The sequence below is a fragment of the Apteryx rowi genome, unplaced genomic scaffold (genome assembly GCF_003343035.1).
Source record: "Apteryx rowi isolate R43461 unplaced genomic scaffold, aptRow1 scaffold_18, whole genome shotgun sequence".
Lineage (NCBI taxonomy): Eukaryota > Metazoa > Chordata > Aves > Apterygiformes > Apterygidae > Apteryx > Apteryx rowi.
The window spans coordinates 4,931,681-5,063,218 of record NW_020448085.1 but is presented as its reverse complement, the minus strand read 5'-3'; the positions used below and the strand labels follow the sequence as shown (position 1 = coordinate 5,063,218).

Genomic DNA, 131,538 nt, shown 5'->3' with positions numbered 1-131,538 from the left:
TGACAGCACTCCAGTCATGCGAGCTATCCCACCATGTCTCTGTAATGGCAATGAGATCATGGCACACAGGATTTTATTAAAAAGGAAGAGCTATTAGGCTATGCGGTACTCCTTTGAAAAAGGGCAGGAGGGTTCCACTGTGTGAGGCTGCTGCAGCTGTTTTGCAGGGGAAAACAGGTGAATTGACTGGTGGGTCATCTTCATCTCTTCAGTTCTCTGATGTCTGTCAAACTGGAAGACCTCTGGCTAGTGATTTGTTATCTTTGAACAGCATCTCAATAATGTAGGTAACTGCTAGGAAACTGTGCAGCCTGCCCAGCTTTTCTGTTTTCTTTTAGCTCGCAGGCCTGGAGGAGCTAGGCTGCCCAAAACCAGTAAGTGCACCATTGTGCTTTGCCAACTGCATCTGTGTAGTGTCCCTGGAGCTGGTTCTTGGACTCCAGTGGAGTCACTCCAGATTTACACAAGCCTGAGATGGGAACCAGGCTGTACAGCCCAGCAATTAGTCATTTGAGCTTGTGTCTGCCCTTTTTGTTTCATAATTGTGCCCAAAGCAACTAAGTCAAAAAGCTATTAGAAAAATACGTGATCAACCAAATTTATTTTGTATTAATTTTGTGAATATGGAGATTTCTGTGGTTCACCTTATTTGTAGGTGGCAAAGAAGCAGGAAGCACATGGATTTCTGGTACTAAGCTCACAGTCAGGGGAGGGAAATGCCATAGATTGCAAGAACAGGTCAGGAAGGGTGGGGAGAGAAGCAAACCATGTTCTGAACATCCACTGCCCAGAGGCCATGTAGTAAACTGATGCAAATAATATTTGTTTGTTTGAAATCTCTTAATTTGGTTGGAAGTGTTTAACCCTTTAGGTCAGTCTGAAAAGTAACACTTTTTAAAAGTGAAAAATGAGAAAACTATTATTTTTTTAAAAAGTCAAATTCAAACTGTTTAAAATATGACTTTTTTCCCACATACCTGTTTCAGACTAAAAATATTGCTGAATTTAATCTAAATTGGCAAATAATATGGTCTTGCTAACAGAAGTCCCTTCAGCTCTCACATATCTCTTCTTTGTAGTAGTTAGTAGGATCCCTAACCTAGAATTTTCATATGATTCCAGTTCATCACAGAACAGAGCATAACATCTTTGGACCCTCCTCACCTCTAGGAAAGCCATATAATAAACACTAGATTCCTGTTTTAGCTCTTTCTCCCCCTACAGAGCCTGGCCATTTCTACTGATAGCTATTATAATTAGCTGTCAGTAAATAGCTAACTTACTGAGTCCTTTACAATCCATGTCAGGGCCTTTAAGTGGGTCCACATTGTACCAGTATATAACAAGAAGCCCCAGTGCAATATGCTGTCATCTCTCCCTTACTGTGAAAGAGGCAAGTTGCTGTGTGCTGTTGATTCAGCTGGAGCTCCTGGGTGGCCTGTGTGCAATTGGTCACAGGTATTGCAGCAGTGCAGACAAAATCTTAGTTTATTGTCCTATGACTGGTTCCAGGGAGAAAGATACATCCTACCAGCCAGCTCATTATATACAGAAAGTGCTTTTGGCCATTACTGCTGTTTTGGCACACAAAAGCAGGAGAGGAGACCAAGAGGATGCTGAAGTAGCAATACCTCAACAAAGAAGAATGTCTCTCCAGCTATTCCCAGAATTTCTTTCTGTTTTGCTTCTGTCTTGGCTTGATCCCACTGCTTTTTTATCCAAGGGCTGATTATTATCAGTTGATGACATCATGGTTTAGTAGCATCGACTGTGCTCTATACGAATGGACCAGGATAGGGCCATTGTTCTTAACATACTGCTTGCAGCAAATTCCACTGACCTCTGATTTGCCATATATGTAGACGGTGGAAAAAGGATGATCCCCACATGTCTAACAGGCAAGCCACATTATACACTTCGCTTTTTGGATACCTTACCTACCCTAGTTTACCAAAGAACCCCTTATCACTGTTGGCCTTTATTGTTTGATCACAGTGCTGTGCAGAAAGCCTTGCAACATTCTGTGAAAGGAGTAGCAAGACATTTTTTCTTCCAGTTTCTACAAGAGACTTTTTTTATTTCTTTCTGCAGCTGAAGAAACAGGGAACCCAAATAAAATTAGCACATCAGAGAAACAGTGGATAGAGGATCCCATATATAACTTGGACACTGGAGGCATTTCTTCTCTTTTAAATACTGAAGTTCTCTCACCATGTTGCTTTTGCAGATCAATTGCAATGTGTCGAGCAGGAGCTCCTTGCAAGCCCTTCCTTTCTGCCAGAGGCTATATGCTCCTCTTTCTGCCCTCTCACATTTCCAGGGGTATTATAGTCCTGAGGGCAGAAAAAGTTCATTTTCCCAAACATGTGGCCTTTAAGTTAAATGGTGATCAGCTGGAGAAGTATGCTTCTGTAATTCCAGTGGGCTCTGAGCTGCATCTGTGCAATAGGTGGTTGCATAAGCTCCCCTCCTATCTAGCCATAAAATGTGCATGCTTGCATCAGAGTTACATCTTTCTGTAGCTTCTCACAAAATGTGGGCCCTTGCCTGCAGAAAGAGTATCCATGGTCAAGAAAACACCTGCAGAACCTATTGTCATTGTGTAGCACAGTCAGCTAGCTGTTCCATCCTTTTTAAAGATGCTGAACATCTCTGGGTTGGTGTCGGACAGCTGGTATCTATAATATGAAATACTTCTACATTACAAGGTTCACTTGCAGGATAAAGCCAAAAGAAATAACAACACTTCCTTACTCTGATTTTTCATTGTATGTGTATGTACTGGCGCAGGAGTAAGGCATTAATATTCAACAGAAATCAGTGCTTAATTACAATCTAGAGATACTAATAGTCCAGATATTCTGGAACAATAGAAATGATGCAGCTGTCAAAGGGAATAATTGATGCACTTCATTCTGAAAATGCTCCTTTGTACCTACCAAGGTAGGAATCCCAACCTCCGCTCTCCTCAGCCTGTAAAACAGCTCCCTCTACTGAACCTACAGTCGAAGACTTGGCTGTAACAACCCCTGCTTCAGGCTCTTCACCAGGAGTATATTTATGAGCTACCTTCAAAAAGCAAAATAGGTGTTATTAAGGCCAGGTGAGATGGTACACGGGCAAGGAGAAAACGTTTTATGTTCCCACTTGCATCATATCCAAGCTGTTGACAGGGGTTGCACGATTCACAATGATCATTCTCCTATACCAGAGAATCCCGATATCTTGGTGCTTAGATCACAACAGTTAACAAAAAGCACACAAGTGTTTTCACCTACATACTGAAGAGATTTCTAAATTTTATTTTTAGAAGTGAATAAAACTTGCCAGATAAATAATTATGGAGGTTGAAACCTGTTCATAATAAAAAGGATGGAATTATGAATGGTGCCTGGCCTTGGATACCAAAGAAAGGAGTTCAGTTTCAGACGGGAGGTAGATTGCTTCATATCTCCAGAATGGGTTCAGTATTCCCTTGACAAACAGGAATAGTATGAGAATAGCAGAACAGGCTCACAACAGCCCAATCTGGTGTCTCAGTGGTAAAATGCTGATAGCTTAAGTATTGGCTTAGTCTGTTAAAGAAAAAAACAAATCCTACTGTTGCTTTAATACAATTGAATTTCCAGAGTGCTCACTGAAAAATATGCAGATATGAGTGTATACTTTACCTGATCAGTGTGCTATTTTTCTGGGATACAAACATAAACTTTAATTTTCACATTGTCCTCAGCCCATAATATGAATATTTTTGGTAAAGTTTATAGAAGGGTTTAAAAACAAAAGAGAGAGGAAATGTGTTCTGTGTCTGATTATTCCCTCCTTTTAGTCACAGTGCCTTGTTCTAAAAACTAGCTGAAAAGGCTAACACTTCATTTTGTTCCAAAATGAGATTAAAAGCTAAAAAAGATGCACTGCATTATGATAATTCTGAAAAAATTATATTTGGAAATGTCATTGTTTCAATCAAAACATTTCTGCATTCAGAAATGAAAATGTTTCATGTTTTTCCCTGCTTGATCTTATCTGAAATACTTTGTTGAAATTACAGAGAAAATGGGAGCTAGAGTACAAAGGTGCATACAACCATATGGTGGCAGGGAAACGCTTTGAAATGTTTTGAGGCACTTAAACAAAATAAAATACTGTGTACTTTTTGCTTAACAAACTCAAAAAACTCATTTTAGCTTTCCTGACTGAAAGCTGACTATATCTTAAATAATATCCAAAATACTCTTATGGAATAGCCCTTATTTTATGCTTTTTGGTGGGTCTCTAGAAACCCAAGAAGCCAGGTCACTCCCTGCTGCACTACCACAGCTGAGATCAGCTATCTTTCAAGGCCCACAGTACTTCTCAAGACTAGCAGTTGATTTAGGGGAATCTCAGTCTGTGGCTCTGTAGGAGAGTGTGGAGAGAGTGGAGCCCTTTGGAGGGGCAGAGAGCCTTAGGTGAAATTCTGTGCAATCAATTGTTTGCGGGGTGGGAAAGGTTTATGACAGAGACTGATAAAAGAGAAGTGAACAAAGCCATGTGGCTGCCTTGCTGCCTCTCTTTGCATCAGGAGAGGTTCGGTGGGGACTGAGAGCTAAGTGTGATGCCAACTCCCAGTGTCAGTTCTGGAAGGAGCCGAAAACAGGCATGTATCTAGGATTTGGGACATTGAATGTCCCTCATCTTTTAGTCTGTCTAGGTGAAAAGTATAGCAGGTACCTTGCCAGGAACATATACAAGTGGTTACAAATCAGTTTCCAAATGGCACAGGATATGGTCTCTCAAATGCAAAGCAAAGAAGAGAAAGGAATGTAAGGAGGGCATCTGCCCTAGTTCCTCTCCCAGCCTGGCAATCCATTGTTAGCGATCGCTTTCCGAACATAACTACTAAGGAAGGAAAAGACTAGATACAACAGCAACTTCCCATCACTCAGGCAGGATCACTGGGCCCAGGACAGACCCAGGAGGAGAGAAAAAGCACAGAAATTTGACTAAGGTTTCTTGGACAGAGCAAGTCTTCTATAATGTTGTGTGAGTGTGTTAGAGGAGAAAGGAAAGATGGTTGCTATCCAGGCGACTATTGAGGCCTTGGAAGGAACAGATATGAGCTGTCATTGCAGAGTTGGAGTGGGAAGAGAAGCAAAAAGCTGTTGCTGAAGAAGTTTAGGAGAGAAGACAGATGATGGGAAGGAGGGGAAGATATTCAGGTGGGGGGAAGAGAGAAGAAGACAAGAAATAAAGATTGAATGGGAAGAGAAAGAATAAGGGAGTCTTTGACGTTTAGAGAGAGATGAAAAAGGGGGATTCCTTGGGGAAAGGGCTATGTGAATATGTAATGCAGGCTTCTGATCTGGTCTCCAGAGCACTGAGTTTCCATACCAACTCTGACTAGTTCACTTTGTGCAAATTATGTGCAGCTAGGTGATCCCCTCTGGGACCTTTCTAATCAGTCAGGGTTCCCCCTTTTAGCCTCAGTTAGGCCTGTTAGCTTAAGTTGATAACTCCACCACACTAGTGCGCAAACACAAATCCAGTGTGGGGCAACTGTGAGTAAAAAGCTAAGTCTACAGTGAAGATTGATTGTATGCATTTACAGAGCATTTACCCCAATGGAGCAATGATCTATGGGTTCCTAATGCAGTACAGGTATATTGAAGGGGAAAAATTAAAAAGGGAGGTGGAAGAAAGCTGTGCTTTTGCGTTACTTGCAGCAGATAAATGCATAAGCCTTACATTTCTTGTGCTACTGAGTTTGACAGGGAGAGTAGCTAATGAAGCCTTATTATCTATTTGAATGCAAGGAACAGACTTGCTATAGGACTTGCAGAAAGTCATTTAGTGATGCTGGTGATTCGTGGCAGCAGGACAGTGGTGTCCTGAGAGCAGTCATGACATCTGAATTTGCTAACTGGAAATAATGATATTGTGGTGGAAGGCTCTCATCTCTTGCCAGAGACTCTTAGCAGAAGCTTGTTCCAAACCATGTTTACCACAGATGTCTCCTTTCCTTTCTCTCACCAAGATCCTTTCCTGGCACATAAAGATGAGAAGGATCATGCAATTTGCCACTTCTCTTCTCCAAACAATAAAGATTTTGGAAATTCTGACTTTACCCAGAAGAGGCTTTGGGGGAAACAAATCAACTCTGTTCACCTCAATAGTGATTAAATGTCAATATAAGTTTTATTTATGTGAAAAAGAACTTACTGACAGCTAGACCCCCAGTCGACCCTTTCTAACCTCTGCTGGAGTCCATGAGAGTTGGACTTGAACTCCTTGTTCCTGCAGAGGCTGGAAGTTGTGGAAACATTGTTTGTGACAAACTGTGGGGACAGAACACAATTAGGAACTTGGAGGCAGTGCAGGAGGAACACTAAACTGAATGACAGGCTTTTCTCTGGAATTTTTACAAGATGTTCTAGAGTTTTACTAGATTTTCTTAGGCAGAGTCAAATTCATGGTGCAAACCCCTTCAAATGCTTTGAAAGGAAAACTGCTCATATCCCAATTAGCCTGTTTTGATCATGGTTGAAACCTTGAAAGAGGTTGCTGCCTCTAAAGTTCAAAGTGATTCAGAATAGAACCTGAGAAATATTCCAAATATTAAAAATAACCTCCTTTTGTTTCACTGTCACTTACTAATGCAGATATGTTTGCCATGGAAAAGCCTGCAAGCCCTGCTCTGACATTGCATGTCAGCAGCTAGCATCTTTATGACAGTCTAATTCTTCTAAAAAATCTCTTACTGCTCTTATCTCCTTTAGCAATGATACACATTGATTTATAGAGATTAATAACTGTTTTTTTCCACAGGAAATGAGAGGGGAAATTGGGCAACATTTTATATTTTAAAGTCAAAAGAAGGAAGTTGTCTTTCTAAAGCACTGAACTGGCACCTAGAAGAGCAGGTTTCAGGTTTCCAAGTCTACCAGATCCTTCTACTCAGTGACCTACAGCAAATCACATGGTGTTCTGACTCCTTGACATAGGCTATAGAGATTATTACCCACAGCTGTCTGCCTTGCTGCTCTGTTAGAGAGTCCTTACCCCAACCTATGAGTAGCTTAGCTGATCCTGAAACATCTACTGTATTGTCCCAAGGTACAGTGTGATATGCCAAGCAAAACCAAAATCTGTGCTGGTTTCCTTGATTTGCCAAGCTATAATCTGTAGTGGTTCAGGATTTCATCTGATTCCTATCTGCTCAGCTATCCGCGTAGTACATATGTCTGAGAAACAGCTCTGGCTCTTACTTTAATCTGTCTGTATGTTTGTGAGTCAAGGTCCTTAATAGAGATGCTGCCATCTTTCTAGGACTAGTTGAAACTATATTTGACTGAAAAATGTTTTTTGACTCAATTCTTTTGCAAAAATACTGACTTCCAACAAGAATCCCACTCCTAATCCAGGAACAATTTTGCCTCTTTAGATGCGGAGTGCTACAGTTGCTCTACCTCCATCTCCCTGTTTACGACAGTCTGATCTGCTGGTAGCTGACAAAGGGGTTGAAGCCTTAGCCCTGTTTCCTCATATCTCTGTAGTGTGACAGTGAATAGATGTACTTATATTCTCCTAAAACCAGCAACATGATAGGAAGCTTTGTTTTTCTATCCCACAAGAAAACTGGGAATGTACTATAATTTTCTCATCTTACTGGAATGAAAAAGTGAAATCTAGAAAATTTCTACAAATGAGGAAAATAAAATTGGATTCTTGAAATACTGCTTCAGCAGTTTAAAAACGCTGCTTCACTTTGATCTTTTGAAATGTCTGCACTTCATACATAAAAATTTAACTTCAAAACAAAATTTCTCATTGAAAAGAAAAATAAAATTAGAAAAAAAGTGAGCCACACACACACACACACAGTTTTGGGTTTTTACTCCAAAACGCTGTTGTTTTCCAGCAAAATCATTTCATGAAGAAAATATGAACGACCCTTAGAACATCATACCTGGTTTGTCCTCAGATGATGCCAAGGCTGATCACATTCTGCTCCTCCTCTTTAAATTAGTTTCTTCTCTTCAACTGGAGACTGAGACTGAAGCTTCTGTAGAGCATCCAGCAGAAGGCTGGGAGCTGCAGAAGGTGTGGTAGCCTTCAGGGTTCAGAAAATAATCAGCTCATGTCCTCAGGCATGAAATTTGATTATCCTCTTTTTCTCAGACCACATCACCGCGGTTATATCTAGCTATTTAAAAGTCCTGTCTTGGTGCTTAGCTCTGTGCCCCCCTGCAGCAGTGAACACTGACATCTGACTATGCATTGCATACAGTAATCTCTCTTTAGATTTATATCACAAGCCATTGAATTTCATTGACAGCCTCAGCCCACATGTCACGAAACAGGATGAAGGGGAAGGCAGGTTAATTTTCTTTTCCTCTGCAACTTAGGTTTTCTTTTGTATCCTAATGCTTCCTTTTTTTTCAGAATAAATAAACAAAACCATGCTTTTGCTGGTTTTTTTCCCCATATATGGGCTGGACTTACCATACAGCAGCTTATGGGGAAAAGTGAGAAGGTGGGTGAAGCAAGGGAAAAACAGCTACCAATTTCCTCTAGCTGAGTATGTATCAGTTTGCTGAAATCTGTGGAGCTATATGGCTTTTACCAGCAGAGGACCTACCAAGGACTACGTAAAAAGTGACTTGAGATGATGATAACAATGCTGCTTTGGAGAAAATCCAAGAGAACTTCAGTAGGAGTAAGTCAGCATCTGAGTGACATTAGCAAAGACACATCCAGTTCCCAGTTGGAGAAAAACATGTGTTAGCCATAGCCTATAAAGAAAGAAATCCCAGATGCAAGTTGAAACAGATCAGCACTTGCAAAACAAAGCTGGGAGGAAGGAGCACGAAAAGGAAGCCACAGCAGGAGTGTGTTATATTCAGCCACCTGAATGGCCGGCTGCCTTCAATTATATAAACCAGTTGACAAGAATGGAAAGTGCTTTTGAACACCAGCAAAACAGCAGCCACAAAGATTTCCAGGCAGATGTTAATGAACTTTGTACTGAAAGCAGTGCATGAAAATACTAGAAGATGTAGAGAAATGAAAAGCAGAGACATTGGAAAAACAAGTGTTCCCCCTTCTTCTCTGCCAGCAGATACCTTATAGGCTGGTAAATCAATAGCCATTTTTCAGTATGGTTGTCACCTTCTGAAGGCATTTATGTAGCTCTATTCCCTTGCAGCATAATCATCTCACAATTTTTAATGCTTCTATTCTTTCATGTGATGTTAGGTAATACTGTAATGTTAGTTAATACTGTAATACTGTACGTGTACCCATTGTACAGTGGAGAACTGAGGCGCTTTGAGATGGATCGTTCCTCAGGATGACTTAGCTAACACTTAAGTGTTACATGGTCTAACTTAGATGCCAAGCTGTAACATGGAATTACAGCCCTGAGTTAGGTGGTCAGACTCCCTACACAGTGCAAATCAAGCTGTGTCTATAAAACGTGTTTTCTACTCTCCCATGAGATACTCAGCAGAATCTGTTAAGCTGCACAGTAACACAGAGTGAGGAGTAAGGTTGAAATCCTGCTTCCTAAAGGGAGTTAAACACCTAAATCTGGACTGGAGAGAGGCACCACTGGCATATTGGGCAGCCAGTATCCATCTCTGTTTCCTTGCTGTGATATGCCAAGAGATTCTACCACATACGCTGGAGAACACCTAAGCAGTAAATCCCACAGTTATGCCAGATTGTGCAACAGTACCATAACGACATCCACTTTAATGAGATAAAAGCTGTATCATGCTGTTTCAAGAGCTTGTTCAAATTCTAGTTCATATTTTCCATGTTATTTTTTCTTAATGTTCCTAGTAATTTCCATTTTGCATTATTCAGTTTTTCAGAAGATCAAATAAAAATAACTATGGAACTTCCAAATAAACCTGCACCTATCTATTCAAAATTTTTCATATTTAAAGGTAGAAAAGGCTTCTAAAGCTGTCTAATTGGAATGTACTTATGCGATTCAGATAACTTAGAAACTAATGAAAGCATTTCAACTGAGCTGTAAGAGTGTCCATGATCTGTGGATAGAGCTGGCAATACTCTGTGAACAGCAAATTAACATCCAGTCAGTACCACCTTTCTTCATGGCTGCATTACAGAACAAAAGGTTAAGAAAAAGGTTAGGTTTGGGCTTCTCAAGTGATACAATTTTATATTCTGTAGCAGCAATGAAAAGCTTCATATTTGCTCTTACTGGAATGTGAGTTAAACATAGCTGGACTCTGTTGCTGTCAGAAAAGACAGAAAGCATGTGAGTATCACCTCAGCACTACAGGAGGAGAAATATCAGAAAACAATTCTCAGGTAAAAGCCAGAAGACTAGCAGAACATGCTGTTTGGTCCTCTGCAATGATTTGAGAAACCTGAGCACTCGGCTGCTATTCTTACCTTTGGCTACAGTGGTGGTGATCTCTATGAGAATTTCAAATAGCTTGTATGTATTAAGAAATAGATTAGCCACAGAAATATTCCAGAATCACCTCTTAATTTGCATCTTACTACTCATATTGCATAGCCCACTGCCTATTTTTTCTTCATGACTTTTCTCTTCCTTCTCCTGTTTGGCTTTAAATTTTCATACTCCACTACCATGATATGAAAAATCAGGGCATTGATATTTGGTGTTTGCCATTAAAAAAAAAATCAAGGTTATCATGCCATAAGTTAAAAGGAAAAAAAATAAGCCCACTTATTCTGTCTCTGTCTTCTGTCCAGTGCTGTGATGTTATTATCATTTCTGTGTATCTGCTTAAAACGTCTTGACACTTTTTCATTCTGTATTTCTGGGATAAGTAATAATTGTCTCTCCAGAAGAACCACATGAGATTCCTCCTTTATGTTTTCACTGTGGGGTCTGCAATACCCATAGATTTTACAGGTTCTCCTTATTAGGAGGTACTCACTGTCTCCGTAAAAGCCCAGTGACTTTGCCTTGTTCTCAAACATGTATCTCTTGGCATAAGATCCCCCAAAGATGTGTTATCTATCTTTTTGTGGTCACAGGCCAAAATTATTTCTAGTCTATCACTTTGATGGCTTACTCGTGTTTTGCTTTCTTCCTATGTGCAAATTTCCAAAAACACTGTGCAAAATACAAAGGAAGAGAAGAAATAATATTTTGGAATGGATCAGCCTTTCTTTTCCATGCAGAATAGTGGAATGCCTGTGTTGTTAAACCGCTTTACATGTTGATCTCAGTGTAATGTTCAAGGCCATATAGACAGTGGTATAGGACAACTTAGTCAAAACTAAGCAGAGGCATAACTCTTTTTAAACTTACCTAGACAGCCACAGCAGGTGGGTCCTGTTACTCCCACCCAGGATACAAAAGCAGTTGGGTGTGCATCTAAAGCTAAAGAAAGAAAATGATTCCAGAATAGAAGGGACCTGAAAGAGGATTCAGTTCCAGTTGGAAATTTAAGTTTGTTCTTATCAAATTAAAAGTGAAGCAAAGAGTCAGGAAGGGTGCAAATTGGATTATATTCAGTGCGTATGCTGTGATAAGGCACCTGATGTTAACAAGCTGTTCTGTCATCCTTTGCCTCCTTATGACCTGCCATTAAGAGAGACTAACTGTATTGCTGAAACAGTATTGTGGGAAAAAAAAAAAAAAGTCTATCCCACAGTCCTGTTTCAGCAGCAGAAGTGAAAGTGTTGGATTCTGGACAGGATGGTGTTTAGGGAGAGTAAAAGCAGGCTTCAGCAGTAGCATGCACGTGCCTTAAGACAAAGAACGAACTTGAACATGATGTTGTTCATCATCAGTCAACAAGAAATTTTTTGTTAAGAAGCTGCTTACCAGAACCTAAGCCGCCCTCTGTAAATTTCAAGGAAATAGTTGGCCACACCAGCTTGACTTTTTCTGGGCTTTATGGGGCTAGGTTACAAGAATGGAAACTTTCATGCTTTGAGTATGCTATGGGAGGATTTTCTTGTTGTTCCTGGAACACAGCAGAAAAACATGCTGAGAACTGGAAGGACAACAAGGAGCAATAAAAAAGGTGAATACAACAAATAGTTCCAAAGGTCTGAGTTTTCAGGCAATGCAAAATTCATTCCTCATCCCATCTGATCTGCAAGTAATGGGCGAACCTCTCAAAAAACAGGGTTTGGATTGGACTTGGTAAAGAAGTTGAAAACTGGAATCTCCCTTCAGTCCATGTCTTATGGCTCTGTACTTTATCTACAAGATGCCTACCCTCACCCAAGCCGCTGAGCCCTCATTAGAATATTGTAATAGTTTTGTTCCTGCAACAAAAGAAACAATTATACAGAAAAAAATAGCACCATTTGCTGTAGTGTGACAGGCTGTCTTTGAACATTTCCTCTAGCATGCCAAACAGGGTCATGATTATGTTTGCTCATGAAGTCCAATTAGACTCTAGTCCAGTGTGGAATGCTGGCTTGAAGCAGGTATCGCATTGAGACTTGATCCTGGAATTATAACAGAGTACATCATTTGCAGAAACCATTTGACATGTGGAAGGCAGAAGGGCTAAGCAAAGAGATCCTGGCATAAACAAGTGAAGAATCAATATTCCTGACCAGAATGATGTTTATGAGTTAGCAGTCTGGGAAAGCCTGACACATCTCTGGGCATGTCTTACTGGCACAGTTGCTGCAGATAACCCAGGCTGCCACTGACTTGGCCAGAAAACACCAAGCTAATATTTTCCTTTGTGTAAACTGTTCCTGAACTTTTTCTCCAAAGTATCAGAACATGCTTTTCATCAATATAGGTTGGCATGGCTTCTTTTTCCATCTGTGGGTTCTTTTTTTTTTTTTTGGAGGGGGGTGTGTGTTTCGATTTCTTTAAATAAACATGCCAGTTATGCAGCCAAATGGAAATCTTAACTCAACAATGGTATTTAGAGTTTCCATTTGCTTTGGCTTCCTCCTCTGGATCCCGGTGTTGTGGAAGAATATTTGCTATATGAGCAGTGTAGGTTTATGTGAATTAAAGCTTATCATGCTAATCCATCAAGTCAGCAAGGTATGTCATCTCCTGAAGAGAGCAAGATCCAACAGCTTAAAGAACAAAATTGAGTAGAAGGGAGCTGCTCTTCTTTGGGCACCAAAAATCACAGGATGAAGAGTCCAAGAGAATCAGATGCCCATGACAGCCTCTGTAGGTCATCATAGATATCTATACATTGATGTGCTTGCTTTCCTCATATAAAGGCTGCTGCAAGTGAATGAAGTGAGATGATCGGGGCACAGTGACAATTGCAGTTGTGGGCGCTATCATCTGCCACCTACTGAACAGTAATTAATAAGGTCTGCCCTGAACAATACCGCTGGCTAGTTGAATGCCGACATGTGCAACAAATTTTAAAAGGAAGAGACACTCTGTCTAGGGTTCCACCCATCCACTCCCCCTTCTCCTCTCCCCAGCCCAGTTAGAAGTATTCCTTTTTTTTTTTTTTCACAGCAAAGGTTAGAGTGTATAAAAACTTACTGTGAAACATTATGTCTCTTTGGTCTGTATTTTCACGTGTCATGGATTTCATTGGTATGGTATCATAAGTAGAAGTTCCATTCTGAATTCGCAAAGAATAGGGTTTATTTGTTTACATTGATACTTTGCAGTTATGAGAGTTCCAAATGCTGCTAAGAATCACTGCTGCTTCGCTCTGCAAGCCCAGCTTTCTTTGCTCAGTTAGCACCTTCGCTGCATTTTGTCACATAGTCATGCACTTTCTTTTTACTGCAGTTCTTTAAGAGGCATTATTAACCAGAAATAGAGGAAAATATTTTTCATATCTAATCTGAGGGATTAACTGTTGGTTCCAAAGATACAGAGAGAAGCACTATTCTTAAGCAGAGAGATCCCTTAATTATCTGTCACATTTTCCAGGTACCTGCTGTACAGCACTCCCAGATCTGCATGCAGTTTAAATAATGCCCTTCACATAGTGGGGTAAATCAGGCGGAACTCCACTGAGCTTGGTGTGGTTATAATTTTCAGAGAGCCTAAACTGATATTTCTCCAACTGAACGTGATAGCCAAATTCTGAGTTCTGTTACATGAATGCAAGTCTAGATTAAATTTGTCATTTTTTTAATTGTATCTCAGTAATACCTAGTATCTCAAATAGACAATCTCTTTACAGATGTGAAACTCAGAGGGATGTGTATTTATCTCACACAGTGCTGTGCTACTGTCCAATACAGATATCTCAACTTTGTAACACATCAACTAGCTCCAGAAACTGGAAGCAATAAAGTCATGTGAAAGTGGCACTCTCTTAAGCTAACTATTCTGCTGAGTGATAGCCTTTTTAGCCGAAGTACGGTACTATGGCAGCCTATGTTAATGGAAGCATTACACTACATCATTTAGAAGCACCAATTTGCATGGTCTTAGCTGCATTTTATGGTGTAGACATCCCTAAGGTTATACAGACTACTGCAAGACTGCCTGACAAAATGCAGACCAGTAAGCAGGTTAAAGCACAGCAAGCTCTTTGACCTAACTAGGTCTTATGTATTACCAAGACCTCGGATATTTGCAGTTCGGTATGACACGGACACATTGCAGGTCAAACTTGGGCTGCAAATTTTTTAGTCCATTACCCTTTCATGAACACAGGGATGAACTTTTCTACACACACAGAACACAGTGATTAGCTTGTCTTCTTAATGTGGAGTATACTTGGGCCCATACTGACAACTAGTGAAGTTGCAAGTTTTTCTCCAACCATAGTATAGCTTTAGTGCAGGGATATGTCCAAATACTTTGAAGGGAAAGGAAATCATCTTTGTATCTATGCATGAATGACAAAGTCAGTGTGACAAAACCTGGAATTAAATTTAGATTCTGTTCCTAATCACACAGCAATCTTTGCTTTCCATTAATATCAGTGTAATTCTTTCAGATGAGTCCCATGAAATTGTAGACAGTGTGTATAAGGCCATGGCTGCTTTGTAGGATTTAGAAACAGGTGCTATTGATGCTCTTCTGTGTGATACAAGGTTGTGGAAGAGAAGGAAAACACTTCTCTTTTTCTTCCCTCAAAAAGTAGACTTAGATAAGAATTAACTGTCCAGAATTTGGCCACTTCGAATAAAAGTGAGAAAGTGCAGAGTGTGTTCTCTGTACATACACACATATATATGTATACATGTGCACGTTTTCATTTTTAGCAGTAGTGAATCATGACAAGATTCCAAAAACTTGGCACCTTTCCTTATCCCGGGCCTGGCATTGTGCCCACTCTCTATATAGAAGGAATGAAAAGCTTTTCAATTTCTCCAATCCAATTCATTGTGCAGTGGTGCACAAGTTGCCACATGTGTGCTGTTAGGAAGTCTCAGCACAGATGGAAATAGACCTTGTCACAAAATATAGGCATTCATCATTACTAATGCCGAGCTTCCCTGCTCAGAGAATGATTAGCTGGCTTGAAGTTCATTTACAAACTGATCAAAGCCGTGAAATGGGGCTGACTGGCTAATGCCTGTTTATTTCCTCATGTCATTTGAAACGAACTGGAAGAAGACCAAGGGGTGAAGATTTTTGAAAACCACAGGTAAGAAAGGCTTCCTACTCTGAGATTTGTAAATCCCTTTTTGACTAGAATAAAAGGAGAATTTTTTACAATTACATTTTGGTTCCACATGGTGTATGGGTTCAGCATAGCAAAAAAAGGCCAGATCTTCATCTCGGGTTAACTGATGAAAAGAAAGCTCCTGTACTTCAAAATACTTGATGAGGCACTAGCCAGAACAAGCACTGACTGTGTGTAAAACACGTGGGATATCCTTAGAAATTGATTATTTCTCATTATATGTAAAATAGTACAAATGGTTGGACTGTTTTTTTGTTTCTCTTTCTGATTTGAACAGGTGCTAAGGACTTGCAACTTCCACTGAGTTCACTAAGATGCTAATGAAATATAGGCAGGGTTGAAATCTCTGGCTTGAACTTCTGGAATTTGAATTTTTTAGTAATTCAACCCTCATCACTATGTGTCAGAAAGAATAGGGAACAGGGAAATTGAACCCTTCATACAAAGGAATTGCACTTTGGCTTAGAGGATTAACTGGCAATCTCTATGTTAGCAACAAAAAGGGGTATGCTGAGTGATGCAGGACTGACCTAAGCCACCTCCTCAAATGTGAATTGAATGTTAGTGGGGGTTTTTTCCTAGCTCTCTTTTCTTGGTTGTTCTTCAAATCAAGGAAAACAGGAGAAAATTTTATTATAAGCTGAAAAGCTGTTTGTAACTAGGATTTTGTCACCTCCAGTGCAAACATCTATAAAATCAGATCTCTTAAGATGTTTCATATATTAATTTTAGAAGGCAGGAACTGCACAGCACCCATCACAGTGAAGCCTGAGCCCCGATGGGAGCTTCTTGGCACAGAAATATTAAGTAATTGTTGTGATAGCAGATAGCATAATACATATGGGAGAGGATTCTAGAAACAAAGATTGCATGCTATGATGAAGCCTTTTCATACTAAAAAGAAAAATAGTGAATACTAGTGCCTTTCCCTATTCGATAGTGCCATCACAGAACAATCCACCACCTGCCAGTGTTTCACCCAGGCTCCAGGCTCTACAGTTCTGTTCTCCTTGAAACAGTCTCTGCTCAAATGAATTCTGTGGCTCATCTTGGTGTCTTGAAAAAGCCTGCTCAAAGGGTCCCTTTTTTGTTAAAAGTGATTCTTTTTCATGGCTGTCTCTAAAGCCCTTAGTTCCAACTGGAGTCTGAAATGGAAGTACTGTGCTAATGCTCCACAGCACAGACTGGGCTTTTCTGGCCCAGCCAGATGCTGGAAGTCCTGGAAATCTTGCAAAAGAGCCTGCATATAACTGCCAGCTCAGTTGTTGCTTGGCTGTCTGCAGCTGAACTTGATGGTCTGAGTGCCTCCTGGTAGTCCTGTGTTCACAGGTTTGGGATAGGATGGTTTGGTTGTGATCCAGACAAGCAGCCAGTCTTTTTGGCTGCTTTTCCAATGTTTACCCCACTGTCTCCATGTAAGATTAGGATTGGCAGGTGGCAGCATATCTTGAGAAAGGTACGGCACAAAGCTGTGGAGGCCAAGGCTGGAAGGAGATCATTGCTCAAAGGGGAAATGATAGTTGTGTATTTTTCTCTTTTACACTAAATGGTCATTAAACTTTACCAACCTTTTTTTTCTGAATAGCTGTCTCCCTTCTCTTTGCCAGATCCATGATGCTGAGCAATGTACTGAGGAGACACAACTCTTCATCTTTTCGATGTCCGGCCCTTTAAACTTGCGTGGAGAGGGATAATGATAGTTCTGCTCTGAAAGTTCAAGGAAGTTTAAGTGCTTTATTTAGCCTCAATGTCGTGACCAGTTGCATAGATCAGTATTCTGACTTGTGTTATTAACTTGGTACACAGAGAAAGAGCTACTGTTTTCTCTCCTCCAACATTTTTTGCATCTTTTATCCAGCAGCCTGTCAGGTCGCCTATACCTATAAGCATGAAGCCCAAGTCCTGCTAAAATGTCATCTCGTTAAGAATTTTTTGTGCCTTAATCACTCACAACCTTTCATTGTTTACTAACAGCTGCCCATTGCAGAGGAATCATAATCTGGTTCTGTAAACCAGATTCTGATCTAATATACCATGGGAGAATCTGGATTAACTCCAGAGCCCTCTGGATTTATTCAAGTCAAGCCAAGAGCAAAATTCATCCTGCTGCTCAAGGCTTCTGTAGCCATCTCCGACAGCTGCTGCTGTATTTAAGGGGAAAAGAGTATAACTACTGATTTGTAAGATAACACCAGGGATAAGAGCGAGTATGATCAAACAGCCATAGACATCACTGGTGCTAAATTCTGTTATACATGTTAAGTATATAACTTAGAGGAGAGAGGAAAAAAAGCAAACATTTTGTCATAACCCAAGTCTAGGTAGCAACAGGGAAGAATACTTTGCACTCAGCCTCCTCCTCTCTCCCCACTTTCTTCCCGCTATTTTAGTACCAAATATAACCCAAACTTTGGAGTGCATCAGCTATTGGAATAAGATGTTGTTTCATGTCTGGTTTCCATCTGGGTCTGGAGGCAGAAATGCCATAATACCACATGACAAGCCCCTCGCATGCTACTTCTGATCATGGCCAGGAATCAGGGCTGCCCCCAAGAAGGGACTAGATGCGTTACAGGATTAGCGGGCATCCCCCTAGAGCTCTAGGAGGTTATATAATGTCAAGCCCTCGGCTCCTTAGAACTCACCTTCTTTGTAACTGGACACGTGTAAACTTCCAAAGCAAATCTACACAGCACGTGGAGGCTTTCCAAGCACAGGATCAGGCCAGGTCATGGCAGCTTTTGTGAGCTTATCATGAAAAGTATTGTCCAAAATGCTCAAGAAAGATGTGTAGGTTTCAGCCATTCTTAACTGTCTTGCACTTTACTGTTCTTCCTGTATGTTGCTGTTAATGTCACAGACAAAATATATTAATATAGGAAAGAGAACCCTTGCATGAAAATAAAAATGGCATGTCTGAAAACTTTTAAAATTAGCATAAGTTTCATGAAGTGTAAAGATAAGGAGTAAGAATGTGTTATGACGTTGGTTAAGCTTGTTAGTTTAAGAGCATTTTGGGGGCTTTGCATATAGCAGCAAAATCCCTCAGTCTGTCTATATTCCCTTACCCTGACAAAGTGCCCTCATTAAGGGATTAAAGATGTTATTGTAATATTGTTCATAATGTATACACTTTGCAGCCCCTTACATCTGTTTTCTGCACTATGCATCTAGTCATCAAGACCCCTATTCATATTTGCCTTGGAGATAACAGGGCAGGATACCAAAGGATTCCTGGACTGAGAGGAAATGACAGAGTGTTGGTGTAATGGACTAAATAAAGACTTCAAGGTCAGAGGAGAGAAATCTGGGATTCTGTGGTGTGGAGGGACTCTCGGGATACGCAGCACTACCCCATTTTTAATGGGGCAGACATGATCAAAGCCACATGATCGTTACATCCCAGCAAACATGTGCCAGATCACCCAGCTTCTGATAAGTGGTGATGTTCTCAGCCACACATTAAAGAGAGATGACAAGTTTTACTTTGCACATGAAGGATTATGAGGAAGCCAGACAACTTGCGTGAGCAGAGAGCTTGCTCTTAGTTAGACACTGACAAGCCACATCTGAGTAGGTCAGACTTTTTCTTTACTCTTGCTGACGTGTCAGTTGTATCACTGTTTTGGGCCAAAGAGCTCTGACGGGAGGGTAAAATACAATATGAAGATGCAATCTACATTCCTTTCAGTATGTACTTTGCCTTCCCTTATCAGCTCTGCTGTTAATATTTATGGTAGAAAAATGTTCACATATGTGTGTTATGATAAAACTGGGCTCAGTGGTCTGTATTGCTAGGTGCTGTTTGGGTTACATTTCAAAAATTCCCAGATAAAGAAAATGATAGGATATTTCATTGCAGGACAATAAATATGCTTTATTTTTATAAGAGAACACTTAAATAAATTATTTCATATATCTGTTCACCCAAACACATCTATTTGTTGCATGTGTTGGATGAAATTGATACAAATTAGGAAGTCAAAACTCATTAATTTAAAAGTCATGGAGTAAGGTTTCCCTCCCCCCCAGTATTTTTCATGTGTTACTTATTTTGTTGAAGTCAGCAGAGAACAGTGAAACTCTTCTACTGGAAATGCTGCAAGTAGTTTTGTATGGCATCTGTGTATCACTTTTGAAAATGAGATAAGTGAAACACAAGGAAAGATGTATAAGGTGAGATGAAAACAGTAAGGATTTGTGTAATAAACAGTAGCTACAGAGTGCTGGCTGTTTTCTTAGCCAGTGTGACAGGTAATTTGATCACCAGAAGTAAAAGCTTCTGAGCTGCTAGGCTTAATGAATTTGAGTCATACTCAGAAGGGATGGCTGTAACAAACTCAGACTCTTGGTGAACTGGCACAGTGGTATCCTTGCAACATGGGCAAGGACATTTCTGCTCTCTAAACAGTGCCCAATGTTTTCTGGAGTTCTTCATGGAAGACAATTTTAAAGAAGTATTTGAAGAATCTGAAGTTCACATCCTCTGCTGCTTCATCTGGCTAATGTCGCTGGCAAATCAGTTCTAAACAAATGACTGCACTGATAGAAGGGAGAAGATGTGCCAAATCGGAGACCCAAAGTTTAGAGCAATATGGAGCTTGAGTCTGCAAGAGCAGTTGTCCAGCCTGCAAGCCTCTATGACTTCTCTCTTTCCTGGACATTTCTCAGCTCTAGAGACAGAGCTGAGAGACTAAATGATTTGTTCTGGCAGCTGAGTGCCGGCTGCACTTTTCCTTTGATATGACCAAAAGAATGTCTTGCAGGCAGGCATGTGATGATCCCACTTGAAAGTCCTATGCCATGGCAGGGTACGTCATACTGTATGATTGGAGCCGTGTATTGCGTGATCAGAATGCTTGTACATTTTGCAATGTGGCTGCCTGTGCTCATTTGGACGATACTGGCCTCTACTCAGTTTATGGACGTAGTTGCATTTACCTGACAAACGTTGCCTACTGCTGCTTCCATAACCAGCTATGAAGCTTGTCTGCTTGGAAAGTTCCCATCTCTGCTTTAGAGCACTCAAAACATGAATTAATTTAGGGCTTTTGCAAACCTCTGTCATTGCATAAGCAGCTCAGTTTGGTTCTGAATTTAGGGAGAGAGAGAGCTGGTAACACGATACTAGACTGCTAGATCCTCTAACTTAGAAATCTAGTAAGAACAACAGGAGCTGGCTACATGCTGAAGCCTCAATGAAAAATCTCTTTTGAGTTTGTTGTAAAGTTCTATCTTCTCTCAACTTCTCCCTACACTGTAGTTCCTTCATTTTTAGTGGACTGAATCAAACTTCCTTATTTGAAATCTGTGAAACTAATAGAAGTCTTATACACAGATGAGAGTAGCAGTTCAGACACATTCCTGATTTCTGATCAGGCCTCTTCTTGGGCACTGAGACAAGAAGTGTTTGTTTGCAACTGTTTTTCCTCCAAAAAAATGAACTGGCACAGTGGCACACTAAAGTATACATTAAGTTCAGAAAATGCAATGAACTTATTTTAGCCAGAACTGGCTGTTGTCCTAAACTGTAACCTCTGATTTTTGGGGGGCTGGATGAAAGAGACCTAGAGCTGGAGCCTGGAGACTGGTTAGCATGCAGCCCAACTGTAACAGGTATTTATCTGTTAGTAAACCTCCTGTATGCTTCCTCTCATCCACGCACAGGACCTCTGGAGATGGTTTGCTTGTGATATTGTGGGAAAACACATTACAGTAATCCTAGTTTGCTTTTGATTGTCACAGAAGTAAAGTGCCATGGGATATGTTTTCAGTGTACTAAACAGTGGGGCTAGTGGTTCAGAAGACCTAAATTCTTTATCTGGCTCTTCTCCTGGCCTCCCAGTAACACTAAGAAAATCAGTTTGCTTTTCTCTACCTCAGCTTCCCCAACACTAAAGTAGTATCTCCTTTGTAAAGCACTTTAAAATTGATGGATGAAAAATGTAAGATTGGTTCACCACAATGAGAATATGGAGCATTACATATTATATTACTCTCTCTCTATATATATGTATACACACACACATATATATATATAAATTATATATTTTTATATTATATCACTATATATATTACTAGCAAAGAAGACCACTTTTGTGTAGTTTTCTGTATCTGGATTGGAGATTAGTACCTAGTTAGAGATGTGATTAGCCAGGTTTTCCCAACCCGGCTATGTCTATGTTCATCATTCCCTGTCAGACCTGGGGCATCATTTAAGGGCAGGAGGTAGCCTCCTTCCATTCTGTTACTATCTAGTAATCTGAGGAGAGACAGTGGCCTGCGTGTATGACCATGATGAGCAGCACACCCCTGCTGCCTGTCACAGTCACATGTTAATCAGGGTACAGTAATTTGTGAGAACATTAATAAATACAAATCACTCTCCAGGGGACTGCAATACATTATTTTACCTCTCAACAATAACATTCCTTGTTATGTTGGAGGGAGATGCTCCTGTCAAGGCAATCAAGGATGGCCACTTTTAATAAAGACAAATGATCTCCTTCAAAGGAGCACTGAGCCTTCATTTAGCTTAATGGCTTGCTAATAGGGAGCATGGATTTAATCAGAGCTCCAGCTTCTGTCATGCATGGACCTTGAAGTCAGGTAATTGGAGGCAGGTGCTAAGTACAATTTAAATGAAATGTCTAGTTAATAAGGACAGTTTGAAACAAGCAACTTATCCCCCTCCCCCAAGCCCTAGTCCTCTCAGGGATGTGGAGGCAAACAGCTGTGCTCAGGCACCAAATGACTTAATTTCTCAGCATTGCCTTTCTCACTCCCAACACTGTGCTGCTGCTTTAAGTTTGCCTTATGTCCCAGCTGGAGTGATGTTCCTACAGATAAGATGGGCCACAGAGGGATGGTCAGAGCTCAGTATGCATTTGTGCTGGAAGAGGCAGCTGAGCAACAATCTGGACAGAGATGTGGTCCATAGGATTCTGGCTTTTAAGTGTGTCAGAGTCCAGGGGGGAATAATCAGGAAACAGAGTAGCAGTGTTTTCCTAAAATATGTATCATCGATCGCCCTAAACTGTGGGTCTGAATGAGGAGATTTGTCTGTATTGTGCATTTCATTTGAGATGGTCACAATTGCTATGTCAAAATTGAAGCATGTGTGCCCCACAGTGCCCCTCATCACTCAGAACAGGAGTCTCCGGAAGAGCACCATGGCCCCTTTCCTGCCTGCCAAACTGTGTTTCCTTCCAAAGACACAATTCCAGTTCATATTTAATATTTATACCTTTCTCGCTCTCTTTCTCTCTCTCTTCTTCTTTTTTTTTCTTTTGTGACAAATTTCTCTGAACTTTTTGGTACCAGCAGGAAACACTGCTATAACCCATGACTTGCTTGTAGTTCCATTTGAAACCATTTAGGAATCTTCAGCATCACTGACTGTTGTGATTTTAAGGCAAGTTTCACAACATTTGTTGTTTTCCTTAAAAAATAGCTCCTGGAATCATGTACTTATGAAGTTATCACTGCTGGTGGCTGGAGAAGAAAGTCTGAACATGTTATCCAAAGCAACTGCACCATCAACCCAACATCTCACTGGAAAATAAACATTTACTTTTAAATGAATCTTAAAATTTTGAGGAGGGACCTCTCTCATTTTCAGTCATTTGGTGCCAGCAACACTGAACCTTATAGAAAGCAAAGCTCAGGGAATTGTCACCAACAAATTTGTCATAGTCTTCTTCATCTTCACTTATGCATCACTAGGAGACCAAACTAGGTTTAAATCCTAATTACCACTTATTTATAATCAAGGACTGACAGGAAAAATCATCATAAGAACGGTCCTATAGGTATTACAGGATATCCCTTGTCCCCTGTAACCCTTTCTGCCATCCCCTGAAGCTAAGAGTTGAAGGTAGTGCATTTGTAACAAAAACAAGATTTTCCTTCTACGGGAAAAAGTAATTAGCCACTGGGTGTGGAAATATTTTGCATTAGCAACATTTTAAACTCAAACTGGAATGCAAATATCCCTGTTGAGACTGCATGACTAGGAGAAACCGCAACCCTTCAGCTATAGGGAGATTTCTGTGATCAGCTTCTGTGAGACTGATTTCAATTTCTCGGTCAAGGAAGTACACACCAGCAAACAAGGTCCATTGATGCAGTTGAGGAGCCAGATATCTCCACGTACTTTCTCAGGATGTTATGTGCTGTTTTGCTTTCCAGAGGGCCAGGCAACAGGCAGGGCAGCCTCTCTACTGTAATGCCAAAGTTACTAAAGCTGAGCTGTAGTAGATACACCTACTTCTGCGAGTATGACATGGTAGTGATAGGTGAAATAGATTTCTCTCCATTCTCTCTTATTTGTACTGCAGCAGAACCATTCAAGATCAGTTGCCTTCTAAGGGAGCTTCTTTAGAGAAGAATTAAAGTAATTCCTGGCTGAAATTGCTTATTGAACTACTTGGAAACAAGAATTCTTCCTGGGGCCCTTTGCGGTTTTGTCTAGATTTTGGGAAACCAAAGAGGTTTTGGCTTTTCAGACACATTTTGAAATTCATTGTTGATTTTTTTTATCCTTTTCCCATCATCTAAAGGAGGAAAAAATGACCAGCTGTAATTAACAGATGAGACATAGGACAATCTTGAATGGGGAAATGGGGCAAGAAGAGTCAGGAGAAAAATACAGGCATCTTAGATCAGAAGTTAGTGTTCAGCTGATCACACTCCTGGTGCCTTTCTGCTTTTTGGCTTGAATTCCTTCCAACTATCAGGCAGTTAGCCTGTCCTGAGTGTGGAAAGTTTCCTACTAGTGACAAAACAGTTAAAAGGCAAAATGCTCAGTTGGCTTTTTAAGTCTACATCAACATTGGATGTGATTGCAACCCAGCTAGCTGTAAAAAAGCTACTAGCTATTTGAATTACTAAACCTAGCTAATTTGGGTCCCAAAAGCAGTGGAGATTCAACAGCATGGACTGCATCACAAACTGAACAAGGCTGGCTGGCATGTGAGCAAAGTCACTGTGTCATTTGTGATCAAGTCTCTCTGTAGTGGAGGAGAGAAGCAGCATTCTGTACGTGGCAGAGGTTTTTGCTTCCAAGATAGCAGTTCCCACAGTCACTTCCCATTGACGTGTATAAGTAGGGTTTGTCATGGACATGCATGACAACAGTGTGGTGATGGAAGAGAGAAAAGGGGAATTTGATTCTATACCAGAAGAGGAGGGATTGCAATGACTACCTTGCCTTTTAAATGTTGGGTGTTTCTGTGTGCCTGTGTCAAAGCAAGATGCTTATGGAAGGAAGGGAAATTGTCATTCTGTCAGAAAATGGAGCACTGGAAATGCTCTGATACTGTATTTAGTTGTTGCCCTGCTGCAGAAAAACAAGAACTGCCAGAAGAAGAGAAGGTGTTTGAGGTAACTGTAACTATCATGTTTCATCATGGAGGTTCAAAAAACAGTGGAGAGAAACCCCAAGCTGGGATTGTAGTTCCCCTATCCCTTTTGGAAGCAGAAGTGGGAACCATTGAGCAGTGAATAGTTTGTGCGTCTTCTGTCTGCAATCGTGAACTATTTTAAAAAGATTTACACAAGTGTTATAGACAACTCACACCTTAAAATAAGGGTCTTCCAATTCTAGATTGGGTGTTATTGTTGGCAGGCCAGGAGGAGAATGTAACACTGATGGCAGCAGTGGGCAGGAGACAAGACTAAAGTTACCTGATGAGTCACAGAACTGATGAGTAAGACTTATTCCTGAGCTGAATCACCTTGTGATTCTCTTTGACTTGACAAGAGTAAAGCCATAGTGTGGAGATATTCATTCTTCCGCATGTCTTTGGCTGCTTTGTACCCTGCATGGAGCAACATGTCCTGTGTTCCCAGCTACCCAGGACAGACAGGCCCTTGCCATTATGGACAAGGAGCTCTTCATTATAATGTCATTTGTGAGAGCTGATGCAATAGAAACCAACCACCATACTTCCCTAGCAGTGAGGCTACAGAAGCAAGGCATTAGGCCAGAAGATCATTTACACTTACCAGGATTCACTTTCCCAGCTCTGAGAGATGTTCACCATGAGGCACTGGCCAGGTCACTTTGTCTCAGTGTGTACTTCAGTGTCTGTAAAAAGCCACGAGTAATGCTACTAGCCTCTCAGGAGTGAAATGGTTTGAGGCCCTCCATGAAAGGTGCTATACAAGCCCAAGCTGCCATTGTCAAGCCAGGCCCAACAATACCTTGTGGAATGTGTGCTTTTTATGTTTGTTCTGGGACCATGGGGAACAATGCCCTTTCAGGACAATAGATGTCTGCAATTCATGGTGAATTTCCTTTCCTTCTCTCATTAAAATCCATTCATTTCCAGTTCAGCCTCTTCATTCTCAAACATACATCTTGGATATTTGTCAACTTCTATTCATCCTATTTAGTCTGCGCATCTAATCTCTCTGAGACTAAACATTTCCTCTGATGGCAGAGCCTTAAGAGTACTATTCTGCCAACTGGGATGCATTGAGGAGAGCCTCTTGGCAAGCCAGCTCATTCTTGGGGAACACACATATTTGAGTAGTGAGACCTCAGGCATTTGTGCTGTGCAAGAGACCGCAATGCTCAGCACTCAGTAAAACTCAGAAAAGAACCACTGCCTTGAAAAGCAGGATGCCTATTGGCAAGTGTTCTGCAAGATGGGTATGGAAAGCTGGCTTCAGTGCTCAATTTAGTTCTTGACTTCCTATGCAATTTCAGGCAGGTCACTTCATTTCAGAGTCTCTAGCCTGTGGAGTAGTAACACAAACTTGCTTTTTGTGCATTTTGTCACTGTACTTCCCACCTGCTCTGCCGGCTAAAAGAGAGTGGAAGAGCTTAGTGGTAGTGTTCCCTAGTATGAAGTGGAGGGAGACTGACTCCATTCAGATTAAGCTACCCAACAGCCGTGAGATCCCAGCAGCTTTGGTTCAGTATCGATCAAGCAGTATTTGACCCATTCACACAAAGAAAGTCTCTGTTCTCAGCTCCTTAGGCTAGCCATTTTACCCTGCTCTCTTTAAAAGAGAAAGACACTGACGTCATTGGCACTCAAGCAGGAGGCTCCTGCTGTCCAGACACCAGAGATCCATGAGAGCTTGGTGACATCTGGTGGGAACTGGAAGGATCACAAGCTTTTTTCTGCCATTCTCTGCTACCTTCCCTCTTCTGCACTGTGAGCTTTTCTTCAGGACAGGAGTTCTCTGAGGACTGGAGCTATGAAAATCTTAAGAAAATATAACCTAAAGAAAATGAAAATTTGGGGTTTTCCAGTTTTCCAGTGGAAAATCAAGGGTAGAAAACTTTTTTCTAGGCTTTGCTGAAATGTTTTTTTTTTCTAGCACAAAAAAGTTCATTAATATCAGAAAATGTGATTTTCAAAAGAAATTTGCAATTCCCATCACTACCAAATAAATTATAAAACAAATTTAAAATATCTTCCCACAAAAAACAGGTAAGCCAACAGCTGTGAGAAATTTCTATTGATTTTATACTCAAAATCACAAGAACACAAAATCACAACATTATGCTATAAGGGTGCATAAGGATCACTGTGTTTTAGATATCAAGTCTTATAATTCTAATGGGATATAGCAGAGCTGAAATCTGAGGTACGAGATGAATCAGGAGGGCTTTTTACGAACTTTAATACAAAGTGTGGACCCAGTTCTGGCTCCACTACACTGAACCGAACCATTCCCAATTTACAAAAGTGCATAGTAGAGAGATTTGCCACACAAAACTGTGTTGAAATCTAGAAGAACAGCTAGAGTGACAGTTGGCAGAGGCTGAGTTATTAATGGTCACTACTGCAGCCGCTGTCTGAGTGGACATTAGAGCCATCCTCTTCCATTTCTGTTCCAGTTGGATGGCTGGTATAGTCAAACTTTCTGAATCTGCCACACTACAGCAATGGGTAAAATGTAGTGAAAATCCAAGCACTCCTGTACAAATTTGGCATTGGATTTTTGCAGAAATGTTTTTATCAGCCTGGTCAGAACACCAGTATAAATAGCAAATGGTCCAGGTCACATTTGCTCATCAGGCAGTGTCAGACACCTGTGGTATATGCCAGTCTCCATTGAGTCTTGAACTCTGCATATATACACCTTAATCTGGAAAGTATCATTGTGGGTAAATTCAGCAGCCCACTTGTAAACTGCCAGATCTGAATATGTGTGCCCTGTGTTTGCATTAGGAATGGGTCTGACAGTGAGCATAAAGCTTCACTGAAGGGAAGAACAGTGAAGTTAAGGTTATATTCAGGCTAATACTGGTAAGGAAAGTGGAGATGTGTTGCTATGAGTTAAAATGAATTATCCCATTGGGTCTGCATGCAGATGCAGATGAAGGGATTTTTCCTTTTTTTTTTCCCTGGGTCTTTTTAATCCTAGAAACATAAGCACTCTTGCCTCGCTCTCCCATTTTTGCAAGTGCACTTTTTGGATCTAGCTGTGCATAGCATCCTTGCAGCTTCATGAGAGGGGCCAAGTAATATCCAACAAAGACAAGATTTTCTCCCTATGTCTACTAGATGTTGGACCAGTATATTCCCCCAAAAAATGAAAGACAAAGGATTCCATGCCTTTGCAGAAGGTTTTGAGGGGCTTATATGAAAAGGGGAAGAGTCTGAAATGTTACCAATCTCCTTTTCTTCTTTGTCCCTTTCTAGGATTTGTTATGGAATGAGAAAGAATGGAAGTAGGAGGAGGAAATCAGTAAAATGATGGTCAAAGTTTTCATAACTGATTGTGAAGACTACACTAGATACAACAACTACTGAGAGTCCAGCATGTAGATACACAGCACATCCTGAAATTCATCCCCCTACAGGATCCTGAACTGGGGCTTTAAAGTCACCGGTAAGTTCACAAAGCTATTGCTGCAACCTATTTACCATTTCATCCTTCAGTAAGGAAGGGTTAGGGTGGAGAACAAAGTAGATTTTCAGGGTGAAATCCATCAAGTCCAGAGCAGATCTCCTCTGAGGTACCTGGGGTAAAGGTTTTCACTCTAAGGCTTCAGGTTGCTTGCCTTGAGCTCCTCAGACCCCTTCATCCCTTCACATGCCAGTTCCTCTCCGCAATGATGTCACGGCATATAATATTACTGCTGATAGCCTTATTAGCAGAGCCAGTTCTCCAAAAGCCTCCTTACAGGAGGCTGCTTGCTATGGAATGAGCTATGGCTCTATTGTTTATGACAGCGTTAGGTGACCTAATTCACTCCAGTGTGCCCATCACGCATATCCTCACAAGGTGGTTTTCCCCTCTGACAGGCCATTGTCAGTACCCCTTCTTCTTGTGGTCTGCTGGCCCTAACCTCATGTTTGCACCAACACACAGATACACACAAATGTGTCCCTTCCCATGAGCTAGTTAATGCATATCTGCATGGGCATAGTGAGCACAGAGCATCAGCCTAAAGCTACTTGGACAGGCCTTAAGTTTTTAATGTAGCAAACTATACAGAGTCTTTAGAATTTAGTCTTGGATAAGCCCATTATTTTAGTTGTCCTGACCAGGGCTGGAGCAGACAACAGGAGTTTCACTGTGTCTTATGACACAGTGATAAGCAAATCTGGTAAATCCACACTGAGAGGGAAAGCCATGTTCACCACCACACTACATGGCCTCGCTGTACAGAGCCTGATGGCATCTTTTGAGGCAGAACTGTGATTCTCCATCACAAAGCACAGACAGATGCTACTGTAATGAAGACAAAATCCCTAGTGGGTGAAAAAGAACACTTAGTTGAATGGTATTGATTCTGTTTTGCTGAGAGCAATGTTACATGCATTTACACTCATGCATGCTCACACAGAAACACACACTTTATGGTAACATAAATTGAGGAGTGAAGAGATGCCTTATTTCAGTGTAGATTATTCTGTGATTTGGCAGAGGGGGAAAATAAAGAAAAGAGGACAGTACTCTGAGGAGCTAAACAGCAGTGAGAATTCTCCATGCCTGCCCCATTTCCTATATAATTTGTTGACAATCTGCATCCACACCAACCTGCTCCCATGACAGTAATGACTGGTGGATGCATCCACTCTAAAGCAGATTCCCTTCCCAGTCCTACCAGTCCTCTCCCAGACCAATAGATATCAATTGCATCTGTGCTATGAGATGGATTTGGAATGGGCATGTTCTGCTTCTTCTGGAAGCCAGGGCAGTTGCTATACGCAGGCTTGGTACCCCTAACTATGGAGGAGATAATTGAGAATTAAAAGCAGATTGGTCACATCCTAGTCAGTGTTCAAAGAACAGCCTGACAGGAAGAGAAGTGCTGGAGTTTTGGAGGGAAACCTCAAAAAGAACTGAGCATGTGTGAACCCTGTGGCTTAAAGCTGCGGAAAGGAGGAAGCCTTGAGTGGATCAGGAGAAGAGCAGCCAGGACAGACCTCATAAACACATCAGTCAGATCATTTTGGTGCAAATGTAGTTATGCTTTGTGTGGTGGAAAATAAGGGATGAGGATATGATTAAACTTTACTAAACTTACCTGGGAATGAATGGACAAATGAATGGTACCAAACGTGCTTGGATTAAGGACCAGCCTAGTCTGTCAAGAGCAGTGTGGTACAGGGCCAAGAAAAGCTAAACAGTAACCTGGAGTGTGGCAAGAAACTTTCTGCACTCTGTTCTGAGTCCTGTATATGGGTTATTTTTGAAGTTTTCTCAGGGAGGTGATCTGCATAATGATTGTGAGACAACTTAGCCTGAAGCTAAAGAGAGCAGCAGCTTTGGTAAAAGATTTTTTTCCCTGCCCAAGGCTGTAATCATTTTGGGTGGGCTACAGGCCCTCAACCAATACAGTCTTGACCAGCTGGAGATAGCTCTGCTGCACTTTGGATCCCTCAAGGACTTTACACCAAACTGTGAGTAAAGGTACACTGTAAGAAGTGGGGTGGTGGCTGGTGTGAGAACATGTTGCCTTATTAACCAGACAGCTAAGAGGGGAGAACTGTTGCCGAAGGGAAAGGAGGGAAAGTTTCATCTAATGGATATTGTTAACATATTTACTTGTTGGTGGTGTTCCCTGGTTATTCTGTGTCCTTCTCAGTACTGAAGGAGATAATTGAGTTTCAGCAGATCCTTTGATAGAGCTCAAACCACTATTACGTAAGTCCCCAAGAAGAGCCGTTGGATAATTGAACCTGGCCTTTTGAGCTGCTGACAAATCTGGCAGAAGAACATAACCCAGCAGCCACCCACATTCTTAGTTTAGGATCTAAGTGAATGTTGATGAGAGGGGGAGTAGGTGGAGGTCTCCATGAGACTGAAAATCTCAGCGGGAGCTGGCATGGAGCGCTGTGGAAGGAGATGCTGTTGCCTGGGGCAGCGTTGCAATGAAGGAGCTGAGCATTTGTATTGAGCTGAGAGGTGTGGTCATCCCACTGCTGCTGGCATCCCAGGCTTTGTCCGGATTCTGATTATGGGAACAGTTTTAGATCTTTTGATCTAAAATTGCTGTCAAGCGAAAGGAATGATACTCAGTCTGTGCTAAATGGCTCAAGTTAGGTGGTACTAATAGGATTTCTAGCTGTGAAATAATCACTTTGGTCCTACTTGCTGCTCAAATGATAAATTTAGCAAAATCCTCCTCCTTTTCAGGGGACAGGTAAATGGAATGAAAATAGCTCACAGTCATAAGAAATACCTATTTCTCTTAATGAAGCAGCACAAATTTTATAGTAACAGACACAGATGCTTGCTACATGTATTCTAACACACATACAGTAATGCTGGTGAATTTACAGTAACTGAAGAGTGCAAGCAGGAAGAATATTTTGTGCTTTGCATCGCCTTTTCCCCGAGCACTTCCTTGACATTTTGCAAGCATTACCTGTGACTCATGTATCTCCTGTAAGATGGAAAAACAGTAAACAAGGAAAATGAGGCATGATATCATTAAGGAACTTGTCTTACAATTAATTCTAAATGTGGTGAAAAGAAGAATGCAGGAGTTCTGGAGGAATCTGTATAGTGCTATTCCAAGTTACATAATGAAACACTTTATTTCTCTTTTATCTCCTGAAAGTTGAAATTCCCCAACAGTCATGCAATTATTTCATCTAGAATCCCAATAAAATCAGAAAGCATTGCCTGTTTTCCTGTTGAATACACAACTGCAAATTTTGCCTGGTTTCAGTGGAGAAAATAGATGTGAGATGGAGGCAGGATAGTTTAGTGAGAAAGCGAGGTTCTGTTCTTGCCTCTTGCATAATGACAGCCTTCGGATCTCTGTGACAGTGTTATCAATAGGGGGTTTCTTTGCTGACCTGGTGCTAAACTTGCAGTAAAATGTGGAGCCAACTGAGTGAGGTTAGAGATTTCCTTGGAAGTAATCAACAGTTTTGGAGCTGCTATCTCACCCAACATTTCCAAAGGTGTGTGAGCAAAGAAGGAGCGAAGTTTCTGTGTGCCACAGGTGTGTTTTTGTGTGTGATGCTATTTGTGGCAAGACTGCAGGCCAGGCACGCTCTCTCCTGATGTTGTAGCCCCAGTTCCTGCTTTATCAGCCTTTTCATGTGTACAATAACAGCAGTTTCCCTGCACTCATGGTGGGGATTTGCTTTGTGGCTACTAGTGTTGCTATAGCTACATTTTCCTAATGTTCATTATTTCCCATAGTGTCCTTGTCACTTATCCAAGGATGCTGGCATTAAGCAAGCTCACAGCACGTCCTTTCTGCCTTGGAAACTATTGGTAGGTGGACTGAATGGACCAAGAGGTACTGCAGCTGGTGCTTTGCCTGGGGTAAATCTACTTCAACCATGAAGGAAATGGTCAGGGAAATAGGAGCTTTTTTACAGAAGTGTGATGGGAAAGGAAAGCCTACAGTTGCTAGGGCTCCTTTCCAAGGGGGCTGAACTGGAAGGAGGAGAAGTAATTGTCATCTCTCAAGAGAACAAATGCGGGGAAGGGAGAGCGTGTAGGCAACATTGGTTAATTGCTAGGTTGTGTAATGAGCTGGGGTGCTGGACAGCTACTGTATAGTCCCCATTGTGTCTGTCCCCTGGTTGGGGGTGTACTGCTCTCAGGCATTTTAGCTGTTTTTTGTTTTTGAATGGTTTAATGAGCAAGCTAAATAGCTCTGAAATTCAAGGCAGGATCTCTAAAAGCTCACTGTCCCTCAGGCATGCATGTGTATCTGGTGCTGTGCAGACAGGGCAGTGAATTCTCAACAACCACCTACTTCCTGCAGGAGAGAGCCCAGTACAGAGTCTTTGTTGCACAAGGAAAGACACCGAAGAGTCAAGGCTAGCTAGAAAGTAGGGCTGGTCACTGGCTGACTTTGAAGAGGTACTTTTGACTCTTCATCCTCTTTTAAACTCTGTCTTGGCTTCTCAGGGCTTGATTAGTGCTTAAGTGATATTAAAACAGCAACTCTCTCAAGCTAGTAGGTACCAGAACACAGTATATCTCCTAATTTCAATAGACATGCAGTTGTTGGATGGAACCTCTTCCTTACTCTGAATCATCATTGGCATGCTAGAGCCACAAAGATGATTAAGGGATTGAAGTATCTGTCAAACAAGGAGAGTCTGAGAGAGATGGGGTTGTTTAGCCTTGAGAAGAGAAGGCTCAGGGGAGATCTTAATAATGTGTATAAATTCCTTGACAGGAGGGAGTAAAGAAGACAGAGCCAAACTCTTCTCATGGTATACAATGAAAGGACAAGAGGCAATGGGCACAAACTGAAATACAGGAAATTCCATATAGAGATGAGGAAGAACTTTTTTACTGTGAGGATGGTCAAATACTGGAACAGGTTGCCCAGAGAGCTTGTAGCATCTCCATCCTTGGAGATATTCAGAACCTGACTGGACATGGTCCTGAATAACCTGCTCTGGGTGACCCTGCTTGAGGAGGGGTGTTGGACTGGACAAGCTCCAGAGGTGCCTTACAGCCTCAACTGTTCTTTGGTTCTGTGATTCTGTGGTATCTGTTATATGCTTTCAGGTCTGAAGAAGCATGAATAGAGAATGAGTTGCTATTCTTCCTGGTATGCATTGAGTAATTGACCAAAACAAGGAAAATTATACCTGTATGGCACTACAGAACACTCTTCTGGTTTCACAAGCTTATTTCTAAACCTACAGAGCTATGCCAGTGCAAAATCACGTGCAAATCGTACTTTAATGTTACACATGCCTTTATAAACCCTGTGTCTTCCCATCACACGAGCTACTGCACATTTAAAAGATCAAACTAATAGTTAACTCTCACCTTTAGTCCACTTAGACTGCACAGGCCATCTCTCTCTTCAGTGGGGAGATCTCAGCTGGCATCTGTTTTTTGTACTATTACGATAATATTCAGTCATGTTTGCAAGCAGTAGGCTTCCTGTTGATTCCAGAACTGTGCTGATTTAACAGCTGTCAGAAATGCTGTTGTCCTTCACTGGTAACTGAGACACATGACACTCTCCAGTCCTCATTCTGCAGATGAGTTTGCAACATATGTGACAAAAGAAACCAATGGCCTAACAAGAGAAAACAGTTTACAGAGTTTATCTCACACTAAATATGCCCAATTAGAGTTTAAATATCCACATTTAAACTGATTCAGCTGTTCACAGTGTTTCATAAAATCAGTGTTTTTAAAACTCCAGTAGGATTTCAGTGAATAGAGAAAATGCATCATTCTGAGAGCAGCCTTGCTCTCAGATCAAGAACAGGCTTAGGCACGAGTTAGGGTCTGCTCAAGATCTGGGCAGAGCCTGTCAAAATCCTAGACATGTGGTATCTGCCCTTTCCTGAGTTAGACGCAATATTTCATTATTTTAGGATCTCTAGGACCAGCTGCAGGATGCTTGGACAGTTTGTAGCAGCATGCAGCATGCAGCACTTTCCTGGCCAGGCAGAGCTGGAGAGAGAGCACTGCCTCCGGCCCAGCACGTCTTGGTAAACCTGTTGAGTGAACTTCAGTGAAAGTTCATTGAGTAGTTCCGTCCCAAGGGCACAAGTGACTTAATTGTAGTTAATGTTGTAACACTAGTGATTTGCCCATAGGTGGCGGTATGTGACAGCTGTTATTTTGTAATACTGGTGGCATTTACATTTATTGCACTTGCGCCATCACGCCAGACTTTGTTGTTAAGCACGGCCATAAACTTTAAACAGGAAGACAGTTAGAGAACAGTTACTGACTAGCCTCTCTGATTTTCTAAGAAAGTTAGAAGGAAGCCCAATTTTAGTCATGCAAGTTTTAAAAATACGAGCTGGTACCTCTAAAAGTCAATTATTCAAACCTGACGATGGTCCTGTAGCCAAGAGCTCCCATTCTGGCTTGGGTGGAGATTGTAAGGTATCTTGCTGTTGAAGATGGGGGAATTATAGTGCACAGAGCCATGAGCATGATGCAGTCTGAGTCCGTGGAAATCTGTTAAGGTGTTAAAGGAAAGAACGGCAACACCATTTTCCTCCTACTGATGAGTAATTTTGTAACTTAATAGTTGTGAGATGGTTGTCCTTGTACTTGCTTTAGAATTGAGATGAAATGTTAGGTGCACAAAACTTAGCAGCAGTCTCAACAGCAGTAAAACAGTCATTTTCCCAGTGTATGACGACAAGATGCTATTCCATGGATAGAGCTGCTATCTCAACATCAAGGATGACAGGCAAGATTTTGCACTACAGTATGAATCTGAGGACTAGCAGATGTTTACTTGCTTTGAGTGCTTGTTAGGACAGCCACTGCTTCCAACAGATTTGTCCTTTTGTTTGCATTTGTACTGCAGCTTGTCCTAATCAGTAACTAGGTGGTATGGTAACAGGACTCAGAAGTGCCACTTCGGAAGCAAGCAGTGTGACTGCAGGCACGGACTGAGGTTCTGTATCGTGACATATCTCTTGCATCTTAGGATGTGCGCAAGTCAGTTCACTTTATATGCTGAAAGACATCACATCAGAAATGGGCCAGAGCAGCATGATTCTGTTTTCTGACAGAGGAAAGGTATTTTCCTGACACAGAACCACAGCTCATATCATCTGTGTTTAGTTCCCAGATTTTCCACAAACTCTCTGTATGACCTAGGACAAATCACCAACCCCTGCCTCATTTCCCCATCTCCAAAATGGGACAGTAGATCTTCCTTTCTTTCTGTTTTAGTCTGACTTGTTTACTTAGTGTGAGATTTTTAAGGAATGAACTATACCTTGTTACATGTGAATGGATATCAATGAGCCCTGATATTCATGTGAGTTTTGCGTGAGTAAAGATCACAGAAGTGGGACTCTCATTTGTGCTGTTTGGGGGAAAATTGTGCGTATGTTCTGACTCATTGACTGGTGGATGCAGCTGCTGTGATTTAGGACAATGCTGGACCAATCTGTCGATTGCACCTCATTACTGGAGGTTACTGTCCCGGCTGCAAGGCTGCCTGAAGTGAATTTCTGCCTATATTTCAGTTATTGCAGTTCCTCATACAGCATGTCAGCTTTAATTGTCTTTGTCAACCACAGCTCATGAATCAAAGCCCAAGGTAGTTCTTTTTATCATCAGTACACCCCAGTGTAATGATTTTGCCTAGTTTCTGAACCTGAAGATGAATACAGCAAATGATAACTATAGTCACAAAATTACATTTATATGAGCAGCAGTGCTATTGATTTAGATGACAAGAAACCCACAAAACTGAAGTATAAATAGTGTGATATTTCACCCAAAGGCATTTGGAGAGTGACAGGTGTGTTGTGAATCAGAGCTGTGCATTGGAAAACCTTTCAGAGAATTACTAGAAATAAAGCAAATCTGTTGTTTCTTATTTAGAAGAAATACAGATTCTTGAATTAGAGAGGGGTGTAGGTGTGGTCTGCTGTATTTCTTCCTGATAAATACAGCTGGTCACCAAAGCCATCATTTCTCTGATTTGTACTTCTAATCAGCATTTTTAAAAGCAGTTGGCTCAGAAATAATGCTGTGGCTATTCATCAGAGATTCTTTTCCAAGGCTGGCTACAAATTTGTGCTTCCAATTTTACATACACCGAAGACTCATTTTTTTCCTTACCCCTGTAAGCATATATCTCAGGGAGGTACAGTTGGACCATAGGTTTATAGTAAGTCCAATTGACAACATGTAAATAGATCTGTAGAATCATGAGCAGTGCCTAAGCACTGCTGGCATCAGAGGCCTCATTATGTAAGAATTCAAGTATTCATCCTCCCTCAGAAATATATTTTTCATATGCCTGCTTATCTACAATGGCTTTGTTTCAGAGCTGTTCTTTACATCTTTTCCTGTAGAGATAATGTTAACTAGAGAGCAGTCATCAAAGACATCTTCTTAAGGAAGAAAGCCAAAGCCAAAATTTTCTAAACTTTTCCCATTAAGCTCGGTGAGTGCATGATCTTAGAACGCATATCAGGCCCTGAGAGATGGATGGCTGAGAAATGCTAATTTGAGTTCATATATGAACTTAAAGTACAAAACAGCTCATCAGAGTCTGGTCTTAGGCAGTCTGGGATATGTCAGCTGGTAAAACATAACTGTATAGGACAGCTGAGCAGGGCTCTGAAGGACATAACTGCACATAGCTGTGTTGACTGTCCATCTCCCCCATCCCCAAAACAGCTGACTGCACCATAGATGTTACTGTAAGTAAATAACTATTTACATCTTTTGATATGAATATTTAAGTTGGAAAAAGCAGATTCCCTTACAAATGAAATTCCCTATGCTGAAATGAGTCTTAATAGTCTTCTAGCTGTTGTTCTAAGTTTATCTACACTTGAAGTTCAGTGGCCCAGTCTATAAAGGACATGAGATCTCCCAGTAATGTAGTGTAAAAGAAGACACCTGTGAGATGCAGAGCATCCTGTTTAAGAAGCATAAAAAGTGAAGTGATTTGGCTTATTCAGGAGGTCTGCAGCAGAGCTAGAAACCGAGTCCCCCACTCCTATGTTGAAAAGGGAAGCTGAGGAGAAATTGTTTCTTACTGTCCCCAAGAGACCATGTACAGCAGCCACATCTGCTAAGCACTCTCTGGTGACTCATTGCTTATTTCTCCAACTGTGGTGTCTATTGTAGGAAGAAGCTATGTCTGACATTTCGGTCCTTCCCTCCTCAAAATTTATCTGCTGTCTAGACTGACTGTCAGCAGCTGAGTGAATGAGTAGCACTAGTATGGAGGTGACTAACCTTTAGCTCCAGACAGGCACAGAGCTAATCACCCCTTGCAAGTCTGCAGTTTTCTTAAAATGTTTCCAGGCTGTGGGTTGAAAGACTTCTCTGTAGGGTCATCCCTGGACTGAGAGCAGGGACAGATGGAGGGCCTGTCACAAGGCAGGTGGTAAATTGATCTATTGGGCTTTGCTCAAAGTTGATTTGAGAGGCTCTGAGATTTTCTGTGGATGAAAGTTTCTTTGTTATGTAACAGATTACAAAATAACTGAACAGAAAGTTGTATTTTATCTCACTCTGCTAGCAGCACCATAGCCTAGAAAGACCCGATCTATGTAAAGGTGTGGGGCTAATCCCAAAGAAAGTTCTGTTTGAGTGAGGATGTCAAGGTGGGAATCATAACCATAGCATTTGTTTAAAAGCATTTAATTATAATATTCCTACAGTATAAGAATATCGGATATGGCAGAATGTCTCAGATCCACAGTCCGTAGTCTGACTGCGTTTGACAGAGGTCAGTGGTATCTGGGAATGTGCAAAAGTTACCACCATGACAAAATCTGTCCATAGGGGAAGTTTAAATATAAGCCCCCATTAATAAAAGATTATTTTTCCCTGGAGGTCTTACTGTTTGGTTAAGTATTACAACAGCTATTTCATACAAAGAAATGAAATGAAACCCAATCCAATATGTTTTCAGAAATCTTTTTAATATCCCAGTAAAACAAGAAACACTTCTGTCAAACAGCTGCAAAGATGATGCACAAATCTGGAGGAACAAACAGTGCCACAAAAACTATCTTCCAAATCCAAAATGCTTGTTCTAAACCACAAAAAAAAAACCATCTTTGCATAAAGTCCAGGAATATTTTCACTGAGAAGCTTTTTAAAGTTGTTGTGGTACAAAAAGTGAATTGTGCATTAGTGTGCAGTGTTATTTTGCATAGTAGTTCATGTACAATAAATAAAATCAAAGTAAAAGGCCAAATACCAAACGGAGGTAACAAAGTTACTAACAAAAATTTGGCTGATGATGCTTGACAAAATTGTGCAAATAGTCCTTTATATGCAACATAAATATAGTAAATTCATAATGTAGAGAGAATGACGCTTTCTAGAAGGCTCAAATTCAATTAATTTAAGACAAAACATTGGATTCTGTTTATATATACACCAATGTAAGTCCAGAGTTACTCCACTGATTTGGAGTTACTCTAGATCTCTATCAGTGTGATTGAAATTAAGCATCTGGCTCGTATAAATCCTATTTCCAGTTTTTCCTGACTTCCAGCAAATTATCTGAGGTCAGAAAGCCAAAAATGGCCATTGGCTTTAATTATAATTGTATTATAGTGGCTTTTTCTAAAAGGCTTACTTTTAATTTGTGTTTAATGCCTCGTTCTTTCTGAGTCATAAACCTCTCATTCATAATGAAAAGAAACAGCTATTTTATTGTCTTTTCAATACTGTAGTTTTATAGTCAAAAGCCTATTAATATTTTCTCCTTTCTTGAGATTAAGGAAGTTTTAAAAATATGGGCAGTTTAGTTAAATAAATGCTGTTATCATTTTCTATGTTTAAAGTTAATCTTCCAAAGCATATCTAATAATTCCACTTCCATATATATCAGCTTCTAGATAAAGTAATTGTAAGCACTATAGAAATAGTTACAATCTTATGAACTCGGACAAATGAAACCCCTCAATGAACCTTCCCATAAGAGACACCAGAGAGCCTTCTAGAGTTTAATTTAGGTTTAAACCTCACAGGGGCAGACAGTTGGGGAAACAGTAGATAGCTGCTCAAATTCAAACTCACACAAACTGAAACACTTTTTACAAGGGAAATAAACTGTACAGAGAGTTATTTACTCTGATTTAAAGATCTGATGCAGCCCTTACTGAAGCCAATGGGACTTTCCATAAACTGGAGCAGATCCTAGATAAGAATTATGTGATAGTTAATCAATGGAAATGATCAGGGAAAGAAGAAACGTAAATGTGTGCCACAATACGCACACATACACAGTTATTTCATCTGGTCTAGTATTGCATTCTTTTTACATGGATGCACAATGAAAGAATACTAACACTGTCTACAGCTGTTTCTATCGCTGGAAGAAAATAAACATTCCTTCCAGTTGCTAGAACTCTCTTCCTGCTTTGAAGAGCACTAGCTAGGGTTTTGAGGTGTCCTATCTTTCTGTCAGTCTCTTGATTTAAGATTTCCAGTGATGGCGGTATAAATTCCTGTGCTGGAGTGATGCCTGGAAATGATTTGACATTGTTCAAGCAACTAGAGGTAAACAAATGGAGTCCTTCTACACAAAAGCATAACTACAGTAGGAAATACTGATTTGCAGTACAGGAGCCAAAAATGTACAGCTATATGTTAGGGTCAGCTAATCTTCAACCAACACCAACAGAGCCTTAGATCTTTTCAGCTGCCGTTTGGACAGTAAAGCTAAATCTAGAGGCTGCTTTCTCCTCATCACAGTCCAAAAATATGTTCCTAACAACTAATATGTTATTACAGAGAACACTCAAATTGTCCATGGTAATTTAACAGTAGTGTTGCAGTTCTGGCTGTTTCTCCAAACTGCGAGCCAAGATTTAAATGACTTGCCTAGGGCATGTTAACCAAAGTTTAAAAATGGTTTAAAAATCAGAGTAATCTAACAGAGCATGTAGTACAACACTTGTCTGTCCTGGCTTAACATCCCTTTATAATGGTTGAGTGGTCCCAGGGAGTCCAAGAATAATAGCAACAGGGAAGAGTCTTATTGCAGTCAGTAGGTGTCCATGGCTTGAATGTTCTGAAGGACTTTCAGCACGACTTCGTAACAGAATAAATACTGATCCTGTATGCAGAGGCACCAATGTGAAATACCCAATAACATTCAACATATAGACAAAGAACAATGAACTGGCTGAAGTGCTGTTTATACCATCAGCAGCTTTGCAACGTGGTTACAATAACCTAGTTAATGACATCCTTGTTCTTTTTGTTCTATCACTCATAGAAGTTCAGGAATGCTTTCTTATTCAAGGAAGTACCTGTAAGCATGCGTTCAAGTCTCACTGAGGTCAAAGGAGGTAATCTACAGGCATAAGTTTAGGCACATGTTCAGTCACTATCCTGAAGAAAGATACATCCAAGCATGTGCTTAAATACTTGTCTACATGAAGAAGAGAAAATACATAGTGGCCTTTGCATCACTTAGCCCAGCCTTGTCCTGCTTTTCTTCACACCTCCTGTTTGCTCAAAGTTCAGCTAAACTCATCTTGTCTTTTCCTATATGAAAACTCATTGTGGGGGCTGGTTTGGCTAAGTAGATGGGTTTCCTGAGACAATCGCTCAGCAATAGAGCTCAGAACTCAACTGAAGGTTGCAATTTTGCAGGGTAGTTCTTATGAGATCTTACCTGTTTTGTTCGTAATCCCTGTTATTTGCCTTTCTTTTTGCCTTAAAGAAAAAAAGTTGGCCCTATATCTGTACTATATTGCTGTTTTGCACTGAATTTCAAGTGCCTATAAGCTACACCAAAGGTTGTTTTCCTGTTTTTTGTTTCAGTTAGTTAGTAAGGACCAGCATTTTTATATTTGAATCTATACACCACTTGCATAAAAAGCTGTCATTTTCCTCAAGTGAGAGGGCTAAAATTATGCTTTAAGCCCCTGATTTACCAAAGCATGTGGATGTGTACCATGAATTGGGCTTTTTTAAATCATAGTCTGGTTTGAATATTGAGAACTTACCTTAGTTTGAATCATGCCAAAACGCTGGTGTCTCAGATCTCTCACTATTTGCTTGATGTTGAACTATCAGGAGAGAATAGGTTTTATTTTGTTGAAGACCAAGTTAAAAAGAAAGATTTAAACATATCCTGATGGCAAAACTATTACTCAGTTATTTTACAAATCATATATTTTTAATTATTATCTCTATTGTTCAAAACAACAAAAGCTGGGCTTATTCTATTTTTTTAGGGTGAATTCTACCAGGAACTATTCTTGTCTGAGATACCCACACATATTGTTAGCATATATACTGGTTTGTAGTACATAATACATTGCAATACTTAACAATGACTTGTTTGATACTTACACATAGATCTTTTTCTATATAGCTCAGCAAAACTTCAACACACAGCAAAACTCCACTTCTTCCAATCCCAGCACTGCAGTGAGCAACAACAGGTCCTGTCTTGTGAGCTTTTCTCATGTAACAAATAAATTTTACAAGCTGCTCAGCTAGTGTGGGAGTACCATGGTCTGGCCAAGTGGTAAATTGCAAATGACTTATACTGCGCTTCTCTTCTGTCTGGAAGAGAAAGATCAGAAATGTGTATTGACTGAAATATTAGTAATATAGTTATATGAAGTCAACCGAAAAAAATGAATACAAACAACAGAGAAAAAAGCTTTTGCTTTTTTCCCAGTGTTTCCATCAAAAAAAGCTAAATGAAAAAAGGAATAGTATTGTCATATTCTGGTAAAGACTTGTATTATAAAGATCTGAGTCTATCCGCTAACTCTTCTGCAAAATCGTTATCTAAATAACTGAAGACAACACAAAAGAATCCAGGAGCTTTTAGGACTGAAGCCTTCCTGATAAAGTTCCAGTCAGGGTGGCTCAAGGAAACAAAATGACCTTTAGACAACCAAGGCATTCAGTGAATTAGAGCCATATTCATGTCTGATTCTGTGAGCTACTTACTTATAGAAAGGCTGTGAGCTGCAAGGCAAATACCATAAATGACAGATGCACAGAGAGAAGGTAGCAATGGCTCCCAGTAGCCCTGTTATGCCTCTGTGGGCTGGGGTTGGGATGGAATAAGTAGGTGGGTTTTAAGGTTTCTTTCAGGTTTACAGAAATGCACTCTCAGAAGCCATAGGCCTGAGAAATTTGCTTGATATAATTGTGGATGAGATACTGAAGTTACTTTGTTGCCCCGTAAGGCTGTAGTTATCTTATTTGTTGGTTAGAAAGGAAAACAAAGAAGTTAGAATCTTTTAAGAATTCCATGAACTGATCTGTCCTTCTGAAATTGCTCTGAATTTTTACGTTCCAATTTCCATGTTCTTACAACTAGGTTCTGTATTTGTTAGGTGTTTAATTTGCGGTCAGATTTGTAACTTCATGTGCATTCATGTCTTTTCAGGAATGAAAGAAGTGTCATTCTTTCTAAATTCTGGAATGAAAACTACCTTCTCCCCCTCTTTCCTTCCACCCATCGTTACAGAGTAGGAGCCCACTCTGGCAGCCTTTACTAATGATGTAATTTGATAAGAATGATAAGCAATTCTGCAAAATTCTGAGCACACCGATTCTGTGACTACTAAAGAACTAATTTTTGAACATTCTTGTCCAAAATTGGATCCTCTGCTTGTGCAATGAGCAAAGAAGCAGCATCCCATTTACCCTAAATTCATGCCTGTTATTCAATATTTATTCATGTAAACAATTTCTTCATCTACAAAAATATTAACTATACTCAACTTACGTGCTTGTTGATCACTTCTATTATTCTAATTATGAAGTATTCCAGTATCTGGTAACTGCCTAGCCTGAGATGGAAGTTAGCCAGGTCTATAGATTCATGTGGAGGTTCAGGCCAGTATTGATGACATTTGACTTTTCCTAGCTCCACTTCTTTTGTCATCATGGCAATCACATCTGATTCATTCTCCCAAACCATTTGCCAGAAATCAGCTATGGTGGAAGGCAGAGGCCCTTGGGTTATAATATAGAAATGTTCCTCTTCTCCAACTTTCATTCTGATGTAACTTGCGTTAATGTAGCCATTGTTTTCTCCGAGAGGAACTCGTGTCTTATCATCTGCACAGAAACAGAAAGTTGCTCTTTCAGCTGTAGATCTGAAACAGACTTCTACCATATCTAGGATCTAAGAGATGGGGAACCTGAGCCTCTAGCAGCAAAATATTGTCTCTGGTTTTTAGAATATATTTGGCTAGCAGCACTAATATCAATCACTGCTAACAGGAATTCCTGCAAGTACATTGTATGGTTCACTGCAGCTGTATTTCTCTTAAGGTACTTCCATCACACTCTGAAAGCCTTCTAATTAACAAAGAATTGTTTGGCATTTGTTCAAAATAGTGTATTCCACACTGCTATTCATGTATAGCATGGGACCATTGTCACTGGATATTGGTTTTATAAAACAGGAAGTCCAAAGAGTCTGTACTGTATCACTAATACACAGAGGTGGCTGTGTTACAAATTTTGCATGTGTAATCCTGCTGCAGCAGTTTAGAAAGACCTCAAGGGTCCAAAAGGAAAGTTTTCTCTTGCTGTCATGATACCCCTCAGAGAATAGTTTGGCAGTACATTGGAAGTTGGGTTTTAGAGATCCTTGTTAACAGCAATCATTCAGCTCTTGGATTCAAGTCTTTCTTCTAAAATTACTTCTTATCAGTGGTGAAACTTCTTTCTGGCTTAGAATAAGAACAGAGTAGACTAGTTGAAAGATCAGGTTGGATATTATGCTTTCAAATACTTCTGAAAGAATCTTGTAGCTTTTCGAGAGCATATGATTGCTTTGAGAGCAATCATAACTCTGTGGTTTCCACTATACTTTCCAGAATTCCACTGTGTCACAAGCAGTACATGTAACTGTAGATTTAAATATATTTAAAGAGCTGCTATTATAGTTCAAGTTACATTTCCCCATAGAAATATAGTAGATCAATGTCTCTGAGAAAGAGGGAAGGAAACACCAAGACAGCTGGCCCCCTACCAGACCAAGTCCTGCCTTGTGGAGAACAATGCTTCAGAAAGTTATATATTGTGCATCACAGACATCCTTACATAAACTCTCAAGTCCAACCCCACCTCTTTTGGAAAAATCTCACACATTTCATTATTAGTGGAGTTCTCTGTGACTCAGGATGTGTTAGATTTGCCTCCTACAACTCAGTCTTATAGCTGTTTTTCTGGTTTCCCATGTCTTCACCCATTGAATGTGTGTGTATGTCTCATTGGTGTGCATACTTACATGGAAGAATATCTCGATATCTGTTTTTATCACGGTTTTCTGGTGCTTTGCCAGTTCTGCAGTCGTCTATTGGTTTTACCTGTTCTAAAGCCTAGATCAAAGACAAATAGTCAATCCATGTTGCTCGCATCCTTTACAGAGAACCTACGGAGTTAGTAAGCAAATTTTACTGATGTATGTGACCCAGGACTGATAAAAAAAATTCTTGCAGTAGAGAATCACTAAAACATACTCTAAACTTTAGGCCAGGAATTCAAATTACATTGTATTTTCTTCAACCTGCACAAAATTTCTGGGGAATTTAAATGAGGTTTCCAATCCACATCCTCAATACTGGTCATTAAATACGCCTAGTGTATACTACTGTAAAATAGATGTTTAGAATAGTGTCTTGGCCAAAAGTCAGCATTCCTGATCAACAACATGCTGGCTGAATCACCAGCGAATGTCAGCAGATACTTTTCAGTGACAGAGGAAATGATGGATATAGGGAACAACACCAGTGATGTTAAGTGCAAATTGCATGGTCAAAAGTGTTTTATAGCAGATCTGGGGGAATAGAATGCAGTGAAGCCAGGGAGCCAGAATGTGTAAGTTAATTTCATTTACATTTCATGACATTTCATTTCATTTTCATTTGAGTTACCTTCACTTTTCTTCCTCTCTTTTACCTCTTCGTGTGCATTGCACCAACTTGCGCCATGCTTAGCCAGCACATTATGGCACTATACAGTGTATACAGCATGAAACACATGTGACAGTTCTTTCACATCTTCATCAGTTACTACAGCTTTTAGTTGGATAAAATACCCATTGGCTTTGGCACTTCAGTGCTTTTTCTATTAGATCCTTACGTTTTCTGAGCAGACATGTGACTCAGCTCATAGCATCTTATGCTACATCAGTAATGGAATGGAATGAATGGAAATTAATTTATGCTCTTGGGCTTTGAGGAGAGTTAACAAATCTTGTGCACTTGAGCCTATGGGATTTTGTACTCAGAATGTCAGAGGTAGGAAGGAACTAATAAAATTATGATTACTATGGAAAAATGGGAGCAATGTATTTCACTGATGCTGAGTACATCCATTAAAGGAAATTCCAGTATTGTGTTGAAGAATTATGAGATAATCTGTTCTTTGGGAAGTTTACTGATAACCTCCATCCTGAGTACTTCATTTATATCCTGAAACAAAAGAGCTTATATGTTTTTATAATTTTACACTTTTTCATAATTTATATGCCATCAGACATAACTGTGTATTTTCATTATCCATGGAAGTATTTTATTCTTTTTATTTTATGTTTTAGTCCCACAAGGTTCCTGACCTTAATAGCATCTTGTGCCAATATGTTCCATGGATCGCTGGAGCATTGTGTGAAATGTGTGTTTCCTTTCATCAACTAAATCCTTTACCTAGTGAATTCTTAGCAGCATGGGTTTCTTGCTCTATTGCAACTCCTAGAACACTTCTTAGGCTTAAGTTCAGCAGAACTGAGGGGGCAACAGAGAAAAGATAATCTATGCAAGAAAAGTTAATCTATGGCAGGATCTTTGGACAGGAAACAGTGTTAACCTGACCTGCAGGTAAAGAGAGAGATCCAGATGTAACATCCCCCAAAAAGCACAGAGTGGAAGACACATTCTGGCTGGAATAATTCTCTGAAAAAGTGGAATCAGTAAAGATAGACAAATAGATCTCCCATACAGCATGTGGAAGACTAATAAAAATCACTTTCTTAGCTTTGCTAAACACTCAGATCTTAAAAAGAAATCACAGTTTACCATAAACTCTTTTAAGACCTCTTGGTTCTCAATCTGCAGCTGAAGACCTCGAATAAGACCTCTGATGCCAGTCCTTGGACCTACTCCAGTCAGTGAGGGTTTAAAGTTAATTAACTGAGCCAGTTCATCTTCAGAAACAAAAGTTCTGCCTATGCATTAACAAAAAGAAAAGAAGATTTTTTAATGGTTATTATCCATAGAGATAGCTTTTGCTTTAAAAAATAGGGGACTGTAGTACTTCAGTACATTTTTTTACTTATATTGTGGTAGTGAAACATGGTAGTGAAACACAGAATATACTTTTGACTTAGTTATGTTCACAGTAGAAAGAATAACTCAGTACCATGTATCCAAACAGCACCAGGTTTCATGGGATTTGAAAATGGATCTAACTACTGGAACTTCTGGCCTTACACAGTTTCAAAATAGAGTCTCCTCTAAATAAAATGTTCTTACAGAACTGTAAACTTTAACATTGGTTTATATTGGTATAGGAGACTCTGGCCACATCTTTGTAGTAAATCACCTTCATGCTTCCAACAGTTTCCTGAAAATTAGTATTGTCACACCCCACTGCTAGGAATAATCACTGTAAATTCTTCCGCCCTGCGATCAGAAAATATCTTCTGTTCTGTTCATTTTACCTCACACTCCCCCTCAAGACCAAGACATGAAGTATCTTTCATGTACCAAATCCAGGATTCAATTTAATAATTAGCTCATCCTGAAGAATATGTTCTGACCCAGAACATAACAGATTAAGAATATGGATAAACATTTAAATCTCCAGAAATATCACTTCTGGAGCAATTGAAAAGAAAGGCATATTAGCAATTTCTGTTACCATGAAGAGTAAAAACAGTAGTTCCTTTGGTAAGAATACTGGCTCAAGGCAGAGGTAGTACGAAATTTATTCTTACAGTTATAGGCTATTGTTAGCAAAGAATAAAATTCCAATTTTCTCAGAGAAAGCCTGTATGATCAGTTCTGCAGCTTTGCTGTAGGCTGAAGACAAGGAGCAATGCTCTCTGTTTTCTTAGTGTGAGATGTCATGCTAATCCCTTACATAAATATTGCTGTGTTTTTATCTTGGGTGATGACTTGAACCTGTCTTGCTTGAGCATCTGAAACCCTTTCTGTTCACTTTCTATAGCCCTCACAAGTGTAAGGGTTTTCTATGAACAAGTTAGCTGAGAGTGCCAGTGGGGCGAGCCCACCGCTCCAGACAGAGGAGGGCTGCTTCCCATGCCTCTCCTTTTCCTTTTGCCACTTGTACACCAGACTTGGGCTTTTGGGTCATTGCAGGTCTGGCAGTAGGAAATGATCAGCTTTTAAATGACCAGAGTTTTGCAGTTAGAGCTTGAGCCTGACTCCCTGTAGGTTCAAACACTCCCATAATTTCATTGCTATTACATCTGTATGACACCAGGGCAGTTACTGAAAACCCTTTCTAGTCCCACTGTGTATTTCCACCTCCTGAGTAAGGTGGCCTCATTAAAGGACTTTAATCATATTCCAAGTAAATTACTTTCATATGACAAAAGCCTCTAGTCATGTTGCTGTTACGTTGGCATAAAAAATGTTGTAGTTGATCACTATGTTTGCAGTTTTTAATTAATGGACTTTCCGTGTAATTAATAGCAGAAGCCCTGCTTAGTATTTTGGATCAAGGGAGAGATTTAGACTAATCATGTATGCCTAGTGAAATGTGATTAAGAATCCTCTGGGTGCCTTTATGCAGCTGTGCAGCCAGGTACACAGACATTAGTTCACAGTGAACATTCATTTAGTGCTGTGTTCCAGGTCAAATTAAAAAAAAAAACTTTGTGAGGCTAGTAAAGGATACATTGATTATACTTTTGTGTTTGCTAGCCAGCACAGCTTGGCAGTGTGAGGGGGAGGACTGTAATTTACCTCTAATAAAAGCTAACAGCAAGTCATTGCTTCCACAGAGCGAGAAGCAGCAAGGCGAGACACATATTTCAGGGAATCTGTGGGATACGGCAGCATCCTCAGTCTGATCCCTTTCACAAATAATTCTCCTGTTTGGTGCAGAAGCAGCTGAATTTCCCTTAGGAATGACTAGGCAATTTCCTTCTGTAAACTCTCTTCTGAGATCTCTGAGAAGTTTTAGCACTTGGTCTGTGAAAATGCTTCTGCGTGTGTTTTAGTACATCAGTTCTAGAGGATTTAATGAAATTGTTATATAAAGTGAAATACAGTGATTGTAGGAACACAGTCTTGAAACAGAATATGACCCTTTCATTCTACATTTTTATGTAAGCCTTTAAGTTACTTTTTTGAGGAGTTGTAGAGAACAGTAAGGGAGAGAAGAGAAGAATGATTTCAAGGACCTATTATATCCAGTGATAACAAACACATTTTGTAGTACGTTCCTGAAATTTATTATGTTAATTCTCAATGCCTTCTTTGACATTGTCTTTCATATATGAAACAGGCCTTCTACCACATCCAGGTCTGTTTTCTTTATCTCTTGTAAGATAATCCATCTGCTTTTATTTTATTCATTCTGGGACAAATTAAGAATTTAAGTTTTTTAATTATGCACTGAAAACTTCCCACAATTCTGCTTCTGACCCAAAACAAAATATTTATTTTTTGGTTCAGTCACTGAACCAATATATCATTTCTTTGCCCTATCTAATAGTGCATGATTTGAAGAAGTATCGCGATAATGCTCAAACTAATTCAGCAACCTTCTTTTCCTCTTACTTGCTCAGTTTGTACACCTAATCAAATACAATCAATGTGTTCAGGGATTTTTTTTCCCTTTGGGGAAGGACATAATACATGACATTATAATAGAATCTCTGTTTGTCTGGCTTTGATCAGAGATCTGCTAAAAACAGAGAGAGATTCTTCATTAGCTCAGGGTAAAGTTGTATACAGGGGATTAGTATTCATCTCACTGTACGTGTACTGAGGGACTGGCCTATTACATTAGGGAAACGAGAACTTTTTGCACAGTTACTTCTAGGTAGAAAGGAAATTCTCTGGGGTGTATCATCCTCTTCATCGTTCCAGCTGTCTGATTCCGACTGCTGACTCTCTCTTCTTGTGTAGCTTTTACATCCTGCATATCTGTAAAACAAGGTAAACTGAATGGTCTTGCTGGAAGTGGCATAACTTGTGATAATCTGGCCTATAGAAAGGTTTTGGTTTTAATCTATTTTCAGTTGCTTTTTACTTTCTTGAACAACTATTTTCAAGAATTGCTGTGAACCTGGAAGAACATAAGCTCAAGGATTAACTGTATTTTTTGTCTGGGGTAATGTTTGCAAACATAGTTAGTAAAAAAATACTATTATCTGTATAGGGTATTTTTTCAAAGAGCTTAGAAGGTGGTTTGTATAAAAAGCTGCCAAAAACTGCATTTAAAGTAAAGTTTGTCATAGTTAAAAATAATTGAAAAACAGGATCATATTTGAAAAACTGTGAGGTGGTCACAGCCAAATAGGCCCAACTTGATAATGTTGCCTGAACTATTTAGAGAATTATAGAGTTCTCAAACATGTTTTAGGTAGAAGGTATGTCTACAGTCCAGAATTCAGCTATAATGTGTGCAGAATGGGTTAGATATGCCTGTACTAGCCAAATCCAGTACCCTGCACAGCTAACATTTGCTCTTAACTCTTTTAGGAGGCTCGAGCATATTACAATCTTATATAATCCTATCCTATATAGGATTATAATACATAATGTAAGAAATAGAAAACAGTGTAAGTAGCAGCTTGGCAAATATCAGTAACTGTTGAAGGCTGTGCAAGTTCAAGTTAGCTAAAGCTTTTGCGAGTAGAAAGTAGGACTACCAGAAAATACTGTAAGTAAAAAGATTCAGATCTCAGGATGGGGGTCAGAAAGCTAGCTTAATTGCAAAACAACCAGGAGAGGTACTTATTATCCTTACATAGGATAAGATAACTCAGTATTAGTAATAGATATATGTTTACATCATATAGAGCAAGATAATTTAATAGTAATCATACCTGATTACCTGGCATAGATCAAGATAATTTTGTATTAGTGATGAGATAATAGCTAGTGGCACTGAGCTTATGTTCATGTGGATGTTCTCACTTCCAAATGCTCCCAAGCCTTCTTTCAAACTTGGTCTCTGTATGCAAGTAAGTTAGAAAAGATTTTCTTCCCTAATTGACTGGCTGGCTGTTACTGTTCTTACAAAATTTTAAGTTTTAAATGTAAGCATTTATAATCTTTTTTCCATTTATGTGGAATATAAGTGATGAAGAAAACAATCATATATTTCATATATTCTATATCATAGCAATAAACAAACTGCCCATGTCTTATCAGTACTGCATTACTCTTTGATTGCCCCTTGTACTGTACATTTAAAACTTTAAGTAAAATTATTCTTTTCTTGTACTATGTACCCACATACTTTCTTTGGAGTGACATCCTCAAATTCTCTTGGTCCCCAGATGCCCAGGGTTCAACATCAGTATTCTACAGCTGTAGGAGCACAGGGTCCAGAACAGGCTGCAGGACATGCTTCAGACACTTAGCAAAACTCATGGGGAGCCTGTCCGTCCTGAGCGCAGTTGGGCTACCACAGCTTTTGTCACACTTTCTCAGCTAGCGAGTTTAAAGGCATGTCTGCATGAGTTGCAGTTACACTTCTGGACTGTGTTGTACATACATTCACTGTGTACAAGCCCTCAAGGTTTTTCCTCATGACCACAGTATTTTTATATTTGCTAGTTATTCTGCATCACTGTTTACTTACGTTACGGTAGATTATTTTTATTCTCTGACTGGGTAAGTTCCAGGCTAGAATTTAACCCTACCAGTGGCATCAGTGGGAGCAGAACGCTGTTAGCGATCCTGAGAACCAGGCCAATAAGACCATTAAGAAAACAAGGCAATTTTTATATAGATATGCCTAAAAGCTTTTGTCGCATTTCTCTTAGTTGTTGCATGAAGGCTGTTTGGCAGCTCTTTCTGCAGATGGAGCTGCATTTCAATAGAACTGTGTTTATATAATTTGGGACATCTGAGTGTGTTTGCATATCATACTGGGATAGCTCTGGAGATAAAAGAATAACCTATCCGTAATAGTTATTTTGATAATTTTTACTGTGTCTGAAAGACTTACCTCTCAGAATTCTTACTGGCAATATCCCGATATTCTGGTCCAGCCAGCTGACCTTGCAGAAGGGAGTTGTGTGTAATTCTGGGATCCTGTAGGTATAAAATAAGAAAGAGCTGTGGAAAAAATCAGTAAAAAGAAACATAAACAATATAGCTACTTTCATCAATATTCTTTCTTATTATCTGACAAAAATGTGTCCTTCACCCAAGATGGAAAGGGAAGATGGAAAGTATAGTTTCCACTTGCAGAAGAAAGTACGTAACTGACTCAGCACTGCAGGATCTACTAGGAGTAAAAAGCCCCATCAGCTGTATTTGTGAGCTTCATAACAGTGCAGTCTTCAGAAATCTCTGTACAAGCTGGCATGCATGGCTGAACTTTGAAAAGGTTGGTGTTAATTATATCCTCTCTGATCTCATAAAGAAAGTGCAGACACAGGAGTCATGATCCACAATCTGCTCTTTACCTCCCACTCTTGGCAGCAGAAAGCACCAGTGTTTGAGCTGGAACTGTTGGTAATAATTTCCTTTTTTATCCCAGACACAACGATGCCAGCTGTTAGAAGCAGGGTGCAGCTGCTCTGCAGAAGAAACACTCAACAGAGGAGTCAGACGCTTGATTGTCCTCCAGATGGAGTAGAAGCAATAGTACTGGTGGCTGTTTTTCAGTACTAGAGAATGATAACTGGATTCTGCATTTAGATTATGATGCAGGATATCTGCCTTCAATGTATGGAAGTGGCTCCTTCTCAGCTGTAACACTTGACAGATAATTATTTAAATTTTAGTTCAGACTGGAGTTCTTCTTCTTCTTCTTTCCCTGCTTAATATTCCAGATGCACTCAGAAAACCACTCCAGCGTGTTACATAGTATAAACTATTGAACGTTCCAAAGAATCATTACAGTAGCTGCCCTTGTACCTTATTTTCTAACTTTCATCTTTATATTTCTCCATTAGAATGGGGAAAATGGGGAATTCATGGGTGCCTATTTAATCATGAATTCATTTATCCAGTTTCTGCGTATACTGACCACACTGATTGGAGAATGCTATATGGTTTTTTGTTTTCTCTTTGCCGAGGAAAGATATTTTACTGCTGCTTTTATGTATCTGTTCTTTTTCTTTTTTTTTAATTCAGTAGCTTGTCTTTTTCAAAGACTACGTGTTTGGAGTGGATGGCAGCTGTGCTCTGTAAAGTAAAGCGCAAATAGTTCCTATTCATAGAAGAAAGTGCTAAAGGCAAGCTGAAAATAATGAAGAATAGAGACTTTAAGGAACCAATTCAGCAAAAAATTTAAGCACAAGCTTAAAGTTAGGCATATCCTTTGCTGGACCAGGTAGACTTAATCACCTGCTTAAAACTAAAAGGGTGTATTAATGCCTTGCTAACACTGGGGTCTAAAAAGGAACCTGTAACCATAGTAGAAACTCCCACTTCTGATTAATCTTATTTCTTTGGCATTCTTCTTTGTTAGATCATGGACATAACCTAGTTTTGATACTGTATTTTATCAGTCTCTAGCGGTTTATTTCCAACATTCATTCCAACTGTGTTCTAAAAACTTTCTCAACAGAGTCCTCTTAAAGGTTTTCCTAGCTTACTGAGTTCAAGGATTTCCTCCATTTTCCTTTTTCTAGTTTCATTAACATTGGTTGAGGCAGGGTTTGGGGCATTTTTTAGCTCTAGAGATTAAAAAGACTTATATTTATCACATTTTTTGAGGAAAAGTTTTGCAGTTGTATAACTCAGGATAGATGCTGTAAAATTTGAATGTGGAATGTTTTGGAGGACTTACTAAGATTTAAAAACATAACCCAATTTGAAGAAGTTTGAGAGCCTTAGAGTTATGAGTATTAATAGGAAGAAAGGTGAATAGCAATCTTCTGAAGTATGTTACATTTTAAAATACTAAAAGAATGATAAAATCGATAAATCATTCATTCCAAAATTATATAGCGCTAGAACTAGCATTGCTTGTGCAGCTTTCCTTTACCCCCGCATTTAGCATATATATTATGCTAATCATATGCTCTTATCTCAGTGGAATCCGTGACTCGTTCAAATGTTACCAGCTCCAGTGGTTGCAGCACACTTCCCTCAGGTTAATCTTTTTTCATTAACAAGGTGTGGCTCTAAATTCCCTTGCCTGCATTGCACCAAACCCTTTCTGTCAACAAACATAGGAGCACATTGCCTGATAACTTCTAGAAGCCTGATTCAGATTTTACCTGGCTGCATGTCTGGTTGCATTCCTCTTCTTCCCTTAAAGTGAAAACAGGCTGAGCTCCTATGCATCCATCATCACTGTGGTCATCTGAATATGAAAACATAAAATCAAAGTAAAATACCTCAAAAGCATGAAAATATAGATCCATTTCTTCTGTGCAGCCCACACCAGGGGACTTTGGTCTTGGAAGAGGAACTGAGATACAGGAACAGAAACTGAAAGGAAATATTCCTTTTCTGGTTGCTCTGGGAGGGGCAGAAAAGCACAAATGGCATATATCACCATTTAAGAAGCCAGCATAATTCAGGTGGCCAGAAGATGCACTGAAGTAGCTGCCTGTATCAGTAGGAGTTATAAAAATTCCATAACAGAATTTAAATCTGCCCTTCCAAACCCAGACCATTCTCCTGCAGTGATGAGAGACAAATAGCATAGATTTGCTTTGATGCCAATCCTTCCATAATACCATTGGGTTTTACTGGTTCAGGAAAACAGTTTGAACCTCCCAGCAACTGTCTAATTCACCAATATCATGCAACACCCAAATAAATGTCCCTCCAGCTCGTCCTTTGAATTTGCACAGCTGGAGGAAAGCCTAGTCTCACCAAAGCCTATGGGAATTTTGCCACACCTTTTAGTGGAGCCGGAACTTCAGTCAGCCTTTTTATACCTGGCTGCCTTTCCCTTTTCTGCCTCATTTATCCCAAAAATTAAACTGGAGCTGGGATGGGGAAGTGAACATTCTCCTTCCAGGCCAGAGCTGAACACAGTTCTCTCAGCCTTACAGAAAGAGGCTTTAAGGCATTATGGTATGAGATTGGTTGAAAAGTCAATTGCAAATCCCTGAGAAAGAAATAGGAAAATTTAAATATGCCACTCCCTTTAGCTACTTCAGATTCATCAAGGTCACCCCGAGTAATTATGCCTTTTCCAACTGCCTCTTCTGACAGTCCTAATCTGGCTGTCCCAGAGTCCTCAACTGCCATGGACTCATAGCACCTTCTCCCCAGCTCTGCATGATGACCCACTTGGCACCCCTGCATCTCTCCCACCCCTGTTTGTACACCTCTTCTTTTGGAAGAGCCCTGCTCTTGAGCTAAGTAAAGGACTCTCCAGTGCTCATGGCACAGGCTAGGAGTTCAAGAAAACTAGGTACAGTCTGACACACTGAAGCCCGAAAACTGAGATCCTTGAATTCTACAGTCAGCTGCTGCCTAACCACAGAATTGCCTAGAATAGCTAGGCAGGTAGGTTTACATCAGTAAAGTTGACTGGATGCATAAATGTTTGCTGTTAAATATGTCCAAAACCCACAGTCAGCTGTGCTCTCCAGTCAGCTGGGGAGAAAACAGGTAGCAATGACAGTGACTTCTTGCCCGAGGAGATTTGAAACAAAGTTCACAATTTCTAACAGGTAGGCCAGACAGTATTTTAAGCAGGAATTCTCTCTTCTTCCCATTGAAGCTTCTCCACACATTAGGAAATTATTAAGTGTTCAAAGAAGTAGAATGTTGAGGACTATAAATCCATAATGTTTTGGTAATAGTCTGCCCTCAGAATAGTCTGCCCCTGCTTCCAGTCCCAGATTTAATAAACATTTGAATTTTGAGTATTCAGTGGACTAGGGACTGCAACATATGTTTTTTTCCTTAGAGTTAGATTTCCTTAGAGAGCTCAGAGCTTTCTGAGCACTGCCTACACGGGAGGGTGTGCTCTTAAACTAATAGCAATCAGCCTGGGAGCTGAGGCTTCTAGGTTTGAGTATGAGCAGACACAGAAGGGAGAGGAGTTGTCTGCCAGGCAGATTGCGGGTTGTAGTGCTTCCAGGAGGTAAGGTAGCAGTGCTGGGATGTGAAATTTCTGGGAAATGGATTTTAGCAGCTGGGTCAGGAACTGTTTGTGATTTTTATCAGTAAATTCTACAGAATTGGGTAAAATCAGTGCAGACCAGGAACCATCATGACCTAAAAACACAAGCTAAGTTAAAGTGTCTCTGAGGGTCGCACAGCTTTGTCTCCACCATTCCAAGATTTAAAATCACACCTGGGCATTCCCTGTGTTCCTGTATCTTGCATGGCTTGGTCAGTGCTGTAAGGCAGGGTAAAGAACTTGCTTGTATTTACAGCTATGAATTAGGAGTAACTGTAAAGTTAGTGAAATTAAATTGTTTTGCTGACAGGAAAACTGAGCCCAGGCATCATGTAATCCCACTTTTAATGTGTACTGAGTGGATGCAGCTGCTTACCAGACTGTGCTTTTGTGTTTTGAGGGGAAGATGTATTATTACTCTGGTTGCCTGAATAAGCCCAACGCAAAGCCATGCTTCGGCAGACCGTGAGCTGAACAGTGCCTTGAGCTTCGCGTAGCAGATCTATAACTGTTTGGCGTGGCAGACCAGACACTAAAGTCTCGTTCACCTGAAAAACACAATGACATACCTCCAGATTCCTGTAACAGAAGGCTATTACATATCTCAGCACTGAGCATATTTTATACATCTTCTCTGCAGTTCATGTGTTCTCATTCTCTTCCATTTTAGTAACTCACTTGATCCTCTCTGCTTTACTTTTTTATACCTTGATTGCCAGCAGTGCACAACAGAAGTATAGTCTGTGCTTTCTGGCATATTAAGAGGGCATCATTTCCCTCCACTCCTCAGATGGCAAAAGTAGGAGAGAAGGAAGCAAATGAAAAACAGAAAACAAAACAACAAAATATTGAGCCTCTTGAAGGGGGAGATGGGGGGTAGAAAAAAATAACCTGGGGTACAAAAGATGATTTGCCATTAAAAGGTGGTTAGGACAGAAAGATTACAAATAAAGATTCAAAAGCTCTAATCCCTGTGCTTTTTGGCTGTCTTGATACTACCTGACTGGTACCTGTGATAAGTTCCTCCCACTCTCCTGCTGGTCTGCTGTTGTATGCATGCTGCAGTCAGCTAGCTCTCGCTCCCCTGATTTCCCTGTGGAGTCCTTGCTGGGCACAGTTACACTGCAAAATAGTTGTACTTTGCTGCTTGCCCTGCTATTCTGGGTCTGCTTATGTCTTGGGGTGCCCTGCAGCCTCCTTCCTGCTCATGCAGCTGGATTTCCTTCCATAAAAAGCAAGAGAGCAGAAGTCTCATCCTGATATGCAGCTGAATTTGTTCACAGTCTTCTCTCTTTTCTTCAAGCTTCCTTTTATTCCTACTCTTTGTGCTCCCTCTGCGTCTGCTCAGTAAGGTAATTTGAAAGAAGTAGGAAATGAAGCTGCATTTCTTTGATTGCAGATTTTTGCCAACATGGCAGGTGGTTCCCAGGCAGAGTAGCTTTGGAGAAGCCCAGGCCTGCAGGGAGCTGAAGTGTGTGCAGGGGTATTCCCAGACCACCATTCTCACCCCCAGGAGTCTAGGGACGCTTTCTTCTACATGTCACTGTGTCAAGCAGCCTCAGATCTTTAATCTACACAGTCGTCATACTGAACAAGTGCTCACTGTAGAGCCACAGTAGTTAGAGAAAAGATGGGCCAGAACAATGAAGAACAAGCATTACCTTCAGCAAGATGTCACCAACTTGAAGCCTCCCATCCAGATCTGCAATGCTGTCCGGGCTGATGGCTTTTATTAGGATAGCCCTGCCATTTCTTCCACCTACCAGTGCAAATCCTAGGCTCCCATTTTCTGCTTTTTCCAACTCAATCTTAATTATAAAGTCCTATAATACAAAAGGACACAGTCTAAAGTGGAGTTTATTAAGAGCTGGGTTTTATTTGTATTTTTAATCCCAAAGAATCCCAGTGTGCTTCACAGTCCTCATTGGCTGATGTAAATTATAGGATACTTTCTTCTCTTGAATAGACATGGAGAGCTTCCAGTGATTAACACAGCAGCTGCGTGTATATATCAAAAGGAAAATATTACATATGTATTTCCATAATTTTTTTTAATAATTGCTAGAAGGAGAAAATAAACTCTTAAGAGCAATGAAATGTGTACTTATGTAATCCTTTTATAATACATCGAATATATAATCTTCATTGACAAACAAATTGCTTTTATCTTTAGCATGACAGTAACAGATTATGTACTCCATTCCTTTACTGTTTTATAATGAAAATCTTAACTTTGGCAACTTCAACATATCTATTTGGCTTTGGTGCTTCATTCAGCTGTACAATCAGCTGCTTTTTTAGGGTCGGGTATGATGTCAGAAATAGCAGCAACCTAGAAATGTTTATGATTTGCTGCATGGCCGGTTCTAATGGTCCAAGTGTTGCCCTTAAAAATTATTTTAGTTGAACAGATAAACCATCATGGATTAAATGATGTGAAAGAAGCAGTAATAGTGATGACTTAATCAGAACTGAGAAAATTGTTCCAGTTTTACTGCCAGGTTGGAGGTCTAATTTTAACAAGAGACAGCCCTTTCCTGCAAACCACAATCAGTAGAAAACTAGGAAATCTATTGTCATGAAATTTCAGTGCCAAAATGGGCAATTTCAATTCCATGTAATGTTCTTTTCCACATATTTGCACAACTGAAAGTAATTTTTGCACTTGTAAGAAACTTGAATTGTTGTATGTTGAGTGTGAGAGCTGCTTTTTTTGAAGAATATTACTGTGTATTTTAGGAATCCATCCTTTCTAAAATGCCATCACTCATCAATAACTGTAAATTCAAACCATTTTGGTTTTTGTCAACATTGTGTAATACTCCAAAGTTTTGGAATGATTTTACCCTTTCTTCAAATGTCCCATCTGAGAATTTTGTAATGAAACATAAATCACAGATTTCAAGGATTGTTTTGACTTTGTTGTAAAAATGTCATAATTACAATTACACTTACTTTTCCTAGAATCCCATGCTGTGCCATTTTGTCTTATGCTTTATGTTTTCTGTGCTACTTTCTTTCTAAGTTAGGGTTTGATTTTGTAAGCTACTAAGAGGAACATTAACACCTAATGGAGGGGTTAGGTCATATGAGTCTTGTTTATATTACCAAGCTGGTAAGATAGTGATATTATACATTGAAAACAGCAGTAGGAGGGTCTGACCCCAAAAGTGCTCAGCGCATTCTAGTCAGTGAATGCAGAGCCAATTCCAAACTTCACAAGATGCCTCCCAAATGCATTTTGTCCGCACTTCCAAAAATGAAGGAAATACATTTAATACTACTAAAACATTTACTACTAATACTAATTAATACATTAAAAACTACAATTGAAAAATCGCACTCCATCTAAATCTCTTTAGTTGATGGATCATCTCACAGTTGATTAGATTGTCACTTACTTTATGCTCTGGGGAATTGGAAGTGTTTTGCTCAGCACCACAATTTGCTTCCTCCAAACGTTTCTCTGTGAAAAAGCAGCAACAGTTTTTACACAGTTGTACTGGAAAAATGTTTTATAGTATAGCACTCAATCATAGTATTTAGAGACATAATAAAACATTTCATATTCGACATGTAAAAGAATGGAAGAAACTTCCTGTGGGTTCATACATGTTGTTTAGCCTGTTACACTCCTGAACTGTGAGAGTGTGAGCTGAGCTTTCTGCTTGGTATCTCTGCAGAGCTTTTTACTTCCCAGAGAGCAGTTTCCAAAATGAGCTTTAAAAGCTGCATGTTACAGGATCAAAGACACCAGCTGGACAACAGGTAACATATGAATGTTCTGTGATACATCAAGGGAGGCAGTTTTGCTTACTAATAATTAATCTTTTCCATGTACTGCCAGTACCACCTACAGACTTTATTTTCTTTTGAAGAGATGGCACAAAATTTTACAGATTCTAGTTGAAAAATGCAAAATAAGCTCCTTACCGTGTTGATGGGGTAGATGCTGTTCTTGTGGATTCAGGTTTTCATTTGAGAGAGATACACTGGCTTTCTCTGTCTCAGCAGGTGGCCCTAAAAACATATATTTAGGTTTGTTTGTCCTGTATTCTCAACTCATATCCAACATTGACACTGTATGAAGCAGTTACTACACTATGAGACACTTACTATTGCATGATTAAGTTTCCCTATTTGCACAGCGATATAAATAATTCTTTCATAAACTGCAGCTATTTGCATCTCAGTCACTGGTGTTTTTTAAAATTGTGACAACATCAAAAGCCAGACTGAGTCCTTCTAGACATGTGGCACTGATCAAGTAGGGGAAGAAACAGGGTATATTAGTGTCCACAGGGCTGGTTGTGTGAGAAGTGCTTTTTTTGATTTTTCAGTTTTGAGTTTTGCTTTATCATTTTTTTGGTAATGTTAGTTGTCTTCCACAAAGTACTTTTAATCCATGAATTATAGAAAACAATGAGCATTCCATAGTTAGTATAAAAAAAACCCCTGCATGTTATAGCTGCAATTTTAGTTTACATTTTTGTAACTAAGAGGATATACAAAATGAAAGCGTGCCTCCTTAATAGGAAATTTTTACAGATTTATAGATAAATCTATCAGAGATAATAGCAAACAGAGCACCAAACACAAACTACTATAGATTTTAAAAGTACTTCACAAAGGCAAGAATTCTTTATTATAAAAGAGAAAGGGAGGCAGGGAACTGCACCACTGTACTGTTAATAAATTTGTATCAGAGGTGGATGGTACCTGGTAACCTGTTTTGGAAGGGTCTTGAGGAATATATATATTTATATATATATACTTAAACATATATACACTTATATAAGTATATATATAGTATGTAGTACGTAAGTATATAGTATATAGTCTATAAGTATATAAGTGTGTATATAAGTGTATGTATATGTGTGTGTATATATGCATATATACTTACGACAAGTATTGATAGGAATGTTGTTATTTTAATTAAGAGATATTGGTACTGCCTGTGATTTTCTATAGATGTGTTGACATCAGTTTAAAAATTTGGTCTAGATGATCAAGTAGTTGTGTCATACTAAAGTGTGACTCAAAAATACTGAAAAAAAACCCTTACAGATTAGTTTTAATCAAAACAGGCCATGAAAATATGCCCACATAAAACTCCCATTTAATAACAGCAAATTAAAAAAAAAAGGAACTATGAAAGATGCAAATAGGGGTGAAATTAAGTAAATGATTTTTTTAGAGACCTCTACATTTTTTGTCTGTAAAGATCTAGCTAATTTTCTTCACACCTTTAGTACAATAGATATACCAAGTGCCAAGTTGCAGTCTGTTAGTAATTTTTTTAATGTAATGAATCAATACCTTGTGTTTATTTCCAAAATGAGAAGCACGTTCTGAACTCAAGAACAAAAATATTAGCCTTACTTACTATTTTCCTGCTTTATAGGAACCACTGGATTGCCATTTCTGGGGGTACAAAAAGTGAAATATTTGGACCATTAAGACCTGCATGCTTTGTAAAGCACATATGAAAACTACTTTTAAAAAGTATGGTTGTACTTTGATTATTTTGTTATTCTTAATTGTGTTTTTTTTAAAGAGCATTTATATCAATATATGAAATATTTATCTATTTTTACCGCCAATAAAACATTTTAATTAAATGGGTTTGAGAAGAAAGAACATTTTATACCATCTGTCCCAGTACAAAACTACTTTGTGGTATATTTTGTTGAATTCAGCTTCAGTTTCCCCTCTATTAAGTGGAAATGAGAATTTGTAATTTCCTTACATTTACATTTCCTTACATTTTCCTTACAATTACCCTTTTTCTGTTTGTCTCCTTAGATTGCAAATTCTTAAGATCGGGGTCTGTTGTCTACTAAGTGCTTATACAGCAATAAGCATAATGAGGCTGCAGTACTTCCAGCTGCTGCCACAGTGCAAGTAGTTAATAAAACATTGATAAAAGTTTGTTGAACTACTTTAAGCTTGCTGTGACAGACACACTATCACTAACTATGGTTATGTAATTTAGCCATTTGCATGCTTTTACATTACTATTTGGCATCTAAGATCTGCAGAAGCTATTTCCGTGTATCAGTCCAGAACCTCTGCTGATACTCTATCAGACTGTGAAACAAAATAAATCTAAAGTGCAGTCAAGACCTGATGAGGGAAATCCTTAATTGCAGATATTGATCAGCCCTGGGATGAACTTTGTGTAACATGCTGCAGATGAAACGCTGCATTTCAACACCTTTCTAAAACGTTTGGCTGTTGGAAATAACTCAGAGTTTCCAGAGAGAGGTGGTTGCTTGCCTATAATTGTGAATCTAAAAACATATGGAGGTGTTTGGAACTAGAGAAATACAAAGCAGAGGATTTCCCACTCCTAGGGAACAGGATATCTGAAAATGGTGGCCTGCCTTGCAGTTAAAGGATCCACACTTGTGTTTGGATGATGAAGGATGAAGCTTGACTGTACTTACTCGTGCTATATGAGTGCACCCATACCCATATCCTTCTGTGTTAGCTGTAATTACAGGGAGTTAAGATATCTTATGGATGCTACCCATCAGGTCACAACCTTAAGAGCTTTGAAGTACAGCATTTTTCTTGTTGCGTGTCTTGTTTTTCTTGTTTGACTTGTTGATATAAAAGTTAGAGATCTGTTTTACGGTTAGGACTGAGATTGACTATGCTCTGATTCTACCCTAAACATAAAGTTACTTTTTTTTTTTTACCCTTACCACTTTCCTTTCTAAAAGGCCCCAAGATCAGATTTACCTTGTTGCTTTGATTCGGACACTCTGGGTGGCAGCTTCACACACTCTCACAGCATCATCCAGGCTGATGCCCTCAGTCCACAGTCCACAGATGTACAGAATCTGATCTTGGGGCTGGAGACTACCTTCCACACTGGCAGGAGAGCCAGGCACTATCTCTAGCACATAAATACCTTGCAACTTGCTTCCAGCTCCTCCTGTCAGCTTCAAGCCTAGAGTAATGCAGACAAAACATCTTTGCAGTAGTGTGTTCTGAATTTCACTGTCAGTGAGATATAGTCTAATGGAACAGACGTGGGTCATTGAAAGATAGGCTGAACAAGGCACCAACATTATAAACAGTCTTGGTCCATGTATTAGAGCTGTGGCTGGGAGAGTGAAATGCAATTAGGTGTTAAAAACATGGAAAAAACTGAAACAGTACTGTCCATCTGAACATTTCAGCTATTCCATAGCGCTTTATTTCACTTGCTGTTGAACAGCCATTTGAAAAGGACTCTTATTTGCTTGGCAGTACCTCCCTCATTACCACAGTATCTAAGTGCTGTGTAACCTTTAGAGTATTTCTCCTCAGTCAGCTGTGATGTAGAGAAACAATATTAATCCCATTGTTCAAATAGGGAACTGAGGCACAGGAAAACTAAGGAGATATCTATACTGCACGAAACAGTATTGTACAATGATACTTGAGCTATCTCCAAGCAAGCTAGTGTCTGAAATGGAAACAGGTTGCTGTACCTGAGCAAATACAGCTACACTATTTCCTGGGTCTACAGTTTTATCTGTGCGCAGTACTTGCTGCATTGTGTAGAAATACAAAGATATTCATACTGTGGGGACTTCTCACATGGCCTCTATTGCACAATGTAGACATATCTTCAGTGACAAACTCAGTTTGTCTGTGGTGAATCAGGGATTTAAGCAGAGGTTGTTTGAATCCCAGACTATTGCCCTAACCAGTGGCTTATCCTTCTCAAACTTTGTCCTTTTTTATCTAGTACATCTTTATGTATCTCAGCAAATAGTAGACATGATCACCTATCTACAAACAACTTCGGACAACTAATTATCTGTATTTTAGTATCATGAAAATATGAGACTGGAGATCTGCCATAAATTTCAGCTCATAGGGTGATAATACAAAAAATGATTTTTCCAGTTACCTTCATTGATCTAATAAGCAATAATAGCCTTCCTTTTAAGACCCTGCCCAAAATAAAGCTCTCTATTCATGGGTCATGGTGAAGGAGGACAGCATAAAAGTGTCAAGGTCTGTCAGGACCATACTGGTCCAAGGCCACAGTTGCTTATGATTATCTTACCACCAATACAATCCCTGTCCAAAAAACTATGCATAATCTTTACCACACACACCTAGCTGTCCATTGGCACCTTTTGTAAGAGTGATTTCAGGAATCTCATCTGGCCTAATGGAGGGACAAGGATCACTGTCAGCACGGCCAACCACAAGATGAAGATCAGGAGGAGAGCTGTGCAGTAAAGTCAGGGCTTCATTGCGTGGTAATGGTGTGACATCAACTCCATTCACCTAAATGGCAAACCGTTAAAGTCATGTCAAAGATCTCACTGACCATCATATACTTCTCCCCAACATCCTCTGCAAAAATATACATGTGAACTTAAAGTAGTTTTCACTTTCATGTGACTACTTTGCTATGGCACTTAATGTCAGTGAATGCAACAGTTAAGAGTGCAGTAAGATTTCTTTTTTGAATTTTTGTTTTCCTGAATGCACAGTTTGCATAAAAGTATACCTTTTTTCTTGAATCTCAAAATCCCATAGCAAAAAACAAGGAAGACAAATCTTGATGAAACAAATTGAAGATGAAGCTTAAAACAGGCTTTGTTCGTATGTTACAAAGGACATAATTCCTGCATCCTTTGTAGGTCACCTTTCTTATTACATTAATTTGGCTTACTTCATTTAAATGGGAAATCATTTACTGTGTCAGTTGTCTTGCATTACTGCTAGATCCATGTTATTTGCCTAGGCATACAAGCTATTCAATCTGAAATTTGTCCCACTGAAGTCAGCAGAATGATATTATTTGATTCATTTGCACTTGTATGCATAAGCATGTGATAAGCTAGATCCTACAATGATAAAAATAAAAATACCTAAGCCAAATGGCATTGATCTGCAAATATTTTTTCCTCCTTTTAAATTCAAAGGATTACAGTACCATAATGATTCTGTCTCCTCTTCTCAGTCTTCCATTAGACAGGGCAGGCTCATTCAAGATCTCATCAACGTACAGGCAGTTGTCTAGTTTGTTGAAAACCACGGAGAATCCATAACCATTGTTCTCTGACCTTCTCAGAGTCACAAAGATCTCCCTTTCCTATTAAGCGAAGCACAAGATGTGTTTGATGTAGGCTTTTCTGTTGCTTTATTAGCATCTTCCATTATGTTTTATGTGCAAATTGGAATCAGATCTTCATATGGTACAAATAAGCAGCATATGTAAGGATCTCTCTGATTTTTTACTGCAGTAATTCCTGAATTCATTTTACTTCCTTATACCTAGTGGAGCTTCAAGGTGATTGATTAATAGGGCCTAACAGCGCACAGAATGCCATCTGGGAGTGGAATTTTAGCATTTAAAATGGATAGAGAAAGTCTTGGGGTCTTCTAGGCTGACAAGTGTTACAATAAAAGTGTTGTTATTGCTACTGTTCTTCTGCTGGAGGAAATGGTCAGGACATAAATTTTGCCCTCAGTGCTCCCAAATTAGTAGGAATTCAGATCTCATTAGTGCAGCAGGAATGGAAAATGTTCAGCTTTTGGCAGGACTGAGCCCTATATTTTGAATAGTAATTAGTACAGGGATCATAGTTTCTTATCAGGACACTACAATAGTATCATAACAGAGTGATTTTGCACATGGGTTTAAAACATGAAAAAAAAAGTAGCTGACTTCAATTAATTTCAGAGGTTACTAGAGAACAGTATGGGGTTTGGGCCTATATATACTGGAAATAAGACTGCAGAATGCTGGAAAGTTGAATAGCAAGATGGCCCGAGCTCCAAAGGGAGGTGACTTTAAGGGAAATAGTAAAGAGTTCTGGAGAGTCGGGCATAGAGAAAGGTCTGCTTTACTTACAGGTCTGGACTTTTCAGGAAAGTAAGAAAAGCCATGCAGAAATTATATAGTTAATGGGTTATAATTAATGCTTCTAAGAACTGCCACACTTGGGTTGTTTCTTCTCCCCTGTCATGGTCTACCTGTTAATAATCTGGTGCCTATCCACATACCCTGGAGCAATCCTCCTTTTCTGCCTTCTCCTCTTCCTCCTGTTCCTCCAAATCTTCCCATTCATTGTCACTGTCACATGGCACTCTGGCACGTAGGGATGATGAGAAAAGGCCACATGGTTGCTGGGTGGCCATGATTGAGGACAGTGTCTCAGAGCTTCCTCCCCGTGAAAGTGAGGTCACAGATGTTGAGCTGATGGTGAGATACTCTTCATCAGTAGGGGTTAGAGAGAGAATTTCAGGCATGCGATTTGTTTTGGATGGGTCATCATCACTCTTCTTAAATACAGGGCTGCAAAATAAAAAGATTGCAGGGCTGGGCTTTCCTTCCATATGCTTTACTGCCTGCCTGCTGAAATCTCTACTGCTTATGCACTACCTTTAATTTTAACTGAAGCAATAGTTACAGTATTAAGTTGCTGACTGAGTCCTCTCAGTGTTACTATAAAACAAATAAAAAAGTAATCAATATTTTGCAATGCTAGTAAAAAGATAAAAAGATTTCAGAATTTGAAAACAGTCTTTGCAAAATCTTGCATACTTTTTTTAAGGCATTAGTACTTTGTTGTTATTTGAAAAGAATAACTGGACAATTCTTAGACTGCTGTTCAGTTTTCATAATTGCCTTTTTCTTCTTGAAAAAGGGAAACCAGACACATTCCTGGCTGCTGTCTTTCTTTCCATGGTAACTAGAGCACAGACCACAAAATGTATGCTGTGAAGAGACAGGAATCATTTTATATTTCAAGTCCTAAATTCCCTTGGAAGGCTGCTTTTATTCTACCCTTCTCTTTATATTCCTTTTGAAAAAAAATTAAACTCCAAATACAAAGACCAGATGCACTCCATAATGGCAAGGTATATTGGTCCTGGATGGGAACTGCTGGAATTCAGTTTTCTAGAAATCTGGGCCACTTGTTTAGGGGATCCTAATTCTAGCTTCCCAGTTTTCATAGATGCTGACTTCTGTGTACATAGGCCTGCCTTTATAGTATACTTATCTGCATAATTATGATTTCAGTTTTCACATTATAGTAAAGTTAATAAAGTTAACAAAGTAGTAAGAGCATATAGAGAAGCAGTTGGTACTTTGATGCTAGGCCAGCAAAGCATGAAATTATATGCTTGACTTGAAGCATAAGAGTTGTCCTACTGAAATCAACGGATTTGTTCACTTACTTACAGTAAAATTATTATTTTACTTATTTGGCTATACTGGAGACAGTGTTCAGCATTTTTGAGGTTCAAGTCCAGACCGTGTAATCGTATGTGTTCTGTTTAATGCTATGTTTTGACTGTTGTCTTTAGTTAATTGATATTATTATAGCCATTAAACTTACCTTTAAAGCTAATAGAAATGTTTGAAACATATTTTTACTGAAAAGTGTCTGTTTGCTTCATATCAATCTTAATTGAAATATTGCTAAGCAGGACAACAGATACTTACAATACTCTGGAAGAGGATGGGGATGGTTAAATGAAATGTTTAAGGATAACAGCAAATGCAGTCTATTCTTTTCTTTAGAAGACAAGGGAATTAAAAGACCAGTTCAGTGGACCTCAGTTAGTGAGGATGTCACAGAAACAGTCACATGCCAGTGAAGTGCTGATCAACCTTCAAGGGTGTGAAAGGTGTTTGGCAGACCTACACTAGCTCAAGGCAATGAGCCAAACAGTGGCTTAATCATAGCACAGATGGCAGCTTCTAGCCCATTTCTGCATCACCAGAGGAAATACGAGTCTTGGTCCTGCGGGCCCATACAAAAGCTCCATGGACCTGGTCAAGTGTGTCTTTTGGAGTCTGTATCTGGTGCCCCCTGCACCTGGACTTCCCTGGGCAAAACTATGGGGTAACATTTTTCAAAACATTTTTTGAAGGTTCTTTTTGGTGGCAATGAGCAGAACAGTGAAGAGGATTTTGCATGTGAAAAACTGAGTAGAAAATTTTCAAAATTCATATCAGAAGATTTCTACCTTTGCATGAGAAGTTTTGAGCCATTTGAAGGGAAAAAAAAGGGATAATTCTCTTTGATTAATGCCTATTTCCTTCTGCTTTTATTTATTTATCTATTTTAGCCAGAAGGATCATTTAAGATGAGATGACATCTAAAATACTATTTCAAATGAATATTTTGTTAAACTGCTCTGGCTGCCTTTTGAAAGTGCAAAAGCTGAAATTAAATTATACTGAGAATATGCCAAACAAAAACATTTATTTCAGAACTTCCTTCTTGGGAAGAATCCAAAATTTTTCTTGGAACTGATATTTTCCCACAAGAAACTTAGTTTTGATGAAACTGTATCTCTTGGCAAGTATGTTTGCTATAGACATATTTCTGCTGGTTTTAACCTCAGCAGTAGAGAAGCACATATGGAAGCAGCATCTTCACTCATGAGTAAGAGGAACTAAAAGTATGGATTGCAGTTATGCTCCCACTTAATTTGCCATCACCTAGTGCTGTGACTCCCCAGAGACTGGAATCCGCGACTAGCTGGTTCTGGTGCTTGGTGAATGTCAAGAGTCACAAAGGGATTTCAAGTGACTACGTGAAAATAAGTGAAATAAGTTTCTAGAGAAAATTACTAGAGCTATAAGTGAAATTGGCCCTTCCTAAAGGAAGACCTTTACCTTGTCTCTCCATCAGCCCTTTCTGTTCTGATAACATAAAGTCTTTTGCACTGGGAAGGATCATTAAAGTGGAATGGGTGGGTCTTCTGTTGTCCAGTGTCTGGTATATTCAACAGAATGTAAAAGGAGGCTGAGTCTCTGTAATGTATTTTATTGTATAATTTGTCTGGCTCAAGGCTTCTACTGGATTCAGAAGGCCAGAAATTTTTTTTCCTCCTTGATCACAGCTTGTCTTCCGATTTTTTTTTTTGTTTGAAAATTTTGAAATTAAAAGATCATACAATAAGTAGGAAAAGTTTTGATGCCTATTAAAGTCAACATGAGTCTTTCTGCTGATTTCAGACTGCAGCCAGATTCAGGTGAACAGTAAAGTTGCTTACAGTAGTGCAGCATTCATACAACTGTCTTTTAATGCAGACTTACGCACAGTTCCAATAAGAAGATGAGAGTAAATAGAGACAGCAGATTAGGTTAGTCAGAAAAGGTTGGTAAATCAAAATGTTCAGTAATTAGGAGTGGTTAGAAACAGATAGTTCTGTATTTAAACCTTAGCAATTCACTTCAGAAGTCTGAGAGCCAAAGGAAAGACTGCAGAGCAGATTTCAGTATTTCTTACCTTTTGGCCCATCCAAATTCACATGGTGAGCAGCAGTTCTGCCTCATTTCTTCCTCTAGGGACTGAAACATTTCAGAACTGACAGCTTCTTGATGAAACTTCCAAAGGTGTTTATAGCAACTTTCCCTGGGAGACGTAAGTGTCTGTATGGGCTTCTCTTGAGTCTCTGCTTCTTGCTCTTCATTAGTTGAGCTGTCCTTTTCAGGTGGCTCACTGAAATCTGCTGCCACTGGAGAATCCAGACAGTTTTCCAGTTCTGGAGAGGTGCTACCTCCATCACTAGTAGATTGATCCAAACTATTTCCTATCTCTGGACTGGCTGGTATTCCTGCCACAAATTCCTTAATTGGAGATGGTGCTGGAGTCTATCAAAATAATAGAAGGGTTAGTATAATTCCTTTTTTTTTTAGGAACTCATTCTTTCCCATCTTCCTTCCTTTAAGAACAAAAGAAGATATCAACAGGCACCTTAATATGAAAAAATCAAACAGTTGCTGGAAGTGAGGAAGAAATAGAGGGAGGTACTGGCTCAGTAAATAACTGTTTTGCCTTTATGATCATCTTCCTCGTTCTTCAGGAATTCCAACCAGGGAACTACCACTCAAATTCACTTTTTTCTTAGTGAATTCTTCAATAGCAGAGACTCCTTTTCATTTCTTTTCATACTATGCCTCAACTTTGTGTCTATACTCTCTTCAGTATGTAGAAGTGGCTTCTAAATTCCTGTGTAACTGATCATAGAAATCAAACAAGCCACCTAAATAGTATCTGGCACATTGTAGGAGAGCAACAGAAGCCAGTTTTATTCTCTGGAAATCGTCCTGACAATTATTTCCGTCTGCCCATGGACTGCACTTATGAAGTCTGGTGGGACAGGAACCACATGCGGGCCATCCTGCATGGAGCAAGATGTTCATGACAGGAGTCCTTGTGCATGTGTCCATGAGTTGTATTCAGGAAGCAGGAATAATAATGGCTAGTCTACCTAATATCACTTTTGTAATCAAAACCATAGAAGGACATGTTTTATTCTCTACAGCCTCCACAGTTTCTAGTTTTTCTGCTGACTCTGCTAATTATCAATAACAAGCTAAATAACCAGTTGAAACTATTATTTCACTTAGTTAAGTTCATTAAGAGGAAACCTGGAAAGGAAAAGTTCTTTATTTCCCTCCCACATAGCTTCCTCAAACATGCAGGTTACAACATGAAGAGCTGCAGCTGAGAGTATCTGGAGTATCTGGTCTAAGATCCAGTAGAGCATTTTAGCAGCATCACTTGAAGATCTGCTTGGATACATGCTGCTTCACCCCAATGACAGTACTGCAATTCAAAAGCTGAAGCACTGGGATACACAGTGTTTCATATCTGTCACTTTCCTATTACTGTGGTTGCTAAGGAAGTAGCAATTGAACTCCAGAGATGAAGTTGCAGCTGGGTGGGGAAAGGAATATAATAGAGTGCCTTGGAGAAAAGGGAACGTTGTCTTCTTCAAGGCTGGCTAGCAAATGTAGTAGTAGTAGTTTTCCAGGTTTACAGAAGCAAGTTCAGGATAGAAGCTTTGTCTTACCAGGGCACTCGGCTCTATTTCTGGAAGAACACCTTTTGGTGGTCTGCAGAGAAGAAGTGTGACTTCTGGAGGAGCCCCTCTCAACAAGTGGAGGACATCCTAAGCAGGGAGAAGAAATATTAGAGTTCTTGTAGAATGCATTTGATCCCAATCTATAGTATATGCCTTCTTACTCACTGGGATGGGGACAATTTTTATGTGAATGCTAAATTCCTAGCATTTGTGCCTCTCAGCAGTATCTGCGAGCCAAAATTCACTACTGTATGGTTATTGTATCTAAGTGAGTCATAATATTTATGTGGATGTGTATCTAAGGTAAAATCAGTCCTGTTTACAAACTTGTGTTCCAACAATACACATCCAGTTTTATAATAATCTTTTTCTTTTCTTGAAGAAAATCAGAATTTTCAAACACATTCAAATTGCATATGACAGAGACAGATCTTTAGCCAGTTATATCAGCATAGCTCCACAGACTGCCATATTGACTTAACCAAAGGGAGTCTTTCTCAAAGCCCCTCCTGAAAGTAACGTTTATTCAGTGACATTTGGCTTTCAGCTGTAGTGATAGATGAAACATTTAATCTAGAAGAAAGAAGTCCTATAGGCAAAAGCATTGTATGTGTCCTTCTGCACAAACTGAATAAAAAGGCAGTACAACAGAGAGGAAATGGTGCTGGCAAGGACAGACTTCTTCTCCAAGGCAGGAGAGGAATAGGGCATATGACTGCAGCCCTCCAGGCTGTCTAAGGTTCACAGCACCTTGTCTTTTGCCCTAGTCATTTAACAACACAAATGGCCTTTCAGTAGGAAAAGTGCATGATGTTTTCATCATTCCTGTTCACTAACAATCATACCTATTCAATGCATATTCGTATACGGCACTCTCTCTTAGGAACTTTCATATGAGGAAAAGATTATGATGGAAAAATAAATGGTAAAAAGGGCTAGTTTTGGATTTGTTATCTTAGGGTAAATATAGAATGACTCATTCCAGCAAAAGAAGTTACTCTACATTTACCTTACCTGGTGGAAATTAGATTCTGGGGCATGGTATTTAGCATGACATTACAGAGCACACATGATCACAGGGAAAAATGTTTTAATTATGTGTAAGAGCAACAAAGATTCCAACTAATCAACTACTGGTGTGCTAGTCTACCAATAGATTTTGTGCATCACTAGTGAAAAGCTGGAAATTAAATAATGAAAGAAATTCTCTGTAAGAATTCTGTTAAGAAGGAAATTCTACATAAGAATTCTACAGAGGAATCCTACATAAAAATCAAACTCATTATAAGCAAGTTCTGACCCCCACTGGTGCTTATAAAGACAATGGGATGAAACTGCATTTAAACTTAACTAATATGCTACCCAGCAGGAAGCCTTTTGATAGTACTGCCTGGTACCTGATACAAGAGTCCTTGAATGGGTTTCCCGTTCACAGCTAAAATGATGTCTCCAACTTCAATTTCTCCATTCTCTTCAGCTGGCTGCCCTGGAAACAGTCTTTTGATCCTGACGATACCTCCTCCAAGGTGTTCACAGGTGTCTCTTTCCATTTGCAGAAAACTGAAGCCAAGACCTCCAGAATTCTTTGTCAATTTGACTTCAAATGTATTATCTGTTCAAAGCAGGGATTGAAAAAAGAGTGGGCTGTATGGCATATGTACACCTTAAAGTGGTGGTGTAAATTATACCCTCAGCAGACCCTTTCCCTGTGTACTGCAGAGGTAGATCTACTGATACTAACAATAAAATAAAGTTTTAGTGTTCCTTTAACTTGTGGGAGCCCTAGAATTCACATAGGCAGAATGGTGTGAAATGGATTCTATTCCACCATGTGTTCACAGGCTTTATACCGTCTGGCACAAGCCCATAAGGGAAGAAGCATTCTGTACTGACATAAAAAGGTTCAAATACTATCCTTTTCAGAATTTCCCCTGTATATATTTGATAGGTCTCTGTATTCTGTAGCAGCCTGATGTTAATTCAGGTTCTGCACAAACCAGCATAAGCTAGAATTAAAGCCACTGTTTTTTTCAGACCAGATCAAGAGACCAGCCCTTTCCCAGATCCTGTCCTTGGAGCTGAGCTCTGTTATGCTAGGGACAGTGAAGAGCAGCAGCTTTCTCATAGGAAGGGGTGAGGCAGATGAGAGATTATGGGCCAGCCAGACACTAAGAGATAGAGCATTTATTTGTTGGATAAATTCAATGGAAATGATGTCTGAATCACTGAACGCCTTTAAGAAAATGAAGAGATAGCACTCCCCAGTCCTGGCTATGGGGCAGCAATTCACCCTAGCCGCATCTTTTGCACAGCACCAGCAGCTGCACTAGCCAGCTAACCAGCATCAACAACCTAACTGCTTCCTGCATGACAGTGCTATGAGAGCAGAGAAAGAGACTCCCCCTGCCAGCCCCATCTCGTCAGGGCTGAGAGGTATAGTATTTATGCTTAGGATAAATTCAGTGGGAGTGATCTCTGAATCAGCTATATCTAGCAACTGTAATTGTGTGCACTTCAGAAATATTTTGTTCAGAATTAATTTTTGATGATGCCGTTAGTACTACACATTGTCTTGTATTTGTTCAGTATGCAGTTTTCCTTCCAACCCACGGAAATTTCATGGAATTAGTTTCATTCATTGCTTTCTTGCACATTGTAAGAAGTACAGTCAGAGAAAGTCACTCAGAGTCCCTTTTTTATCTCTCACCATCTGTCACAAAGGAGTAGTCCTTGGTACCATCTGTGAAGGATGTTGCCACAGGAACAACTGCACATTGGTCCTCCTTTCTGTCCTTAGCAGTCAGGCACAGCTGTGTCGATCGGTGGTGTCCCCTTTCTAGAACAAGCTTGGCAATCTGAAAAGGGTAAACAAGTCCCATTTATACAGTGCACAGTGAGTTCTACATCTTTTTAGTTTTCATTAGGAGAAAGCTGGGGGGGATTCCTTTTGGTCCAGGTCTGCTACTGTGCTTCATACCGAGTGCACCTTACTGTACTGGTCATTTCATTCAGCTCTGCCATTATACAAACCTGGCCAGATTTCTTAAGTCTTTCCACAGCCTGCTTGTGTGTGATACCACAGAGGCTGATTCCATCTACTTCCAGCAGACGATCACCTGAAACAAAAAAAATGAGGCAAATTGCATTGATGTTCAAATTCATTGGGTTTTAACTCTGAAGCTACCCACATACATTAGATCTTCACACTTGCATGTGTGAAATTATGTTATTTTGTCTAAAACCATTACTGCTTAGTGTACAATATTCTATACCTAGCACTTAAAACGTACCAAGGTATTCTGTGAATAAATGCAGTGATGGTATCTGGTTATCACAACAATACTGAAAGTAGATATCTGAGCATCACTAGCCTGATGTGCAGCTAGTGAGAAACTGTACAATGTTGGTAGGAGATTCCTGTCTTTTTCCAGTGGGATATCTAAATACCCTACTGTGGCAGGCTGAGGAATGAAGACTGTGTATTTTATGTTTCAGAGTTGTATGCCCTTCAATCCCAAACATGTTTCATTGTCCAGTGGCAAGCATTCCCCACTAACATTGAGTTCTATAGCCCGAAGTGTTATTGTCAAATATGTTACCTATCTTTATTCGTCCATCCTTATCTGCTGGTCCCCTGGGAATAATTGACTTCACATATATCCCACCATGACGCACACTAGTGTTAATTCCACCCTGCAAAACATATGTCCACAGTTTAAAGTGGAGACTTCACATATTCTTCCTGTGATAAAAATCAAAGCAACTTATGTATGCATTGCCAGGCAAGTGCTTTAGATATTACAGTTAAAAAATATATATAGGAAAAAACTGAAAGAGGATGTTACTCTAACATCCCGTCTTCCCCAGGCAGTAATCATGTTTTATTTTCTCAGTAAAACACAGCGCATTTCTACATGGCTGTATAAACATATTTAAAAAACGTTCGTAAGTATTTCCCCATGCTAATTTAATGATATGATTACCCCTTTAAATCAGCCTCTAGCCCAGCTTCTAAAATACGCAATATGAATTCAGCAATTATTAGCCTTTCAAACAATATATAGGGCACGGACCTGAACTCATGTAGCCACTCAAGAACCTTCAGCACAGGGGAATTGCAGACTAACCTAAGAATATCATTCTGTCCATCTACATCCCTTGGGCAATTCCAGATGACAAAACAGCCCTCCATTTCTTCTGCAAGCACTGAAATGGTTGTTGCTTCCCACTCCATTTCAGCAAGGTCTGAAAAGACCCCTCAGCCTGTAGGGATAGATTCAACCTCCATAGCCAGAACAGAGAAATATTCTTTAAATGTGGCCTTCTCTGGTCCTCTGAATGTAAGGAGAACGGTATTTCCTTGTATTAGTAATAAAGTTGTCCCAAGCCCTTTCTCTGGCCTTCAGAGTAAGAGGCATGGTATAGTTTGAGCCCATACAGCTGAACTTATTCCTCCCGGCATGGGGTGACTTGTGTTACACTGCCTGCTGAGAATGTTCCCAGCCAGGGCTATCCCGGCACTGTGCTAGCTGGCACAGGCCAAAGCTGTACAACCAGCCTGTGCGTGGGGACTGCGGGCCAGTGCCTGAGCCTGTGCCGCGGAGGGGAGACACAACCTTTGACTTTCAGGAGCCCTGTGGGAACAGCCAAACCAGTCATGACTGAGGGGTTTCTTTGCATCACTGCATTTTCTGGAGGCACTGGCTATATCTCTCCCTGACAAAACCCTGCTTTCAGTGCTAGGTCTTGGTCTCAAATTAAGTCAGGGTGAAAAGAGCATGTAGTGCTGTGATCTTTATGCCAGCACACTTTAAAAAACTCTGCTGGTGAGAACTGGGGAATGAGCAGAGCCACTACTTCACCCTTACTCTGTCGATCAATCAAAGACTCTGCTTTGAAACATGCCATGCTACCAGCTCTTGCTAACGGCCTTTTTTCTACCCTTGTTGCACACATATACACTTTCCTATTCATTTCTTGGTCATGTAACAGTTTGAAGGACAAATTGAAAGATTAACAGTAACACTTGCAGTCACACTGATTCCAAAAGTCCCATCTTCTTTGACAAGCTCCACAGTATAGGTATCATTTGAGTTGGTTTCAGCCGGAGATGGTAAGTGCGAGGATTCAGCTTCCTGTCTCAAGAATATAAACACTAATGAGGCTACAGCATCAGTGGAAAAAAAAAAAGAGAAGATATAAAGGGTTTGATCCTGCTGCCAGTGTAAGCCTGGAGTAGCACCATTGGCAGTAGTACCCTGGCATTATTCCAAGCTTACACTAGTGTTACTCAAAATCTAATTTGTCTCAATGTGCATAAGCTGAGGGTATATAGGGAGGCTATCTAATAGTAGAGACTCAGACACAAAATGTACTGGTTGAGATCCTTGAGCTTGCAAGAAAATAATCAAAATTTTATAGCTCCATTGGAAAAGGGAGAAGATTTTTTAATAACATTCTGTGGAACAGTTTCCCTTCTATTTTGACTCATTCTAGACATGGGTATCATTTTGACATTTCAAATTTAATTTAACAAGCAACATCTTCCAAGGTTTTCATCCTTCTTTCCTCCTTTTACCTTCTCAGTTACAGCCATACCTCGTTTTATTGCACTTCACTTTATTGCGCTTCACAGATATTGCATTTTTTACAAATTGAAGATTTGTGGCAACCCTGCGTCGAGCAAGCCTATTGGCTCCATTTTTCCAACAGCAGGTGCTCACTTCATGTCTCTGTGTCACATTTTGGTAATTCTCGCATTATTTCAAACTTTTTCATTATTATTATATCTATTATGTTGATCTGTGATCAGTGATCTTTGATGTTACTCTTGTAATTGTTTTGGGGCGCCACGAACTGCACCCATATAAGACGGCAAACTTAATCAATAAATGTTGTGTGTGTTCTGACTGCTCCACCGACCGGCCATTCCCCCATCTCTCTCCCTCTCCTCGGGCCTCTCTATTCCCTGAGACACAACAATATTGAAATTAGGGCAATTAATAACCCTACAATGGCCTCTAAGTGTTCAAGTGAAAGGAAGAGTTGCATGTTTCTCACTTTAAATCAAAAGCTAGAAATRWTKAAGCTYAGTGAGGAAGRCATGTYGAAAGCTGAGAYAGRCYRAAAGCTCGGCCTCTTGCGCCGAACATTTAGCCAAGTTGTGAATGCAAAGGAAAAGTTCYYGAARRAAATTMAAAGTKCTACTCCRRTGAACACAYGAATGATAAGAAAGYGAAACAGCCTTCTTGCTGATATGGAGAAAGTTTTAGTGGTCTGGATAGAAGATCAAACCAGCCACAACATTCCCTTAAACCAAAGCCTCATCCAGAGCAAGGCCCTCGCTCTCTTCAATTCTATGAAGGCTGAGAGAGGTGAGGAAGCTGCAGAAGAAAAGTTGGAAGCTAGCAGAGGTTGGTTCATGAGGTTTAAGGAAAGAAGCCATCTCCATAACATAAAAGTGCAAGGTGAAGCAGCAAGTGCTGATGTAGAAGCTGCAGCAAGTTATCCAGAAGATCTAGCTAAGAGAATTGATGAAAATGTCTACGCTAAACAACAGATTTTCAGTATAGATGAAACAGCCTTATACTGGAAGGAGATGCCATCTAGGACTTTCATAGCTAGAGAGGAGAAGTCAATACCTGGCTTCAAAGCTTCAAAGGACAGGCTGACTCTCTTGTTAGGGGCTAATGCAGCTGGTGACTTTAAGTTGAAGCCAACGCTCATTTACCCTTCCAAAAATCCTAGGGCTCTTAAGAACTATGCTAAATCTACTCCGCCTGTGCTCTATAAATGGAACAACAAAGCCTGGAGGACAGCACATCTGTTTACAACATGGTTTACTGAATATTTTAAGCCCACTGTTGAGACCTACTGCTCAGAAAAAAAGATCCCTTTCAAAATATTATTGCTCATTGACAATGCACCTGGTCACCCAAGAACTCTGATGGAGAGATGTACAACGAGATTAATGTTGTTTTTGTGCCTGCTAACACAACATCCATTCTGCAACCCATGGATCAAGGAGTAATTTCGACTTTCAAGTCTTATTATTTAAGAAATACGTTTCATAAGGCTATAGCTGCCATAGATAGTGATTCCTCTGATGGATCTGGGCAAAGTAAATTGAAAACCTTCTGGAAAGGATTCACCATTCTAGATGCCATTAAGAACATTCGTTATTCATGGGAGGAGGTCAAAATATCAACATTAACAGGAGTTTAGAAGAAGTTGATTCCAACCCTCATGGATGACTTTGAGGTGTTCAAGACTTCAGTGGAGGAAGTAACTGCAGATGTGGTGGAAATGGCCAGAGAACTAGAATTAGAAGTGGAGCCTGAAGATGTGACTGAATTGCTGCAATCTCATGGTAAAACTTTAACAGATGAGGAGTTGCTTCTTACGGATGAGCAAAGAAAGTGGTTTCTTGAGATGGAATCTACTCCTGGTGAAGATGCTGTGAATGTTGTTGAAATGACAACAAAGGATTTAGAATATTACATAAAGTTAGTTGATAAAGCAGTGGCAGGGTTTGAGAGAACTGACTCCAATTTTGAAAGAAGTTCTGTTGCGGGTAAAATGCTATCAAACAGCATCGCATGCTACAGAGAAATCCTTCGTGAAAGGAAGAGTCAATCAATGCGGCAAACTTCATTGCTGTCTTATTTTAAGAAATTGCCACAGCCACCCGAGCCTTCAGCAGCCACCACCCTGATCAGTCAGCAGCCATCAACATCGACGCAAGACCTTCCATCAGCAAAAAGATTATGACTTACTGAAGGCTCAGATGATGGTTAGCATTTTTAGCAATAAGGTATTTTTTAATTAAGGTATGTACATTGTTTTTTAGACATAATGCTATTGCACACTCAATAGACTAGAGTGTAAACATAACTTTTATATGCACTGGGAAACCAAAAAATTAGTGTGACTCGCTTTCTGGTGACATTTGCTTTATTGCAGTGGTCTGGAACTGAACTCGCAATATCTCCGAGGTATGCCTGTACTTTTTGTTCTTAATACAGCAAGCATGTTGTTAAGACACATGCTGAGCATAATGTTACTGAACAGCATCAAGATCTCTGTTACCTCCACAACCAGACTGTCAACTGAAAGAACTGGAATCCTGGGGCCTGATTTTGGTGCTAAATTCCAGGAAAGAGCCTTCTCAAGTTCATCTATATTTATGTCCTGTTCTTTGGAGGGAGCAGTATGACAATCTTGAATCTTTCTTCTCCCACTGTCTACACAAGAGATCTCAGATCCACTAGTGCTGTTCCCTCTTGATAGACTCTTTTCTTCATTTAATCCTTCTTCATAAATGTCTGCAAAATGAAACATTGCTGAATGCAAATAAATAAGAAAAATCTGAGATCTGTAAAATGAGTTATTGTAAAAGTGAGCACTGCTATTGTAAGTATGGAGAAATGTATTTCCTTCATCACTGCAGAGGAATGTGACAATAACAGTGATTAAGAGCTGTACTGTAGAACTAATTCTATCATAAAAAGCAATGCCAAAATTCCCATTGTATTCAGCAGTGCAGGATAAAGCCCATAATGTATCAGATTTTTTCACACTGACTGTAGGACAGAGCTCACATGATGCCCACTAGAAGTTGCCTGTTCTCACTACTAACCTATGCTTTTTATAACTGGCACTGAGTGGCAAGAAAGTACTACTACATCCCAATGCCTAATAAATACCAGTATCCAGAGTTAACTGTTAGTATTTCACAGTCAGCGAAGACGTTTGACTTTATACCTTTGGGTTGAGAAATGATCAGTTCCACTTCATCAGGAGAATTCTGTATAATTTTAACTGCAGTATTAAATGAAACACCCTCGAGACTAATATTATTCACAGAGATGAGTCGTCCCCCTTAAAAAAGGATAAAAACAAGACAAAACACATCAGAATAGGGAAATAAACCCAAAATAGCTAACTTTAAACCATGAAAGTATTTTAATTCTAATTAAAAACTGAAGACAGTGACCTGGTTTGATATTTCCAGCTCTGTCTGCAGGTCCCCCAGGAATAATTGAAGCGATAAAGATACCAAGGTCTAATTTTCCTACATTTTCTCCTCCAATAATTACAAAACCTGCAAAAACGAGATAGCATGAGAAGGCAGAGACACTCTAGGCAGTTTTAAAAAAGATGAACCTTAGGAGAACAAAAGCATTTTATTCCAGTGACATACATTTTATGCATGGTCTGGGGAATGAGGAGCTCTGATTTACCTGGCATCAAGGTCCTGATTTGGGAGAGCTTTAAACTCACACTTTAATTTAAGCATGCTGATGACTGGTATTTAAATATAATTTTTCAATAAGAATACTTTCCTGAGTTGGGACTTCAGAAGATTCCAACTGCTTTGTTACAAGAGGCGTAAACTGTGTGGACCTGAGGACCTTAGAAATTGCTATAACACCTACAGGAGGAACACAGTATAAAATCTCATTAGATAAGTTAGAACATTGTTTTATATCATGTGGTCTAGGACCCCCAAGGTGGGCCATGGAGAATTGTAATGCTTATGCAAGAGGTATCTAAGAAAACTAAAAGCAGTTTAATTTCACTATACTATCTCAGAATACTTTGCATATTGCAAAAATTCTTTTCACTGGTGGAATAGTTGAGTTTGAAATCAAGACTTTCCACTCAGATCTCTACCATTTAGAAATTTGATGTTTAACTGTGTTAATGGTCAGCAGCGGAACTTGATAGCGCTCTGTACTCAAGAAGAGGATACAGTATGATAGTGTATTATATAACAAAAATGTTACCCAGATAAGAATCCAAAAGTCAGGAAACATTCATGTTAAGCTGCATATGCATTTTGCACCCACATGGGCAATATGTGAAAGGTTTGCAGAACACCAGCTCCCCCTATGTAAGGTCTAAGGTAAATAAAATCACTGTGTATATATTTCAGATGCAAAACTAGACCCTTGGTCCTTTCACTCTACTCTTAACACTTAGTCCACTTGATATCTATGGCCTTACTTAATCCTCTGAAAAAAACTGTGGTCTTGATTTATGTGCTCAGTCCTTTTCAATCTTGGAAATACTAAGTCCTTTGCAAAGGTTGGTTGTCTCATTCTACAAGAAGAATAAATGAGGTGAAAGATACAGTCTTGCTCAGCTTGTATCAGCAAGTATCAGTGTTAGCACCAGGATCTGACAGTCCTAGCAACAAACATCACATTCACGGTCCTTACTTACCAAAGCCATTCTTAGGGTCGCGTTTTAGGATGACACAAATGATTTCTCTTTCTAGACCACTTAGCAAAAGTTCCCTTTGGATGACTGGTGATCCAGGTGCTGCAGAAACAAAACAGCTAGAATAAATGCAGATGAGTGAAGGGAGACGAGATTCATGTAATATGCACAATTGGGACTTTAAAATTTGAATATATATTTTGTCCTTATTTTCAACATTACCATTACTTCTGAATTAATTTAATTCAGGACAGAAATTTGAACAAGTGTTTGGAAATTTACTTTCTATAGAACAGAATATATACAGAACAGGAAAACATAGTAGCAGTGTAATGTAAGCACCTCCTATATTCTGTCTGTCATTTCTGGGAGAGTACACATTTAGTCTTGTTAAGAACAGGTTATTTGAAGAGTCGGGCACCTGATGCCCATTGAACATGAGGGGAATGTGGGCACAAAATCAGTTACGCGTTCCTTTGAAAACTCTTGTCCTAGGCTCTGCGGGCTCTACAGAGCCCTTTTGGCTCTGTAATTGTAATCCCATCAGCACTGATTGTGATGATGGCTTTTGTAGTGCAACACTACTTAATACTGTGCAGTTGCCGCAATGTGTACACGGTGTGTACAAGTACAGTTCTAACTTTAAAAGGGACTGGATAGATAATCACAGCTTCATATTCCATAGATCTGTTCCCTGTGTTCATGTGATAGCAGGCAACTGACTTCTGTAAGAAAATGAGGTGTCTAGTGCTTCTTATTCCAGTTAGTTGTGTCATGCAAACACAAGCACAGACGAGGGAGCTAGAATATGTTTTGTCTCATGCATCATTTAATGAGTTGAGGATCTCAATGGCAAACCAAGTGGTGACCTCCAAGCACTGGGATATTGCCCCAGGCAAGAGTCCTGGGTGTACTGAACTACTTCTCTGAAGAATATTAGGCATCACTGGTGGAAAAACTTGATCATCAAGTCCCTTACCACTGATCCTGATAGAAAGGAGGAGTGAAAGAGAAGTTAATTCCCTGAACTAGAAGTGGCAAAAGGTTATTCTTTGACTTGTAAATAGAATATATTTTGGTCTCTTGCCAGTGAAACAATAAATATGGAAGAGTACCATCTCCCTTCATGACTATTATACTCACCACTGATTGTGTTCTGAGTTGAATGGATAGAGAGGTAGTCATAACTCCTTTGCTTTCCATTCAGATTGATGTGCATTTCTGACTGGGATAGCCCTGATGTAGATCTGCAGGGGAGGGAATGAAGACTGCATTACAATAACAAATCAACAATGGTATTCAGCACTCTTCATTGTCATTAGTCTGTCAGAGCCAAGTGGGGAATGCACACATTTGTAGCCTTTCAGCATGTCTTCTGATTCTGGGCCACATTTCATTGCAGGGGACAGGCAGTCTTATCCTTGCAAGCATTTGCTTCCACGTAACAGCTGCTATTAGACCACTCACATAGTGACTGTTTCCCCCTGTATTGTTCTCTGAGCTGAGTGCATGCAGCAGGAAAGCACAGCATAGTCGCAGCATGATTCAGTTGGTCCTGCTGTCCATTTAGATAATGCTATGTCTGAAAGTTTTCCTGGTAGTTCGTGTTCTTCTTGGTTCTGTTGTACTTCATAGCACTCTAAAAGGCACTAGAATTCATCAAAAGCCTTGAAAACTGTTTGCAGCTACGGTAACCACCTACACTCTGATGAATGTACCAATGTAAATGAAAAGAGAAAAGTTCTATACTGTTTTCTGTGTTTGCACCTTTGGACAGGGGAATCTATTAGGGAAGACCTGCTCCAAAACAGCTTCCACCCTGCATTCAGTTTACGTACTGCCTCTTCCAGAGAAGGTGCACATACATTAAAGACTTTACTATTGTTCTGCCTCATTTTTATCCTTCTCTGTATCCCATAAGTGGCTCATTCCTGAATCTGGTACAAACTTAAATGTCACCTCTTTTTCAAATTCTTACCTGGTAGATTGTTAGCTTCCTGCCTGTGCTTGCAGAGTTGCTGGCACAATGGAGCCCCAGTCCTGACTGGGCCTTTTGCTGTGACCACAATAAATACTGCAGAAAAATGTCTGGCACCTCATAGCTTACCAAAGAAATTTGCAATGATATAGTCTGCAGCTGAGTATTGTTAGATGTTTAGAGAAAAAAGCAAACCTACCTGCCGAGATTACTTTTGTCTCTAGTCCTGTTGCTGATTTCCACACTGAGGTTATCACAAGATTTGCTCATCATCCCAGCAGAAAGGTTTTCCAGGTTTGTCCCATACAGCACATTCTCTGACTGAGACAGTCTCTGAATCAGGGCAAGGTGTTCATGCTGAGCTGCATATGCAGAATTTGATTTGTCTATTTCCATAAATTTACTGTCCTCTGAATAAGAAGGGAAATTGGGGAAGGAAGAAAAGATAAATCCACTGACATTATCCCATCTTTTTAAGTTCAAAGCTGCTTTCTGTCTAACCTTTTCAACATGCCAGTAATCAGATTGACGTCACAGATATATTTGTTCTGGCATCCTTGAGAATATCTAGGCCCTGGATTGAGAGTCCAGTTTTCAATCCATTTATTTCATAGGAAGTATATTCTGTATTTAGATTTCATTTCTGTAAATTATACTGCAAATCCACTTTCCACAAAGGCAAATGAAATGTACAGACCTGTATAATTTAAACCTGACTATCTCTGAAAAGTGTATTGTGTGAAAATTCAGCATATGGAGAAAGTTCTGTCTGTCAGAGACTGAATCAGCCAGGTTGGTGTTTTCCCACCCTTCACAGGCCCACCACTCCAACACAAGTATATCTGAGGAGACAGGAACACTACAAACACATGCTCTCAAGATCAGAGAGGGGCCAAGGAGCTGGTCGTTTGCTCTGAGTGATTTGCGCAGTGGAGTTTGAGTGGGGTACCACCTTGGTGGCAATGTTTGGTATCCCATTTTCCACCTTTGTGTGTAATCTGCTAATTTCTTAATGACATTTGAGCCCTGCAGTATATGAATCTACTGCATTATTCCTCTCAAAAGATTTTATTTCCCTGAAATAAGATAATGCTGGAGGAGGCATTGTTCATTTATTTAGATTCTCATTTGATGGGGTGGAGCACCCCTGAGAGGGGATTTGAAGGAGAGAGGGTCAGCGAGCAACTGGAGACGTGTCTAAAAGTGAAACAAGAACCTGCTTGCCATGAGGTAACACAAATATGGGCTTTAATTCTGCTTGTATGTGATGGCTGACCTCCATTGTCTTTCCCTAACAGATACTAGTCTGAATGCAACTTTTAGAACATTACTCTTTACAGCGTTAAGCCTAGGTTCCCTCCTTCCTCAGTGATTTTGATCGGAGGCATTTGTTAAGGCATCAGAAGGCTTAACTGTCCATATTATTAGTGCAGTCTGAGACTTGCCATGGGGATTTCAAAGTAAGGGTTTGCCTGCAAATTTTGAAGAGATTGTGGCTTATGCCTCTGCACTGGGCAGCAGAAGAAAGAGTTTTGCTATTGGCTCATGCAGAAGGAGTCTTATCATCTCCTACAGTCCTTTATGAGAGAAAAGAAATGGGTTCTGTGTGCTGTGGTGGCAAAGGCAGCATTTAGAACTATGGTCCATCACTTGTCTTCAGGGAGCCAGTTTTTCCAGGAGAGCCAGCACACCCCAAACCTCAGAACCTGCAGTCACATGAGTAGAGAAAGTCTGACTGGTTTCAGTGATTTGAGGCGCTTGTAATCAGGACCTGGGTTATAATTTTCCTAGCTCTCAGTCGTTTTGTTCCCTTATATCTGGCATGCAATAACTTTCATGAAATAGTACTGCAAGCAAATGTGGCTCAGAAAACCATAAAATTCACTATTAGGACTCATTTGTATGCTGCAAAACACAGTTCCACTAAGTTTTGTTAGAAACTACAAGAGCCCTAACAAAGAGGGCACCTCGAACATAAGTGTCATTGTAGCACATTATGGAACAAATTCATGCAGGACAAATTTCTTTTTTTGTGAAAGAACTTCAATGAAAAAAACAAGCTTTTAATCATATATCCCATGTTATATCCCATTATATAATTTCATTGCCAGCCATTTTAAAGTTTTACTAGAGGAAAGAAGGATCCTAGTGGATAAGGCTTGGATTTTCTTCTTCTGCTATGACTCACTGTGCCAAATCTTCAGTGGGTGCAAATGATCATGATTCTGTTCAAGCCAATGGACAAGTCCTCAGCTGGTGAAAACCCATGTTGCTCCACTGAAGCCAAGACTGGTGCAGATTTATGTCATTTAAGGCTATTTCCTTTATTTTGTGCCTCAGTTTCCCCACAATGATCCTCACCTATCTTTACAGAGCAAGCTGAGAACAGTGGGTGAGAAAAGCAATGTAACTGCCCTCGGTCAGGCAGCATGTCATCCAAGAAAGAATGAAAAATCTAAACTCTAAGGAGGTAATAGTCAGGTTTTCTGCGGATGTGGCAAAACAGAGGAAGAGAAGAGCAGCTAAAACCTACATAGCTGAGTGAGTGTGACTGATGTGCCTTTGGTTCGGTGGTTTTGGTCTGGGATCGAACCATAACATTGAACCCGTGTCTCAGATAAAGATATCCAATAGACTAAATTCTGCTCCAGTGTATCTGGACACTATAGTTATTCTTTGTGTGGAACATTTCTCAGTTATGCTGGGGATAAATCTGATCTCTTCCTTCAGAATTCCCAGCAGGTTTCCTGAAGTGAAGTATAATCAAGCTTTTTCAAAATCTGAGTTTAGCTATATGGTGTTTATCACCAGAGTATCTACCTCCTCCCTGCACGCACACACACACAGACACGAAAACAAACTTTGACTCACAGGTCTTTAACTGTTTGTAATGTAGGAGGCATTATTTTCTGCTCTGCAGTGAGGAACTGAAGCTCAAGTGAAACTGATGTGACAGGTCTTCTGGTTCTCAGCTTAACTAAGGGCCACTTTTCTTCTTTGAGTTCTCCTCTCCCCTATAAAACCTAACATTGTCCTATGGCATGTATAATAAAAGTACATTTATAGCTTACCTGGTGAAGTTTGCCGAAGTTGCCTAGAATTCATCTGTGCATTGAATTTGTGTTGGGCAGAACAGAGGTCCAGTAAATATTTACAAGTCTTTGCTGTGTCAGTAATGAATGTATGTTTCTTGCCACTGAAGCTGCTTTCAATCATGAATTTTTTTCTCTGAAGAAAAAAAAAATGCATAGCTTGCTTTATATAACATATCAGTCATAATACTGAGGCACTGAAAGTTTATTCTGTGTGATCTTGTTTGTTTGTACAGATATATTTATGCCTGGCTGCATGCGTTTTGGGTGTAGTAAATGCCTATCATAAAATCAACATTTGTGAGTGAGGTGTCTGTCATTCGGATCATAACTCCCCTATGTTGAAGTCAAGAGCCTTTGGACATTGCCTGCACTGGGAGCAGGTTAATAGGCTTGGCAAAACTTGGCCCTACACATGTTAAAATGTTTAAACCAACTAAATATGAAAATGAAAATATCTTCAAGGGGCAAATGGGCAATTTTGGGAGAGAAAACAAGTTGGGAGTGAAGAACACTGTGGTGGTTGGTTGATAGATCTTTGGTGGCAAAAATACCACTTAGAGCAGGTCGTAAGCTTGTCACCAGTACTTGTTTCTGAACAGACACCAGCATACAAAAAGATGGGGATGGGAAAAATGAGATCTGGAAAGAGAGAGACATGATCCCATGACCTGCTGTAGAAAGGGAAACACAGGAGAAAAGAGAGAGAAGGAAAGAGTATGGAATATGCTATAAAGAGGTTTAACATAGTCCCTGTAATAGTTAACACCATATTGCTCAGTTTTGTAATAATTTGACTTAAGCCTCCAGAAATGGGCAAAAAACTCCTGCACTGAACATCACTAAGAATTTGTTTTCTCAGGATCCACATCCAGATCTGGCCTTGATTTGGGGCTGTTTTCAAAATGGACATGTCTGTACAGAATAAGTTGAATTCAGGCTCTGAATGCAAGGTATTTATAAAAGGGACAGGCAGAAGAGGAATAAAGTGTTAGAGTAGAGAAGAGGTTCACTTGTTTCCAACTCACATGAGCTGATATTCTCTCTGTTTCACGCCACTGGAATCTTAAACTGGCAATTCTTGTGTGATTTTGGACCTCATATACAATGATGCCTTTGGCACAGATTCCCAGGATGATGTCCCCTCCTGCTGTTTTCTTCTCTTGGGACACTTGATAGAATAACACTCCATATTCAGGGAGTTGCTGAGTCACCTTTGTAGAGAAAAAGTGCAGTTACCATACATTATTCAAAAAGAGGCATGTTGGAGAAAAAGGTAGATGAGAGGGAAAATGGTTGCGGGTGTCTCTACTGAATATTCTTTCACTCTCTCTAGAAACCTGTGGAAACTCTTAACAAATTTTCATCCCTGCTGCCTCACTGAGTGCCTTGCCTGACCATAGTGTGTCATAGAGCCATTTCATGCATTAATTTTCCGTGTGTAAAGTTGAAATAACATTTCCCCACACACCTCATTTGAAGAGCTAAGAGGATTATTCAGCTTCCTGCACAACAATCTAAACATTATAGTGGCACTGAGGTGCTCAGTATTACTGCTACTTAGCACTTGTGCAGATTTCCAAATAGCAATCCATGCAGGATTAATGCTACTTGACTAATGTTGAACCTTGTTCCTTTCCATTTTCTTTTCTGTCTTTGTTTTCCCAAAAAGAGGTGCAGCAAATATGCTGATGATGCTAAAACTGCTAATACTTTGGCGCCAGCTCTACTCTGATATTGTTACGGGCTTACGTGGTTTCCTTTCCACAATAGCAATGACAAACTGGAAATCTTAACAGCAAGGAAGCCACAGCTCACAGCCTTCAGCAAACTCAGGTACATACCCCTACTTGTTCATCACTATCATCTTTTAAAATTAAACATTATGAATTTCCATTGCCAAGAGTCTTAAGTTATAGGAGTTGTTAAATTGTGTCTCAAGGTCAAGCTTAAATATGATGACAACTTCTGAGGGAATTTTACTGACCCAGAATTCCCCTCAATATCAGACTTTGGAGTAAGAGACCTTGAGTGAGGCTTCTTTTTTGCACAGTGCTCCCTGCTGGGAGAAAGGCAAGTAGGATTATACTGCAAGGGACTGAGGAGTCAGCTTCTGCCCTTGCCTTTTAGCAGTATGCGGAGGAGACTTAGAAGAACCTCACCCAGAGGCTCTAGATGTTGTTATTTGTCCTTCTTCCTCCTGCACTTGGCCACAAAATATTAAAATGTGACTTAGATCCCACAGTCCTTTATCAAAATATGGAATATGAGGATGATTTTCTGTCCCCTTTTGTGATCTGCAGATCAATATGAGTTTTTTCTAATCCATTTTTTTCTTTGGAAGCTAATGCAGGAACTCAAAATGACTTTTCAACCTTGAATAGAGATTTTCAGCAACCAAATTAAAACACTTTTAGAAGATCTATTTTTCAGAAAAAATCCAGAGCACAAATGTTCAGGTCCTGAAAATTGGGGCATCCATAATCACTAGCTGAATCTTGGCTTTAATTCTGAAATCCCTATCATATTTGTAATTTGCATGTTCTTGCCATAGGGGCTATCTTTCTCACTTTGTGTGATGCATTGGCTCCTTCTACAGTCTTACTCATTGAAACAAAGCTGCTTTTCTTCAATGGATTTGCCACGCATGATGGGACAGTCATTAAGGCTAAGCTTCAGCCTATTTCTTCAATTCCAGGGCTAGTGTTAGATGATAAACTAACATAATTAAGCAGCTAGCTTAAAATGATGCTATAAATAAAAGTATGTTTCACTGCAGCAAAATGGCTATTGATATTTATCCATTCTCTAATTCCTGATATTTTTCATGTGATGGAAAACAAAGAAGTTGGGGGAGAAGGATGAGAAAATAAGAAAAAAAATTAAATCCCATATCATCACCCCAGACACCCTAGAGATATTGTCATGTGAGAGAATACTTCAGACACCTCCCCCCCTCCCTTCCATGGTTTACAAATATTTTTAAACAAATAATTACTACATGTTTAGAAAATGGCTGAATAGCTCCTATAGTTCCAGAAGTCAAGAGAGTGTTTATTCCCATGCTTTATAATCATCTCTAATACATTCAATCAGTGTATTCATAATCATCTAGAACCCAGACAACATCTCTGTTGTATGCTGAAAATACACATTAACCCTTAGCATGTGAAAATTTGCATTAACCCTTTATAAACTATTTGTGAAAGGAAGCCTAATAGTTAAGTGTGATATAAGCTATTCAGGCTGACAGTATGTGCAGCAGAGTTAAATTTTCAGTATTTTGTGGAATATCCAAAGTTTGCCACATCTAAAATCTTGTATTGGACAAGAAGGAAATAGCAGAAGACAGTAAATAGAGAGGGACTTTCTACCACAAAAAAAATAAATAGTGTTTGGTGTGTGGCGAGTTACCTTTAAAAATTCTAGTTCGGCTTCATCCTCGAAGAGGGAACAGTTCATGCGATGCAGTTTAGCAAGCTCTCGCTGTACGTATGCCAAGGTCATTTTCTCTATTCGGCTTGCTGGAATATAGTCCTCAACACGAAAATAGCTCTTTCCATGCATCTTCAGGAAAAAAAAAACAAAAACATTATTTTGTTCTTTTTTGACTTTTCTTATTGGTGCATTTCCATTTTCAGGGTGACCCATATACTGAAGTCACCCTGCTGACATTTCCTAAGAGAAGCTGGAGAACAGCAGATAGTGTCCAACAGCTAAATGCATCTTTTGCGCCCATGCTCAGCACGATGCTTAGAGCATAGACCACTCCTTTGTGCAGAAGAGAGGAAAGAGGTGGGCCTAGAGGCATGAGTGCAGTCTTGCACTTAGAGCTGACAGCTGCAGTTGCATCAATATACATCAATACAGTGGGGGACCCAGTGACCGGATGGATCAGATTTTGGTTGATTTTAAAGCTGGACCACTCAGAGTTCAATTAATAGAGCTACACTGATTTATATAACTGAAGATGTGACAGGGAATATAAGTGGGTGTTTTCTGTACAATTTGAAACTGAGAACTAATTCAGATGTACCATCACTGACCCTTCTGTCTTTATGTCTTATGGATCGGAGCCTACACACAAAATCTCTGTGAATTCTGGAGTATTCCTTTATTTTTCTCTTCCATGTTTCTCTTTAAGCCCCTCTGCACTTCCAAGTTGTGTCCATTTTGGAAATTTTCTACAGATCTTCTGGAGTTTAGTTTTGACTGAAGTTATCAATTATGAAGTACCAAGAGTCTTTCACTAGGTACCATTCTGCCAGATTTCCTGCCAAATTCATCTGTCTCATTATTGCTCCATAATCAGGAAAATTTTGTAATTATTTAAATTAAACCTGAAATATGATTACTGAAGGATTTAGCTGAAGTTATGTGTTATTCACATTTCTTCTTTAAACTCTGTATGACAAGCAAAAGCTGCAAAAAGTGGTGACAGAGATCTTGAAGAATTATTATTTATCCATACCTCAGAAGCATAATTGCCAAGCTCTGCCTGTAAAGCCAAAGCACCAAGTTTCAGGGCAGTCTCATCGTTACAATATAACCGCTCTTCCAAAATATCTTTACGAAGCTGCAGGTAAAACTGATGCCTTGTCAAGCTGTGCCTGGAACACAAAAAAGTTTAGGAACAGAGCAGGAGCCCTGAATACTCAGCATAAATACTACTGTTTTTCCTGCCATCAGCAAAACTATGCACTTACTGGATAATGTTAAAGTGATTGACAAAGAATTTTATCCTTAGAAAGAGTGTGAAGTTAATGATGGAGGTTTTCTTCTTGGGTTGGTCATTCCAGCCTTCTGGGGCCACTTTGTAGAGTTTGGTCTCATCATCCAAAAAGAAAAACTCTTTACCTGAAATGAGAATTGTGGGTTCTGTGATAAGTCTGGAGATACTTCAGTAGCTCAAAGTTCTGCTATGTTCACTCGGTGTATCACTAGCAATAAAACAATAGATCATGGATGTCAGTTGACATATACTTCCCTGTGTCTTGGGTTAACTTATTGCTTCTTTGACAGAGACCTTAGGATAACATTTAGTGTGTAATTTAGGATTACAGTTGTTAGATGCTGGATTGGGGTGCTATATATGGAAGCATTCAAGAAGAATTCAAAGGGCTTGCATTCAGCTTACCACTCAGATTCTACACCCCACTGTAATCTTTGTGCCCTGCACACGAGGTGTGCTTCCTCCAGGTGCCTCGGAAGTGTTTGCCAGCTGAAAGGGGTTAGGGAGATGTGGGACTTGCAATTGAAATAGCTGGACCTGTACTCCAGCTTACATCTACGAGCAAAGACAGTCAGTCTGCCTCACAGCAGCACTTCCTGGAATTTCTTCTGGGGCAACAGGGCTCGGCATTATTCCAGTGCAAAGCTGGGCCAGAGCCTTTTCTACATGGGAATATCAGCCAGTACCAGCATGGCTGTGCTGGTACACAGTTGTAGGGTAGACATGCTTTACATCAGTGCAGTACAGTTTACACCAATGTACCTTACTTTTGCTTAAGCTTTGGGTCTGCTTCTATCTGAGGATCAGGATCTTAGAGAAATTCATTAATAAAGTGACTACAGAGGCACTGTCAGGAGAGAACTGGTACAGTAGTTAGCTGTATCTCAGTACCTTTCAGATAAGCCAAGCCAAAGTAGAAATGTTCCACTAAGTTTGCATATGCCACCACGGTGTTGAAAACATCTCTTGCCTTGGACTTGATGTCACATTTCACCTCAAGGCACTGCCCGTTGAGCAGAATCACATTGAGATCCCTTTGGGACAAATAGGATTTCCCTTTTTTAGTCTAAGAACATGTAACAAAGAGTGAAGAATGAGTGCCAAGTTCAAGCAGAAGCTCCACAGCATTTTTTTTACCAAGGCCCCCGAATTTCCTGTCCCTGCACAACCTGCTGGAATTGGTCACAACACTATGTTGTTCCTTGCCTCCCTTATCATACATTAATGTCCCAAACATTTCCAGTTTTTCAAAAACCCAGGGAATCCCCAAAAAAACCAGCTGAGCATTCTCAGATTCTACAATCACCAGGGTCATTCTAGGTTTAAGGGTAATTCCAGATTTTCTTTACTCTAGTATCTACTGCTACATGCTGTCAACTTTTTACTTTATCTTAATGAAGAGTAGAGGATGCGCCTGCAAACTGGAGGAGTACAGTACATTGGCACTAGATGTCACTTTGCATATTTGCTGCATAATCTTATTCTCAAAAGTCTTGCTAAAGTGAGCTTTCTTAGCTGAGAAGGATAAATTAAGCCATTTTCACACTGATCTCAGCAACAGAGATAGCTATGCAGCACTGAGAATTAAATGGTCTCCTTTTCGAGTCTCACTATCTCTGCAAGAACCCTAACTTGGCTTGGAAGGAGGACATGACAAGAAGCCTGGGGTGGGATTCTGATGCAATTTATAGGGCCCCAACTTAAAGGTCACTAGGTTAGTTCTAAATTCTTAATGGTCATACTTACTACAATTGATCCAGGCAGCTCTAAGGTCACTGGTGGTTCACTAGACAAAATAATAAATTCTGGACCTGAAAACTGTGAGGAGGAAATTTAGAGATTTAATAAACATCTCCTTAATGTTAAGAAGATCCCAAACACCAGAACCAATGAAACCTATTTCCCATTGATCTGCATGCTGTGGCTAATTGACTTCAATATCTAATAAGGTGCACATGCTGACTGGAGACTTCTCTCTGTTTGGGCTTTCTCCTGTGTGGACTTTCTGGGGTCCAGTTAGGAGTGAGCTCATGCTGTAGCCTTTTCTTCTGTCAATGCACTTACAAGGTCCATTTCTTTTACAAGTCACCTATTTTCATGACACTTATAAAAACTTTCTTCTGAGACCTTTTCCCCTTTCTCAGATGTGGCTAAAAAAACTTTTCATTCCCAGGTTACTATGAGGAAAATCCCAGACATACATACATACATACATACATATACACCGCTGTGATTTCATAAGCCTGGCTTCTGTAGGAAATCAGACTAAAATGCAGAATTGCTTCTGCTCCCTGTGGCGAAGATTGCCTGATATTTGTTGTTAGCAGATCTTGTTTTCTTTTGCTTTAGCTTCAACAAACCTTAAGAGCACAAGATGATTTTTTTCTTTCTGAACATCCACCTCAAGTTTAATTTTTTTGTAAGTTTCAGTACAAGTGATTTGACAATTTGTGAAATTACATTTGAGGGAATAACACTGATTTGTATTTAAAAAATGTCAAAGTTCTAGAGCTTCCAGTAAATTCTGTAGAAGACATCTTTTATCATCCCTGTGGAGAATATTACTTAGGCTGCCTTTCCCAGGACTTACTGGCTTTGGTTCAATGCTATGCTAAGTGTAGCCACCCAGCCAGTGGATGGTTTGATGTGCAGAACGTGTAACTCTCCCATGTACCACAGTAAGTCAGTGGTAGAGCTGTGAATAAAAAAGCATTCTATGTTCTAAATGTTAAACTACACTGTCTTCCTTTTCAGGCTAATGATACGGAAATCTTGAAGCACCAAACAATTACTAGGTGCAGACATCCAGCTCAGGAAACTTTTTTAAATTCACCAACATGATGAACACCAATTTTGCAGCCAATTGCTGATATTCTGTCAACTATCAGAATTATTAAATGTCAGTGAATACAGAATGATTAAAGGCAATCTTAGCTAGACCTTCTCAAATAAGCCAGAAGCATGAATTAGAAATGTCAGGAAGACACAATATAAAGAAGAGCTTGCTATTTTGAGCAGTAATAATTTAAAGACCAGGCTCTGGCAGTTGCAAAACAGAGTACAGCAAATTAGAAAAGTTCCTGATGCAATAAAAAGGCAAAATTAAAAAAAAAAAGATGCACTGTAGAGAGTCTCAAAGGTCATAGCCCTGTCCTCTGTAAACCTTTACTCCCCTGTATCATCTGACCATTGTGTCTTTAACTCCTTCTGCTAGTCCCTCTTTATTCACGATATAAAACTACATTGTGTCTTGGCAGCACGATACTGGTATTATGAAACAAATCATAAATTTTCTCAGAAAAAGATCTAAATGGGTCAAGGGACTAATTCATGTAGAATGGCTGGAAGAATCCACATCTTACCACTTGCAGACCATTACCTGTTCCCCTCTCTGCTGCAGTCATTTCAGTCTGCTTGAGGGATCTAAAACCAGATGAATCTGACAAAACCCAGCCCTTACACCACATGTCCCCTTTACAATTACTTCTTAATTCTAGCCTGGTCCAGCCCAGAGCCTACATTCTATGCACTCCTTCTGTAATGCATGCAGCTATGACTACATGATAACTTCGTACTGTGCATCTGTCTGTTTTTTGAATAACTCCACTCTGTGCTGCATACAGCCATTTTCTTCTGAGTTACATCAGTCTGTCATGAGGGAGGGGTTGGGGAGGGGAATGCATACATTCATAGAGACCTCTACTTCATTTTCTTCTTCTTGTCATCATGACAGCAGTCACTCAGACTGAAAGGAGCATGTTTTCTTTTTAGAGAAGGAAAAAAAATGACATCAAATGATGGATGAATACAGCAAAAACTGAAACTTCATGACACAGACCACCACTAATGAAAATCAACTGTAACTTTACCCATATGGGGGTCAACCATTCCTGCCTTTCCTCCATCCATAGCTATGCTGAGGGTAAGTCCTTTCCCACAGGGATTTCCATAGCATGGGTCCTATCACACCTCCCATATATCCTCTTTTACATGTAAACCCCTGTTTTGATGATGAACTTTCTCAGACTTCGAATAATAAGGTCCAAAGCCTGTCTCCTGCAGCATCTGCCTCTGATTCCCCCAATGGTATAAAGAGGAGTTAGGAAGTCATAAAAATATTCTGAGGATTTCCTCCAGTGTGGGAATACAGCAGAGCTAGCTTGTTCTGTGCCACCCTCCATATGGTCCCTGGCAGAGGGTCATCAAGTAGGGAGGAGGGGGCCTAGAAATGACCCATTGCAGCATTTTGTATAGCATTAAAGAACTACAGATGTGGAGTTGATTTATCGTAGAAATGTCGGTCCAGAGTAATGGCCAAAGAAGCATAAAAACTTTCATATCTTTTGTTCTGTGCCTGTTCAGTGCCTAGCACAACTGGGACCTGGTGAATGACTGGTGATCCTAGTACTGCCATATTAAAAATAACAGCAAAGAAATCATTATTTGCCCTGCTGTGCCTTAGTTTTTTTCTGTCTCTCACAATGCACTTTCTTTTAACAGTTGTTGGACTCCTTTTGAGGAAGCTAATTATTATTCCAGTGAAAAACTGTAACACAATTAAAAACTAAATCTATATATAAAAACATTTTTTTCAGAATATCTAACTGAAACTCTTGGTCTTCAAAGTTCTGCCAGTGGTTGGTCTTGAGACGGGAGAGAATGTGAAGTACTGGAGAATGTAGAGGGGCACTGATTTGAAATACTGAAATAATAATGATAGCAGCAGCAGCAGCAAGGGAGCATGCAAGTATGATTCACTTGGGCTGAAACTGGAGAGGGAGATTGTTTGAAGAGCAAAACTGCCGTAAAAAATAAAATGCCCTGGAAAAAGGAAACTAAAATAGAAGTCGTTTTCCTCACTCCCCAGAAGTGTGATTGCTAGGATTGTTTGCGGCTGTATTATGCAAACAAAAACAACCTAGATAAAATATCAAAAGGGTCTGTGTGTGTCTGTGCATGTGAGCTTGTGAACTTGGCACAGGTGAAAGTACTCACGAGCCTGAAACCTGGCCCTTCTCTTTTCCACAAGAGAGGGCATACCATGGGCAGCTGCATTGTGGAGTTTTCCGTGATTACGATATTTCTGGATTTTTGTGATCTGGCTGCCAAAGAAGCGTTTTCCTTCCCATTTAACAGAGAGGAAAACCACAAAAATGTTCTACAGCAACTCAGCAGCTAGAAATAGACCCTTAGGTGAGCCATTGGTTTGGCACACTCACTGCTAGCCTATGCTTTCTATCGAGGCATACACTGTAAAACAAATCTAAGTCCTTTGATCATCATTGACAAGCAAGGGTTTGGGTTCAGGCTCTCTGTAACTTTGCTGTGCTGAAGTTTCTGTCAAGGTAGTTGATCAAAACACTCCATATGGTGTTTGCTGCTTGCAGAAATCACACATGTAGGTCACAGAGGGTTCAGTCCTAAGCTTTTGCTCATTCTGTTTGTACAAGAGCTTTCATTGCCTTCGGTTCTGAGCTGTTTATCACAACTGGCTCATGCCTACTTTGGAGTCTGTCATTTTAGGAAACCCATCTAATGACATGACTCCGTAGCCAATATGCACATCATTGGTGGCTGACAACTGGATGAGAGGTTTTTCATTAGTGATATTTACATTTTGAAATCAGGTTATGCATTTTCATTAGTTACCTTTTCCTCCCTTTGGAACAAACATTTCTGTGATGCAGCAGCTGCTGTGTAGTCCTTTGTAGACACGGAGAAGGTGGAGCCCAAACTCAGCAGGCTGTGTTTGCTGTTCTTCTGAGCTCCACTAGGGATTTCCTCTACAGCACTGACCGACCTTCAAAGGAGATGTCATAGTGAGTGATATATCCAGTTGTGTATCCAAAACAACATAGAGTTGAAGACAAAGATCTTAAGGTAAATTGAGTACCGTGATCTTATGGAATCCCGGACAATAGCATTTACAAGCTATTATATAATGTTATACTTACAGAAAAAGAATTCAACAGAGATAATTTTACTGACATCCTTTATAAATAAATTTTAAATACCCTTTATACAAAAAGAGTACTTGTGAGCCAGCTCAGTCTGGTGCAAGTCTGGCGAACTCACTAGGCAGAGACTTCAGCCGGGGCCTTTCAGAGAATTCTACAGGCTGGAGTCAATTTCTCAGTTATTATTTTCTACAGTGGGGTCACAAAAAAGCCTCAGAAAACACTAACATTCGCTGCTACATTATTCGGAATGTTTCCAGGAAGGGTAACTAGATCAATTGAATATGAATTCGTTAGAATAAATTAATGTCTTAGGGAGCTGAGGGAATTTTCAGTTTAATTAAAAGAAAGATTAGTGTGAGCGCTCAGTTCAGAAAACTGTGTTTTTACTGTATTTTCAACACATAAAGTAATGATGTTCTCCACATGAGCAGACAAATGCAGGCTTAGAATAAACTTATAATACAATATATACTCATCAGTGAGGAAAGAATGAATGTATGGTAGATTCGGAAAGGTTTTGTTGACATAGATTTTGATTAATTGTATTTTTAAGAAATGGCAAAGTCACAAGGAAGCTTTTTTGTTATCCCAAGGTTTCATCCTTCTCTTGTGCATATTAGAGAGTTGCTTCAGGAAATTCATTCAGGGAGTTTCAAAAGGTTTTTAACAAAGTTACTAGAAGTAGCTTGCATTCCTTTGTGTATAAAGGTATGTAGGTATTTCTGTTTCCATGAATGCAACCTCAGAAAGATCTTTTAACTAAAAAACATGCCTAAAACGACGTAAAGTGACTTTTGTGGGTATAAAAATATTATGAGCTGAAAACCCAAGGTTCAGTATTAAGAAGACTTTCTTTCCCCATGAGAAAGTAATAAAATAAAATTTCTCTTACTGATATCATTGCCAGGTGTGTGATGCTTATATAGATGTCTATACACACACACACACATATAGGTATATGAGTATGTGTGTGTATATAGATATCTATATAAGCATATATATGTGTGTGTGTGTGTTTGTGACAGACAGACAGTTATTTCTTCAGAAAAGCTGCTACTGTCCTGCCTCCTGCTGGCAGTTGTTTCTTGTTGGAATTTTCAAGGTATACTGGGGTATCTCACATGGCTCAGATCACTGTGGCCGACTTATCAGGAAGTTCAAACAGTTTACTTGGGACACATTTAATTGGTAATTGATCTAAATGGAGCACTTCCTGTGGGCCTGAATTACTCATGTCATGGTTAAAAGAAGAAACTCCTGTTTAACTGGGTCAAGAACTCAGTTTAAATGGGATGTCTGCAGGGATTACATGGTGCTTATCTGTGAGATTCTGGTCTTTGTGATGCCTAGAGGCTAACAGTACTTAACATTTCTTCTTCATTTGGAAACAGTTGTGATTTCAGCTGCACTATGCTAACACTTACTCTAGACAACTCTTTTTTTGGCAGGAGTGGAGTTTACCTGGCTTTTGTGAAGGAGTTAGCATCAGTTGTGTGAGTCTCAGTTTCCCTTGTCTGTGTCCAGGGCTGCTGTTATACTTCCATGGCTGAAATGAGGCTAATCCTCATGACAGACCAGAGTTTTTTTTACTGCTTGCATCCCTGGGTTACCTATAACTCTTCGGTAAACTAGTGGTGCGGGGCTGGGTATGGTTGAAACAAATGAGGCAAATCAGTTTAAGAGCTGAGATGGAAATGCAAATATTCCACTGAATATTATGGATCACGTACATGGGCTGTCAGAACCACTCCAGAATAAATCAGGTCTCTGCTAGTATAACAGCAGTACAAGATGCAGACCCTGACCCAAAATCTGAATGTAGACAAATATTGACTCTGCAAATTGCCATGCCAGTAAAGGCAGTGACTGTCCATACCTTCTTATTACCCCCCCTCTATGGAAATTGTGTCCTCAAATTATTCCCTCCTATGCTCTCTGTAGAGCTGCTTCCCAGCTGTTTCAGTCACAGCGAGCCAGGTTAGCTGCTGTTGTTCACCGGTCTGATTTTGACTGAAACATGCTAGGGGCACCTATGTGATAGCTGTGCCAGCTCTTTGGAGGGCAGTGACATCTGGCAGGACACAGTGATAAGAGAGTGAAGATGGAAGACTTTGGTGCACTTGTTTTGAAGGGATTGTTGTTGGCCCAGGCTCCATTTCCCTCACTAAAGCATTAGGACAATTTTGCTTGGGGCCAAACTGAGTCTGGATGCACTCTAGCTTTACATAAACAGTGCCTGTTATGATAAGAGGTGACAGATTCAGATGGTGATCCAGGCATTTTCCCATAATGACATGGCCACGCTACATCTCTATGCTCCACTGGGTAATAAAAAAGTTTCCATCTTTTAGGAATACACGTTTCAATTACCTGTTTATGAAGAGTTTGTAGCTACTTTGTGTCCTTGATTCACTGAGGATGGGATCCCATGACCTGTGCGAGGGTGGGGATCTCCCTGAAATGAGTAACATGGCTGAAATGAATAGCATGACTGAAGCAATCATAGCAGCACTCAGCGCTACGTCCTAGGACAATTACAACAAGGAGAAAATTTTGACTGGCTACTTCCTCTCTTGCGTCCTTGTTTGGGCATGATAAATGACTGCTTGGTAGGGCTAAATGAATACTACACCAGCAGCATCCCCAGTTCTGTAGTTATTGTTATTCCCTCTTCACAAGCCTTCACATGAACGTAGTTTGGAGATTAGCTACATATGTACAACGTCTGTTATTTCCATACATATATGGGGGTTGTGAAACAGCTTTTGCTCTTCATAAGTTATATTTAATGCTCCTTGTTCTTCTGTTTCCAGGCATAAAATCAAGGAAAAAATGTCATGTGACTTCCCTGGTTAATCAGACTAGGATATAAAATCACTGAAATGAAAACTGTTTGTAAATATTCCACTGGTTATTTGGTACTTAACTATTTTGTGAGTGTTTCTACATCGTAAAAATCTGATGGGGATATAGGAATGGTTTGTGAGTCATTAGCAAATAAGATTTGAATATTTTTTTCACCTTCAGTCAGCTCTGCTGCTAGAGAAGGGATAGGCATTGCTTCCTCCAAATATACAAAAGCTGAAACTTGGAGGTAGAACCAGAAGTAGTTATTCAAATTGTAGTTCCATGAACATTTTTTCTAGCAGCAAAGTTGTTTTAAAGCCTTCAGAGAAGGGGGAAAGGACTTAATTTTTTCTTTGCTTGGATCATTTCATTGATCTTATTTAAAGAATTGCCTGTCAAAGTTTTACATAGGCAAAATTATAGAGATGATAAGTTGAGCTACTGGGGAAGGAATCATTTAGACCAAAATTTTTCCAGAAAAAGTGTTCATGAACTACATCCTAACATCTCACTCCGAATTCCAACACAAAAATATAGCACTGAATTCCAGTATAACAACTACCAACTGAAATTTAAAAACCTAGGGAATCTACAGTTACATTAGTAAAATATGCAGAAAACATAAAATATGTAACTATAAAGAATAAATAACAATTTAAAAACATTTTTTTCAAGCTGTAGATGGTGCTATAGTAGACAAGCTCTTTTAGTTCCTCACTAATTTGGTAGTGACAAAATGTGAGACTGTGAGATAAGCCAGATAGTGAGGGGTAGTTACAAAAGTTAAGATTCAGTTCTATATTCTGAAACTGCATGTTCGTAATGCTTTTTAATGAGAAAGCCCTGCAAAACTCTCCTCTCACACTGTAAGTTTCACATAACTGTATATATATATTTTGACAAGGATGTAAAATTCCCCTTAGCTTTCTCAGTCTCAGCTGTCATGGCAGTGGGACAAGTTGGCTAGTTTTAGTGGCCAGACTGCCATGTTTTGATTACAAATCCAACACATTCCTGGCATTTAAGGTTGACATGTGGCTCTCAAAGAAGTTGGTCCTGTAGATGATTAATTTATTATATATTAAATGAACTTCCCGAGTACAGTTTGGATAGAGATGCTGATCTCCCTTGATAATGGTGCTCTTCCAGGTGGTAATATGTCTTTTAGGAGAAGAATGTGTTCTTCTAATATATTATCTAGTGAAAGAATGTGTGTGGCAAACAAGTTCATACAGTCTGTTTTTTCTCTTGTATTTTTAGAGCTCAGTTTTACAAAATGCTGAGTACCTACAGCTGCCACTGTCTTAGTGGAGACTGAGACATGCACAGATTTGCTGGAATGAGCCTTTGTCAAGTTTTTGACCAAGATTTAAAAAAAAAGGACTTTCGAAACAGTCTCCTGCATCTGCCTTCACTATATGCCACTAGGTATGTGACTGACACCAAGTCTCACACAAGGTGCGGCTGCAATCTGTTATAGGCTTTTATTGCTGTTGATGTTGAATGCAATTCTGGAGCTTTAGAAAAGCAAGTCTTTGACAGGAGGGAATTATCAACAGCAATTGTACCAGCACCTTCACCTTCCTTATCATTTGGGCAGAGGGGTGAGAGGGTACTCTATACACTTTTTCCCTGGATATGTTGTCTTTTCCTCCGTGAATCATCTCCTGGCAGACTTTTGATCAAACAGTGTGCGCCCAACTTTTTGCCACGGTTCCTAAGGAAATTAGTCCCTTGAGATCATGCTGTCTGTCTGTCTGTCATTTTTGCCCAGTAAATTTAGAACCTGTCAAATTTGAAAGTGGGGGGTAATGTCTTCCTACAAATTTCATGGAAATCAGCAGCTGGAAATCAGAAACCCAAATTAATGCTCCCCAGTGAAAGAAAAGTGAGGAAAACCCAGCAGTTACCTGTTATTTATGACATCGCTGAAGTAAGGCATCAGTGTGTGTGTCTTGTTGCATCATAATAGGTTTCTGGTATAAAAGTTTACAGGGCAAGTTTGAATCCCTGCCACGGCAGGAGCTGGGACTTTGTTTCTCACGGGGAGCTACCGGAGGCTGTGTTTGGCCAGCCTTGGTGGCGGATAGAAGCACGGCAGCTGGTGCTGGCAGCAAAAGGAGGCAGAAGGAGGAGGTAAATGCCGGAGTGACTGTCCTCGGCACTGGGCAGAGCACTGGGAGCAGCAGGTGGTGAGTGTACATCTGGGTGTGCATCTGGAGGCTTGGGAGAGGTGAGCCGGGTAGTGGGAAGAAAGGTTGAAAGGAGAGGGGAGGTGGGCAGCTGTGGAACGGGAGAGCAGACATGGGTGGGAGTTTGAGGATGGGGAGCTGGCATGGTAAGCTTTGCTTTTTGGGAGAAGCTGATGACATTAGGGCAACAGAGAGTCTGTCAGGCAGCATGAACACCCTCTACCTAGGCATCTCTAGCTCAGATTCCAATTTAAGCATGAAGATACACATGCACAGCAGTACTGCCCTTCCTCCTCCTTAGCTGCCATCTTCTCCTCCTCTGCTGAAATCCCCTCTTTGCTTCAATAGTTTCCCCCTACATAGTGATTTAAGCGGCTTGGGAAAGACCCTGACTGATGTCCACCACAGTGTTTGCACTGAATAGATCTTCTCCCACACAGTTGCTTTTATGCTGTTCCTGCCATAAAAGGATTGAAAGTGGAACTGAAGTTCCAGCCCTGATATGTCCAGACAAGGTAAATCAGAAGAGCAGTATAGAAACCTGGCATTTTGCACAATAAAAACAACACACAGCCCAGGAAAAATACAATGGCTCTAGGACAAAACAAAACCAAACAAAACACTGGGTGATTTGTTTGTTTTTTCCACTAGATTTCTGTATTAGTCCACTTGGATTTGAATTTGCTCGAAGAAACATTAATCCCCACCATTCAAGTCTCTCGTATTATTCATAGATTCAGCTGATTTCAGCGCTGCCATCTTGCTGTGACATTGCCATCCTATGTGTATGTGGGACAACTCCCTGGCCTCTCACCTGTTCCCAGATCCTGTTTGCCAGAGACATGCTGCCAGGTTTTGTCTGTAATCTGCTGAAGAGCTTCATCTGGCAAGGGGGCATAAAGCAAGAAAGAGGTGATGGTCCTGTATAGTAGCCAGGGAATGAATGTCCTTGTAGTAGGACACAGGTAAAAAGGAACCCAATGTAAAAGGATCTTTCTTCTCTGCAGTCTCACACAAGTACACCTCCTTAGTCACATAACCATACATGCCTGGGAGTACCTATCACATGACCATATGTGGGTAGTCTCACATTTCAGGTGACAAAATTACTGAGTTGATAATTTATAACTGCTGTCTTTCAGGAAAACCTTACCTCTCCTCTGTCCACGGTTAGAGAGTATCAAAGATGTACTTTCTGAAATACTATTAGAGTCCCTATAGTCCACAGAGAGTTGTCTGTAATCTTCTGTTGACTGACTGTAATTCATTAATCTGGACCCTTTGTCTGGAAACAGAATGGAATACAGTGAATCATAGACTTTGGTTTTAAATCAATGTATTTGCATGATAATTTAAATATCATTTGGCTTGACTAACTTTTATTTAGTCCGTGTCTCTATGTCTTCAGAGCCTAACTTCAATTCCTTAAGGACCCAGGAAAGCTTGGTAACTTCATTCTACTAACTCTGCCCTTTCATAATCTTATTCTGACCCAAACTAGTTCTTATAGTTCTCATTGACCATTCCAAATAAAGCTAGTCCAATATATTAATTGCATTTTGCAAGCCCAACTGAAGGGTTGCAAAATGCAGGTATCCTAGAAAGAAGTTCTCCTTTGGTATATTATGAGACCCAGAACCTTGAGCTGTAAGTATTCTTTCTGAGTGCTAGGTGTACTGTGCCAAGACACAATCCACTACCTGATTCAGCTGCAGAAATTTCTTTAAAAGGCATCATCCCAAATCATTATGAAGTACACATTTCTGTTGCAGCCTAACTTTACTTTGATTGCATTTCCTCTGTCCTTTTTCAGAATCCCTGAAGGTAATCATTTTTTAGGAGAAAAAAAATGAATTAAAATGCTGCCGAGAAATGTATGGCTCAAAAAAATCACACTTCCTTCTCAGTATAACCAACATACTGATTCATTAAAGCCCTTAAGCAAGCATAAGTTATGTGATGTGATTCCCTAGAAAGCACAGAGATCACCCCACATACATACTTACTAGAACCAGTGCAAGGGAAAGGGCAGGAATGTGTAGCCAACAGGCAGCTGAAGATGGGACCACCCCTTTTGGCAGCAGCCAAGTTTTCACCAGCTTACACCAGTATGAATCTGCAAGCTCTATCTCTGAATGAGGGGCTGAGCCAGTATCATTTGAGAGTTGCTTTGTCTGTGTTCAGAAGAAGCTCCTTTTCTTATGACCAATAGTACCTAACAGAAATGTTCCATAGGCATTTAAATATATGTGTAATTCCAGCTGAAGTTAATGGAACATAAATGTGATTTGCTGAACAGGGATTGGATTGCTTATGTGCCTAATGTTGAGCATGTCCAAAAAAAGTCTGCAGGACCTAGGCCAGAAGTCAACTCTCCTCCCAATGAGACTTTTGTTGAAGTGAACATCACAATCTAGAGACGTAGTAAAAACAATTTACCTGAACCTGAAGTCCGTATTTAGTTACAATTAGAGAATTAGTGTGAGGGCTAATAAAATCTTCATCTTAGTCAACTGAAATGTGAAATTAGTGTATGCTACTTAGTTTATATAGTGAGCAGGATTTGGCCTTGTATCTTGAAATCATTCCAGCAATCCAAGAGTGAATTTATATAGCATCTTTTGAATAGAAAAATGGAACAAAATATCGAAGAGAAACCACTTATTTTTGATGGAATAATCAAATAGGAAGGATGAATATATGCTCTTTAAATGGCAACAGCATAACTTCACAGAAGCCCACTTTTTACCTTTGAAAATACGCTTGAGTACAGAGAGTACAAAAGCAATTTTGTTTTATATACACAGTTTTTATGCAAACTGCTTTAAGACTCAAGTATGTGCGAGCTGATTCATTATCATTGCTTCACAGCTTCAGACTGGTGTCCTTTGAGGAAATAAGGGACAGAAATCTTGCTGACTTGCCTCAGAGTTTTTGCATTATGAAGTCATTTCTATGTAAAGCAGTAAATATCCTATTCAGCACTACATATAATTGCCACAACGTGAAATTAAACAATTCACCTGGCTTGGGAAAACCTCAGAAAAGGCCCTTTGCAACTATATATTAGACAGTTCAGATTAGAAGTCTTTCCTTACCGGCGTGAAAATTCATCCGGGAGGACAATGCTGAGATGTCCAATGTTTTCTCATGCAGTCTTTTCCTTATCACATGACTTCTGATAAGCTGAGAGGCTGTGCTGTCTTCAGTGACTGCCCATTCTACCTAGAAGCCAGTGGTACTGCAAGTCAATGTCATATGATATGTGAACTTCAGACCCTTTTACTGAAGTGATCCTTGCCCTCAGCTTGTCAAAGGCTGCTGGTTTGCTTGATGTAAGCAACTTCATCTTCTCAGATTAACACAAAACAGGACTGAGTTTTGCTGGGTTAATGCTTTCATGCTAGTTGTGCTTAAAGAAGGGACCTATTGCAGTGGGAAATAGAATACTAGAGAGTACAAGGGAAAAGGTCACCTCAGAATATTAATGAATACTGGTTGAAAACAGAAAAAGGGGAAAAAAAGATATTTGCAATGGGTTCTCTTCCAGTTTCATTCAGCATATCAACAAAAAATATTTGTTGACGTTTCAGATCTTGAAGAAGACTCAAATGCTCACTTATTAATAGCTCCACATTGTCAGGCTTGATTACATCTTAAATGTGCAGCTCCAGTTAAGGAAGATGAATGAAACTCTCTATATGATGTAAATGTGATTTCTTTGAATTTCACAAAGAAAGTCCAAAGCCACAGTGGCAATGGGAAATTTTTTCTCCTGTATGAAGCCCATTCCTTTGGCCACCATGAAGTCTCTTTAAAAGTTATGGTTGTTTAAGCATTATCTAAGAGAATGAAGATACTGTGAGTACAAAAACTGGGTTGCTGTCATTTCCTAGAAGTGCAAACATGGTCTGAGATGGCTTCTTGCCTCATTTGCTTTTACACAGGCCCATGCAATTTGCTGCTTAGAAGATTAGAATCAAATCTCACTTCCTTAATTGACACAAGTATTAATTTTAGGCAATTGTTCACTTGTATCACAAGTTGCTACTCACCTCTCTCACCAACGAAAAGGAGAAGTTTAGAGTGTAGAGTAGTACCTACCTCACTGACACTTCCCAGCACGAGCTGGACCATTTTCTTTATGTAGACATTTGCTGGCAAGGAATAGGATTCCTTCTGATGTGCTTCACATGCTTCCAGAATTGATTCAAGGGGAAGTCTTTTATGTGGCAGATCTTCACATAGTGTCAGCAGCAGAGTGTGTAGTTGGTCACTCAGCTGGAGGGACTGAGTCAACGTGGAGGTAATGTTAAATGACACCTCACAATGATCTGAAGTCCTGTGTAAATGGGAATTTCTGAAAGCCTTTCACCCTGGGTGGGAAATGGGCACTGGCTTCCGTAGGCTTTGGGAAAATTCCAGACAGGCAGCAAAGCAGCACTGAATGGAGCCTCTCCTGGGATGGAGGATGGCCTTGAAAAGAACCAGCATGTACAGGGACTTATTAACCTGTATACAGGGCTTCTTGGTGATAGTCATCAGCTCAGGCTGCACCACAGCTTTGCTAAGACTGTGCATCTTAAAGATTCATGCAAGCAAGACGTGGTAGAGTTAGCCTCAAAAGGTTGAGGAATTACACCAGCTAAAACTGTTGCCAGAGAGACCAGACACTTAATTTTTAGAGAGTCATTTAGCTTTTTTTCCCTTAAACCATGTATACCCATGAAAGGGAGGTTATGTCTGCTAAAAACTAGTGCTTTCCAAATCAGAAAAGGGCAATCAAAGGCATGGATATGCAAATGAAGCAAAATACATGCCACAAATCTTTGAAGGACTGAGTAGCAAAAAATAGAAAATTGCAATTAGCAGAGACAATGGTAGAGTTTTCCCAGAATAAGAGATTTCTTTAATTTTTATTCTAGCATCCCATTCTTTGAAAAAGTGCATATATGTACACAGCACCAGAATCATGCAGACATGACTTTTTTTGTCTTTTAGGCCTACATATGTTATTAGGAAATATCTCATTGTTGTCTTGGAACAAGTAATCTTCACTCTTAAAAGAAAGATACAGTTCATCTTAATGGGAACAAATCTGCTTTTCAAAAAAAAGAGAGAGAGAGAGAGAGATGAGGCCTAAATAAATTCTAACTAAATTTCTGATTTGGATGAACTGGTATTTTTGGTGGAAGTCTGGACCTTGACACAAGCTTTCCAACTAGCTGTGTTCTTTCTAGTGGTCCAAAAGCAAAACCCCTCTTATTGAGATTTCAGATTATGCCTCTCAATCTTTGAACCTACCAATATGAGGCAGAATAAAAGAAAACAAAAATATTGGTGTTACTGGCCTGGTTTGGAGGAACCTGATAGTCTGCTGACCAGTAGAAGGTCATTCCTAAGGAATACACCAACATCTGTCAAAACAAAAAAGGAAACCCTTTATGAAGTAAACAGTAAACATTAATTACAGAAAAGTGTCTTGCTAGAGAGACTGAGACAGTCTTTAGCCACAGAATGGCAGGAGCCAAACTGATTAAAAAAAAAAAAAAGACTAGAAGGAACATACATAAAAGTAGAGCAGTGACTCTTCATACATGGACTACATAGCATACAAGGTGTATTGCTCAATGTGAGGGGCTGAGCCAGGCTGCCCTCTGTGCAAGGAAGTCATGAGTAGGAAAAAAAAGTTGAACCGCTCTCTCAGTTTTGAAGCCCATTGGGGAATAAACCAGTAACCCTACCTGTGGGACTGACTAGGGGGTATGTCCAGGAAGAGGATTACTGAAATAAGGGCTGTCTTTCCAAAACTTTGTTTCTGCATAGCATCTGAAGTGCTCATTCATGTGGAAGCCTGAAACTACAATGTTTTCTGCCTGGATAAAGGGAAATGTGCACTGATGTGGTCCTAGTGATATTTAAATCTTTTAAGTGCTTGATTGTTGTATCTTACTGTCTTGCCAGAGTCTCATTTGACAGGGAAAGGAAAACTAAATGGTTAAAAAAGCTGAACACATTTCTGATTTACTGTGAGTTTCCACTCTGATTCTGTAGATACTACAGTCCTGCTGCTTCTGGGATTAACATTACCATAGCTGGTCAAATTTCACGTTCATAAAATTTTTCTTCCTTTCAGTGGGCCTTTACAAATAATACATTTCTTCAGACCTTGAGAACTGATGTTCAAGATTGATGTTGATGTTGACATTCATTCTAATCTAATGGCGAGCTTCAAGTTATATGTAAATTTTTCTAACTGTAGCTTAATTTGTTTAGTGTGATTGGAAATGGAGTTTGGCAGTAGTAGACACTTGGTATGCTGCATTGAAACCCACAAGTTTGTCTTCATGAGGTACTCTCAAGATTTATTTTAAAATATGCCTCACCTTTGTTAGTCCAATGTGCTTATTTTTACTTTGTCCGTGGAGCAATTCTGGTGCACTGAAAGGGACAACTTCTGACTGAGATGCATTGTTTTGGAAAGACAGATTTCCTTCAGTAGACAGTAGCACTGACCATGGGCAAATCACACAGATGGTGGGGTCTGAAAAATGTTAAAGAAGGTAATGGAGTTGTTACTGTTGAATTCACTGTGCTGGGAAAATCTTATTGCTGGAGTCTCAACCACATAGCCAAATCTATCACTGGTGTTTCCTGGAGAAATACTCAGAAGTCAGTGAAATCATTGTTCATTTACGCATGGCTGATTTTGTCACCTGGTAGTGATGGTCAAGGAGCTGTTCCCTCTCTCACATCATTTCACACACAGAAGCAATATACTGACTTCAGTGGACTTCTGAAGCCTAAGAAAAGGTGGAATCACATTGCATTTGCGGATTCTGAATTAAATTAAGATTTTTAACTTGTGATTTTTACTAGATTTTTATACACAAAACACAAGAGGATGTCAGAAGAGCATAACACTCCTTCAAATGAAGTATGAATACTCTGAAGCTGGCATTTGCAAAAGAGCTAAAGCTAGCTTCCATTAAATTGCATGACCATGATACAGACCTCCTCCTTGTGATTTTTTTTGTTCCAAGTGCTGCTTATAGTCAGTCAGATCTGCATTTTAGTAATCTCTCTTTCAGTGCATTTCATCTAACAAAGCCAGGTAACTTTGCCAAGAAGTCAGTATCTTTTCATTCCCATTGTACAGATGAAGAAACTGATGCAGAGGCAGGCTATGATGACTACACATTGTCAGCCAGTATAACAGAAGCTGAAGTAGCAATGGAAACAAGACCTCCAACATCCCAGAGCTATGGTCTAGTATGTTTTTGTTTGCAACTGTGTTTTGTTTCCAACTACCCTGAACTTTGGGGAAATTTTTACCAGAAGGCAAATACAAAAACTATTCAAACTAAAACCTAGAATAAGTTCTACAAACACGATAAACAGCCATGATGTTTTAGCATTATTCACGTTCAAGCTTTCTAGCTGCACCTCAGCTCTATTAAAAGAGAGAGAAAGAATATTTCAAACAAAAATGTCTTGAAATGGTAAATGTAGACTCCTAAATCTGCCAGAGCCTTGATGGCACTAATAGGCCTTCTTGGCCCTCACCTGGGGCCTCCAGCCTCACCTGGGGCCTCAATCCACACCCCCTGCCCATGGGCCCAGTGGCTCCATCTAAGCTCAGTCTGAGGCTTTCAGTCCTGCCTAAGCTATTCTGTAGGAGCGCTTGTCTCCAGCTATGTCCCAGCTATGTTCGTGCCTGGCTGTGGGGCTTGTTGATCCTAGCCGACGGGCTGTCTTCCTGGCTTGACCTCAGACTTGTCTTGTTGCTATGGTCTTGCCTGCTGATCACTGACTTGCATCTGACTCTGGTTAACCTTGTCAGGCCTGATCCTGACCCAACTTCCTGGCTTGACCTTAGACCTGCCTTGTCATGAAAAACTTGTCTGGTGATCTGGATTCTTGGTTGACGCTGGCTGCCAAACTGGGACCTGCCCTGCTCACCTCACTCAGGTACTGTGGGACTGGGCCCTGGCTGGGGAGGCCCCTGCCCTGCTGGCCTTGTTACTGTGCTTGGCTCCTGGCTCCCTCTCCCTTAGGAAACAGGTGGCCCTTGCTGCCTCCAGAAGAAATCTATTGGAAGGCATCTCAGTAATGGGCTAGATTCTTCTTGTAAAGTGCTGAGTACTCCTAAGAAATAGCACTACAGAGATCCACAGAAGCTGGTATGGTCTGAAGCAGGAATGGAAGCATGAGCATGTGCAGTCTTCTGCAAACACTGTGCACTCATATGTATGTGTTAAGTGAATTTGACCAAAGAATCCAAGTGATTTGGTTAAAATGTTCATAAAAAAATAAGATAAAGACTGGCATGGTCTAAGATATTTCTGTTTACTTTAGAAAGAGGAAAAACTGCATTAACTATGGCAATTTGGATATGGCATTCCTGGAAAAAAGTAGTTTAAAAAAAAAAGTTACTCTTCATCTTCTGATCATGATGCCCTAAACTTATTTGGTGCAGCAGAGGGAATACTGTCTGTTTATCGAAATTCAGTAGACATCCAGCAAGTCTTTTGGGAAACCAGTGATATGGAGAGCATAGGGTTAGTTTATTGTCTGGCACTGACTTAATAAGCCTTGATTAACCTGAGCTGAATCTATCCAGGTGGGTATGTCTATACTGTATTCCTTAGCATATTTCTAGTGCCTGCAGATGATCACTAGATCATAGAGAACTGATTGTATATTCACCCTGATATAATGATCCAATCCATAAAAACCTGGTTGGTAATAAAAATTCCCCCTCCAGCTATAGCAGAAGTTATATCACTTGTTCTCAATATTTCATATTCTGATTTTACATGTTTATGGGGTAAGAACACATCTCATCCATTGTCCCCTCAAAAGAATTATCCATTGTCATAAGCAGTTCTCAAAATGTAGCTGACAGGTTGCTCATTTGTGCTCTGTGGTAGTGGTGGCCTGCTGACAAGCATTCATCGTAATGACTTGCCTAGCCTGTATGATAGTAACATTATTATCATCAAGCATGAAAGTTTCTATTAGCTAAATGAGGAGCCATGTGGATTTGCCTGTCCTGCTCTCACTTATCAATATATGAAGGACATGATCCTAGGTGTCACTGCACTTTGTGTGGCTTTATGTTATTCAGATTTTAAGAAGGACTCCTCTGTCCTGTTCAACCATCTGTAGTTATCCTTAGATGAATTAATTTCTGATGCATAGTTTGGGGAAAAACTAACACTACCACTATGTGAAGATCTCTATGTTGGTACAGCAGTCTGCATGCAATACCAGTAACTATAGCTGCAGCACTGAAAAATTCCTCAGTTTTATTAGAAATATGATATTACTCCCATCAATGCTTCTTGTCTGAGTCAAAAAAAAAATGCCCTCAAGAATGAATAGAAGATAGAAGAAGATAACTTTCACCTCACCTTTTTGAAGGTCCTCAAGAAGCTGCACTGTGGCCAGGTACAAGAGCGCCCATATATCTTCTTCCTCTAAAGGGCTTCCTTTTGCCCACAGAACCTCGGCCAGTGTCACACAGGAACTGCTCATGCCTGCTGCAATAAAACCAGATTTGGGCATGCTAGAGGAGACTGAATTGCTCAAAGCAAACTGTAGTGACTACAGCTATAACCTCTTCTTACAATAAGAAATCCTTTGTGAACCACCACCCTGTTTCTTTGATTGCTAAAGTTAGGCACAGTTTATGCATGTCTTAACCTGAGCAAGAGTGAAGAAAAGGGGCCGAACCAAATGACTTTGTGTAGTCTTTTCCAGCACTTTTACTTTTCATTTACTTTCCATTTGTAACCAATCACAAAATTGTGTGTGGCTCCTTCTACTCAGGAGATCCTTCATGAATTTGTACTGTTCACTTTGAGTGGTCATCTGAATGGTAGGGCATTTATTTTCCTCCTTAATTGGATGCTCTTGTCTATAAAAAATAAGACAGGGATAAACAAAGCATAGTCCTGTGGGTTTTTTTTCTCCTTCTAAGGAGAAGATAGACCAGGGAAATGGAAGTATTCTAAGAAAAAAAGGAATGACAAAGCAAGAGATGCACTATGACAAAGGTTTATAAACATATTCCAGCAGAGTGATTTTTTTCTTTCATTTGTTGCTCAGCCGACTAATCACTAAAGGCTTGGAGACTCTTACTAAGTTCATTGAGATTTTCTTGGTCAGATACCTAAGATGTGGAATTTGCAGTTCATTCATACTAATATATCTATAAAATTGCTTTGTTTCAGTGAACCAATTTAAAAGATAATTCCCTCTATGTGCTGCTGAATAGCATGCAATGGTACCCAGCACACTGTCCTACATGAGCAGGAACATAAAACCTGGCCTACTGGAGAATGTTGGTCCATGCACTCCTTCTGTTCTCTATCAGACGCGATTTTGCATAAGATGATTTAGAAGAAGGTATCCTGTAGTGAACAATAATTTAATGTCTATGGGAAAAGTATTTGCCTAATCCCAGGCAACTGGAGACTGACTTATGACTTGAAGTATCAAGGCTTATTTTCTCAAAAGGTTTTAACATACTAAATGTTGTCAAGGAAGGTTTTGTTATTCACAAATGTGTCTGATTTCACCAGTTCTGCAGTTTTGTAGTGTACTGATTTAAGTCGAGCTGCTCTAGATCTGCACGTCTGTAAGGAAGACTGAATCCAAGCTTCAACTTCACTAAAAGTTTCTGGAATTAATTTATGCTTCTCCTGTTATTGTCTTGTGACAGGGAGTTCTGTGGGTTCATTGTATGCTGTGTAAATAGGGGAATAATGAGAAAAGTTGGAAGTGATCCATCTATTGCTTTGTAGTTTTGGCATTGTCTATAAACCACTGTGTGAGGATGCTACAGCCTAGGACATTGTTGTTATGTCTATGGCTATAAATGCAACCACAAAACAGCTTCACTCACAGCCTGAAAGCAGCTCTTCCCCCCCCAACCTTTTCTCCATCCTCTGTACAGAGCCCACTTATTGCTGCCATTTGTTCTCTGCCTGTAATAGAATTTACTGTCTGACAGCTGATTTCTTTGCCAGTTTTCCATTTATTATGCAGTCTTCAAGGGGTCACTGCAAGACCATTACAATGTTTTGCAGGACCGACTTGTTGCTAATTAGTAGATATTACTTAGGCTTTGCTTCATGGGACTCTGTTCTGGCTTACTAGCCTCCAGACAAGGAATCACAACATTGGAAGAACAATCCCTTGCTGCAGTCACCACAGGATTATGGGCCAACCTAGTAACATTTTAAATGGAACCAGAGTCCTAATTTTAGTCTGTGTAGCTGCAAGGAATAGTAAAGCTTCTTAAGAACCTAACCTTAATTAGAAGAGACATACAAATCTGCTTAATCTAAGCCATCACCATCTCTCTTAACAAATTACTGTGATAGCATTTCACTTAACCGTGTAGTACTGGGACTAAGCAATCAATTGACATCCACACAGTTAGAATCTGTGTGGCTTCTCCATAAGACTAATCCACCAGGCTACACTTACTGCAGCTTTATTTGGACTGTATCAGAGAAGAGGGACTGTAGCTTCTATTTTAAATGGAAGTACTTAAACAAAGTGATTTCAGTGCTGATATTTCTAATTAGTTTAAATTACTTGATAAGCAACTATCCAGAGTCCAAACCTTTCTGCTTCATGGAGCTAGTGAAATCAGCAGTTACACCTGAGCTGCTTCACTTTTGTAGTGAATGTTTTTAAGAGTAAAACTTGTATCTCAAATTAATAGTAAGTGTGAATTAAATGAATTCAGCTAACAATGATGTGCAAATTTCTTTTAAAAAATAGTTAGGTCATACGCCCATGGAAATTGGTGTCTGTTTGAAGTTAATAAATTTTTGCTTTAATGTTATATTTTACTGTATAGTTAATGCTTAAGCAGTGTGTTGCTTTAAAAGCAAATTGACAATTGATTTTTAAATATACTCAAATGCCCTGTATTTGTGGGCTGTATTTTTGATTTTTGTTTTTCAAGATCAGCATGATGTGATATTTCACAGAAATATAATTGTATGAGTGGGGAAAAAAAACATTTTTGTTATAGCCAGCCTAGACTACATATATGTTATGAGAGTAAAAGTAATATAATGGTGGTATTATCATTGTAGCACTGTACGTATTCATGGTCCTTCAGTTCAATAAAATCTGTGATCCTTGTTCAAACAAGCTACAAGTGATAAGGCAAAGCAGATAAATTAGGAGGTAAGGAGCAGAAAGGTAACAATAACCTTGCAAGAAGAGACCTGATTATTCACAGTACCAATACACATCAAAAAATAATGCTAGATCTCATTGAGCCTGTGGGGGAAAATTAGGGCAGCAGAATGTAATCACCCACTCTGGAGTTTGGCCAGGACATAGAGGTAAATGTTTTTGGCCCTGGAAAAAGTAGCAAAGGACTTCCAGGGCCTAATTGTGCTGCCTCTGAGGTCAAAAACAAATCTTCCACTGACTTCTAGGGAAGAATGTAGAAATATCTCCAGTCCCATCTAAATAGGAAAATCAGACTAAAGAATTCTCTCCATTCTAATCTTCACAGCACAGATTCATTCATTACATAGACCTCTTCAAGTCAATAGATTTTATTTTTTTTTCTTCCCTGGGAAGAAATTAATCTACTCTGCTTGTGTAGATATGAGTAGCAAACTAAGGTGAGGCTAACCCTTTATTCTACCACGAACATCCACATATTTATCACATTTATTTTTAATCTATTTTATTCTACTTTGGTATATTTTGTTTCCTGTGTGCAATCTTTCCTCCAAAGAGTTATTGAAATGTAGAGTCAATGAAGGTAATAGAATTGACTATGAAAGATAATGAACTACAGCTTTACAGCTGAATTTGACACTTAATAAAAATCAGGTATTACTAATTTCATGTGTCAGGGTCACTTTATGTGCAATTTGGCTTTATTAGATTTTGCAGTCTTATTTAGTAACATGTAAGGGAGCAATTTGGCTTTTGTCAACCTTCACCTTTACTTTTGCTGCTTTCTTCTCTGTATAGAGGCAAAAGAGCTAAAATTTATTATTCTTGGGTAGGGAAACTACCCTTTTCAAACAGTTACTAATTAAACATCCTCAAGGGGCATTGGGACATCTAGATTCGTAAATAAAGGACAGGCCTTTTCAGGCCTATCAGCTTACTGGGAAGTTGGTTCACCTATGAAAACGGTTTCTGTAGAATAAAAGTCTTAATCTATTATCTGGATGGTGGTGAAAAATCAGATGAAAAAGGGAGATCACAGCACACAGCAGTGAATAAGACTGAGGAAGGAGGAATTGGGCTCAGGTTTTGAAACTACTGGGTCATGTTTGTTTCTGGTGTAGTTTTAAAGAGGTGAATCAAGAATGCACTTGTTCCATTTGGGCATCTTGAAAGACAACTGGAAATTAAAGCATTGGCAAAAGCTTTTGTGTATAAATACAACAGAAAAACAACAGAAAAACAAAAGATGGACCTTGTGTAAGAACCAAGAATTTTGAAGTGGAAAGGCTTCTACCTCAACAGAAATGCCTTTCCATTTTTACTGCCAGGAAGTTGTTTTTGCAAAGTTCTTGCCTTTCTTCTGACTGAACAGCCTGTCCTGCTTCATTACGCTATCCTGTATATTGCAAAATATCTGGGCGGAAACTTAACCAGTTTTTTAAATTGTGTAAGAGTGCAGATAGATGCAGATTTTAAACAGCTGTGCCTGAAAAGGGGGTATTGCCTTCCAGTTTGACCATAAATACCCATCCCAGCCCATCTGTTAGAGGTGACTGATTTTGACAGGGTGAGCCAGAGAGTGCTCGCATAAGTAGGTCCTCTGAGAGGTCGCTAACCTCTCAGCCACTAACCTCAGTAAGGGAACATGAAGGTAGATCTGTACTGGCAGGCAAAAGGGCAGGCTTGGAGTGTAACCACTTCCATTTGTACCACTACATCCAGAAAAAGTTGTCTGCCCACATCAGTTCTTGTAAGCTGGTGCACACTGCTTGCACATAAAGACACATGAAGTTGGCTAATACTGATTTTGCTTAATTTAATCGCTACACTCAGATGTGGAAGCATCTGAATCTCCATCATTCATTTTCAGGAACAACCTTAGAGATGGCTTATACAGTTAGTTTTAGTGCTACATCCAAGGAGACACACATGATTCTACACAAAGGTAGTTTTTAGCCATCTTCTAGATACAGTATTTTTCTTAGCCTTCTTCCCTTTCAGCAGTTGTACTCCAATTTCTTAACTATGTCTAGCAGTCCCCTTTAGGTCTCAGATGCTACCTGATAGTCTAAAAGTACCTCCTGTAAATAAATGAGCAAAAACAAGGGGACCCAATCCTGCTCCTATACACCCAATGGCAAAACTTCTCAGGGGCAGTGACAGGAGGATGACGCTAAAGAAAAACATTTTGGAATAAAAGACTCAGCCAGAGGACCTCAGGTGCTAGTCCGTAAATTTGCTTTCAAATCTGAACTGATTAAATGCCAGGCAAACAGGAACTTAAAGTGACTTTTTCCTAAGTTGTTGGAGGGCTAATTCGCTGATTTTAATGGCTGGAAAGGTATGACCATTGTGTGTCTTACATCTAAACTTTAGCTCTGCAACATCTGCTGTCTCAGCCCCAGCAGGCTGAATAACACTTGCATCTCCCCTGAGGCAGCTCAGGTGGTAATAAGGGGAGCATTAAATACTGTCTTCTGTGGTACTGTCAGAGGTCTCACAGCGCGCCCTGTGAGGGTCTTGGGTACCACAGGCCTGGGGTGAAATCCTGGTCCATTCAATCCATGGCGAACTCCTATCAGCATCAGTGAGTCTAGGCTTCTGTTCAGTACTTATGTACACAGTGGGGAAGGAAAACTCTGTAAGTGCAAAATATTTTAATTTTATATATTAACCTGAATTGTTTCCATGTATAGTATTTGAAATAAACAGCTTGATTTTTAAGAAGATCCCCTGTTTCAGCTATGCACATTCTGTGAGTCCTTGCACTCCCCCCCACCCCGCACATACTAATTGCCTGCTCTGCTTCCCACCATGTCCTCACTGCTTTGCCCTGTTATTTTCTGTTTCCCTTGAAGACTTCTGTAATTCCCCACCATTTGTCTGCAATGGAGAAATAAATTGTGCTTAGGAGACACATTTGATAATTCTTAATTGTCTTTTAGGATGAAAAACAGCTAGCTAACACATTTTAAGCAACATCCTTTTTCTTGACATGAGGTGCTGAACAATGAGTTAATATATCAAATAACATGTTTTCTGAACACACCCTGTGTAGGAAAGGTCATAGACTAACAAAAAACAGGTGGGGGCTCCTACCTAGATAAAAACAGTTTGTCTATCCTGTCTCTTGCTTTTCCTCTGTGCTTTTCCACCCTTCAAAAATTAATACCCTTCATTAACACTCTGCCCTGAATGCCTTATATTTAGGAGTAGCCCAGTGATGAATTTGTATCCTTGCATCTTTATGACACAGGAGTTCAGAAGCTTCACTAAGTGGGTCTCAAAATCCATTGAAGACCAAGAGTAAATGAAAACACAATATTTGACTAAGGGCAAACCAGATGCTTTTTTAACACTAAGTATTTGAAATACCCAGAGAAATTCTTCCTGCCTATGTCAGGCAACCTGATGCACAATAAATCAGACTTGATTACCAAATTAGGCGGATTAAAAAATAGGGCTAGTGTTAACATTTTGATTGAACCACAGTTTTGAAATCATCACTAATAATTCCACAGTAAGTTTACAGGGTTTCAGAAAGGTCTGTCCTGAGCCCAGCAGTGCATTGATCATAAGCTCTGATCAATCCCAGCTGCCCTGACTTCCCTGAGTCTCTCACTGCGGTGGTGATGGGGACAGCATCAGGCATGAACCTTAACCAACCCAGAACCATATCAAGATGTGAAGGAAGAGTTTGCATTTTATGGAGGCACAAGGTTGTAGCCTAGGATGTATATTAAACTGGCTCTGGGTCTCCACAGAGTTTACTGAGAAAAGTTTGGGATCAGTGAAATAATTTTGTCAGTTCAAGAGTGTATACTCTTAAGTACTCTTAAACAATTTTCACATGAGGATCACAATCTTTTGTTGCCCAAGGCTGCAAGTTCTCTGCTTCTTTAAAAAATCCCAGCCGTGTAATTTGCAGTGCTATATGGAGTTCTTTAGAGGTGTCAATCTACAAGATAACTAGGACCAGGTAATTATGAGATATTGAAGAAGCACTGAAAGCTGGGACCAAGCTGTCTATCAATGAGAACTCTAAGCCTGTTTTGTTTTGCATCCGATTCATTACAGTCCACAGAACTGTAACATGCAATTGGCTATAGAGGAAAGAAGATGATTGCTTCAGTCAGTAATTGTGTTATATTCACCGTAGTTGAAAATGATGTAAGCTTTGGATAGAGCCTGACTACATCTATTGTGTTGATGACAGTTCTGGTGTATTAGTTCAGGTTACATTTTGTGCTTGACACACAGTATTCTTATATGAGAAAAATATAACATACACTTATCAAAATTAAAGTATAGAAATGACTTGCTAAGAAATGACGACTAAATATATTACTTTTATAGGCATTATTCATGTATAACATTTAAAACTGAAAATCCAAATAAATTCTCAAACAGAAAATATATTAAAATGTAGTTAAAACTGAATTAAGGGAATGTTGTTCCTATCACCAAGCTAATGACTATTACTGATAATCTTAGGGGAAATACAGAAAAACTGTATGTAAAATAAAAGTAAATCTAATATCTTAATCATAACTATATGAATATTTCAGAGAAACAAAACAGGAAGTACCTAGGCAATATAGATGCTCTTGCTGTGTACTTCTGTATTTTTCAATGTCTAACTTAAACTCTGAGTTTCCTGTGTATATAATGCTTCTTAGGATCACTGCAGTAACCCTTTAATATCTTTAAAGTCAGTCGTGGTATATACTTTCATCCATAACAACATGTTAACATAGTTTTTACCTGGAAATAAGAACATAACAACTGGATAGACAGCCAGATACAGGCTAATTACTTGGCTTAAGTACACCCTACTATGTTTGAATTCTAAAATACCTATGTATTTTAGCTACATAGAAAGTTGGAAGAGTCTGAAAAGGGTACATTTTTTGAAAGATCCAGTTTTAAATTAATTTCAGTCATAAACTGATTTATTCACATGTATTCAATATACAGATTTTATACTCTGACTCATTGAACAATTGTTATTATAATTTTGGAGAGAATATATTGTAATCTTTGTAACAGCGATATGAGTCCTATGAAGTAAGAAATTCAACTCTCTGAAATACAGGGTAGAAATTTATGGTTTTATAATTTGACTAAACAATATTAAAAATTTATGTTCAAATAAAGTAGACAGTAGGAGCCAAATCTGCAAACACTGACAAGTCAATAAGGGAGTTGCCTCATTGCTGAAGCATGTGACTTTTCCTTAGAAAGATTATGCCATGGAGGTTATGGCTGTAATGATACAGCCTTCATTGTATAATATCTTTACACCCTGTAATGTCAATTCATTTGTATTATTTCTGGTCTAGAAACATACACTTTAATCAGTAGGAGAATTAGCCAGACCTTTACAAAGTATTCAGCACTCAGGGAAAGTAAAATTTCATTTCTGAAGAGAGCTGAATTTCATTTCTAGGAAACCATAAACTTCTCATGGGTTAGACTTCTAAGCAAAGACCAGCTTTTGAATGTCTAACCTTTGAAAGAGGTGAAATCTGTATCCTGAACTGTGTGGTTATGTGCCTCTCTCTACTGAATTCTATGAGCTGAGTGACAAGGGTGTTAAAATGGATGAGGTTTTATTACAAGATCTATGGACATTGTTTCTCAAATACACAGTGCTGCCAAAATGTTATTGTTGCCAAAGGAAAATGTGGAAAAAATCAGCATCCTACAGAATCAGGCTTACAAGGCCAAATTCTGACTCCTTCTTCACTTCAATGGGAACCTACCTATGAATTGCAGATGAGAATATTATGCTGTCTGCAGTCAGTTTGCAAATGGATGTTCTTTCAATAGAAATATATAAAACATCTCACTGGATAACTCCATGGAGAAGACAGCAGTCCTATGTTTGTTTTTGCTAAGCTTTTACACCTTATCACATCCATTTTGGCTGAGGTTAAACCCAAAGACGTTTTAGGACTTCTGTCTGCTGAGGACTACTGCCATTCATTGATTTTTTTCATGCGTCTTTCATGAAAAGTACATTCTACAAGAAAGCATAACTTGCTGGTGGCCTAAAATTGAATCTAGTGCTGTCAGTATTCAAATGCTTCAAAGATTAAAGCTTCAGAGACATACTGCTGCTGCTGCAGTGCCAGAAATAGTAGGACAGTAGAACTCAAACAAGGTGATAGTATTTTTCTTTATGTTTGTTAGTGTATGTCCTTTTTTCAGACATCATATAATTCTCTGCAATGAAACAGCCTGGTTCCATAGATAGGAACTGGGAATCAGGAGTCAAATGCTACGCTGATGCTGAAATTAGAAATTATCAGTTTAACGCATGTAGAAGGACCTGAGCAGGCTTTACTCTAGCTATTTCAGGTGCCAAAGAAAAACTGAAGTTCCAATAGCCAAGATTTTAGCATATGCTATACAGACCTCCCAGAGACTATCCATAGCTTCTCAAGCAGCTAACCCTGCTATAGTCAATGCTGCTGTGGTGTGCCTGTTGTTAATACAGAAAACAGGTAATCTAAAGCTAGTTTGTGAGTCCTGTAATTATCACAGTTGTACCTTTGTTTGCAGCACAGAGATATCCAAAGGTTCTGACCTTGATTCTGCTGCTGACCAGCTCTATAATCTGGCAAAGTCTCAGTACCTTCCTTCACCACATCACCAAGGACGATGTGGTTTTCTATCTTTAGTGAGGCACTTTAGATGTATATGGTAAATTGCCATTATTTGTATTCCTTTAGAATTCCCATCTACAAATTTCTAAATCATTAATGTTTATGAAGCATATGCCAAAACTTCCATAAAATAATGCCTGCTTTTATTTTAGAAACAGCAAGCTGTAATGTGGAGACTTGCTTAAAGATGGATGGGAGAGTAGCAGCAAATAAATTAGGAAACCACATTCCTAATCCAGATTATTTAGTCCCAGGCTGTAATCACCAGAACATCATATCTTTCTTGGGTTTGGAGTTCAGTGCTGTTTTTAATAAGTATTATTCAGTACAAATCTATAAGAAACATTTGAAATAGTTTTTCCAGAATCATGCAAGCTGTGTTATATAAATCCCTGCCATAAGAGCTGTAACAATTCAGCCATTTCTAATTCAGCCATTTCTATTCCTTTCCTTTCAATAGAAACTAGGAAATAGTCTGAGGTACTCTGAATTTTTATGAGTGAAAGTCTGTTATGGGTGAAGGTTTCTAACTCCTAGAGAAGGCAGGAGGAACCTAGCACAGATGTTCTAGAGCACAGTCTGACCCTATGTTACCATTTTTAATATAAGCAAGAAAAGAAATGAGCTTTAATGTAAAAAAAAAGAGGGGGGGTAAATATTAGATACTGCTCTATAAAGCAAAGAAAATGAATTCTTTAATACTTATTTAACTGATAATGAGATTAAGAGAAATACATAAGAACCTACCTGTACCAGTTGGACAGACGCTGCATCCAGATTAGTCCGAAATCTTCTATATTTTTCCCCAATATCCAATGCAGTTTAGATCTTCATAGTTATAAAATTCACATAAGACATATTCAGGACTTGCTTTGACTTCTGTTTCTTGCTTTCTTATATGCGCGCTCTCTCTCTCTCTCTCTCTCTTTCTTTCTTTCTACTTTCTCTCTCTTTCTACTGCTTTGTTTATATCTCGTAACTAAGCAGTGTGTGGTCTGGCAAGTGGCTAAACCAGCAAACAATAAAGTTCCTTCTCCTGCTTACAAGCCCAGCCTGGCAGCTCCTGGTTTGGAGTTGAGGGCAACGTCATGGCTGCTGAAGCTGTTTACACTCTTTCCATTTCTTTTTTCTTTCCTTTTTTTTTCCAAGAGTTCACCCACCAAGTAATAGAGTCAGCTTTTAGGAAGTGGCTCAGTGTAAGTCTGTGGGTCTGTCAACGGGTAAGACCTCAATTGGATTACCTGACGCACACAGGAGTGTTAGGTCTAAAGCCCTGTAGACTGATGTCACTTTCAGCCCTCTGCCAACCCGGGGAGAAGGAACACACCAAGCCCAGAGTGACCATCTAAGGGGGAGAGGGTGTCTTTTATGGTCAGCAGAATCCTTCAGACTCTTATCAACAATGCAGATAAGATTTTGATGGTCTGTCTAGCAGGAAAAAACAACCGAAAGTTAGAAAGGGATTTCATTGGTTTGTTTTATAGTGCTCAATCTGAAAAATCCTAGTTAATTATTGTAGTGTGGCTGTGCTGAGAACAGAGCACAGGGAGCGCTGGGGATGCTCCAAGGCAGATCTGAGTTCGGCATAAGGAAGTGAAAAAAACATTAGCAAAAATAAAAGAAATTCCTATTGGGCTTATTGAATAATATCTTCACATTCATTTTTTCTTCATTCTTCCCAATGGTTTTTTTTGGCATTGTACTTTATTCCCTCAATCTTCAAAACTGTTGTTCTCTGATGGGAGCTGAATAACAATCCATCTGCCTTCAAAAAATCCAAATTCATACATTTACTTCCAAGTCTTAAAAAAATCAGAGGAAATTATCAAAATGTATGTTGTTTATTGCCATGGCAAATACCTGTTTTTGTGACATCATTAATATTCAGATAGAGCAGATAGCACCTTATTTTTAAAGACTCTCAAAAGTTTGATGATGCAATTGAATAAAAATATGGTAACACAAAAAAGGCCAAAATCTACATCAACAAAATGTTCTGATCGGGCAACCATCTCTTTTGCTGTCATGTTTGTGGTATCCACAAGTCAAGATTATTTTATCATCAGAAGCTGAAGTCATCTCTATTCCAAATCCTCATACTGCTTGATGTGATACTATCAGCTATGTTCTTCTTGATGTCTTGTCCTTCCCTGGACTCTTAAGACTCTTTCCCCTCCTGGTTCTTGTCCGTAAGTGCTCCTCTGGGGAGTAATTGGAGGATCCTTTACTTTCTCCCTCCAACTTTCTGTAAGGATTGCATGAAGCTCCATCTGTTCACTCTCTTTTTTCTCCCTATATTTTGTCTCTGAGCAATGTGATTTGCAAATGCAATTTCAGCTACAATCTTTATGCAGATGCCTTGTAGCTATCTCCACTGTATATTTCTCTCTTCATGTCCAAATGAAAATCCTGGATTGTTTCTCCTTGCCTGTCTTCATGCAACTAGTCATTTAAGTTTAACATGGCCAAAAAAAGACCTTACATTTCCCCCTTTCTCACTCCCTTTTCCTTTCTTAGTCACTGTGATTGATACCACTGTTATCTTAAGCCCATACCCTGGGATTCATCTTCAACTTGGCCTTCTCCTTAGGTCAACCCTTTCAGTGTATCTGGATCTTGACATATGTTTCTGAATAAAATTTACAAACTATGACCTTCATTATCTAATTAGATAACAAAAATCATTCAGGCTTTCATCACCTCATATCTCAATCATTGCAAATCCTTCTCTCCTGACACTGACAAATGCAATATTGCTTTATCCAAGATATTGCTGAAAAGATCCATTTTGCCAGTTTTCACACTGGGCACATCAGCCATCTATTTTTGTCCTTTCACTGTACCATTTTCTTTATAGCAGCAAAATAAATCTTTTTTTCTAAATTTGGTCTTGGTCCAGATATGATCTGAAAGGTAGTCTTCCAGGAATAAAGTCTTAAAAGTCTTGCATTTGAAATATTTCAAACAAAACATTTTGAAATCAGCAAGCCAACATTTTCTGATAAATCTTAGCAACTCTGTGGTAGAGACTGTTTGGTGACCCTTCTGGTGTTCACAGTGAATGACGTTGCTCTTCATCTTTCAGGTCCCAAACAAAACCCTTGCAATGTACCCAAATATCAACAGATCAGGAAAAAGTTATTGATGATGAAGTGAAACTGAGCATCCATGCACCTTGGGACATATTCAGCCTGATCATCCAATACAGTCATACTAACAGGAGAAAAGCAACACAGAAGTTTGTACCTGTTCCTTCGCCAGGTAATGACTGGGGAAGAGATACAAAGTTATTTATAGTGGTGCATTTCTGACTACCAAATTTGGTTTGAGTGGATGAATGTATAATAGTGTTTCTGGAGTTAATAGGGTGACTTCTTGACTCATTTTGCTCAAAATAAGGTGCTGTGTGAATATGCCCCCATTATGTCAGGTAGAAAGGTAGATTTGATTAACTAATCGAAGTGCCTAAATAATTTATGCTCACTGCTTTGAGGGAAGACCCGATTATTCTTCTCATGAAAACATGGGCCCGAGTCTGACCTGATCTACATTGGTGCAAATCTGTGGCGGTTCTATCGATGTAAGCAACTGTTCCAAATTTATTGAAATCAAATTATGACTCATGTTGCCTTCTGTATTCTGAAAAGCTCTCTTGAAAACAGAGCCATTTTAGAAAATGATTCACATCATAGCTGTCTGAACCTCAGTGGTTCAGACTCATAAACTCAAAACAGACTGTCATAATGTGAAAGTTTCAACTGAATTCATTCAGTTCCCCCATTGAATCCTTTACTGTATGCAGATGCCATATGTATGTGATTGTGGCAAAGTTTATGTAACTGGAGCACTATGTAAGAAGGTTAACAAGATGAAAGACTATTTATCCCAGTGAAGGAATTGCTGGATGAAGGCTTAGGATCTCCCTTGTGTTCCACGCAGCTTTCTGAGAATTGGCAAGGGTTAGAATCCAATTATTCTCTGACATTAATGCCTTTTCATCCCACAGAAGCTAAGTGTGGGAAGCTCTTAAAGTTTACATAAAGGTGAATATTATTATTTACTTCTCAGCTGATGCTGGTTGAGACAGGCTGTCAAAACTGCATCCACAGGTCAGAGATGACTTGCAATGCTTGTGATAGTTTTATTTGTTTTTACTTCAGAGTCCCGTGGAGTGGGCCATAAACTGCTTGAGCAATCAGAGCTAAATGGAGATTGCTTGAGCCTTCTGAAGAATCAGGAAATCTCCCTTTTTGTTTCAAGTCTGCCCAGGTCATACAGACCTAATCACTTCTTCTGATAGTAAACTTTTATGCATCATTCCTATACTCAGTATACACACAAGTTAAAGACTTATTTCCATGTGGTTTCTAAGCAGATTGGAATTGATCCAGTCATCTATATTCAACCTAGCAAAGTAATATAGGAATGTGAGACTGTATGCTTGTTCTAGTCTTTGCAGTCAGGGATATTTCACATCAATGTCTTTATGAGACGCCAGATCTGGTCTGAGTAGCCCTGGTCTCAGTGATGAAGAAAAACAAAGAGAAGAGGCCAAGGTGTAATCAAGGTGCAAAGGATCTCAATGCTAAAATGAATTTCAAATGAGTAGAAGAACAAACATATCTGGACAGCCTGTTTCCCTCTAAGAAGTAATTCCTAAGTTAATCAAAACACATTAAACTGAGAGGGGAGATTATTTGAACTGACCCCTATTTGGGGGGTCACGAAGACAGCATAGCTCTTATGTGCCTCTGGTGAGAATAACTGGTTTTCTTTAAGAATAATAGTTAGCAAAGGCTGGGTCAGACTCCTAAGAGAAAGACCCAATTTAAAGTGATTATCTCATTTTTTAATAGACTTTGTTTAATTTTTGTTTGCTTCTTTCACTAATTTTGAGGTGTGATATGAGGCAATAAAACATAACTGGACAAGTAGCTCATGTTTGTGCTACCTGATTGCAGCTTTGCTGATCCCATAGGTAATTGAATGATGGGCAGTATTGCTATAATACATCTTCCTATGCATCTTCCTGTGATACAAGAAGAGAGGGTGTGAAAAAAAGTAATTCATGAAATAAAGGAAAACTGACAGTGTTTAATGACCAAATGCTCACAGACTGTAATGGAGTCACTCTCTAAATAAGAACTGTGAGTTCAGGCCATTAGTCCAAGGAAAGAAAGAGCAAAACTTCTTTAAAGATTTCTGGAATATGGTAACAAAATTCCATGGGTATATCCTGTGTATAGTGTCATTAAAAATAGCCATTTAAACCTGCAGTGATGTGGATGCTGGTTATAAGACTGGAACAGAGATCCTATATTTAGTCCGATCTTGACGACCGCTACCTGCATGCATTCAGACATATTTGTATATGTATCAGAGTAACAGTTTACTGATGGAGTGAAAATTATTATTCTGTACAACAGCTGAAGTGATCAAAATATATCTTCATTTCAAAATCCTAAAATGGGTATTCACAAGTGGTCATAGGGAAATATTGCAAAATGTGGAGTCGCGTGGAGACACCAAAACTAGCACAAAGAGGTACATTTTTTCTCCAGGGGAACTGTTTGCTATTGCAATTATCCTGCTTATTGTAGCTAGTGTAGTTTGCTTAGTGCTAAGTCCTGGCATTGTGCAGTATAGGCATAACACACACAAATATCTTCAAAATGCTTTGCTCAGTTCATAATAAAATACCCAGTCAAAAGAGATAGAAGTTTTCTACATTCCTTTACCTGCCATTTAGCTCACAGTCTCCACATTTAATTGTTTTTCAAATCTATATTCAGAAGTTACTAGTGTTTTTTTTATTGGGATCATCATATGGAAGGTTAGATTCAACCAGCATTTAGACAGGATGTCAGATAATTGCTACTGACTAATTTCATTTGAAATAATGTCATTTTCTAACTCTTTTCAGAGATAGTTTAACATATTATCCGACATGAGAGACATGTTAGCATTTAGGAGTTGAAATCAAAAAACTCTGACAAGAATTGGTGCACTCCTGATTAGCCTTGCTTTGTTTTAACTAAAAAGATGTATTGAGCAAGTTCAGAGCAAAAAAAATTGAAAAAAACATTGTATGTTGGAGAGAACATAGCTGAAAGTTGGCCGTCAGAATCCACTGAGTTTCGTGTAAGTGCTGTCTGAATGGTCATCTAATTTTGGTCACCTGCCAATGGTCCCAAGTATCTGAAACCACAGAGTCTGGTGCAGAGGCTTTTCTAACTATGATGACCTTGTAATGACAATGGACAAACAGCCAATATAAAAGTCCCTACGGGCTTGTTCTGAATGCCTGGAAATGCCCTTTGTTTTGGAATTGTTCTTAGAAAGCCAAGTGTAGAGGCTTCATTGATATGGGTGCAGCATTAAGCAGCCACAGTGGAAAAGGAGATCAGGCATTTAAGTACATAATTTAGGAAGACAGGAGTGTGATACAGATATAAATTAGAAGTATTTGGGGGGGGGTTAGGAATTAAACTCCACAACTCAAAAGTTACACATACCTATGATCAATCTTTCCCTAGTAAAGAAACCAGAGCAACACTTGGCTATGATGTAGTTAGAATATATTACCAGAATCCAGCCCTGAATCTGGCACAGTGAGCCCACTCTCCAGTGTTGTCATCATATAAAACCAAACTCCAAGAGCTTTACCTAAATTATGTGAAAGCCTTGCCCATGCAAAATTTCAACAGAGCAGTAGTATAAATAAAAAACACCCTATGTTGTATTAATATCAGTGTATAGAAATATGAGGCATTGTGATAGCATAAACACTGTCTCCTAATGGTTAAACTACACTTCTCTCCACCAGCAGTTTCCAGTCAGCTGAGTTGTATACTTGGCTGCCAATTTACTTGGTACGCCTACTAATATAAATGGACTGTTAATGGACTTATGACAGCTCAGAAAGACCTTTGCAGGCTCCACAAAGAAGAGGTTAATAGTGTTAATGCCATTTCAGAGAACACATGGTTTGTTGACTAGACAGACAGAAATGTCACTTTTGCTGCGCTGAAGTATACCTTGTGCATGAACATGGCCCCTATGTTCATGCTCACATTTATAACCTGTCGCATGGTGCCCCATGGTGGCTGCTTTCCTTCTGCTGCATTTGCCAAAGCCAGCAACTGCTCAAGTGATTCTGATTACTATTAAAAAATATCTTAATCCTAAATCCTGATTATTTGCTAATAGGCAGAATTAACAATAAACCAGCATATCATAATTAGTGACTGTTTCTAGTTCCACTCAATGAGGGAATACAGTTCCCTCCAACTAGTTACTTGACACTGATTTCATCCTGCTCTTAAACACATAATTAAATAAAAAATCCAGCTGGTAAAATGTTTCTTTTATTAGTTTCCTTTTGATCTACTTGGTTATTAAAATGAAGCATTTTAACACCTGCTATATTTATCTACAATTAGAATGTGTGATTTTTGGTTTGTTTTCTTTGTATACTTTTTTCAGGCTGTAATATGTCAGTTAATTTGGCTTTTGGTTGTGATTAGTTTCTAGCAAATTTCCATTTCACTTTCTAGTGTGCAATACAACTTTTGTATTGCAACCAATGGTAAAGATAAATTGTTGAAGTAAAGATATTATTATCAAACTGTTTTGTTTATTTCACATAAACATTTGTATTACTCCTGGAATATTCTAAAATGTTATGAAGTCTGGGTGTTGTTTCCAGATATAATGCCCTTAACAAACAATATTTATCAACTTGTTTTTCTAACAGGACATGGATGTTGATCCTGGCTGTGACTTACCAAGCCTTAGCGTGGAAATTCTGGGCCCCTGAGTCACCGCAGTTCCTGTTGATCTTTTCTTCGTCGGGTAATTAGTGAGGTGAAGAGATGGTTATGGTTTATTCATTTCCAGAAGGCAGCTTTCACTGGTGAAAGATAGTAGGTGCCTGTGCGATTATGATATTTACATATATGTCTAAAACAAATAAATGATAGAATTACAGTGGCTGCATGTTTGTACAGGTGGTTCAGCCTGAGATCAGAGAAATGCAATTTTTATCTTCTATTGAAGGGGACTTAAGAAAAGAAATGTTAGAAGGTCCATTCTTGCAAATACACATTTTTAAATAAGATAACTAAAAAAATAAAACTTTTTCAGAACATGCTATTCTTTACCTGCCTGTCTAAATGTTGGTGTCTTACAGTTACAACACATGCCTAGAATATCTTGTTTCTCTTCTCAGCTTGTCTAAGAATGACTGTAGGCGTAATCCGATATTTACTTGTAAACAGCTGTTACGTTTTAAGAAGTAAACCACACTGTTTCTCTTCACTACAGCCCCATTCAACTGAAGCACACTGAGTTACTTTGTGTATTATTCTAGTCCATTTTGGTGCAAAAATAAATCATCATTCTTTACTATGGATGTTTTGTGGGCAAAAATGACTACATTCTATAGCCTTGGGCCTGTTATTTTATATTATAGTTTCTAACTTTTGATATTTTGATGTTTGTATATCAAAATTTGGGTCAGATAATCAGATCCACTGCCTTGACTCCAAAGATTTCAGTCTTAATTATGCTTGCTTTGCAGTTTATAAGCATTAATACATTAAAACAGTGTTCACTACCAAGAATGTGGTAGTTACTAAGAATTTTCTGAAAATATTCAAAAAGGTCTCAACTACATTTTTGATAAAATTTCATGACCACTGAATTTCATGACCACCATCTTCTTGGATATCAGTCAGGATGATCCAGAAAATGGATATCAGTCAGGACAATCCAGAAGAGAGGCTCCACCCAGGCATACTCAGTATTTGCACATAGCCATTATGCTTGCAAGAAAATACTTCTGCAAAGCAGTTTTAAAAACTACACTATGGTGATGTTAAATAACATTCTCAAATTTTTTAATTTAGGGACTTAGTTTTAAAAAATAGATTGTTCACACAATCAAGAAAATTTTGTCATGATTTAGAGAGGTATATTTCAATATCTTACAATTTTTGCATAGAGTACAGGAACCTTACAGCCTATCTGTAATACCTTTAATTTTTTAAAACAATATGCTAGTAAGTAGCAGATCTACGATATTGAATCCTTACTTTCCTTTTATTGTATTCCTTCGTAAAATCTTTAAATATTTAGGAGTCCATGGAACCTATAATATTAAAATATATAATGCTACTTCATCATGCTTTGCAACAACACCAGTTTGCTCTTGTTGTATCATTTCTGCGTCATTATTGTCTGTTGCTTATCAGCTCTGTATACAAGCTAGCAATAGATGCTGATGGCACACATGGCTGTGAGTGCTAATTTTAAAAAACTCACTTATAAATATATCTCTTTTAAACTGTCAACTTTGTAACCTATAAAATCTCAATGAGAATTTGAATGTCCAGTGAAAAACATATGTGACAATCCTATAGCCTAAGCAAAACACCATTTTATACTTGCAAATATCAGTGCAGTCTTACCTCAAATAGCACGATTAGGAACAATAACTCTCCCCGAAAGATTAGGAGTAACATAGGGGATCCTTACAGCCCCAGGCAGATATTTGTGCTGCAAATAACTGTGCTGGCTGAGCGTGGTGCCACCCCCTCTTGTTTCTGGCAGCAGATACACATAGCGGAGGTTGCCACCAGAGAGGTCTGCTTGCCAGCAGAAGGAGGCACGTGACTGTGCCACGATCTGCTTCAGGCAAAATCGGCAGGGCTAGTCTCATCTGCCGATGAAGATGTATATGACCTAACCAGATTAAATTTTTTTGCCTTCAATGAATTTCAGAGATTCACATTGCCTTTTCTGCCAGCTGAGCCTGGCCTTTGGCACAAATAAATATGGAAGGGAATGCAACATCTGACTGTATTCTCACACACTTCTACCAGAAAAAGCCCAAAAGCAAAAAACTAATTAATTCAACCCAGGGACTGCCCCATGAAAATGATCAGAGGTGAAGTGGGAGAAACTTGATTCTCTCTCTCTTGGAAAGACACTTATGAACTGAGTGGGATGCAGAGAGGCCTCCCTCCCGGGATGGAGTCTAAGCAATAGCTTTTCCTGTAGGTATAAAGGAAATACCATATATCTGTCTGCAGGGATCTGTAATAGCACCTCTTCTAAGATATGGATTGAAAATGCGCTTGCCTAAAATAAATGAGAATTTTAAGGACATAAGTGCAGAGACCTCACTAAAGCAGGCATATGAGTAGTATGTTAACAGCTTTATGGAAGTGAAGCTCTTAACACCAAGATAGTGGGCAAAACTGTAATACTCTGAAGCACCACCTTTATGGTGTAAAAATCTAAGCTTGTTACAGCCCTGCAGCAGGATAAAAGCTGTTAGCAGTGACAACCTCACTGTAATCTTGGCATCTTCAAAAATGTGACACTTAAATGTTTAACAAATCAATTGAATGTGGAATGTCCGTTTTTATTGTGCCGTAACTGACAGATTTTATATCAGTACTGTTCAAAAGGCCTTTTCTGTACTACGTAGTGCAAATATACAAAGGCTTGCTTCAAACGCGTTGACATGGCTTCAAGGTGCTCAGAGGCCTCCTTTTGTCTCTAAGCAGTGACATTCCCAGAAACAAAACAAAACCAAAAAACCAACAGACAAACAGTGATATACCAAAGAAAATATTGAGCAACCAAAGAGCCGCTACTTGCGTCAGGTGCCAAGGGCCAAAGACAATGGCAAGGAACAACTCAAAGCCTCACGGTGAAGCGCTGAACATTGAGAGGAAAAATTGCCCCAGCAGCTCCAGAACAAAAACCACAGAGAGAACGGCCGCTAATGAGATGAAGCTGCGTGCGGCACGCCAGACGCGCCCCGGGAACGGCGGCGGTGCCAAAGCAACCCAGGACGTCTGGGAGCGCTAGAAAAATTGATGCCGGCGTGCTGCGGCTGGGGGCAGACAGCACGGAGCTGGAAACCACGATTTTTTACGGCAGTCCCAGCAGGAAGGGAGGCGTAGCTGGGGGCAGGGGCTGCTGCGCGAGGACGGGCGC

At 39.5% G+C, this 131,538-nt stretch overlaps 1 protein-coding gene across 1 annotated transcript; it reads right to left on the bottom strand.

Annotated features, from left to right (window-relative positions):
* Positions 1-40,506: 40,506 nt before the first annotated feature.
* On the bottom strand, positions 40,507-111,175 carry FRMPD2 (FERM and PDZ domain containing 2). Its single transcript, XM_026061310.1, has 46 exons — positions 111,052-111,175; positions 108,022-108,179; positions 106,987-107,052; positions 105,740-105,925; positions 104,734-104,860; positions 102,789-102,920; positions 98,967-99,051; positions 96,286-96,436; positions 92,383-92,454; positions 91,528-91,702; positions 90,611-90,761; positions 90,376-90,514; positions 89,319-89,471; positions 86,933-87,118; positions 85,884-86,040; positions 83,012-83,222; positions 81,978-82,081; positions 80,838-80,936; positions 79,606-79,713; positions 79,374-79,490; positions 78,699-78,934; positions 75,641-75,745; positions 74,210-74,303; positions 73,641-73,726; positions 73,318-73,465; positions 72,008-72,222; positions 70,599-70,697; positions 69,029-69,393; positions 65,784-66,075; positions 64,711-64,869; positions 63,881-64,055; positions 62,508-62,718; positions 61,147-61,184; positions 59,691-59,777; positions 59,159-59,223; positions 57,419-57,580; positions 56,134-56,305; positions 53,890-53,975; positions 51,663-51,772; positions 49,461-49,627; positions 46,526-46,674; positions 44,740-44,830; positions 43,225-43,559; positions 41,826-42,041; positions 41,477-41,539; positions 40,507-40,578 (listed from the first exon to the last, which is right to left on the bottom strand). The coding sequence occupies exons 1-46, from the start codon at positions 111,173-111,175 to the stop codon at positions 40,507-40,509; spliced, it is 6,699 nt and encodes a 2,232-aa protein (XP_025917095.1).
* Between the last annotated feature and the right edge of the window lie 20,363 nt (positions 111,176-131,538).

Excerpts from the sequence above, each read along its gene's own strand:
- FRMPD2 (XM_026061310.1), bottom strand. The coding sequence starts at position 111,175 with ATGAGCAGTTCCTGTGTGACACTGGCCGAGGTTCTGTGGGCAAAAGGA. Across the intron at positions 108,180-111,051 it reads TCTTGAGGACCTTCAAAAAG|ACCCCACCATCTGTGTGATT; the intron begins GTGAGGTGAAAG and ends AACATTTTTCAG. Across the intron at positions 62,719-63,880 it reads AGGTGCCAATGGACAGCTAG|GCTTGAAGCTGACAGGAGGA; the intron begins GTGTGTGTGGTA and ends GCATTACTCTAG.